The sequence below is a fragment of the Salmo salar genome, chromosome ssa10, assembly GCF_905237065.1.
Source record: "Salmo salar chromosome ssa10, Ssal_v3.1, whole genome shotgun sequence".
Classification (NCBI taxonomy): Eukaryota; Metazoa; Chordata; class Actinopteri; order Salmoniformes; family Salmonidae; genus Salmo; species Salmo salar.
The window spans coordinates 22821528-22965706 of record NC_059451.1 but is presented as its reverse complement, the minus strand read 5'-3'; the positions used below and the strand labels follow the sequence as shown (position 1 = coordinate 22965706).

The 144179-nt window shown below is 42.9% G+C and overlaps 4 protein-coding genes, 1 long non-coding RNA gene and 1 other non-coding gene across 12 annotated transcripts in view; 2 read left to right on the top strand and 4 right to left on the bottom strand.

Annotated features, from left to right (window-relative positions):
- LOC106613798 (transducin-like enhancer protein 1) overlaps window positions 1-32694 on the bottom strand; it is a 39374-nt gene extending 6680 nt beyond the window's left edge. The window contains exons 1-13 of one of the 5 annotated variants that reach the window (XM_014216418.2): window positions 32125-32694; window positions 16811-16950; window positions 8821-8884; window positions 6854-6898; window positions 5110-5172; window positions 4572-4676; window positions 3689-3935; window positions 3433-3449; window positions 3119-3214; window positions 2971-3015; window positions 2665-2829; window positions 1933-2062; window positions 134-318 (exon numbers count right to left, since the gene is read on the bottom strand). In XM_014216418.2, the coding sequence (XP_014071893.1) occupies window positions 134-318; window positions 1933-2062; window positions 2665-2829; window positions 2971-3015; window positions 3119-3214; window positions 3433-3449; window positions 3689-3935; window positions 4572-4676; window positions 5110-5172; window positions 6854-6898; window positions 8821-8884; window positions 16811-16950; window positions 32125-32148 (1326 nt within the window). In that variant the 5' untranslated portion in view covers window positions 32149-32694. Of the gene's footprint in view, window positions 1-133; window positions 319-1932; window positions 2063-2664; window positions 2830-2970; window positions 3016-3118; window positions 3215-3432; window positions 3495-3688; window positions 3936-4571; window positions 4677-5109; window positions 5173-6853; window positions 6899-8820; window positions 8885-11506; window positions 11530-16810; window positions 16951-32124 lie in introns of those variants that run through there. The other 4 variants (XM_014216416.2, XM_014216417.2, XM_014216419.2 and 1 more) reach the window with 4 other exon arrangements.
- Window positions 32695-37950: 5256 nt separating this feature from the next.
- On the top strand, window positions 37951-38022 carry trnaq-uug (transfer RNA glutamine (anticodon UUG)). Its single transcript has one exon. It is a non-coding gene; the product is annotated as a tRNA-Gln (tRNA).
- A 26804-nt stretch (window positions 38023-64826) lies between these two features.
- On the bottom strand, window positions 64827-92662 carry lpp2 (Lipid phosphate phosphohydrolase 2). Of its 2 annotated transcripts, none has more exons than XM_045687159.1 (6): window positions 77542-77572; window positions 69351-69502; window positions 68910-69172; window positions 68620-68677; window positions 67350-67526; window positions 64827-66994 (listed from the first exon to the last, which is right to left on the bottom strand). In XM_045687159.1, the coding sequence occupies exons 1-6, from the start codon at window positions 77555-77557 to the stop codon at window positions 66845-66847; spliced, it is 816 nt and encodes a 271-aa protein (XP_045543115.1). In that variant the 5' UTR covers window positions 77558-77572; the 3' UTR covers window positions 64827-66844.
- A 1875-nt stretch (window positions 92663-94537) lies between these two features.
- Window positions 94538-95927, bottom strand: LOC123724391 (uncharacterized). Its single transcript, XR_006756919.1, has 3 exons — window positions 95754-95927; window positions 95522-95599; window positions 94538-95360 (listed from the first exon to the last, which is right to left on the bottom strand). It is a non-coding gene; the product is annotated as an uncharacterized lncRNA (long non-coding RNA).
- Window positions 95928-106634: 10707 nt separating this feature from the next.
- On the bottom strand, window positions 106635-125613 carry LOC106613796 (mesoderm induction early response protein 2). 2 transcript variants are annotated; one of them, XM_014216413.2, is made up of 13 exons: window positions 125117-125598; window positions 122845-122995; window positions 119777-119902; window positions 117029-117143; window positions 116098-116201; window positions 115917-115986; window positions 115643-115794; window positions 114620-114701; window positions 113449-113543; window positions 113062-113192; window positions 110800-110909; window positions 110249-110346; window positions 108552-108809 (listed from the first exon to the last, which is right to left on the bottom strand). In XM_014216413.2, the coding sequence occupies exons 2-12, from the start codon at window positions 122869-122871 to the stop codon at window positions 110291-110293; spliced, it is 1068 nt and encodes a 355-aa protein (XP_014071888.1). In that variant the 5' UTR covers window positions 122872-122995; window positions 125117-125598; the 3' UTR covers window positions 108552-108809; window positions 110249-110290. The 2 variants fall into 2 exon arrangements, with proteins under 2 accessions (XP_014071887.1, XP_014071888.1); XM_014216412.2 differs by lacking the exon at window positions 110249-110346 and having other exon boundaries at window positions 106635-108809; window positions 125117-125613.
- Window positions 125614-132361: 6748 nt separating this feature from the next.
- LOC106613797 (insulin gene enhancer protein ISL-2) lies at window positions 132362-134916 on the top strand. The gene is made up of 6 exons (XM_014216415.2): window positions 132362-132508; window positions 132945-133164; window positions 133382-133614; window positions 133772-134058; window positions 134137-134298; window positions 134511-134916. Exons 1-6 carry the CDS (start codon window positions 132379-132381, stop codon window positions 134586-134588), a joined length of 1110 nt encoding a protein of 369 aa, XP_014071890.1. The 5' UTR covers window positions 132362-132378; the 3' UTR covers window positions 134589-134916.
- The last annotated feature ends 9263 nt before the right edge of the window (window positions 134917-144179 follow it).

The following is a 144179-nucleotide window of genomic DNA, read 5'->3' as shown; positions in this document are numbered from 1 at the left end:
AACATTCCATAAGGAGATATAATTGGTGTATGAAGTCATGCAATTGGATGAACAATAAAAATGTAATCTATATATATATATATATATACCCTTCCCTCTCGCTTTCTTTCCCTCCACTTCATCACTCTCTCACCACTGGTGATCGTCCGTATCCAGCTGCTGCTGCAGAGCCATTCATCTGGGGGGAGACCAGGTGGAGCCCAGCCCCGTAGGCTGCTGCTGCCCCCGCCAGTTCCCCATTCACCCCTGGAGGGGGCAGGCCAAATGCCCCGGGGGGGTACGCCCCCTGCACCGCCAGAGGGTTCCTCAGACCTAGAGCTAATGGGGAGAAGAGGAAGGGGGAGAGAGGAGGAGAAGACGGAAGATAAGATTGGGAGAGAATCAATAAAGCAGCAAATTATAAAACAGCGTTCATAACCTTAGAAGGCTAGAATCCAACCAGTAGCTGATGTTTATCAAAATCAAATGATTTGTCACATGCTTCGTAAACAACAGGTGTAGACCAACAACGCAGAGAGAAAAATGTAACAATAGAAAAATAATAACACAAGGAATAAATACACAACGAGTAATGAATTATAACTTAGCTATATACACAAGATACTGGTACCGAGTGGATCTGCAGGGGTACGAGGTAATTGAGGTAGATATGTACATATAGGTAGGGGTAGGCAACAGGATAGGTAATAAGCAGTAGCGTATGAGATGAGTTAAGAGTTAGTGAGAAAGGGGGTCAATGCAGATACTAACTAAATAGCTACCCGGACTATTTAGCAGTCTTATGGTTTGGGGATAGAAGCTGTTCAGGGTGCTGTTGGTTCCAGACTTGGTGCATCGGTACCGCTTGCTGTGCGGTAGCAGAGAGAACAGTATGGATTGGATGGCTGGAGTCTTTTACAATTTTTAGGGCCTTGCTCTGCAATGACCTTAAAATAATACTGAACAAAAATATAAATGCAAAAATGTTGAAGAATTTACTGCGTTACAGTTCATATAAGGGACATTGAAATAAATAAATTAGGCACTAATCTATGGATTTCACATGACTGGGCAGGGGTGCAGCCATGTGTGGACCTTTGGAGGGCATAGGCCCACCCACTGGGGAGACAGGCCCAGCCAATCAGAATGAGTTTTCACCACAAAAGGGCTTTATTACAGACATGTTGTGTTTATGTGTGTTTTTTGGGGCCTGCTGTGTTGGGCTCTGTTGTAGTCACATTGTTTCTGACACCTTTATCGGAATCCCACAGTTCTTACCTTTCTTACGGTACTAAGAATGTCTTCGTAGGGTTCATTTGAAACCAAAACGTACTTTGAGGGTAGTATACAATATTATGTGTTGTTTAGAAAAATACCACCAGAGGGCATCAGAATTGAGGTTTAACAGTTAGCACAGAGGAGTTCCTGTGGCAGCTCTGATCCTCTATGCAGGGTTCCACATCAAGTAGGATCAAACATACAGCTCAATGCCACAGAAGAGATCACCAGACCACTACTGCACTCTGCTGGCTAGTTTGCCACACTGCAGTGTGGAGCCACTAGACTACATAGAGAGATTCTGGGAGAAGAGTGATGCATTCCAATAGACTGAAGCAGTGTAATAATGAAAGAGTTCAGTCACAGTCCTTCACCTCTCTTAATCTCACCGTTTAAAGGTTCCCGCATAGCTCTCAACCCCACAGGCAGTAGGCAGACGCATCAGTTAACCCACATCAAGGGCAGTTTGGATAGCTCAGCTGTTTGGAGCGTGGTTTACCATTTTGATTTATGCCATGGACCACAGATACTGAATATAGATGGAAACTCTAGGCAGCTTCAGATAAAATGGTCTGGTAAATGATCAAGGCTGTTATTGAAGACCCTTTAAAAACCTAGTGAAAACTGCAATGTAAATGTAATCCATGATCATGATGGTCTTGTGGTTGGTCTTACCCAGAGGGTCAACACCAGGTTTTCCAGGGAGGGGGCGGAACTGTGGGGGTGCACTGGGGCCGGGGGTGGAGGAGTCCTGGGAACTGTGGGGGGTGCCTGGCTTCATACCTGGGGTACTGGACTTCTCCCTCTGTTAGAGAAAGAGAGGAAGGGAGAGGGGTGAAGAGAGAGAGATATGGGGCGAGAGAAAGATGGGGGAGAGAGAGAGAGAGAGATCGAAAGAAGCAGTGAGAGAAAACGACAGTGTGAATGAGAATGTCAATGAGAATGTGAGGGGGAGTGAGAGAAGGAGAGTGTGAGATGTGAATGTAAGATGTCCTTCCATCACAGCTATCAGAGACACTAGGTGCTAATACTGTTGAATTACACAAAGGACATCCAACATGAAGAAATCCTTTGGAATGCAAGTCATATTTAACAGATGACTGCTGCTCTTTGTATCTAGAATAATATATCTATGCTGAAGAAAGATCATGCCAAAGGAGATAAGTGGGTGTGTAGAAACACAGTAATTCAGTAAGGCTCAGCAAGGCTAGGGTCACATGGGACCGTGAGCATCCTTGACACTGCGTGTGAAGCTGAATTGAAAGATCATCACTGAAACTAAGTGTGTAGGCTGCACATGTCTCACCATACATACAATCACTCACCTGACTCTAAGCATAACTGTATGAAGCTGTGTGTGTGTGTGTGTTTGTGACAACGGCATGTAATGGACTGATCCTGACATACCGGCGGCTCCCGGTCCTTGCTGCGGGAGGGGGAGGCTTGGCTGCTGGAGGAGGCCAGGGAGGCGGGGCTGGCCTGGGGAAGGGCGTCTTTACGGGAGGGGGGCAGTTTGTCCAGGCCGTTTTCTCTGGATGAGTAGGAGTGCACACTGCGGGGGGATGAGGGGTCCTGCAGGGTCACAGAGACGGGGTGGGGGGACGTTAGTCCACCAGACGTGGTCCCGCTGAGTGTTTCTCTCATCAATCTAAATCAGTCAATTATCAGAGTCAATTTGGGTCTGAACTGAGGCGCAGAGATGGACCAACTCACCTCATCCACCACCAAATTATCATCACTCTTATCCGCATCGCTGCCCTGCAATCAAAATGTGGGCTTTTAGTTAAAAATGGAACACACACAAATTAACTAATTACTGAACACAAACACCCACAATTGGTAATCAACTCAGCATACTAACATAATCTGTCATGAACTCCTTCTCGTCAGCTTTCCTCTTCTTCCCATTGCTGAGGTAGTCTGCTGAACGGCCCTTATCCCCGTTGGACATAGAGCTCTGAGGAGGGAAAGATAACGAGGTGAGAGGGACTGTTTCACCATGTCAACTTCATAACCACCCCGGCGAAATGTGATGGGAAAAAAAAAAAAAAATCACACAGCATCGACTGGGGTTCAGTGTCCGTGAAGGGGATAGAGAATGGAGATGTAGTATGGTGTACTGTACTATGTTGTAGCGTACTTGGGTGTAGGGAACTTGAAGTGCAGTGTACTCACCGGTCCAGCCTCGCGGTCTACGTCCATGATGGACAGCATCGCCCCGCGTCCCCGCAGCCAGCCAAAACAGAGCAAACACAATACAGCATGACTATCACCATTCTCACAAACACACAGCTAAAAACATGCCCCAGCCAATCCCAACCTCACATTGACCAACCACAACTACTCTAAACCCAACCAAAACCAACTCCCCATCCAGCCTAACCCAAACCTGGCCAACCTCATTTCCCATCATCCCCATCCCAGCCCATACCTCTGTGGTGTTCTGCGGCGGCTGCAGCAGCGGCAGCCTCCATGTGGGCCCTCTCATGGCCCTCTTTGGCAGCCAGCTGGGCCCCCAGGGCCCCGGACAGGGCCAGTAGACCGGACCCAACGCCCAGCGCCAGGCCAGGGTGAGGGAGGCCCCCGGGGTGGGGCCCCATTTGCAGGCCCTGCAGGCCCTGCAGGCCCTGCAGACCCTGGGCCACGTGCTGAGAGAGGTGCTGCGCCTGGAGCTGTTGCTGGAGGGAGGAGAGAGAAGGAGAGAGAAAACAAGACATGGGTTGAGTTGTGGTCTACTGGGTTAGAGGTGGACTGGACAGGGGAGGGGCTGGAGGGAGAGGTGTCTCCATTAATGGTGGAGCCCATGCATGGTGCCATCCAAAATGGAGTGCGAGTGGAGGAAAGGAGCACCTCCCTAGGAGAGAGAGCACTGCCACAAAAATCAAACCATGGAGTGCATGGTTGGAATGATGTGAAGGCAAGAAAATCATAATTGTATTATTTTTGGTTTTTAATTTATAAAAAAACTAAGATATCAGTGAAATGCGATTGGGGGGGGCATTTTTCTCAGACTAAGAATTGATGTGTGATTTGAAACGTCATTCCTCTGGTTTGGTGAGGCCATGTGTTGTCTCTTGGCACCCAGCATTAGCGATGTGCAGACACACAGATAGTGTCATCTCTCCTTCTCTTCTCTCGCTACGTTTCCTAACAGTCTCATCTCAACCTGTTCCTGTTAGGCCCACACTAAGAGACCAATTTGTGTGTGTGTGTGTGTGTGTGTGTGTGTGTATGCTGGAAGGAGGGTGAATTGACTAGCCACAGAAAAACAAAACAAGAGGCAAAAATAAAGATGAGAGGATGAAGGTACACACTGTATGAGGTAGAGGGGGGAGTCCACGTACCCCTATAGATGCATTTAACTCCCCCATAGTCACCTGCTTGGCGCGCTCCATGGCCTGGACCACCTGTTGTTGGTGCTGTGGGACAAACCAAGGTAACAGTGAACTTGAAAGGAAAGGTCTGAATTTTAACATGCTTTACAAAGTCAATAATAATACTTCAAGACCAGTACTACAGCATGTGGTATAAAGTATGTACATGTTTAGGAGGAATAACAGTCACGCTTTGAAGCTCCATAAGGGTTCATGTCACTGTGAAAAGGTGTGTGCCTGCTGCATAGAGGTATGTCAATGTTTTACTGTGAGTTGTTGGGTACTAGCAGCATGCATGTGCACGCCTCAGGGTGTAGGTGGCTGTCAGAGAGATACTGAATGTGTTACTGATGTGTTACTGATGTGTTAATATGCATGACCGTGTGTTTTTGTGTGTCTGTGTTTGATTTGCGGTGTGTGTGTGTGTGTGTGTGTGTGTGTGTGTGTGCAACGCGCGCCTGTCTTCAGGTGATCTCACCTCCTGTGACAGGAAAGGGATGAGCTGGGCACAGATCACGTTCAGCCGCTTGGCGATCTCTGTCTGCAAAACAATGTCAATAAGATTGCGTGTGAGGACACCGTGTGTGTGCTCATCAAAGCAACACACACCCCAGAACCTGAGCAGGTCTGGCTGCGAGGGCCAGTGTTGTAAATATTTCAGCTCCTCACATTTGGTCCATGCAAATCCAAACACTACCAAGAAGCCCGGGTAAAATATTCATGGCCAGTATCGAATGTGACCACCCATCCCAGAGTGTGCGTGGCTACCTGCTGGGGGTCAGTGGGCTTAGCCATGGACGTCTGCCAGCTCTTCCTCCCTCCATCTCCTTCTCTCACTACCATTAGTGAAGTCATCAAGCCTACACACTCTGCCATGTGTTGTATCAGAACCATACTCTGTCTCCCCCCCCCCACACACACACACAGTAATGATATGCATGAAGAGATCATGATGACAACATCATTATGACCGGGGGCCATTTTCCTGTTGACAGCTAGCCTCTGCTGTACAGTCTCCCTCTTCTCTCGCCCGGCCAGGCGACACAGCCCCACACATCACACCACTCCCTACCAACTGATTTATTGACGCTGTGGTAAACTCCCACCCCCCCCCTCTTTCACACTCTTCCTCCTCTCCCTTCTTCCTCTTGCCTCTGCTCATCTCGTCCCCCCCTTCAACCCTCATCCTCTTCCCTTATTCTGCAGACCAGCAGTACAGACCCCTCCTCTGCCACCCCCACCTTTCAGCACTTGCCTCCATAAATCCATCAGCACCCTCACCAGGGAAACACAATGATTTCTTGTTAGAGAACGCCAACTACTAAATGACATCTTCAGGAGAGAGGGAGCCAGGGAGATCGGAGAGAAGGGCACGGTGGTGGGGGAGGGAGAGAGCAAATAAAACGAGAGACCGTGAGCAAGTGAGCGCAAGAGAAAGAGCATAAATAGGGGAGTACAAAATGGGAGAGGGAAATGAAAAGAAGGGGGAGGGGAGAAGGAGGCGGGGAGGCTCTTGTGCCGTTGAGGAAATGAAAGCCAATGAGGCAGGATGCACAAGGAGGAGGGGGGAGTGAGAGAGAGAAAGAAAGAGAGAGAGAAGGAAGGAGGAGGGCAGGGTGATTCGTGTGGCTTGTCAAAAGCAGAGCGATTGAGATGGCAAAACGAAGGGAGAGAGCAGACGCTCTGAAGGCAGTGACCTGATTTAAAGTGAAATTCAGCATGGACTGTATGTCTGCAGGAGAGAGGGAAGAAGAGGGAGAGACGGGATGGGGTGTCAAGGAAAGACAGAGGCGCGGGGGGGGTATGATATAAAGAAGGTGAGAAATGGAGAGAAAAGGAGAGGGGGTTATATAGAAATTCGACTACGGGATATAAGGATAGAGAGACAGAGGAGGAGGTTATAGAGAAAGAGATAGAGGGAGGGATAGAGGGAGGAGGATGAAGTCAGCAGTGGTAATAGACAGGATTTATGAGGGGAGAGAAGAGGATGTTCCGGCTGCTTTGGGAAGGAAGGGCACATCTCTCCTCTCGTCTCGCCTGTCTAGAAATAGGAATTCGATTTGCAAATCCTATTAATGCAACAGCAGCACAGTGCCATGGGTCCATCATGGGCGGGTTAGCATGTTGTGCTGGAGGCCAGTTCTCTAGATTCTCCCAGAAGCATAGCATACATACATTACTTATCTAGTCGCAGGTCGACTAGAGAGGGAGGTTCGACTCACCTGTTTGTGCATTTCAATATTAAGGCCGTAGGACATCTCGTAATACTGTAAAAGAGAGACGGAAATTGATGGTTGTACATTTGCATATATGCATATCTACGATTTTTTTTAAAAACACCTTTCAATGCTGGATGAGTGGGCAAGTCGATTTGCTTGGTTTTATTCATTTATTTAATGACCTCAGCTCTGGGCTATGCCAACCTGGCATGTGAGCACAGAGATGGAGGTGGTGTCAATCACTCGGTTAAGAGCAAGGATGGAAAATCGTTGTCGGGCAGAGCTGAAGTCCTTTTAAAAAACTGACGTTGTAGTGTGACATTCTGACATGTCATTTTCAGCAGGGTTGGTTAAGGAGTAAAAAGTGAGGGGGTTGACAGCTCGGTAGAAGACATAAAGAAATGGCAGCGCTGAGAGCTTTTTGATGGAGCAGTGGACTCCGTCCCTCCATATTCTGCAGAAGTGTGTGTGCTCAATAAAAGGGCCCTTCCTGACAGCTGGCTGTTGTGTTCTGCCAGTGTGCCAAGATTCAGAGCTGTTGCTAGGCGACTTGCAGACTCCAAAATTCTGAGCTAAAAAGAAGAGAGAAATGGGTGGAGATGTATGCCAAGCACCGGGGCTGTGCCAGACTGCCACATAGCTTCTTTTGCCACAGTGGGCACTGGGCAACACACAGTCAGCTGTGGTTAGGGCGCTCTCTGATCACAGCCTCGGTATGAACACCGCCAGGAATGTGGAGGATTACCCATATCAGAGCTGGAGACAACACACGCACACTTCAAACATACACACAACGTAATATGTGCTGTGTGTGCTTGCATACGTCTGTGGTCCATGTGGTTTCCAGTGGGTGTGATGTGTAATCCCTTGCCAGATGCTGGCATGAGTGGTACAGTGTAGTCAACAGACACACAGACAGCTGTCTGTCTGTTACCAGAGAGAGAGTTGTCTTGTCTGTCTGCTCCGTCTGGGAAAGCTACACAATGGATCTCAACTCTTCTCCTGCAGAAATGAACCATCAGCATGGTGTTCGTTAGAATGGATCTCAACTCTTCTCCTGCAGAAATGAACCATCAGCATGGTGTTCGTTAAAATGGATCTCAACTCTTCTCCTGCAGAAATGAACCATCAGCATGGTGTTCGTTAGAATGGATCTCAACTCTTCTCCTGCAGAAATGAACCATCAGCATGGTGTTCGTTAAAATGGATCTCAACTCTTCTCCTGCAGAAATGAATCATCAGCATGGTGTTCGTTAAAATGGATCTCAACTCTTCTCCTGCAGAAATGAACCATCAGCATGGTGTTCGTTAGAATGGATCTCAACTCTTCTCCTGCAGAAATGAACCATCAGCATGGTGTTCGTTAGAATGGATCTCAACTCTTCTCCTGCAGAAATGAATCATCAGCATGGTGTTCGTTAGAATGGATCTCAACTCTTCTCCTGCAGAAATGAACCATCAGCATGGTGTTCGTTAGAATGGATCTCAACTCTTCTCCTGCAGAAATGAACCATCAGCATGGTGTTCGTTAGAATGGATCTCAACTCTTCTCCTGCAGAAATGAACCATCAGCATGGTGTTCGTTAAAATGGATCTCAACTCTTCTCCTGCAGAAATGAACCATCAGCATGGTGTTCGTTAGAATGGATCTCAACTCTTCTCCTGCAGAAATGAACCATCAGCATGGTGTTCGTTAGAATGGATCTCAACTCTTCTCCTGCAGAAATGAACCATCAGCATGGTGTTCGTTAAAATGGATCTCAACTCTTCTCCTGCAGAAATGAACCATCAGCATGGTGTTCGTTAGAATGGATCTCAACTCTTCTCCTGCAGAAATGAACCATCAGCATGGTGTTCGTTAGAATGGATCTCAACTCTTCTCCTGCAGAAATGAATCATCAGCATGGTGTTCGTTAGAACACCCAAGGTTGTGGATGGGGAGTGTGTGTGTGTGTTCTTGCGGGTCTCACCATGACGTAGTGTCTCTGGATCTCAGTCTTCTCTGTGGCCAGTTTCTCACACTCCATCTTCAGGCTGTAGGAAAGATTTAGAGAAAGGCAGATACTCTATCATAATACTGTTCTATTTTTTCGGATTCATACAGTACATCTAAAAAGTTGCCCGACAGACAGAGCCTGAAATATATGAACATTAACACAAACACAGGTCCATATTTAGTAGGCAGTGCAGACACCTGCAGCTAGATTTGTCCCAGCAAAGATAGGATTGGACTGGTGACAGGACATTATCACTTCAGAACACACCAGGAATAGATGACTCACGCTTAGCGCTCGACACCAAGCCAGAACAGACCAGGCAAGCCAGGACCAAGGTGTCATAGAAGGGCAGGGTACGCGACGCACCTCTCCCTCCCAATCCCTCCACTCTCCCCCTTCCAATCTCCCTCCCTCAGTCCCCTCCTCCCTCTCTCCATTTGTCCCCCTGTCCCTTTGTCTGACCCTTCCTCTCTCCGCATGTCCCTGCCAAGTCACCCTGTGACCATGCCGCACCAAGGCAACCCAGGAATCCTGAGCCCTGCACGCACACAGCCCTCCTTTAAAAAGAAAAGATTCACCCTTTTTGAATGTTAGTTTTTGTGCATCTCTGCATGATGTTCCATCAATTCCCAGAGTGAATTCATGTTTATCAGAGCTATTGCCATTCGAGCAGGCAGAAAAATCAGCCGCTCACTACATTGGAATTTAATAGGAGATTGTGAAAGCCATTAACTATATTTTTGCAATATTCCTACCTCAAGAAATGTGTAATTTAACTGAGGGTCCATCACCTTATTTATCTCTTATATATCTCTTATTTGTCTGCCTTTTCAGTCCAGGCTGCATTGTATGGTGCCGTTGCGAATGTCAGACTCGATCTGCAGGTTGAACATGCGGAGACTGTAGACTCCTAAATTGATAGCTGTATAATTGCCTAAACACACTGCACTAACTAGCTACTTCATATGCTGATATTGACTTAGGTATTATTGTGTGTAGTTACATTTGCTAGCTAGCAAGCCAGCCCATAGAGCATTGCATTGTATTTTTTTTTTTAGACAACTTGAACTGTAATACATTTCCACAACAATTTTCACATTGCTACCAACCTTATTGTAATGAAAAAATTAAACATTTGTTGACAAAAGATATTGTTCTCACATGAGTGTTATTTAACACCAATAATTATATGAATTAGTGGTTTTGGGTGGATTTTTCCTTTAAGGAATCAGCCAGTCAGCCAACAGCTCCCTCCCCTGTGTCCTTTACTCACACAACCCCCCCCTCGATTCCGTTCTCCTCTCCACCCTCCCCCTGGGCTGTATTTCACCCCGGCAGGCACGCTGCTGACTTGTTTGCGTGCGGCAGATTTATGCGTGGGAGAGCAGCGAGGGCCTGGGAAATTAGAATATGATTAATACTGCAACATTACCAGGCTGCAACAGGTAATAACAGCACATCCGCTCCCCTTCAGAAGGCCCGCGCTGCCGCACATAATTGACTCATTTATCACCGCCAGGGAGGGAGGGGGAAGGTGGTGGAGCAGACAAGAGGGTGAGGAGATGGAGGAGGGAAGAAAGCTCGGGGGATTACATTTATTCCCCTGATAGATTTTATTACAGTGGAATTGCGGCTCTGCAGAAGTCACCTATAGCAGGATTTCTGAGAAGTGACAATTCTATCTGTATCTGTTCACCTAGACCTGGGCATCTCAGAAGGGTGACTTTCCTCACGTGTGTGGTACACGATACATACACACACTAGGCTTGGGCAGTATACCGTATACCGGGGTATTTAGAAAGTCACAGGATGGTTTTTCAATACCGTCAATACTATGTCTTTGAAGTTTTTCTATAAATGTGAATATTTTTTGCTACTTTTTAAGTAAATACCTGCAGTCAACTTGTGCAATACATTAGGATATAAAGCAGATCACGTTCTTCATTTCACCGGTCACATTATTTTACATTATGAAGCTTATGATAGTTCCCCAGAACAGGTGAGCCAGTCACGTCTGTTTGTAAATAGCACAACAGCAGAAAGCAGAGCCAGGTGAGTTCTGCTCCCTCAAAACATGAGACATCAGTGGCATTGTGTTGTGTGACAAAACTGTACATTTTAGAGTGGCCTTTTATTTCAGCTCATGAAACATGGGACCAACACTTTACATGTTGCGTTTATATTTTTTTTCAGTGTAGCTTCATTCTCATCAGATGACAACAGAAGTGCAACGCTATTTGGCTGGCAGCCACACAAAAAAGCAAGGTATTTTTTGCAGAAACGATGCATGGCCATCATATTGCTCATGTTTAACATAAAGAATGTAGCCAGCTACATGTCCTAATGTTTTGCTTAGTTAATCTTGCATTTAACCAGAGAAAACTAGGCTACACCGAGAAAAGTGGCTAAACATCAGTCAGAGGCTGTCTGCTGATAGAATTCATGAATGGGAATTCTAATCCTAGTGGAGAAGTGCAACTGCAGCATAACATTAGTCTGATGCTGAGTAGAAATTACAATAAGAAGCATTTTAGATAGATGTGTGCATTTATAAAAAAAATATTCTGCGTGAAAAACACAGAATGTTGCATTAACACGACCCCTAAGTTTAACTTGCTAGTTATTTAAAATCAGGACAATGGGCATCATATAGTGTTACCTTTCTGCCGTGTTTGAGAAGTCAAAAACCTTTGGATGAGTTATCTGTACAGCTGTCACTGAGATGGCAGGGAGAGAAAGAGAGACCGAGAGAACGAGAGATGTGAGCCTGCTATGCAGCAGCGTCCTCTGCGCTCCTCTCCGTGACAGCAGATAAGATGATCGTCGGAATGCGCTACAAATCTGCAGCCTGCCACCACTCAGACTGCTCTGTCAGCAGAGGACCATTACCCCACGCACACACGATTACACAGAGGCATGTATGTTCACTGCACACACTCCCTCACAAGCACACACACTGGTGTATTGCAGAATACATTGTATGGCTGACTCCACAGGGTGTCCGAGCTATAGTAGCAGGTGACTAATGACGATGCTACATCTGCGCTACCTCTCCTTCTCACAACCCTCTACCCACACACCTGCATGGTGTTAATTAGGCCATGCAATGGCACATGTGTCAAAACGTCTTGCAATGGAGAATGAAGATGTGCGTTCGTTATTGGACGAGTCCAGGTAGTCTTTCCCCATTGCAGTCCACTCCTGAAAGTGGAAAGTTGTTTACTCTAGTAGAATGCACATGGTGCAGTGCATCATCTGTTCCTCTCCTCATGTCAGTCATTGCATTACTTAGAGAGCTAGAAATGTCCTAATCAACTAGCCCATGTCTGCTAACGTTTTTTAGCTAGGTTTTTTTAGCTCATTGATTTTGTTGTAACGTTTGAGTCACTAAAAAAAATCACATGAACACACAAAAAAATGTGTAGAATTGCAGGATTTAAGGGGGGGGTTCCCAATGCTGGAAGGGGGCCATGAGTGAAAACGTCTGAGAACCCCTGTTCTAGAGCGTCACGTAATGATGTAGGCCTGTCTAATTATAGACACGTTGACTAACAAATAGCATACCAAATGTCGGAAATAATAAAACGATGCTTCAACTTTTTATTTTTCGCACGCCCTGTCAAAATTGTTCCGCCGTCTCTGCGCTCACACACACACACGACACACCAGCGAACCACCAGACTCATCATCCACCAACGGTGTGAGCGAGCACGCACTAAACAAGAGCTTATTCAGATTGACGAAAGTTGGAAGAGAGGCATCGGGACAAAATGTAATTGACATAATTTGTACATAAACTTTTCAATTTACAATAGAATGTCCATGCCGAGAGAGGGTTCAGGTGACTTTCTAGGCTTCACAGTTCTGATGTACCGTAAATATCACAGTTAGTTTGCCATAAGTATGCAAACTATTCAAACTAGCTAGCTATGTGAGCAATTTTTCATGCATCTACCATATTACTCTTGATTAATGCAACAAAACCAGATTACACTCTTGAATAATGCAACAATTCACAAGCATGTACAGACATTTAAATGGTTTGTTTTCTTGTCCATGCACTCATTCATTTAGCTGCAAGACAGTAACACAGCCAAAGTGGCACAGCTGCTAGCTAAGTAACGTTGGCTAACGACATTTGCTTCATCAAGTAGCTAACTTTAGCATTGTAAAAAATGAATATTTACCGCTCTCATACGAATATAAACGTACAGTAACGTTATCATACAGTGTCATTCATATTGTACAGCACTAGGTAGCAAACTAAACGAACTATCTGCATCCTCCTCACATACTAACTTAGCTAAATTCTGTTTACACTGCCCTGCTTGGAGGGGGGCAATTGTCAGGACTGTGGTGCATGACCTCTGCAGGTAGCGGTCGAGACGTGACAAGTTCTCAAGTTTACATTACAATAAAAGGTCTACGCAAGGGTGTTTTCCTCAGAATCTCTGGGCAATCTCTTGGAGTGAGAAGAGGCCCAAAGCTGCAATTTAGACACACAATAGCATGGTAACCCCAAACAGACCCCTCCCTGTTTTCTGTACTAACCAGCATGTGTGAGTTTACAGTAAAGATTGTGTGTGTGTGTGTAGGTACACACACACACACACACACACACACACACACACACACACGGCTAGTTTACTGTAAAGAGTGCTTTTATGACTACATGCCCACAGACCCACACCCGCATTAAAGCTAATTTAAGCACTAACCAGTAACCACCCCACCAAACACATGCTCAGTCACTAGGGTTGCAAAATTCCAGGAACTTTCAATAAAATCACTGGTTTCCCAGAAATCCTGGTTGTAAGAGTCCGGATTTCCTGTTTATTCCCTTCTGATTGTGGAAGTTTCAGGGAAAACCAGGGAATTTCTTAAAAGCACAGAATTTGAACTGCTAAACTGCTTGCTGATGTTTACTAACATGTTAGTTCTAGTTTGTTGACTACCGGTATAATGTTAATATGGTGACAATGATGTAGGCGGTGTAACGGTCAGCAGTAACGGTATAAAGGTTTGGCTTTTGAGAGGATTTTGCGCCTGGTCACAGACAACTGTGTCGTGAACTGAAGTCCACAAGCGAAGGGAAAAGGTGAGAGGAGGAGAGCACAGATGCGAGAAGGAATTATACAACAAGCAAAGTGATGATGCTGTATGTGGCTGCTATGAAAGCAAACTGAACGAAACAGGGGGGGACCTACCGGAATATGTCCAATAGAAACTATTTTTAATTGCAAAACAGAACTGTTTGGACAAAATCACCCCAGGGCCCAGTTTCCCAATGTTAAGTTCATCATTAGAACCATAGGATCCTAAGATGACCTTAGCCTTAAGATGCTTTGGGAAAATCAGATCAGCTAGATGCAGGCAAGAGTGTGCAAGGCGGTATTGAATGCATCACTGTCTGTCACCTTGATTACTCCAATTTGTCTCTCGACCTGTGCGCCTACATTATAAATGTTCATTTGTGGGCTAGGTTGTAGCAACTTCATGATGGGTAAATGGCAAATTCTCGTATCATTTAGTAGTCTAAACCTATCGATGTTACATTGAACTGGGTGAATGGAATATGAACGACAGTCATCCAATATGTTGTGATAGAAAAAAAAAGAAAATTGTCCTCCCTAATCTTAAACAGCACCGACCGCCACTGACATAAACCCAATGTTCCATCAGCTCAACACAGTCGGTTACACAAACACAAATACATTGTTGTTTTGAGCACAGACCTGGTATCAAACTGCAATACTTGCAGAGCGGTAGAGAGGAGCGTGTGCTCTTGAGTGTTCCCTGAGTGGCAGCATGTTAACATTCTGAGAGCCTCTCCTTCACTTCAGACCTCAATACAAAACAACAACACACTTACTAGGCTACATGTGGGCCAACGCTGCTGTTCATATGGAAACTGTTTCTGTGTCACACACTCCCCAGTCACGACGACCAGTGTGTGTGTGTGTAGAGAGAGAGACCTACTGTAATAAGAGCTTCATATTTCAGCAGCTTCTCACTGTCTCCCTCCAGTCTGCTGATTAGAGGTTGTTTAAAGAGCAGCTGCAGAACACACACAGTGCACACACACCCACCCACCCACCCACTCACACACAACTAACTTGGCAGGCACAAACAAGTATACTTCAGGCAGTAATGTGACAGCTGTACATTAGGTGACCCACCCATCTAGCTGTTTAATTAATATATTCCTCTTCTATAAAAAGGTCCACATATCTAGTATCACACACACAGAAAGGAGATACACGCACACACACACAGAATCACAAAGACAGAGAGAGACATGCAAACACACACACACAGCTCATCATTCCTAATCCCTTTACCTCTGTCTCTTTCCTGCCTCCTAATCCATTTTAGCAACAGCAATCAGGCTCCAGCCACGATCAATAGGTCCAAAATACTAACCGAAGCCCTGCTATTTCTAGCCCTGATCTGTGTGTCAGGCTGCATTTAGCTTGTCTGTCTCTGTCTGTGTGTACACGCCATGTGTTTTACCTAGAGTAAGTCTGATTAGTCTGTCAGTAATAGGACTGTAATATAGAGGTGTGTGTGTTGATGAGATCCTCTGTGGGGAGAGACCTTCAGCTTGCCTGTGTCTGCTGAGGGAGGCTAAGCAGGTCACCCCTAACCCAATAGACTGGTGTCTTACCTAAACATGCTTTGCATAACAATTTGCATGTGGCTCGCTGCCATAGAACGCTATAGTGGAATCTAAAATCTGCCACAGAATGCAATATATTAGTTGGAAGATAATGGAGTCAGTGTTAATCATGCAAGCATGGTTGTTGCCAAATAATATTGTGTTATTAATGCTTCAGATGTTTTATGACAGGCGCAGGGAGAGCGGTGCTACGAGGAACAGGGCTGCTGCCTGACCAGGCCAGTGTTCTGGCTCGGAGACGGTTGTTGGACTGTGGTGTGATACTGTGATTGGGCCGGCTGCTGAGTGCCAGCGGTGACGCTCGTAGTGCGATCCAGAGGTATGTCTGGAATCAGCCAGGCCCGTTTGAACGCTGGCCCGCTGTTTGTATGGCGAGCCTTTGAGCTGGAGGCTTGGTGGGGAGGAGTGGAGGGTGGGGGAAAGGGGGCCATACAATAGGAGTTAGCTGGGGGAGGGGGTGGAATAGCCAATTCTGGCTGGTCGAATCAAAGTGGGTGACTGTGTGAAGGTATGCCAAGAGAACAGAGGGAGGTAGAGCAGAGCTGGCTGGGAGTCAGGCTGCGACGCAACAGCCAGCTAGAGTCCCACAGTCAAAGCTATTCAGGTCTTCTCTGGCTACATTCCTCAACATCAGAACACACATCAAACACACAGATACAGAGACACATAGGAAGAGACACACATCAAACACACACATTTTTGTATTGTTGTGAAGTCTCAATCTTCTGAAACTCCTTCCCACAACAACAGAGCACCAGCCTCCCCCCTAACGCCCAGCAAACTACGCCAAGAAAACTTGCAAAGCATTGAAACCCATAAACACGTAGAAAGACTCATGTTCCATTTCATCTACAAACTAAAGGATGAAGAAGGCCTATGAGCCTCCATCCATTGTTGTGGTTCCTTCTGTTTCCTTTCCCTGGCCCCCTTTCTCCAATGTACTTTGCTGTCTCTCTCACATCTCCTTCCTCTTCCTCCCCCTTAGAAAAAGCTGAGGTTGAGGTCTGTGGGCGTTCTAGAACAGATCTGGTATATAACCAACCCACTTTCGCTTCTTGTCATGGAAGCCTAATAAGATGTTAAGCGGTTCTCCAACCACTGGTGGCCCCTGTAAGCTACATAAGCTGTAAGCTAACACACACACACACACACACACACACACACACACACACACACACACACACACACACACACACACACACACACACACACACACACACACACACACACACAGAGAGAGAGAAAAGTCTGCAGTGTTTTTGGTTACTAGGGGAGGTTGTGTACCTGTGGTACTGGGTCTGGAGGAACTGGAACTCCTCCTTGATGCGGTCCAGGGTCTCTGGGTATGTAAGCTTCAGGGCCTGGGGGGTTCCCGAAGCTGCAACTGCGGACGCCGAGGACCCAGGGGGTGGCTGGAGAGGTGCCTGTGCAGAAAAAGAATAAGCACTGTGAGCATATAATTGTAAAAAGTGTGAAAATCTTTCAGTCAACACCCACTATATACTTAATATATTTTGCAGTGATTTGGCAATGTTCTCAGATTCTCAGAAATGGTATACGCATACCCATTTTATCACTGCATGTTTACATTCCAAGTTAGGTCAACATCCTTCATGTATGAATCAAATACCAGATGAGTGCCAAACAATTGTGTGTGTGTGTGTGTGGGGGGGGGGGGGTCCTATGAGAGTGATCGTATGGGGAACAGTGGGAGTGAGTTGGAGAGCCATGATGAGTGAGCTGAAGCTGAAGGACAGAGCTGAAAGACACATAGGCGTGTGGTATGAGTGTATGGCGGGTGTGTGCACACAGAGAGGGGAGGGAAGATGTGGGGGAGACTGTACAGAAACCAGGGGAGTCAAGAACCATTGTGATATGACAAAAAACAAAGTGTCGGGGCCAGATATGTGAGGGACACCAGGAGGGAGAGGGGAACAAGGGGCTCTTGACCAAATTAAGACACTTGTTTAATGTTTAAGTCTGGGTTGGAAGAAAGGAAGGAAAATACAGTGGGAGAATAGGGGACACCCCATCAGAGCACATGGGTGGTACCCACAACAGCCCGGCCCCTCCTCTCTGGTCCCACTCTGCGGGACTTTGAGCAATTAGTTAGCAGGGCCTAAGGGGTAATGCAGCAGGACAGCCAGACAAAGGGCCCGACGGCTGTCTGTCTGTCTGTCTCTCTGGTTCTCTGTCAATGGAGGCCCACCCCACTGCCCTGATGCTAAAGCTACAGATGAGGACAGAGGAGAGGCAGTGTTTGTGTGTATAGGAAATTATTGAGTGGGTTAGCGCCACTCGTGGGCCCTATGCAGAAGCATTAGACAGTCAAATGAAGTACAAGGCTTGTTCATTCTGCTGGATTCCCTGGTGGAGAAGGATAACTGGGGAAGGGAGAGGCCGAGAGAGAGGACATGCTGAATGTATTCAGCACTGGGTCCTGCATGTGATTGCAGTGTGGACCTGCACAGCACCACTAAAAGCATACAGGGATGCGTGTTAGCATGACAGAACAGCGCAAACTGGCTCTAACCAGAATAGAAAGAATGGGAGGCCCCGGTGCACAACTGAGCAAGAGGACAAGTACATTCGAGTGTCTAGTTTGAGAAACAGACGCCTCACAAGTCCTCAACTGGCAGCTTCATTAAATAGTACCCGCAAAACACGAGTCTCAACGTCAACAGTGAAGAGGCGACTCCGGGATGCTGGCCTTCTAGGCAGAGTTCCTCTGTCCAGTGTCTGTGTTATTTTGCCCATCTTAATCTTTTCTTTTTATTGGCCAGTCTGAGATATGGATTTTTCTTTGCAACTCTGCCTAGAAGGCCAGCATCCCGGAGTCGCCTCTTCACTGTTGACGTTGAGACTGGTGTTTTGCGGGTAAATTTAATGAAGCTGCCTCCCACTCCTCTTTCTATTCTGGTTAGAGACAGTTTGCGCTGTTCTGTGAAGGGAGTAGTACACATGGTTGTACGAGATCTTCAGTTTCTTGCATGGAATAGCCTTCATTTCTCAGAACAAGAATAGACTGACAAGTTTCTGAAGAAAGTTTTGTTTCTGGCCATTTTGAGCCTGTAATCGAACCCACAAATGCTGATGCTCCAGATACTCAACTAGTCTAAAGAAGGCCAGTTTTATTGTTTCTTTAATCAGAACAACAGTTTTCAGCTGTGCTAACATAATTGCAAAAGGGTTTTCAAATGATCAATTAGCCTTTTAAAATTATAAACTTGAATTAGCTTACAACGTACCATTGGAACACAGGAGTGATGGTTACCGATAAGATAATGGGCCTCTGTACGCCTATGTAGATATTCCATAAAAAACAAAATACAACAACACCAAAAATTCCAGCTACAATAGTTATTTACAACATTAACAATGTCTACACTGTATTTCTGATCAATTTGATGTTATTTTAAATGGACAAAATGTTTTGCTTTTCTTTAAAAAACAAGGACATTTCTAAGTGACCCAAAAATGTTGAATGGTAGTGTACATGTACATCTTCCAAATATTGAGTTGCACCCCCTTTTGCCCTCAGAACAGCCTCAATTCGTCAGGGCATGGAGTCTACAAGGTGTCGAAAGCATTCCACAGGGATGCTGGCCCATGTTGACTCCGATGCTTCCCACAGTTGTGTCAAGTTGGCTGGATGTCCTTTGGGTGGTGGACCATTCTTGATAGACACTCAAATCGATGCGCCTGGCACCTACTACAATTCCCCATATAAAAGGCACACATCTTTTGTCTTGCCCATTTACCCTCGGAATGGCCCACATACACAATCGTTGTCTCAATTGTATCGAGGCTTAAAAATCCTTCTTTAACCTGTCTCCTCCCCTTCATCTACACTGATTGAAGTGGATTTAACAAATTACATCTAAAAAGGGAGCATAGCTTTCACCTGGTCAGTCTGTCATGGAAGAGAATGTGTTCCTAATGTTTTGTACACTCAGTGTACATGCACACAGTGAGGTCCGAAATTGACACCTTTGATAAAGACAAAAAAAACTAAGGAGAAATTATATTATTTTATGCTATTACAAATTGCTCAGAGAAAGATTGTTTAGTAAGTAAAATTATTGACACCTCTGTTTTCAATACATCACCTTGTGAGGAGAACAGCACTGAGCATTTTTCTAAAATGTTTTATGAGATTAAATAACATTCCTCCATACAGAATCTTTCCAGATTCTTGACATCCTTCGTCAGCGCTTATGGACTGCCCCCCCACAGATTTTCAGTGGGGTTCAAGTGTATACTTGGGGTTATTGTCTTGCTGGAAGATCTACTTGTTGCCACTTGGCTAAAACGTCCTGGTACTGGTCAAAGTTCATGCCATTGACCTTAACAAGGGCCCCAGAACCAGTGGAAGCAAAATAGCCCCATAACATCAAAGATCCCCTACAATATTTTACAGTAGGTATTGGTTTATTTCCTGCATATGCACCTTCTTTCGACACAAAACTCACCACTGATGTTCATGGCCAAAGAGCTCCATTTTAATGTCATCCAACAAATGTAAACACCTGGAGTTTGCTAAACATCATTGGCACCGGTGCTATGGTCGGATTAAATGAAAATAGGGCTCTTTGGCCACGCATTCTAGTGGTGGGTTTAATAGGCCAATATTCTACATAATTACCACATTTTCAATGCTACACCAACTACAATGACCATAATCCATACTAGCCTGGTCTTGGTCTGTGTGGAGCAGACACTGAGACCTCATTGACCAAGATAGAACGTGTGAGAGTTGCATTGCAGGGCTTTCTCTACCTGAAAGTACAGAGTGATTGATAGTTGGTCTTCGGCAGACATAAAACTCTGCCTTATATACTTTGACGAACTACTAAAATAGTGATTTTTCCAGACAGCAGTTCTATAGTGATGAGATGACGTGGAATTAAATAAGTCATTAAAAAAAAGAAATATACACAAATATTTTATTAAAGTAATGTGAATAAATGATGGTTAATAAGTGATAAGAAGTAATGGGCAGTTACTACCATGATGGGACTTCTAGTAATTGTTTTATTCTGTGTTGTTACAGCATTCAACCCACATAATGCATAGTGCATTTAATGTCCGAAAAAAGAACAAACCGAAAACTACTCCAAATAACATGCTCCAAATAAAAACAAGTGTAGACCTTACCGTGAAATGCTAACTTACAAGTACTTAACCAACAGTGCAGTTCAAGAAGAAGAAAATATTTACTAAATAAATATATAATATAAAGTAACAATAACGAGGCTATATAGAGGGGGTACCGGTACGGATTCATTGTGCAGGGGTACAGGTTAGTTGAGGTAATTTGTACATGTAGGTAGGGGTGAAGTGACTGCATAGATAATAAACAGCGAGTAGCAGCAGTGTACAAAACAAATGGAGGGGGTCAATGTAATAGTCCGGTGGCCATTTGATTATCCTCACAAGGTGAGGTTTTGCAAGGTATTGAAAACAGAGGTGTTAACATTTTTGACCTGTACCTTTGAGGAAAAAAACACATTACTTGTTAAACAAAATCTATCTCTGAGCAATTGTATTAGATAAATAATTTCCCAATTTTCTGTGCATACAATAAAGCTCAGTATTTGAATTATTTATGAGTCATTTTTGCTCATCTTTAACAATTGTCAATCATTTCTGACCCCACTGTATAAGCGTACATGTACGTGCGTGCGGGAGTGACAGAGAGAGGCCATGTCTGTGAGGGTATGTGGGAGAGGGGGTGAGGAGAGGAGCAGTGCTAAGCCTGGTGGGGAGAACAAAACAGAGCTGGTACACTGAGGTTCAGGAGAGGGGTTGCTCATTGTTCAGCCTCTAACAAGCTCCTCTCCCCTGCCTGCCTGCCTGCAATCCAACTCAATCTGCTGGCCAGATCCTCCCTTTCAGAGCACAGTCAGGGGCACACACACACACACGCAGTCTCTCGTTCACTTTCACACACACCCCCCAATTACTCTTCACAGGCCAGAGAAAGGAGCCTCAGGAACAAGAGCACCAAGGCCATTTTGTGGAAGGAGGAGAGAGAGGGAAGGGAGAATACTGCCCTTCTCTCCCTCTAACTCCCCATCTTCCTCTCTCCCTTTTTTTTTGCTTTTCACCTCAGTGTGTAGTGCTCCAAAGAACAGGTGCAGAAAGCCTCCCTCAGACAGAAATGGGGAGTGTGGGATCGAGGCTGACCCAGTAGTGGAGTGTAGTTACGTTCAGCGATGGGGGAAATGTATTAAGACAGGAAACTTCTGCCTTGGCTTCTGGTAACATCAGCCATTCTGGCTCCTAAGCACAGGGCCTGTTATGATTCAGGCCAATGTCAGAGTAGATACATGCAGGCACTCAGCAGACCCCTGTGGCCCCTCATGGAAACAACATGAAAGAGTGGAGCGCTGCGGCGCAGAGCTGACCCTTCATTAGCGGTCAGTCAGATGACTCTGACCCCTCTACCTCGCTGGTCAGCTGCTCTGGTTTAGTGTGTGATGTCAGAGGTCACACTGTAGACCTGGCCACCATGGGATTACTCAATCACCAACCCAGCCAGGGAGGCAGGCAAACAGATAGAGACAGTGATCTCTTCAACTCTACATTTATTCTCCAGTACAATACAATCCCTCTGATTACTCCAACTGGTCCTGTTTGTCCTTATAGGAAGGCAGGGAGTGTGCCGAGCTCAAAAACAGCCATGTGCTTTCCATCCTGCCAGGAAGAGCAGTACAGTTCAGATCCAGAGGCTAAAGGGCACCATCCCTGTAAAGAAGCCATAGGCAGAGTCAGGCTGCCATCTGATCAGCCACCTCCTTCCCCCGAGTCCCCTAGTAATCTGCCCTGGTCAAGCTCAGCAAGTCAATTGTATGGGCAGAATTTGCAAAATTTTATTTTGTTCAGTAGTGTCTTGTAAACCCATGTGGGCTGGGCAACGGTAGGTGTATGATACTTAAATTATATAAATCAATAATGTAGTAATTAAATCAGGCCCAGGCTGGGAAAGGTAGAGTGATGGGAAGGAGGAGTGAAGAGGTGGAATGGAAGAGAGGGGAGGTGGAGGCATCTCGGGACCGTAATGGCTCTAAATCAAGCCTAAATTGTCTACAATGGGCCTTTAAATAGGCAGGAGGAAGCCCAACAGGGCCATCCGGGTTGACATGATTCCCAGCCAGGAAGGACTGCGCTGGACTGGAGCTAGGCTGGCAGGGCAGCAAACACAGCCTGCTGAAAACTACTGATGCTTCATATAGAGAGTCTGGCTGCTATTAAAATGGCCTACTTGCTAACGCGCACACACACACACACACACACACACACACAGTGAGGGAGACATGCACATAGAAAAAAAGACACCATGCAAACACACACACACACACACACACACACACACAGTGAGGGAGACATGCACATAGAAAAAAAGACACCATGCAGGCACACACATGCGCAGAGAAACACACAACACACAAAGGACACACACACACACTCGCTATGGAACTGTGTGGCATTCCCTGCATGCAGGGTTGACTACTCAAACTCGCCCACAAGGTCTGAAAATTAGCCCCCCCAAAAACTTTTGCCGCAAGAGAGGAGTTGCCACAGTTAGCCAATAAACCCTTTTTCTGTAACATTATCGACCGAATTAAGAAGGAACCTCGATTTAACTTTAACGACCTAAGATGCGAAATTCGGTTTTACATCAAAATAATTATTGCGAGCTAAATGTGACTAAAACAAATTTGAATGTCACAAAATAAAATAATTTGCCCTTATTAAACTTTAAAAAAACAAATGTTAGACTATTTTCTGGCAACTGTGCCTTTATTATGTTCCAAAGTTACAACTATAACCTGTTATAAATGGCCTGTTTGGGAGATTGACATGTCATTTCAATAGGCATAGGCCTACTGACTAAACACTGGGTTTATGATTGTAATTCAACTTTGCCATGGTTTAGTAAGCTAGATGCAGGTAGCCTATAGCCCCTTAGGCCTACATCTCATTTCAGATAACCTACACACAGTAGCCTAGGCAAGATGTAAGATGAACGATTCAGCAGCTTGCTTACTTCTAATTGACATTCAACATGAATAGCGATGCGATTTTCATGGTAAGCAGTGCTTCTGTTGCCCAATAGCCTGCTGGAATAGGCTACCGAGAATGGGGTCGTAATTTCAATCACTGAATCAAATATGAATAATATGGATATGAACTGAATAGGCCTCTGCTTGTCAACAGCAGCCAGTGGTTCTTTTTACCTGTAGCCTAATCTGACTGACTGTCAATCTAATGCATTATAACAGCTGATCTGCAATACAATAGAACTGTGACCATGATCACAATCGATAACTTCCAGTTTCATTAACCAAACATACCCATTAATAATTGTGCAATAACAAGGCTACAACAACAAACTGAGGTTACAGGCTATTTATTAAATCCATTCGCAAGCTCCAGGTTGGCAACACAAGTGGCACAAATTAATTTGCAATGACTCCAAATTTTAGAACAGAATTTTAGCGGCCTTTTAAGCATTCTAGTAAAGTTAAATAGTTAAACTGCTGCGTCCGTGTGTGTGTTAAGACACTGCATCTCAGTGCAAGAGGTGTCACTACAGTCCCTGGTTCGAATCCAGGCTGTATCACATCCAGCCGTGATTGGGAGTCCCATTGGGCGACGCACAATTGGCCCAGCGTTGTCCAGGTTTGGCATGGGTAGGCCGTCATTGTAAATAAGAATTTGTTCTTAACCGACTTGCCTAGTTAAATAAAAGGTTACACACACACATCACACTGACCAAAACTTTATTTTGCTGGCATTTACGCATGTCCCCATTACAAGTAAAACATAATCAAAACCTATTTCTTTCACTTACTTGCTGTGCTTTTTCATTGTTCATTTTTTCAGTCGTTTCATTCTCAACCAGGATTTCTATGGAATGCCGTTTGTCTTTGCGTGTCAAAAAAATGACTATTTAACGTGTCAAATAATCTTGTTGACCAATCAGGACCTGAATACGACTGCACATCACATAATTTAACGCGGTCGTAATTTTTTTGTTGTTGCATAGTCTATCACTTGTATTTCATGTGTCACAATGATTCATTGATACGTATGCTATGATGCTGGTAAAGTTGTCTCGCGCACCTACAGTGCTGGTCATAAAAAAAAGCTAGCTACCTCATGGATGCAAACAATGTTCTTCCCCAAAAACATAGCAAAACAACAATGGTTATTATGCAGTGTTGTAAAGTACTTAAGTAAAAATACTTTAAAGTACTTCTTAGTTGTTTTTTGGGGGGTATTTATATATTTTTGAAAACTTTTACTTGAGTTGATTTGAGTTTATTTTTACAGGGCACATTAATCAACGTTTCAGTAAAAGTGCCAGTTTTAGCCAGCTGGCTAAATTTCAACCTCAGTCCCAATGAGCAGTGAGCACATGCAGAGCAACATAGGACAAGCAACACGTAGCATGCAGACAGAACAACATAGGACAAGCAACACGTAGCATGTAGGCAGAGTAATATCACAAAAAGCAACAAAACAAAATACATAAAAGCAACGAAGTGTTTCCACACCTCACAAGCTACAGACAACAGATGTGGAAAGCGGCAATACACAGCTAGGGATTATGTTCACAAGTCTGATTGGCCTTTAGCCATGTCTTTGTGTTTTTTGTAAAGGTGTGATAGGCGGTGCAGTTGTGCGTGTCTGATGGCAGTGCGTTCTAGACATGGGAAGCTCTCAGAGAAAGCAGATTGTATAGTTCCCTTAAGGAAAAGCACCTTTAGTCGGTCACCTCTCATGGCAGACCTTGTGGATCTGCTGCCATGGGTATGGGTTTTCAGTTTAACAAATGTACTAAGTGGAGGGGAGCTAGGCCCTTTAGGATCTTGAATACAAGACATGCGTCAGTGTATTCAAGATCTTTCTGAGGAAGTAACAGTGATGATGGCTATTGGGCTTCCTATCAAGCACTTTGAGAGCCTGTTTGTACACAGACTGAATGGGTTTTAAGTTGTACAGCAAACTTGGGCCCAACTAGTCAAGCAATATGTTAAGTGGGGGAGTATCATATATTTGAAGTAGATTTGCTACCTCTGTAGTCAAACAATTTCGTTAATAATTGGAAATTAGCTAGGTTGAATTTGGTTATTTGAGTTACCTTTTTCATCTGCTTTTTAAAAAGGAGGTTGGAATCAAGTATGATGCCAAGGTACTTAAAATCAGATACACTACATTCCTAAAGAAAATAATGTATTTTTTACTCCATACAGTTTCCCCATGACACCCAAAAGTACTTGTTACATTTTGAAAACTTAGCAGGATAGGAAAATGGTCCAATTTACACACTTACCAAGAGAACCAGACTGGTCATCCCTACTGCCTCTGATCTGGCGGACTCATTAAACACACATGCTTAGTTTGGAGTTTGCCCCCTGGCTATCAGTAAAAAAAATAATAACGATGGATTCTGGATTGCTTAATATGAGGAATTTGAAATTTGTACTTTTACTTTTGATACTTAAGTATATTTTAGCAATTACATTTACTTTTGATACTTACGTATATTTAAAACAAAATACTTTTAGACTTTTACTCAAGTAGTATTTTACTGAGTGACTTTCACTTGAGTCATTTTCAATTAAGGTATCTTTACTTTTACTCAAGTATGACAATTGGGTACTTTTTCCACCACTGTTATTATGTCAATATTTACACATGAAGGCATTTCCAGCGCATAATTCGTTGGACAAAAAAAGATCCCACCATTTCGAACGAACAAATTGTCTGTCCGCATTTGTAAAATTGTACCGAAACTTCCTGTTTCCATCACAGCCGGCGTGATACGGTATGACTTTACGTGCATAAAAACTGTGGATGTAAACGTGGTAGTAAACACACAATGTGGCTGAAAGAATTACAGTTTTGGGTAATTAATTAGGGGTATTACCTTGGCCTCATAGGTAGCCAGGTAGTAGCTTGACTATATTATAAGTATTCTTCCTGATGATTCCACATAAGGTGACTGAAGTAAAGAAGCAAGCCTTCCTGTCTGTCCTATATTAAGCACAGCAGTCTTCCACCCACTCTCCTACAGCAGAGGAACTGTAAACCAGTCTAGCCAATGAACCAGCCTGCTAATTACACTGTGCTTTCCCACAGAGCAGATCATTACGAGTAAACACCCACCATGCTCCCATTCTGCTGGACCACTGCCTGCCTGCCTGTCTGTCTCTGGGGACACAGTAGTGGGAAGGAAGGCATGAAAGACCTAACCTAACCCAGTCCACCAGCTGAGAACCATAGCAGGGAAGCAGCCCCCCACCCCCCACCACTCAAGCGTCCCCGAGGGACTAAACATAACAACCGTGAAACATGGCAATTTATTGTCCTCGCAGAACGCGTTTGAAGTTCAAGCCTCATATCAAATTATTCAAATATGATTGTCAACAACAAACCAGTTATTTGCATTTTAAAGCACCTCACTGGCAGAGTGACACATAAGCGCGCACACTCACAATTGATCCCAACCTCCAGCATCTCTCTGCTCTGCTGTCGACGTGAGTGAGTGAGAGAAATGCCCCAGTAATCTCTATCACTTCTTCTCTCAGGTAGGGGAGGGCTGCTAGGCACCCGTTTCATTAGCGCCACACATCTTTCTTCTTCTTCTTCTCTTTCCCCCCCCCTTCTCTCGCCTCCTGAAATCTCGTTATTCAAATTTCCCTGCTGTCATAGTTCATTAGCGCTGCAGAACAGTTTGGTTGTCAGCTGTGTAAATTGCTGTAGGTGCCTTCCTTCATTAGGTAGCCCACCCACAGCCTGTTTGTTCCTTCCATGGCCCAGACTTAAACTCCACACTTCCAGAACTGGTGTAAACCTAGCCCAGAAACCTTTCCATTGCCCTTTCTCTCTCGTGCAGGATAATTGTTGGCTGTGACTGGCAGGCAGGCGGCCGTCTAATCGATAGCTGAGCTCCTCTCAAGGACAACACTGGAAATAAAGAGCTAAAGCAAGCTGGGTTACAGGAAGTGCCGCACTCACGCTGGGTCTGTGGGGGCGAGGCATCCCTCCCTCTGTCCTTCTGCCTGCCTCTGTGCTTTCCACAGCCCTTTCCTCTCAGCCCTTCCCTCCCCAGCCCAGCCCTGCTGAAGCGGATCCTTCCAGAATCAGCCCAGTGGGAGTCCTAGATCAATCAGGGCCTGATGGGAAAGCAGGAGGATCTGCTGACTGGGCCAACAGAACTCCAAGAGCCTGCTGGCATATTTACTGGACCTCAGAGGATGAGGGGGGGGGGGGGATACATGTACATAAAGACTGATTATGAAGTGCAATGCCACGATAACAGAATGACTCCAATATTTCACTTGTAAAACCATAGATTGCAAAGTTAAACAAACCATACAACTCAACACACAATGACTACTTTTAAATATTTCCAAATAAAATTTCCAAACACAAGCCCCCTTGCAGTCAAAATGCTGTTTTCCTGTGTTTTGTTAAATATTTTACAACAGCTGATGAAACCAACAATGTAAAAGTGTGAAAGAATTTGCTAATTTTTATTTTCTGATAGTTGCTGTTTGAAAATAGAATCTACACAGCAGGTTTGTATGGGCGGGAGTTTCAGCTTGCCTGGTGACATCACCAGGTGGTACATTTAAGCAATAAGACCCAAGGAGCTGTGGTATATGGCCAATATACCATGGCTAAGGGCTTTTATTTACGCACGATGCAACGCCTGGACACAGCCCTTAGCCGTGGTATATTGGCCATATATCACATCCCCGAGGTGCCTTATTGCTATTATAAACTGGTTACCAACATAATTAGAGCAGTAAAAATAAATATTTTGTCATACTGTGGTATACGGTCTGATATGCCACAGCTGTCAGCCAATCAGCATTCAGGGCTCGAACCTCCCAGTTTATAAATGGTCAATAGACCAATAACAAAGAGTTCCAAACCTATCTGGCAATAACAGCTAGTTTTCCCCTCCCCACTCAGACCACTCCCAGACAGTCCTAGTGAAATTCTTGCTTGAGAAACATTTTCTTTTGCAAAAAAAAGCTATTGTTATAGAGTTCAGTACAATAGAGTAAAGTTCAGTACAGTACAGGGGGAGGTGTGGCGGACAAGCAACCCTAGTTGCTAGGGAGGATAAGAAGGGGTGAAAAACATGGTTTTCCTGGTTGGGGGGATTGGATGGAGACATGTTGGATGGGTGGGGTTGGTGGAATGGATGGAGACATGTTGGATGGGTGGGGTTGGGGGAATGGATAGAGACATGTTGGATGGGTGGGGTTGGGGGAATGGATAGAGACATGTTGGATGGGTGGGGTTGGGGGAATGGATAGAGACATGTTGGATGGGTGGGGTTGGGGGAATGGATGGAGACATGTTGGATGGGTGGGGTTGGGGGAATGGATAGAGACATGTTGGATGGGTGGGGTTGGGGGAATGGATGGAGACATGTTGGATGGGTGGGGTTGGGGGAATGGATGGAGACATGTTGGATGGGTGGGGTTGGGGGGAATGGATGGAGACATGTTGGATGGGTGGGGTTGGGGGAATGGATAGAGACATGTTGGATGGGTGGGGTTGGGGGAATGGATAGAGACATGTTGGATGGGTGGGGTTGGGGGAATGGATAGAGACATGTTGGATGGGTGGGGTTGGGGGAATGGATAGAGACATGTTGGATGGGTGGGGTTGGGGGAATGGATGGAGACATGTTGGATGGGTGGGGTTGGGGGAATGGGGTGGAAGGTTGGGGGTGGAGGCTCACTTATTTTCTTTCTTTACATACTACACGTTACCTTTTGGTAAAATAAATACACAAGTTTTTTTGGTAACAGAATGACTTTACACCAGGCAATATTTCTTAAAACTTACACAAGGCAAATAATTTGTGCAAAGCTAAATATAAAAATTGTTGATAGTGGTCTTCACTACAACATTTCTAACACCTTAAGTTTTTTTCTCATCGGCCCCATGTGTTTTTTCTAAGACCCCTTTTCCATCTGTTTGAGCAGAAATCAAAGCAATGCTCATGACATTTTTGGGGATGGAAAATGGTTGAAAAGGGTATATATACACTTTTCCCAACAATATACTCAGCTTTCATTTGACACCAACTGTATGTGCTCCTATGAACTTCACAAGTTGGTGCTCATGGGTCCTTTTACATGGACATGCCCTGGTGCTCATGGGTCATTTTACATGGAAATGCCCCAAAGCACTATTAGGGAGCTTCGAAGCTGGTGGAGGTGATGATGGTTTTTTAGATTTCAAATCCTCAGGAGGCCAGATTTCCTCTCCTGTGACTGAGTGACAGGTCTCTTAATCATTAGGTGTGATGGTAGATCATCTACACTCTACAGCCTGACCTATGTAGTGGAGCATTGACCTAGCTGTGTTTCATTAAGTGATCTGACCTAAAGGGAACTGGATGCTAAGCATTGAGGACAGCAGTGCTGATAACTCTACTACTAGTCCACATTATGCTGATTTCCAGGAACTGCAAGGCGGAGCTGGTCACCAGTGTCAGACTACACTAAGCAGTCTGCCCACCACAGCGAAGGTTATCAAATCAATGGCTCACTGCTATGTAACCAAATGAGGAAGAATGTTTCAGACTTCTGCATCTCAGGTGTTTACCTAAAGATCAATTGAACTTCATTCATGGCTTCCCTCAGACAAAAGATGGTTTTGAGACGTTTTTTAAAAACGACAAGACCGAATGCACATTTCAGGCTATATATTCTGTCACGTCATCAAATCACATTGTACTGGTCACATACACATATTTAGCAGATGTTATTGCGGGTGTAGCGAAATACACCCACTACCATGCGTTCCACATAACAAGAAACTCGAGAAACAATCATCCATAAAATGACTATATAGTTTCCCTGGGACTTCCAAAACAGGCCTTAATGGAAGCCAATGACTTTGGAGCGACAAGCTTTCACAGTGTTTCAAGTCTGTTGTGGTTGAACTGAAACCGAACGCATGCTTTCTCTCCCCCTCCAGGATGCATAACCATACATTTGAGCTGTGGTTGGTAGCTAGCTTCCCGGGGGATGTATTGTGGACTGCGGAGTTGGTGGATGAAAGGGATTGGAACCACAGCCCCACGTTCTGTTGAGTTCTCTCCCTCTAGTCAGTCAGCTGCACAGCTGGCTGGGCTGGGGGAAACACAAGGTCTGTGTAGATCTGTTCTGTTAGGGTACTATGGGCATGGTATGGAGAGAAAACAGAATCTGGAGAGGTACAATTTCCTTTCAGGAGGCAGCGGAAAAGAGTTCCAATCAAAATGACTTGTAGAATTCATTTGAACCCACTTCAACTACTATCAAACGTACAAGGTTTCATTGATTAGAAATGGTGTTAAGGGAAAAGGTAAGAACTTCCCCTGATAATGTCGGGTCCTAGCCACAGCCTACATGTGTTCTAAGGACAATGGTGCCCCATCAACCTCTGCCCTTCACCTTGCCTCTGACCATTGACCATGGTGTCATACTTAGCAGCTTAATCTCCATCCCTAGGAGCACATGAATGTGAAAGCACTTTCCCTCAGGGTGGAGTATATGGTTGCATGAGGGAGGGACAAGGGTTACTCGGTTTTCAAATAGGAGCTTTTTTGATAGGCTACTTTATATGAATGGCATGTACAGTGTTTTTGCCCTCCTGCCTGTTGACATTTTGTATTGATTCCACAGAACTGGTACATCTAAAACACTATTTTACACAATGTGACATGGGCTGAGTTTATAGCACAAATATTTAGTTAACAATTCAAAGTCAATTCAGATTGCAGTTCCTAATAATGGGTGTCCAGGCCTCATTTATAGACTGCCAGATACTTGTGTTCAAATCAAACAATCAAAAGCAAATACATCAGCAATGAGATGAATGCAAGAGAGAAAAACTAATTCTTGAAAACAATGCGTGACACTTTACTGGGGTAGGTCATTAGTAAGTGTCAATAGCCCAAGCCTATAGCTGACTCACCTCTCAAATAGATTGCTGAGTGTGGAAAGGACAAACAAACCTAGACAAGTACGGTATAGCTTTTGGGATAACTCGTGGTAGAATGGTCTAATTTGACACTTGAAAGTTAATACCAAGAACAGGAGACCAGAATTCGCACACAAGGAGGTTCACAAAATGCTTGTTTTGAGAATTGCCAAATTCTGACAGAATAAATCCCCTCTGCTTAGTGTAGATAATAACAGACCCATATTTGACCTATGTCGGATTCAGTTTACACCCCCCATCTTTCAAATGTTAAACGTAGATTGACTAAGGGTTTACAATACTGCAGCATGTGTTACTTTTTGACAAACATGCCCACAAAGGAATTCCGGATACAAATAGCATGGACACAATGACAAAGAGATACAATGTAACAATCCCTCATGTAGTAAGTTTATGGCACGGCACCTCTGTATGCATTCTTACTCAAGTTGATTCACTGTTTTCAAATAAACTCTCTTCAATAGACAAATAAGGGTTTAATAAGAATTTCTGGATCGCTGTGGCTTTATAGAATAGCTGGAAGAAAGCAATTACCGAATGTTACATGTTAATATTAGCCTACTTACCGGGGGTCGATTTTGAGGAAACATTTTGGGCGCCGATTGATGCTTTTTTAAATCTTCTTCCTCTTATTGGCAAAAATATTCGGACAAAAATTGAGAAAACTGTATATTGTCGATTTCAGAGACGCATTTGGCCTGGTTTCAGAGGCGGTAATGACTAATGGGTCTCGGCTTGCTCACTCACTCACTCCTTGCTCAAGACTCCCTTTGTTCTGGTCGATCTCCAACCCACAGAAAAAGAACACTCGATGTAGTAAAGATGCACCCGGTCCACGACTAGATGTTTAGAGTCCTCGTGACTACGCACTTCGAAAGAGTAGAATTTCACCTTCTCTTCAAGTAAATGGTCCCCTCCCCGGTGTATTCTCACCGTCTAGAATAAAGAGAAAATGTGGCTATATTATGTGGCTTCCGAGACGGAAACCACCACATTCAATGCAGTCTCTTTTGTCTCGTTGGTTGCTCTATACTAGCCTACTCCTTTCGCTTTGCTTCCCTCACTCCCTCCTTTTCTGATCCTCGCCTGATCTTCAATGGGACATAGCTATGAGTTGTTTTCTTGAGAGAGAAACATTTGTTGAGACAGAATGATAAGGGGGAATATTTCTATCCTGTTGATCAAGCCAGCCTACGACTGGATCCAAGGTTTAGCCTTTCTTTCCTTATTTATGAACAGCATCAAGTCTACCTAGTCTAATGACAGATGAATCCTAAACATTTTAAGGCCAAAACTGTTTTTTTTTTTAGAGCTAAACCATTTCTGACCAGTGCTCTTGTATAAATAGTCGAATGATATTAGTAAAATAAACATCCTTGTTAATTTTCTCATCATAATTTTCTCAAATCTGTTAATTCGTGTAGCCATATAATTGAACCCCCCTTTGTATTGTATTTTTGGGTAATTTGAGACTCCTATATTAACAATGCTATTATTTTATATACAGTACCTGTAAAATGTTCAATAGAAAGAGGGGGTGCAATGGAATTGTTCAATGATTGAATAAAATCTCCACGTGGGGCTCGACACATCCACAATCAACACTGATGCAAGTAACCAATGAGTATTGAGAATACCCACGTGGGTACACTGACCGTTTGTTGATTGGAGGATTCTGCCATCATAGTGCTCCAAACGTCAATCAAGTACACAGAAACGGCTGAGAGGACAATTTAACCCTTTAGAGTATTAGAAGTGATAGTGATGAATAAAGCAGAGTTGTTGGGTAGACCTACAGTATTCAAATACCTTATTTCCTCTCCCACAAATCGTCTGTCGTTGCACAAATCTTTAATGTTGCATAATATATCTATATTTGTATTCACGCTGAATAGAAAAAAAAAGGTTGGCAGCCCCTATGAGAATATTATATTCAAGATCTAGGTCATGTTCATTTATGGACATCTCAAATAAACAATGAACATAAGTAAAGAGCATTCCACCTCACAAACAAAGGTATTGAAAGGAAGCAGCTACTCATCTTGGCTTAAAGCAACATTAAGGCAGTTATATACAATTCAAAATATTACATGACATTACATTTCATAACACTTTTCACGACACATTAAGTGTGTTACCTCAGGCCACTACTCTGCTATCACATATCTACAATACAAAATCTATGTGTACTTCTGTGTAGAGTGCGTGTCTTATCATGGATATGTGTGTCTGTGCCTGTGTGTTTGTCTCTTCACAGTCCCTGTGTATTTTTATCTGTTTTTTAAAATATGATTCTACTGCTTGCATCAGTTACCTGATGTGGAATAGAATTCCACATAGCCATGGCTCTATGTAGTACTGTGTGCCTCCCATAGTATGTTCTTGTCTTGAGGATTGTGAAGAGACCTTTGGTGGCATGTCTTGTGGGGTATGCATAGGTGTCCGAGCTGTGTGCTAGTAGTTTAAACAGACACCTCGGTGCATTCAGCATGTCAACACTTCTTACAAAAACAAGTAGTGATGAAGTTAATCTGTCCTCCACTTTGAGCCATGAGAGATTTACATGCATATTATTAATGCTAGTACTCCGTGTACATTTAAGGGCCAGCCGTGCTGCCCTGTTCTGAGCCAATTGTAATTTTCCGAGGTCCCTCTTTGTGGCACCTGACCACACAACTGAACAGTAGTCCAGATGTGACAAAACTAGAGCCTGTAGGACCTGCCTTGTTGATAGTGTTGTTAAAAAGGCAGAGCAGCGCTTTATTATGGACAGACTTCTCCCCATCTTAGCTACTGTTGTATCAACGTGTTTTCACCATGACAGTTTACAATCCAGGGTTACTCCAAGCAGTTTTAGTCACCTCAACTTGCTCAATTTCCACATGATTTATTACAAGATTTAGTTGAGGTTTAGGGTTTAGTGAATGGCTACAGCAGGAGACCTATAGCCTGTATACTGATAAGCTTTCATAGGCCTAAGAAATTTAAACAGATTTTAATCTTACATTATAAGATTTCACTGTGCATTGTTTGTTCCTTCAAAACTATTCTTTAAAAGAGGAAAAATCCTAGAGACATTTATTGGTATTCTGGTGGCAGGACCCCTTTAGCAGGCCTCATAATTAGAGAGACAGATATTGAAAAAGCAATTTTCTGACAGTGGAAATCACAACCTGCCAGAGGTGGAAAATACAGAAAGAGAGAGAGAGAGAGAGAGAGAGAGAGAGAGAGAGAGAGAGAGAGAGAGAGAGAGAGAGAGAGAGAGAGAGAGAGAGAGAGAGAGAGAGAGAGAGAGAGAGAGAATTAGGGATGAAGGACAGCAGGGGGGATGCTAAGAAAGACGAGCCAGTGGGAGAGTTAGAGATTGAATGAAAGAGAGTGTGCAAGGCTGGTAGAAAAAAAGAGAGTGAAAAAGGGAGAGAAAGAGAGGGAGGGTGGGAGAGAGATATTTTATTGCAATTTTTTCCCCCATGAATTTTAATGCAGCTTGTTGGTCTCCCTCCCAGGGTCTAGGATCACATTTATTAGAAAAAAAGTCATGAGGAATGCAATGTATTGCAGGCTGCTGCTTGGAGATGCTTCATGTAGGAGGTGAGTGGGTAGGACGGGCAACAGCGTGTATAGGTAGTTGTTTCGTTCTGGGGGAGGCATAATAATAGATGATAGAATGTGATAAGTGAAGGACATACATTATTGCTATTGGCAGGTCAGCCCAGGGAGGGATGATACTGACTGGGGTCTGATTGAGGCCTGCAGGTCCCAGTGCACTGTGGTCACTAAAGCACACTCCTCCTTTCACATGTCCTCAGTCCTCAGTCACCACCCCATCGTTATGGAAGAAGCTCTTTTGTTTTTAGGAAAATGTCCTGTTGAAAAGATACGGGCTATACAATCAACTCAACTGCACTGTTTTGATATTAAACACACACACACACACACACACACACACACACACACACACACACACACACACACACACACACACACACACACACACACACACACACACACACACACACACACACACACACACACACACACACACCTGTCTTCAAGCAATAGAAACTGCCTGCAGCATCCTTGTAAAACTGCATTTGGCAGGGTTTGTACTCAACATTAAAAGCAAGGCAAACTACTACTAAACTACAAATATCAGCAGCCAAAAGAACACCAAGAGGGAGTGGTTGTGTTTGAGGAATTGTGAAGATGCAACAACCAGTTTTTTGTCTGCAAAAACACACATAAAATGACCTACAGATGCTGTGAAATATATTGGCACCCTTGCACTTCACAATGGACTGCAATGGAGCAGAATGTTCTGCTTTTTATTTTCAAATGGATGAATGACCATTTTACCCTGTAGGCACATGCAACTTGCCACAGTTTAGATAAATTACACAGTAAACGGGAATCATTGCCTCCAACCAAATTATTTCAAATGATTTATAATTTAGTCCAGGTGATTTTTTACTTTGAAGTGTTTTGATTGAATTATAGTTTGTCCTGTGCAGTTGTAAATAAAAACAAATACAGGTGTAAACACCAACAGTTTTTTAAATTTCAACTTATTTTAGAAGAAATAGTGAATTATGCAAGGGTACCAATATATTTGACTGCATCTGTAGCTCACAGTTAAATAAAGGTTAAATGTAAAAGCTCATATCATGTTTTCAACATCGAACTAGTCTGTTTTTGTACATCTCTCTCAAATTAATACAAATTATAAAATGAGATATCATATTGAACCAATGGGTGCTGGGTACCCAATGCCCACCACCCCTCCCTCTCCTATATTAGGGCAGCATGGGGATGGCTCCTGCCCAGCATGGGGGTGAGTGACAGAGAGACAAGGCCACAGTGTTGTTGTGAGTCTCCCCCCAGCAGACAAGCCTGGTGTCAGCACAGAGACAGCACAGTGATTTATCGGTCTCTCCTCCCCTGGGAACCTGCCCCCCTCCTGCCATTCCCTCCATCCCTCCCATCCCCCCTCCTCTCTCTCCTCCTGACCTCTGGGGGGAAAGAAGGGGTAATTACCCACATCAGTAGCCACACACACACACACACACACACACACACACACACACACACACACACACACACAGACACACGTTCATGCACTCATTAACACAAAACACACACAAACTCACAAAACACACACACACCTGACACAGACTCGGGCACATTAACACCCGCAGGCATGTGTATCTGGGATCTTAGGAATTCCACTGCTCTCCTTTCATGTTGCAATCCCCACTCAACAGTCCCTCACATTCCTGATGCAGTATGATGCTGTACTGTACGTACATACTACACTACCAATTGAAACAGTAAACCACATCCGCATCAATGACTTAGTTACATAAAGTCTAATGGTATGTAAGAGTGATAGAATGTTGGCTTTTTAAATATACTTGTTCATTGTTCTTTGTTGATGCGAACACAAACAGAAGGCATTGCTCAACCAAAAACAACCTACACATTTTGTCTTTGGAATAAACCATGTGTCACTACAAAAATACGATTCCCTTAGTTTAACAACACAATATTTATGTAATATGACTATGAACATGCAGGCCTATTACGATCTATGAAGTGGTCATTGTCAATATCTGGCATACTGTATTGCTCTCTTTGATGGCAATATTCTCAGTTTCTCTTGTTCTCTGTATGAACAAGATAACAGTGTATTTTTTCACATTGTACCTTAATACAGTCCAGTGCGAAACAGTACCTTGGCATGAGCAATTCATATTGCATTCTAACACACTCTGCAGGAGGAGGATACATTGACTTGCAAATGACATCAGCTTCACCCTGCTCTGTCATTCATTACACATGGTATTAGGCTTAGAGTGCGACCTGTTCTTTTCACACACCTAGAAAAACTTTTTATGGCCATTCCCACCAATTATGGTTTTAGGCTTATATTTGTCAAACAAATTGAAATGGCCATTGACATACAGTATCTCTTTATCTATGCACTTTATATAGGCTACATTTAATATGTATTTTGTCTACTAGCTACAGTAACAAGCAGATTAAAACACATTTTAAGATATAACATTTCATTGCATTACCATTTGTCAAAGCTCCCAAATCATTCTGTTTTCACCTTGGACACATGGGCTTTCTTTGAAAGGAAGTCTGTCTTTGATGATGAGCACAGGTTGCCGCCTCCCGTTCATTTGTGGTATTGCAATTGCATTCAAATGGTGATTAAATGATTTGTCTGCTACCAGACACCGGTAAATATTGGTTGGCTGGGTCTGACTATGGGATAAGCAAATATAATCATCCGAAATAGAATTTTACATCTATATCATATCCACATTTAATCAACACTGTCATCGATCATGTTTATATTTCTGAATTTCAATAGACATGCGCAGCAAGGTTCTATGGTGTAATGGTTAGCACTCTGGACTTTGAATCCAGCGATCCGAGTTCAAATCTCGGTAGAACCTTATTTTATGGAAAACGGCAACTTTGAATTTCCATCTGACGTTAAATATTATTAGTAGGCTAAACCATTGTTTATAATAATGTCCAGTTAGTAGATATCAGTTTGGTGTATGGAACACTATACAAAACACTGAATTATTTGATTGCTTGTTTTATATCTATAAAGTATTATTTGTGATGTATAGAACCAAAGTATAAAAGCAAATTAAGTACACCAGCACAAGTTTTCAAATCCATGCAAAAAGCAGAACACCCATTCATTATAATATGATTAATACTGCAGTTATAAAGGTTTCCCACAAGGAGACAGTATATTACAGCTGATAGAGGATAGTCTTCATTAGGCACAGGGCTTTGTTCACGGTCATCATACACACAGCAGTGAATGTGAGAATGAATGAGCGAGATAAATAAATAATGTACTCCCAGCAGTAACCCTATCCTTAGCCCTAACCCTAGCTTCATTCCACCGTCCTGGGTCAACCCTAACCCGCAATCCTAACCTTAGAATGGCGCTGGAATGTATAGCGGCTGTTTTACGGGATCCTGACCAATTCTGTTATTTTTTGCGCTGATCGTAACTTTTTTTGTACATATTGTTTTCGCCATCGTTTCCTATGACTGAAAATAGTTTCTGGACATCAGAACAGTGATCACTCAACTCAATTTGGATGAAGATTTGTATCTCAACAAGTCGTGGGCCTAATCCCCGACACTCGGAAGAGAAAGAGACGGCGCTATAGAGGCCGACGTGCAGGCACCCTGATGAAACTACGGTGGCGAGGAAATAAACCGCTTCCATCCTCTGTTCTATTTGCAAATATACAATCACTGGAGAACGAACTGGACTCTGTTCAAGACTATCCAATCAACAGGACCTGAAGAACTGAAATATCCTATGTTTCTCGGAAACTTGGCTGAACAAGGACATGGATAATATACAACTAGGGTGGTTTTGCTATGCATCGGCAGGACAGAATGGCAGCCTCCGGTAAGCTCAAGGAGGTTGGTGTGTGTCTCTTTGTTAACAACAGCTGGTGCTCGATCTCTAATATTAAGGAAGTCTCGAGGTTCTGCTCGCCTGAGTTAGAATACCTCATGGTAAGCTGTGTTGACCATACTATTTGTCAAGAGAGATTTCATCTATATTTTTCGTAGCTGTCTATTTACCACCACAAATCGATGCTTGTACTAAGACCACACTCAACAAGCTGTATAAGGCCATAAGTGAACCAAAAATTTTTCAACCAGAGGCAGCGCTCCTAGGGGTTTTAATGCAGGAAATCCATTTTACCTCATTTCTACCAGCATGTCACCGGTGAAAAAACTCTAGATCACCTTTACTTCACACACAGAGATGCATACAAAGCTCTCCCTCATATAGGACCATAACTCTATCCTCCTGATTCCTGCTTACAAGCAAAAACTAACACAGGAAGTAACTGGAATATGTTCCGGGACTCATCCGATGTCATTGAGGAGTTTACCACATCAGTCACCAGCTTCATCAATAACTGCATCGATGACCTCATCCAGACAGTGATCGTATGCCCATATCCCAACCAGAAGCCATGGATTTACAGGCAACATTCACATTGACCTAAAGGCTAGAGCTGCCACTTTCAAGGAGCGGGACACTAACCTGGACACTTATAAAAATCACAATACGCCCTAAGATGAACTATGAAACAGGCAAAGCATCAATACAGAACTAAGATCGAATCCTACTACACCAGCTTTGACGCTCATCGGATGTGGCAGGGCTTGCAAACGATCATAGATTAAATCAAATCAAATTTTATTGGTCACATACATGTGTTAAGCAGATGTTATTGCGGGTGTAGCGAAATGCTTGTATTTCTAGCTTCAGTAGTGCAGTAATATCTAACAAGTAATATCTACCAATTTCACAACAATACACACAAATTTAAAGTAAAGGAATGGAATTAAGAATATATAAATATTTGGACGAGCAAAGTCAAAGCGGCATAGACTAAGAAACAGCTGAATAGAATAGAATACAGTATATACATATGAAATGAGTAATGCAAAATATTTGAACATTATTAAAGTGACTAGTGTTCCATTGTTAATGTGGCCAGTGATTTGAAGTCTGTGTATATAGGGCAGCAGGCTTTATTGTGCTAGAGATGGCTATTTAACAGTCTGATGGCCTTGAGATAGAAGCTGTTTTCATTCTTTCGGTCCCAGCTTTGATGCACCTGTACTGACCTTGCCTTCTGAATGATAGCGGGTTGAACAGGCACTGGCTCGGGTGGTTGTTGTCCTTGATGATCTTTTTGGCCTTCCTGTGACATCAGGGGCTGTAGGTGTCCTGGAGGGCAGGTAGTTTGCCCCCGGTGATGTGACCGCACCACCCTCTGGAGAGCCCTGTGATTGCGGGCGGTGCAGTTGCCGTACCAAGCAGTGATACAGCCCAACAGGATGCTTGCTCTTAATTGTGCATCTGTAAAAGTTTTGGTTTTAGGTGCCAAGCAAAATTTCTTCAGCCTCCTGAGGTTGAAGAGGCACTGTTGCGCCTTCTTCACCACACTGTGTGGGTGGACCATTTCAATTTGTCAATGATGTGTATGCAGAGGAACTTGAAGCTTTCCACCTTCTCCACTGCAGTCCTGTCAATGTGGATAACTGGATAGGGGGGTGCTTCCTCTGCTGTTTCCTGAAGTCCACGATCATCTCCTTTGTTTTGTTGACATTGAGTGAGAGGTTGTTTTGCTGACACCACACTCCCAGGGCCCTCACCTCCTCCCTGTAGGCTGTCTCATCATTGTTGGTAAACAGGCCTACTACTGTTGTGTCATCTGCAAACTTGATGATTGAGTTGGAGGCGTGCTTGGCCACGCAGTCATGGGTGAACAGGGAGTACAGGAGGGAGCTGAGCACGCACCCTTGTGGGGCCCCAGTGTTGAGGATCTGCGAAGTGGAGATGTTGTTTCCTACCTTCATCACCTGGGGGCGGCCCGTCAGGAAGTCCAGGACCCAGTTGCACAAGGCGGGGTTGAGACCCAGGGCCTCGAGCTTTAATGATGAGCTTGGAGGATACTATGGCGTTGAATGCTGAGTTATAGTCAATGAACATACATAGGTATTCCTCTTGTCCAGATGGGATAGGGCAGTGTGCAGTGTGATTGTCACGCTCGTAGAAATGGTCAGACCAAGGCGCAGCGTGATTCGAGTTCCACATCTTTTATTAGTGAAACTTAAACAAAACAATAAACAAACAATGACCATGAAGTAACAGAGCGCACATCAGCACTCAACAAAACAATATCCCACAAAGCAGGTGGGAGAAAGGGCTTCCTAAATATGATCCCCAATTAGAGGCAACGATTAACAGCTGCCTCTATTTGGGAACCATACAACTCACCAACATAGAAATAACATGAGTAGAACACCCCTTAGTCACGCCCTGACCTACAACACCATAGAGAACCAAGGGCTCTTTATGGTCAGGACGTGACAGTGATGGCGATTGCATCGTCTGTGGATCAATTGGGGTAGTAAGCAAATTGAAGTGGGTCTAGGGTGTCAACACTGGGGCCCCTCATATGATCCTTGACTAGTCTGTCAAAGCGCTTCATGATGACAGAAGTGAGTGCTACGGGGCGATAGTAATTTAGTTCAGTTACCTTTGATTTCTTGGGTACAGGAACAATGGTGGACATCTTGAAGCATGTGTGGACAGCAGACTGAAATAGGGAGAGATTGAACATGTCCATAAACACTCCAGCCAGCTGGTCTGCGCATGCAGCTAGGGATGCCATCTGGGCCGTTAGCCCTGCGAGGGTTAAAACTCTTAAATGTCTTACTCACGTCGGCCATGGAGATGGAGAGCCCACAGTCCTTGGTAGCGGGCCGTGTCGGTGGCACTGTGTTATCCTCAAAGCGGGCGAAGAAGGTGTTTAGCTTGTCCGGAAGCAAGACTTTGGTGTCTGCAATGTGGCTGGTTTTCCCATTGTAGTCCGTGATTGTCTGTAGACCCTGGCACATGCGTCTTGTGTCTGAGCCGTTGAATTGCGAATCCACTTTGTCTCTATACTGACGTATTGCCTGTTTGATTGCCTTGCGGAGGGAATAACTACACTGTTTGTATTCGGTAGTCACCTTTCCATGGTTAATTGCGGTGGTTCGCACTTTCAGTTTTACGGGAGTGCTGCCCACGGTTTCCGGTTAGGGTACGTTTTAATGGTCACAGTGGGTACAACATCTCCTATACACTTTTTAACATTTTATTTTATTTGACCTTTATTTAACTAGGCAAATCAGTTAAGAACAAATTCTTATTTTCAATTATGGCCTAAGAACAGTGGGTTAACTGCCTTGTTCAGGGGCAGAACGACAGATTTGTACCTTGTCAGCTCGGGGATTCGAACTTGCAACCTTTTGGTTACTAGTCCAACGCTCTCCAAATCAGCGTATACGTCGATATTATTCTCTGAGGCTACCCGGATCATATCCCAGTCCGCGTGATCAAAACAGTCTTGAAATGTGGATTCCGATTGGTCAGACCAGCCTTGAATAGTCCTTAGCACGGGTACTTCCTGTTTGAGTTTCTGTCTATAGGAAGGGAGGAGCAAAATGGAGTCGTGATCAGATTTGCCAAAGGGAGGGCGGGGGAGGGCCTTGTAGGTATCCCGGAAGTTGGAGTAGCAGTGGTTGAGTGTTTTAGCAGCGCGAGTGCTACAGTCAATGTGTTGATAGAACTTCGGTAGCGTTTTCCTCAAATTGTCTTTGTTAAAATCCCCAGCTACAATAAATGCGGCCTCAGGATATGTGGTTTCCAGTTTGCATAAAGTCCAGTGAAGTTCTTTGAGGGCCATCGTGGTATCGGCTTGAGGGGGAATATACACGGCTGTGACTATAACCAAAGAAAATTCTCTTGGAAGGTAATACGGTCGGCATTTGATTGTGAGTTATTCTAGGTCGGGTGACAAAAGGACTTGAGTTCCTGTATTTTATCACAATCACACCATGAGTAGTTAATCGTGAAACATACACCCCCATCCTTCCTCATCCGGAGAGATATTTATTCCTGTCTGCACGATGAACTGAGAACCCAACTGGCTGTATGGACTCAGACAGTATATCCCGAGAGAGCTATGTTTCCCTGAAACAGAGTATGTTACAATCCCTGATGTCTCTCGGGAAGGAAATCCTCGCCTTGAGCTCATCAACTTTATTATCCAGAGACTGAACATTAGCGAGTAATATACTCGGAAATGGTGGGTGGTGTGCGCGCCTCCTGAGTCAGACTAGAAGTCCACTCGAATATGTTTTGGTTCAGCCTCTGGAATCAGTTCAATTGCCCGGGGGGGTACGAACAAAGGATCTGATTTGGGAAAGTTATATTCCTGGTCATAATGCTGGTGAGTTACCAGCATTATATCCAAAGGTTCTTCCCGGCTGTATGTAACAACACAAACATTTTTCTGGGCTAATAATGTAAGAAATAACACACAAAAAAAAACGAAATATTGCAAAGTTACCTAGGGGCTAGAAGCACGGCTGCCCTATCTATCGGCGCCATTTTTTCTAAAGGAAACCCAGCTGCGCGCTTCCCAGTGATGCGAGCCTACCAGATGAGCTAAATGCCTTCTATGCTCGCTTAGAGGCAAACAACACTGAACCATGCGTAAGAGCACCAGCTGTTATGGACGACTGTATGATCACGCTCTCTGTAGCAAATGTGAGTAAGACCTCAATTACCTCTTACCCATGCACATGGACTCGGTACTGGTTCCCCGTGAATATAGCCAAGTTATCTTTACTCATTGTTATTTATTATTACGTGTTTTACTTTTCTATTATTTCTCTATTTTCTTTCTCTCCGCTTTGTTGGGAAGGGCCGTAAGTAAGCATTTCACTGTTAGTCTACACCTGTTGTTTACAAAGCATTTGACAAATAACATTTTATTTGATATTTTCCATGTACAGTCATCGCCACACAGGGAGGTTTGTTGGAAGAGAACTATGATGGTTTGTTGGAAGAAAACAATGTCCTAAATATCATTTCATTATATTCATTCTTGCATATAAACATTATTAATTAGAGAGTGATCTAATGTATTCACATATATTTGTTTTTTTTGTTACATTTTCCTTGCAGTTGTGCCATCCAGAAAAATCATTAACTAAACTATGAAATCTTGATACTGGCATCCTGAGCCAAATTAGGGGGTTCTGCTTGTCACGACTTCCGCCGAAGCCGGTCCCTCCTTGTTCGGGCGGCGTTCGGCGTTCGACGTCACCGGCCTTCTAGCCATCGCCGATCCACTTTTAATTTTCCATTTGTTTTGTCTTTGTCTTACACACCTGGTTTCAATTCCCCAATTACTTGTTCTTATTTAAACCTCTGTTCCCCATGTTTGTTTGTGAGTAATTGTTTGTATGTAATATGGTCCATTATTGTGGGCTCGCATTATTGCGTTGTATTTGTTTGTATTTTGAGTAAATACGTTTTTTACTCATATCTGCTGTCCTGCGCCTGACTCCTCCACACCAGCTCACACAGACTTTATTACACTGCTGGCTGCTACCTAGTAGTTCTCACCCAGTTGTCTCTTCCACAGCGTATCCATTCAGTGTGAATCCAACCTGGCACAAGAGCTGGACAATAAAGAACAACTATGTAGAAATATGGTAATGTCCTTTCACACACTGTTTTCTGTTGTCTACAAAACCAAGAAATCCATACAGACATGCATAAATGAGCTGAGTCTTCCTGTCCCTCATCTTGATATCTAACCCTTCTCTGGACCCATGAAGATCTTGTAGGTCAGGGGTGTCTCTTCTGACTGGACAAACCCAGTTCTGTGGACCCAAAGGGGCCCAAATATTAGTCCTAGTGAATCTCGTTAGTCAGCAATATTTCACATCCTTAATACGCAGAATGAATGATAAGAAAAACAGAGGAAGGAAAATAATCAGTGGTAACCAGAGATAATCTGTTCGGCTGGGGAATGGATGAGGTCAGATCAGGTGATGAGAAAGTCAGTGTTATGATGTTGAACTAAACTCTTAAGTACAGTATCTTTCTCTGAATGATGAAAGTCATTTTTACCTAAATGCCATCGTTTTCTAATTCATCTTTATCTAAGAAGTACAGTATTTGTCTCTCTATTGAGAGAGTATCGTGTATCAAGCCTTTTGTCCACACTCAGCGGGCCTAGATGTGTACAATATTTTAGGAAACACATCTTCTCTATCCTGGGAACTGGTCATGCCCAGTCAAAACTGTTCGCTGCTCTGGCACCCCTATGGTGGAACAAGCTCCCTCACGACGCCAGGACAGCAGAGTCAATCACCACCTTCCGGAGACACCTGAAACCCCACCTCTTTAAGGAATACCTGGGATAGGATAAAGTAATCCTTCTAACCCCCCCCCCGCCTAAAAGATTTAGATGCACTATTGTAAAGTGGCTGTTCCACTGGATATCATAAGGTGAATGCACCAATTTGTAAGTCGCTCTGGATAAGAGCGTCTGCTAAATGACTTAAATGTAAATGTAATGCTTAATTTAAACTGAAAACTACTTTGCTCTCTCAGATATCTCTTCTTGGTGAGTTTGTAGTGTCTCATGTTGAATATATACTACTGTTATTGATATATACTACTGTTATTGTCTTCCTGGTCTCTCCGTAACACTAGCCACAATGTCTGCCTCAGGTTTCCATGTGGCTGTCCTATGATAACTATCATCTCTGGCTCCATTCATCATCACTTTAATGAGGAAAAACAATAACTGTATTACGTTACTCTTCCACTAATCCATCCTCTCCCTTTTTCTATTCTTCCATTTCTACCACTTTAACTTCCATTTTCCTTTGTGTTTTGTTTCCCAAATGTATTGTCTCCCTCTATGTGCCTCCCATCCTCTCTCCAAGCCGTTCTTCTTTTCCCCTGGGGTGCCAGAGCATGGGAACTGAACTGCCCTCCACTCTGCAGCCAACACACTCAGATTTTCCTTTTTCTGTTGTTGCTTGTTTTCCTCTCTCCCCTCCAGATTTCTGTCACAGGAAGGGACCTTGTATTTTCCAGGGAGCCCAGGTGGCTGTGCAGAGTGCAGTAGACCCAGGCCTCCTGGTTCCTCCTGTGGTCCCTCACTCACTCTGACTGGAACTGGAACAGGCCCACTGCACCAGCCCAATAGAAACCCAGTAGATGTGATCCAGGCCTTTGCTACATGGAATTAGCCAAATATGAATGGAAGTAGCTAGTAAAATCAACCATGCTTTTGGCTACTGAGTTGTGGGGTTTGTGATTCTGTGCAGGGGCATTTCCTATTGAATTCAGGGCAATCTGATATACTGCACCACAACCCACTGGGATTGACTATGATGTGTTAAGCAATATGATTTAGAAACAAGTCATACCGTGGACTTTTGATGTTATGCAAGTTGTTAAGGTTCAGATATTTTTAGACAGATCACTACCTAACTGAATATTGAGTAAGTGCTGAGTTTGTGTATTTGAATGATGACGTTCAATGAACGCTTACCTACATGTCATTCATCTCACCTCTCCTGCCCCAAAATACAATTCTTCATAAAGCCAATCTAAATATAGTGTGACTTAAAGATAAACACATCTACATGATAAAATCTAGTTGGGTACGTGCTCCTTTTCACCCATTTGGCAGAGACATACATCACGTCCCCACAGGATGAGATTGCTGAAATATGTATCATTCCCATAATGTATATCATCAGTATATCATTCACATGATGTTTGTGTTCATTATTCTATATATAAACACATCTGCCCATCATCATGTGGGATCAACACACAAATTAGGTGTTATCCCATGCTGTAACCTGTGTATCCTTCCCTGTGAAATTACATCATCCCATATCGAAACAGGGCTCGCTGCTGTATCCCTGCAGAGCTCCTGGATGTCTGTCACACTTGGCTCTCACGGCCGAATGGCTCAGGTGCTGAACGTCTGCTCACCTCTGTGTCTGAGATGGTTGTTCCCAGCCCCCTCCTGTACTCCCTGTTCACCCACGTCTGTGTGGCCATGCACGCCTCCAACTCAATCATCAAGTTGCAGATGACACAACAGTGGTAGCTTGATTACCAACAACGACGAGACAGCCTACAGGGAGGAGGTGAGGGCCCTCGGAGTGTGGTGTCAGGAAAATAACCTCACACTCAACATCAACAAAACAAAGGAGATGATCGTGGCCTTCAGGAAACAATAGAGGGAGCACCCCCCTATCCACATCGACGGGACAGCAATGGAGAAGGTGGAAAGTTTTAAGTTCCTCAGCGTACATATCCCTGACAAACTGAAATGGTCCACCCACACAGACAGCGTGGTGAAGAAGGCGCAGCAGCGCCTCTTCAACCTCAGGAGGCTGAAGAAATTTGGCTTGTCACCTAAAACCCTCCCAAACTTTTACAGATGCACAATTAAGAGCATCCTGTCGGGCTGTATCACCGCCTGGTATGGAAACTGCACTGCCCACAACCACAGGGCTCTCCAGAGGGTGGTGAGTTCCGTACAACGCATCACCGGGGGCAAACTACCTGCCCTACAGCACCCGATGTCACAGGAAGGCCAAAACGATCATCAAGGACAACAACCACCCGAGCCACTGCCTGTTCACCCCGCTACCATCTAGAAGGATGAGGTCAGTACAGGTGCATCAAAGCTCGGACCGAGAGACTGAAAAACAGCTTCTATCTCAAGGCCATCAGACTGTTAAACAGCCATCACTAACACAGAGAGGCTGTTGCCTATATACAGACTTGAAATCACTGGCCACTTTAATAAATGGAACACTAGTCACTTTAATAATGTTTACATTATCTTGCATTACTCATCTCATATGTATATACTGTATTCTATACTATCTATTGCATCTTAGCCTATGCTAAGATGCAATAGGCAAACGACAAGTCAAGGGCAGGCAGAGGTCAGTAATCCAGAGCAGAGTCCGAAAGGTACAGAACGGCAGGCAGAGGTCAGTAATCCAGGGTGGTGTGACAAGGTACAAAATGGCAGGCAGGCTCAGGGTCAGGGCAGGCAGAATGGTCAAAACCGGGAAAAACAGGAACTAGAGCAAGACAGGCCCACAGGAAAAATGCTAGTAGACTTGACAAAACAAAACGAACTGGCAACCTACAAACAGAGAACACAGGTATAAATACACTGGGGATAATGGGGAAGACGGTCGACAACTGGAGAGGGGTGGAGACAAGCACAAAGACAGGTGAAACAGATCAGGGTGTGACAGAAAGCCTGAATTATTATAATATTTTTTTTTATTAAGTCTGGTCCCGTGGTGCGTATTGACCTCGTGCTGGGTCCGGATCCAGACTGTGTTCCGCCTGTTGAGTATGGCTGGTTTAGTGAGTTGCAGAATGGAGTTCTATGACAAATAGTTTAAAGGTCCAATGAGTCATTTTTTTTTTAATCAAAAATTATTTCAACTAAAATGGTCAAAAATAAACAAAAATAGCTTCTTAGCAAAGAGCAATTTCTCAAGCAATAATTTTGCTAGGACTGTCTTGGAGCGGCCTGAGTGGGGAGGGGAAAACTGTAAATGATCTGTTATCGGCAGAGAGGTTTGGAACTCTCTTTCTTATTGGTCTAGTAACTAATACACTGCCTGGTAATGTCTTTTCAAACAGCTCGTACACTAAAAGGGCATTATTATACTTTTCACAATTTAGCAGTATTATTCCAACCTCATAATGTGGAAATATATATAAAACATATGAAATCACGTTTTTGACTGCTCTGGGCCTGTAATAATTGGATGATGGACCTAAACTTGGTCAAATGGTTGGAGAGAACACCCTTAAAAAAAAGATTGCGGTTTTGAAACTGCAGTAAAAGTGCAGTAACTGCAGGCGATTGTGATATTCTGAACACAGTAATTTGCAGAATAACTGCAGTATACTGCAGTTGAACTGTAGTTATATTGCACTGTAACTGGACTTACACTGCAAAATTACTGCAGTAAAGACCAGGGTTATTTTTGATGCAGTATTTGCAGCATACTGGACCTATACTACACACTAACTGAAGTTTTTACTACAGTGTACTGCAATTGTACTGCCCTCTGACTGCAATCTTTTTTCGTAAGGGTAATACAATTTTATTGGATTAGAATACAATTTCAAGAGGATTTTAAGTATTGCCATCCATTACCAATGAACACAGAACATAACATAACAGTGAAAGGCTGCTATGGGGATAAGGCCACATGAGGGTGATGTCTTATTGAGAGCCAGCAGTGAGACAGAGAGTTGCCTATAATAGTAGGTGGAAAACAACAGTGACTCAAGCAGTGGCAGCTCATTTTGTGGAGACATTTTAATTGGTAGAATGTGGAGACAAGCTAAAAATGCCTCTATTGGATCCAGCTTGAGAGAAGAAAGGATTTAACCACGTCTACAGTTGGTGGTACATTAATTATTTGTTTCTATTTATTTCCTCCCAATTCCGTGGTATCCAATCCGTAGTTATGATCTTGTCTCATCACAGCAACTCCCAATGGGCATGGGTGTCACACCCTGATCTGTTTTACCTGTCTTGTGCTTGTCTCCACCCCCCTCCAGGTGTCGCCCATTTTCCCCATTATCTCCTGTGCGTTTATACCTGTGTTTTCTGTTTGTCTGTTGCCAGTTCGTCTTATCTCGTCAAGCGTGTTTTTTCCCATACTCCTGTTCTCTCTAGTCCCTTACTAGTGCTTCCAACCTATTCTGCCTGCCCTAACCCCGAGCCTGCCTGCCCCCCTGTACCTATCAGACTCAGACCTGCTTACAAACCTCTGCCTGTCCTCGACGTGTCCTTTGCCTGCCTCCTGTGGTTTTAATAAACTACCCTGTATATTGAACCTCCCGTCTTCTGTGTCTGCATCTGGGTCATATCCTGAGTCGTGTTAACGGGAGAGTCGAAGATCGGGATACGTCCTCCAGAACATGCCCCGTCAGGCTGTGCTGCTTCTTATCACACTTCGCTTAACTCTTCTCACACCACTTCAAAACCAAAGTTACTTTTTCGTAGCAAGTTAGGAGAACTTATGCAGCAGGTTAGGAGAATTAACATAGCAGGTTAGGAGACTGAGGTTAAGGTTAGAAAAAGGTTTAGGGTAAAGGTTAGCTAAAATGCTCTCCTTACACACATGAAAAATTACTACAGTTCTTGCTATATAATTCTATAGTAAACTGTAGCATACTGTAGAATACTATACCACACACTGTAGTATCCCTCGATAATGTGTAGTACTTACTATAGAATGTTGTAGTATACTGTAGAGTGCTATCGTAAATACTACAGTATTATCCACACAAAAACCACTATAGTAAATACTACAGTAATGTCCGCACAAACACTACAGTCCGCAAAAACATTTTTTTAACCATAGTAAATACTACTGTATTTAATCTGCCCATTCCCCTCCCCATATCGCAATTTGTGCCACCCATATGTGAGAAACCCTACATGCCAAGTATAGACTATATATTGTGTTCCCTACAGGTTATAGGAAAGAGCAGAAGTGCTGAACTAAATGTTCAGACCCAGTCTTACCTATAGGTTACGGAAAATGTGCTCTTTAGTTTTTCTCCAGACGGTTTCCTGAAGGAGAAGCCTCCACTTCTATGTCAAAGATAATAAAACAAAAACACTATAGTAAATACTACAGTAATGTCTGCAAAAACGCTAAGGTAAATACTATAGTATTTTACAGGTATGTAAGTTAGGCTAACCAGCTATCTAAATCTTGTAGCTATCATGGCCGGATTATGTGCCCATGGGGGCCTTGACCCCCAGGGGCCCACATTGATTTTGTTGACTCTGTCAGGTATCATATAAACACACATAAGACATGTCAAAATGTGTAGAATTTGAGGAAATTAGCTATAAAACTGCAAAATGTTCTCATCACCGCATGGCAAAATGTGTAAAATTGTAGGAATTTTGCTTAAAAACTGCAAAATGTTCTTTCCACCAACAAGAGGAATGTAAACAGTTTGGGGTCGCATGGGTCGCGAGGTGGTGGGAGGGACCAATAAAGACAATATCAATCCGTACCTTTGCCACCTAGGAAATGTGTGTGACCGGACCTATAAAATATATATATAGATATATTTTCCTTTATTATTTTCCCTTACCCTACCACCCCTTCCCAAATTGGAGTAAACTAATGGACAACAACACTTGGAAAAATATACAATTTTACAGACACTGCTCCAAAAAATAAAGGGAACACTTAAACAACACAATGTAACTCCAAGTCAATCACACTTCTGTGAAATCAAACTGTCCACTTAGGAAGCAACACTGATTGACAATACATTTCACATGCTGTTGTGCAAATGGAATAGACAACAGGTGGAAATTATAGGCAATTAGCAAGACACCCCCAATAAAGGAGTGGTTTTGCAGGTGGGGACCACAGACCACTTCTCAGTTCCTATGCTTCCTGGCTGATGTTTTGGTCACTTTTGAATGCTGGCGGTGCTTTCACTCTAGTGGTAGCATGAGACGGAGTCTACAACCCACACAAGTGGCTCGGGTAGTGCAGCTCATCCAGGATGGCACATCAATGCGAGCTGTGGCAAGAAGGTTTGCTGTGTCTGTCAGCGTAGTGTCCAGAGCATGGAGGCGCTACCAGGAGACAGGCCAGTACATCAGGAGACGTGGAGGAGGCCGTAGGAGGGCAACAACCCAGCAGCAGGACCGCTACCTCCGCCTTTGTTCAAGGAGGAGCAGGAGGAGCACTGCCAGAGCCCTGCAAAATGACCTCCAGCAGGCCACAAATGTGCATGTGTCTGCTCAAACAGTCAGAAACAGACTCCATGAGGGTGGTATGAGGGCCCGACGTCCACAGGTGGGGGTTGTGCTTACAGCCCAACACCGTGCAGGACGTTTGGCATTTGCCAGAGAACACCAAGATTGGCAAATTCGCCACTGGCGCCCTGTGCTCTTCACAGATGGAAGCAGGTTCACACTGAGCACATGTGACAGATGTGACAGAGTCTGGAGACGCCGTGGAGGACGTTCTGCTGCCTGCAACATCCTCCAGCATGACCGGTTTGGCGGTGGGTCAGTCATGGTGTGGGGTGGCATTTCATTAGGTACCGAGATGAGATCCTCAGACCCCTTGTGAGACCATATGCTGGTGCGGTTGGCCCTGGGTTCCTCCTAATGCAAGACAATGCTAGACCTCATGTGGCTGGAGTGTGTCAGCAGTTCCTGCAAGAGTAAGGCATTGATGCTATGGACTGGCCCGCCCGTTCCCCAGACCTGAATCCAATTGAGCACATCTGGGACATCATGTCTCGCTCCATCCACCAACGCCACGTTGCACCACAGACTGTCCAGGAGTTGGCGGATGCTTTAGTCCAGGTCTGGGAGGAGATCCCTCAGGAGACCATCCGCCACCTCATCAGGAGCATGCCCAGGCATTGTAGGGAGGTCATACAGGTACGTGGAGGCCACACACACTACTGAGCCTCATTTTGACTTGTTTTAAGGACATTACATCAAAGTTGGATCAGCCTGTAGTGTGGTTTTCCACTTTAATTTTGAGTGTGACTCCAAATCCAGACCTACATGGGTTGATAAATTGGATTTCCATTGATTATTTTTGTGTGATTTTGTTGTCAGCACATTCAACTATGTAAAGAAAAAAGTATTTAATAAGATTATTTATTTCATTCAGATCTAGGATGTGTTGTTTAAGTGTTCCCTTTATTTTTTTGAGCAGTATATTTTACAATAGTTGTCTTTTGTTGTTTTTAGTCCCATCCTTCAGCTACCCTCAACCCATCCCATCTATCTCTGAAGACCATCCAGTTTGATTTCTATATGTCATATATTTGTTTTTCACAAAAGTTCTGAACCTATATACATTTGACAGACACAGTATATTTTATATTATTCATCTCATTTTACATTAGTTATCTACAATAGTATATATTGCAGTTTTCTTTAACTACATTATTTATTTTATTGTTAACTGTAAATACTACAGTACATACTACAGTATTCACTGTAGTCTTTCCGCAAAAACACTACAGTGAATACTACAGTAATGTACACAAAAACACTAAAGTGAATACTATAGTATTTATACCATAGTATAAAATAGTATTTTTTCATGTGGGAACCTGCTATGAAAATCACCTTGTGTCAAAGTGGCGATGTGAAAAGAGTGCTTCCCGTGCCGTTGCGCCGGAGGAAACGCTCGCTCGACTGTCGACCTCAGCCAGCTTGTAGGTGCCCGACCCTTCACAAGGAGTCGCTAGAGCACGATAAGATAAGGAAACCTTGCCGGCTATCTCTCCCCCAACCCGGAAGGCGCTGGGCCAATGTGCGTTGCCCTATGGGACTCCCGGTCACAGCTGGACTCGATGATCCCGCTGTGCCATTCGGAAGGGCGACATTGAAAAGCGACAGTGTTCAGGCAAACTGACAATAGCATCAAAACTACAAAGTAAATTAACCTTTAATTGACGAAAATGTAACTCTGCCACAGATAACATTTGTTCTCAGTGAAAATGTGTTTGGAGTTACCTTTCTAGCTAATAGGCCATGTTAGAGTTTACACCTCTTACAATTATGTGGGAAGGTCAAAATGATGAAAAACTATCTCCCAAATCTATTCATTTCAAAATATTGATTACGTCTCCTTGCCATTATCATTCACCTGATAAGATCATTTGTTAATGTATGATGGAGTCCCTGTCACGGCTGTCGTAGGAATGAGCGGACCAAAGTGTAGCGTGTGTGTTGTTCCACATTTTATTTATACTGTGAAACTATGCAATACATAAATAAACTGAATGACAAAAACAACAAACCGTGACGCAGAGGTGAAACATACACTACTCAAAATGAATCTCCCACAAACCCAGGTGGGACAAACACCAACTTAAATATGACCTCCAATTAGAGACAACGATGACCAGCTGCCTCTAATTGGAGATCATCTCAAACAAAGCCCAAAATAGAAATACAAAAACTAGAACAACCCAACATAGAAATAAAAAACTAGAACATAACAACATAGAAAACCCCCCTGTCACGCCCTGACCTATTCTACCATAGAAAATAACAACTTACTACGGTCAGGACGTGACAGTCCCTGGGTTGCAGGTTTGCCTGGGAGAGGGTCCCTGTGCAAAAAAAGGTTGAAGACCCCTGGTTTAGAATAATGTTTACTCATACCAATGTCATTACAAATGTATTCTGACTCATAGCCTAATAGTAAATACATTTACTCTGATCAGGGTTAAATTGACTACGATCAGGATAAACACTGAAATGTTTTATTGTTACCCTAATACAGTGGCCTGAAACGCCTGTTTTGCAGGCCACATCAGGCCTGAAAGTCACATCACGCTGGCTTGTAAAGTGATGTTTAATTCCTATCGGAATCCAGCCAGAGTGGGGATATCCAACAATTGTAATTTTTATTTACCCGCAGCCTTCATTCAGAATGACTGCCAGGGGTAGTAAGATTAATAAAAGAGACTACCTAAACCATCTAAACTGGAACTGTTAAGGTATGCGTGAAGGGCTGTAGGAAGTCAGGCGCAGGAGAGCAGATATTTGGTAGCAAAACGGAGCCTTTTATTTGGCGAACCATAAGCACACGGCACAAACGAACACGAAATACAAATACGGGTTGAACATAACCCAGTGCAACCAGCCTAACATGTGCATACATGAAAACAGATAAACAATACCACACAAAGACATGGGGGAAACAGGGGGTTAAATACACAACACATAATGAGGGAAATGAGAACCAGGTGTGTGGGAAAACAAGACAAAACAAATGGAAAATGGATCGGCGATGGCTAGAAGACCGGCGACGTCGACCGCCGAACACCGCCTGAACAAGGAGAGGCATCGCAGAGAAGGATCCAACACGTCCTCCACCGGAACCCAGCATCTCTCCTCCGGACCATACCCCTCCTAGTCCACGAGATACTGAAGGCCCCTCGCCCGACGTCTCGAATCCAGTATGGAACGAACGGAGTACGCCGGGGCCCCTCGATGTCCAGAGGGGGCGGAGTTACCTCCCGCACCTCAGACTCCTGGAGCGGGCCAGCCACCACCGGCCTGAGGAGAGACACATGGAACGAGGGGTTAATGCGGTAATCGGGGGTAGCTGTAACCTGTAACAAACCTCGTTCACTCTCCTCAGGACTTTAAATGGCCCCACAAACCGCGGACCCAGCTTCCGGCAGGGCAGGCGGAGGGGCAGGTTTCGGGTCGAGAGCGAGACCCGTTCACCCGGTGCGAACGCCGGGTCTCACTACGGTGACGTCTGCGCCAACTTTCTGGCGCAGCACGGCGCGCTGAAGGTGAACATGGGCGGCGTCCCATGTTTCCTCCGCGCGCCGGAACCAGTCGTCCACCGCAGGAGCCTCGGTCTGACTCTGATGCCAAGGAGCCAGAACCGTCTGATACCCCAATACACACTGGAAGGGGGTGAAGTTTGTGGAGGAGTGGCGGAGCGAGTTCTGGGCCATCTCTGCCCAGGGCACGAACGCTGCCCACTCCCCCGGCCGGTCCTGGCAATAGGACCTCAGAAACCTACCCACATCCTGGTTAACTCTCTCCACCTGCCCGTTATTCTCGGGATGAAACCCTGAGGTAAGGCTGATCGAGACCCCCAGACGTTCCATGAACACTCTCCAGACCCTCGAAGTGAACTGGGGACCTCGATCAGACACTATATCCTCAGGTACCCCGTAGTGCTGGAGACGTGCGTAAACAAGGCCTCCGCAGTCTGTAGGGCCGTATGGAGACCGGGCAGAGGGAGGAGATGGCAGGACTTAGAGAAACGATCCACAACGACCAGGATCGTGGTGTTTCCCTGTGTGATGGGGGAAGATCAGTCAGGAAATCGATCGACAGGTGTGACCATGGCCGTTGTGGAACGGGTTGAAATACGGGTTGAACATAACCCAGCGCAACCAGCCTAACGTGCGCATACATGAAAACAGATAAACAATACCACACAAAGACGTGGGGGAAACAGAGGGTTAAATACACAACACATAATGAGGGAAATGAGAACCAGTTGTGTGGCAAAAAGAGACAAAACAAATGGAAAATGAAAAATGGACCGGCGATGGCTAGAAGACCGGCGACGTTGACCGCCGAACACCGCCCGAACAAGGAGAGGCATCGACTTCGGTAGAAGTCGTGACAGGAACAACCAGTGATGGGCGTAGTTCTGAGAGTTTTACTCTACACAAAGTGAAAATGACACAATCACACTTAACTCTGGTAATTAACGACACCACTGAGTGTTAATTCCACTCTTTGCATAGTTAAATTATCTCTTTCAGTAAAATAATAGCAAACCTACTGTAATGACTTTCTATTATTTCATGTGTATCAGAAGTGAGGGAAGAAAGCAAAATCAGTAAGTAGTCCGAGTACTATAACTGCTATCAGTAAGTCAGACTACTATCTGTGAAATGTTTGAATGGGCACTGGCCTAATGGTCCTACCAAGATACCCTTTGACTTGGGCCATTTGATCAATACAGTCCTGTTTCAGACTGACAGCAGCTAGTAGTTACTGACTGTGTGTTGACAGTGTGAGAAGCACTCAATGACTTTCTCAAAAAGCAGTTTTCCTCGTCTTAAGCACTGGAACCATGAACTGCATGGATGGACATAAACAGAGACACAGCCCAATGAAGCCGCAAAATAACAACGTAGGCCAAGGCGAAAAGAGACAATATGAGGCTGCACTCTAACATGCTCCAGTGTTTACCTATGCATTCCAGCTTGGGACCACATGATCGTCACAGTGTGTGTGAGTCTGACCAGAATTAGGTGTTTTGCAGGGTGCAGCCACAGTCCCAAACACTGCAGCTAGAGCCGATTCTCTCTCTCAGATTTCTTCACTGCTTCCACAGCTGAGGTTTCTCTAACCCAGTGGTTCCCAAACTAGGGTTCATATGAAAATGAGGTTGCGGGAGAATTGACAAAATCCAGAAAAAAATTATATACAGTATATACAGTACCAGTCAAAAGTTTGAAAAACACACCCACTTATTCAAGGGTTTGTCTTTATTTTTTACTATTTTCTACATTGTAGAATAATAGGGAAGACATCAACACTATGAAGGAACAAATTTGGAATCATGTAGTAACCAAAAAAGTGTTAAACATATAAAAACATATTTTAGATTTTAGATTCTTCAAAGTAGCCACCCTTTAACTTGATGATTTTGCACACTGTTGGCATTCTCTCAACCAGCTTGAGGTACTCACCTGGAATGCTTTTACAACAGTCTTGAAGGAGTTCCCACATATGCTGTGCACTTGTTGGCTGCTTTTCCTTTACTCTACGGTCCAACTCAGTCCAAACCATCTCAATTGGTTTGAGGTCAGGAGATTGTGGAGGCCAGGTCATCTGATGCTCAGGCCAGGTCATCTGACCTGAGCCCTAGGACCATGCCTCAGGACTACCTGGCTTGATGACTGCTTGCTGTCCCCAGTTCACCTGGCCGTGCTGCTGCTCCAGTTCCAACTGTTCTGCCTGCAGCTATGGAACCCTGACCTGTTCACCTGTGTGCTACCTGTCCCAGACCTGCTGTCCCAGACCTGCTGGAACCCTGACCTATTCACCGGACGTTACACCTGTCCCAGACCTGCTGTTTTCAACTCTCTAGAGACAGCAGGAGCGGTAGAGATACTCTCAAAGATCGGCTATGAAAAAGCCAACTTACACTTACTCTTGTGTTACTGACTTGTTGCACCCTCGACAACTACTATGATTATTATTATTTGACCATGCTGGTCATTTATGAACATTTGAACATCTAGGCCATGTGCTGTTATAATCTCCACCCGGCACAGCCAGAAGAGGACTGGCCACCCCTCATAGCCTGGTTCCTCTCTAGGTTTCTTCCTAGGTTTTGGCCTTTCTAGGGAGTTTTTCCTAGCCACCGTGCTTCTACACCTGCATTGCTTGCTGTTTGGGGTTTTAGGCTGGGTTTCTGTACAGCACTTTGAGATCTCAGCTGATGTAAGAAGGGCTATATAAAAAAAAATGATTTGAATTTGATTTGATGCAGCACTCCATCACTCTCCTTCTTGATTATATAGCCCTTACACAGCCTGGAGGTGTGTTTTGGGTCATAGTCCTGTTGAAAAACGAATGATAGTCCCACTAAGCGCAAACCAGATGGGATGGCGTATCACTGCAGAATGCTGTGGTAGCCATGCTGGTTAAGTGTGCCTTGAATTCTAAATAAATCACAGACAGTGTCACTAGCCATGCACCCCCACACCATCACACCTCCTCCTCCATGCTTCATGGTAGGAACCACACACGCGGAGGTCATCCGTTCACCTACCCTGCGTTTCAGAAAAATACACGGCGGTTGAAACCAAAAATCTCAAATTTGGACTCATCAGACCAAAGGACAGATTTCCACGGGTCTAATGTCCACTGCTCGTGTTTCTTGGCCCAAGCAAGTCTCTTCTTATTATTGGTGTCCTTTAGTAGTGGTTTCTTTGCAGAAATTCGACCATGAAAGCCTGATTCACGCAGTCTCCTCTGAACAGTCGATGTTGAGATGTGTCTGTTACTTGAACTCTGTGAAGCATTTATTTGGGCTGCAATCTGAGGTGCAGTTAATTGCCAATTTCTGAGGCTGGTAACTCTAATGAACTTATCCTCTGCAGCAGAGGTAACTCTGGGTCTTCGTTTCCTGTGGCAATCCTCATGAGAGCCAATTTCATCATAGCGCTTGATGGTTTTTGCGACTGCACTTGAAGAAACTTTCAAAGTTCTTGAAATTTTCCAGATTGACTGACTTTCCTGTTTTAAAGTAATGATGGACTGTTGTTTCTCTTTGCTTATTTGAGCTGTGCTTGCCATAATATTGACTTGGTCTTTTATCAAATAGGGATATTTTCTGTATGCCAACCCTACCATGTCACAACACAATTGATTGGCTCAAACGCATTAAGAAGGAAATCAATTCCACAAATGAACTTTTAACAAGGCACACCTGTTAATTGAAATGCATTCCAGGTGATTACCTCATGAAGCTGGTTGAGAGAATGCCAAGAGTGTATATAGCCGTCATCAAGGCAAAGGGTGGCTACTTTGAAGAATCTCAAATATAAAATATATTTTGATTTGTTTAACACTTTTTTGGTTACTACATGATTTCATATGTGTTATTTCATAGTTTTGATTTCTTCACTATTATTCTACAATGTAGAAAATAGTACAAATAAAGAAAAACCCTGGAATGAGTAGGTGTGGTACTGTATATACAAAAAATGATATCTATTTTAATATCGTCTTTGTATCTCAAAATCATTGTAATGTGGTTAACCTTAAAAATCTAAATCAAAATTATTCAAATCTAAAAGATAAAATTCAACCAGAGAGCACCCTTAGATCATGGGAAAAGGCCACACTTGACCGTTGCACTTGTGTCATTCCCACGGTGAATGGCTAGGCCCGCTACGCTATGAAACCACACACTATTGCAGAGACTTTGATATTACCGGCCGCAATTGATATGGTGAAAACAAAGTGTGGGGAGGCAGAGGCACAGAAACTCACATTAATACCTTTGTCAAATAACACTGTTAAATAAAGATTTTATGCTATTGCTAGCAATCAAGAGGAAACTGACTAAATGACTCAAATACACCCCAGCTTAAGGCATCTGCATGCTTCAGTTTGGCTGGCTGCTAGCTGAAGTCGGCTAGGCGAACCGAAATAGTGTGCTCGCATGCTCCCTAAAAAGACATTTGCTTGAAAAAAGTGGGAAAGCGGAAATATACCTCCGGATAGTCGAGGGCGATGAGCTGCCAATAGCCATCAATGGTCAAACACAGAAGTAGGAAGACTCGCGAGGAAGAATAAAAGTGTACACAGAGAGACACTTGGCTGGCGAGAAAATTGAAGTTGTGAGAATTGCCCGGGATCTACTAGATTTGATGTACCTAGCAACACATATAATAGGCGAAATACAGAGAGAGAAGATGCCCGCTACAGGTTCACAATGGTGGATGTAGGGGCATACGGCCGAGAAAGCTATGGTGGAGTGTTTCATGAGAGTCTTTTAGGTCCAAACTGCTGCAGAAGACCCTCGATTTACCCCCACCAGCTGTCCTGCCAGGTACCACAAAGCCAAGTCCTTATGTTTTCCATGCATCACGTGCCAAACAAACCAGTAGCAATATTTCTGGAGTAGCCTTTCCACCGGTATCTCCACTGCAGCCCTTGTTTCTTTTCTTTGCCTTGACAAACTTGTTGTGAACCCTACCCCACTTTTTCGAAGAAGTGGTTGGGTCGGACCCCAGTGTCTCCGATATCTCCCTCCAAGAATTGGCATTTACATGCTGGTTTTTATATAATGCATGGCTAGAATTGTAGTGGTGAAGGTACTTATGTACCTCATCGGTCCATCGATGCTCGAAGTTGTCGTTCACCATGTCGGGCTAAAACGACAAGAAGAAAAAACTTGAGTCACCCCTACAGTTGACCAATCACGGACAAAGGCCAGCTGAAGTTCAGCTGGCCTAAAGAAAAAAAATGTGTGTGCCCGAACAGCCAACAAAGCCCTAGCCGAACACCCAAACTAACAAAAACGTCACAAAATGTTGTCATAATGTATGCACAAACTGTTCTGAAACTGTTTCGGTTAGGAAGCATGCGGCCGCCTTTATGCTCTCCCAATTGACGTAAGCTGTGAGGGCCGAGATGCCCATGTATTGACTTTGTTTGCTATACATGTTGTGGGATGCTATTTACGAGCTGTCATGTGACAAAATGCATTCATGGGTCACTACGGAGGAGTTTCGGTTCCTGACTCAAAGGGAATACCCTGCCGTCTCCCTCTGAGCATTAATGCCACTTTCAAAACGACTGGGAACTCGGAACTGGGAACTCGTAAATCTCCGAATTGCGACTTCAAGACAACTGGGAACTTGGAAAGAATCGTTTTTGAACGGTCATCCAACTCGGAATTCCAACTCGGAACTCTGGCCTCTTTTTAGAGCTCCGACTTTCCAACCTGAAGATCACTGAAGTCATGATTTGACTTTGTATTTCCCAGTTGTCTTGAAAGCACCATAAAACTCATGGTACCCTTCCCCAGCTCATATCTGTGTACAGCCGGATTCAGTGCTCTCATCTGCATTAAAACCAAGTATCAATCCAGGTTGGATATGTCAGCAGAGATGAGATGTGCACTGTCAACCACGCCCCCTGACTTTGAGAACCTCCAACGTGACATGCATCAAGCACACCCATCTCATTAGTGGTGGTGAGATAAGATACATTATGTCAGACTCATTTACAATTGACTGTCAAATCCCCATATTAAAAGTATGTGATGGTGAGTTGAGAAGACAATCAGAAATACTGTTAGAATGTTTTTCAATTCACTGCCATAGCCCCAAATAAAAAAGTTAACATTGGCTGTTAATTACATAATTCCTTTCACATTGTTGGGGTCACGAGTATTATAAGATATCAAAATGGGGTCGTGGGCCAAAAAAGTTTGAGAACCCCTGTTCTAATCGCTCATTTGAGGAGCGACTTTTCACCATGCCCTTAGCCATTCACAGAATCTCAACTCCTGGACCATTTATGCCTTTGGAGCTCAGATGGGTTTTAAGGAATTGTGTGAATTGCTGTGTTATTAGTCATGTATGACGATTATGATGCCTGTATTTTGGATTCATATTGATATTTTTTATAATACATGCACACCTGCAAGGTTAGCACAGTCATATTTGTCAAGCGGTTACCTCCAGTCAGATCTGTGAATGTTCTTATTACAATACTGTGGCACTTCAGCTACAGGTCGGTAGCCTCTCACTCAGAAACACAAAACAAGTTACTGTATATACACTGCTCAAAAAAATTATGGGAACACTAAAATAACATATCCTAGATCTGAATGAATGAAATAATCTTATTAAATACTTTTATCTTTACATAGTTGAATGTGCTGACAACAAAATCACACAAAAATAATCAATGGAAATCCAATTTATCAACCCATGGAGGTCTGGATTTGGAGTCACACTCAAAATTAAAGTGGAAAACCACACTACAGGCTGATCCAACTTTGATGTAATGTCCTTAAAACAAGTCAAAATGAGGCTCAGTAGTGTGTGTGGCCTCCACGTGCCTGTATGACCTCCCTACAACGCCTGGGCATGCTCCTGATGAGGTGGCGGATGGTCTCCTGAGGGATCTCCTCCCAGACCTGGACTAAAGCATCCGCCAACTCCTGGACAGTCTGTGGTGCAACGTGGCGTTGGTGGATGGAGCGAGACACGATGTCCCAGATGTGCTCAATTGGATTCAGGTCTGGGGAACGGGTGGGCCAGTCCATAGCATCAATGCCTTCCTCTTGCAGGAACTACTGACACACTCCAGCCACATGAGGTCTAGCATTGTCTTGCATTAGGAGGAACCCAGGGCCAACCGCACCAGCATATGGTCTCACAAGGGGTCTGAGGATCTCATCTCGGTACCTAATGGCAGTCAGGCTACCTCTGGCAAACACATGGAGGGCTGTGCGGCCCCCCAAAGAAATGCCACCCCACACCATGACTGACCCACCGCCAAACCGGTCATGCTGGAGGATGTTGCAGGCAGCAGAACATTCTCCACGGCGTCTCCAGACTGTCACATGTGCTCAGTGTGAACCTGCTTTCATCTGTGAAGAGCACAGGGCGCCAGTGGCGAATTTGCCAATCTTGGTGTTCTCTGGCAAATGCCAAACGTTCTGCACGGTGTTGGGCTGTAAGCACAACCCCCACCTGTGGATGTCGGGCCCTCATACCACCCTCATGGAGTCTGTTTCTGACCGTTTGAGCAGACCCATGCACATTTGTGGCCTGCTGGAGGTCATTTTGCAGGGCTCTGGCAGTGCTCCTCCTTGCACAAAGGCGGAGGTAGCGGTCCTGCTGCTGGGTTGTTGCCCTCCTACGGCCTCCTCCACGTCTCCTGATGTACTGGCATGTCTCCTGGTAGCGCCTCCATGCTCTGAACACTACGCTGACAGACACAGCAAACCTTCTTGCCACAGCTTGCATTGATGTTCCATCCTGGATGAGCTGCACTACCTGAGCCACTTGTGTGGGTTGTAGACTCCGTCTCATGCTACCACTAGAGTGAAAGCACCGCCAGCATTCAAAAGTGACCAAAACATCAGCCAGGAAGCATAGGAACTGAGAAGTGGTCTGTGGTTACCACCTGCAGAACCACTCCTTTATTGGGGGTGTCTTGCTAATTGCCTATAATTTCCACCTGTTGTCTATTCCATTTGCACAACAGCATGTGAAATGTATTGTCAATCAGTGTTGCTTCCTAAGTGGACAGTTTGATTTCACAGAAGTGTGATTGACTTGGAGTTACATTGTGTTGTTTAAGTGTTCCCTTTATTTTTTTGAGCAGTATACATAAGTAGGACTTTCAAAATAAGTGACTAATATTGTTTTAAATGAGGGGTGACAGTGGTGTTCATTTGAGCTGCCAATAAGACTTGCAAAAATGTCCCTGGGGTCTGATGTTCATGTCAATATAAATGTGTGTGTTCATTTTGGTTGAGACGTCCCATTCTAAAGACCTTCTCTATGAGGGGTTAGGGGAGTCTTGCTCAACCTCTCCCAATCCCTGGCACTTGTTTTTAGTTAGTCTTGCTGAAAAGCCAGGGATAAGTCAAGGGGGTTTTGTACTGAATTTGTAAAGCAGGACAGAGCTGGGGCTAAGCATCAGCCACGTGACAGGATGTCTCCAAGTTAGAACCACGTAAATCATGGATATGCCCAGTTGAGCTATATTCACGCCATGCATAGATAGCATCCCATGCAAAGCTTTGGGCTCTCAGGCACAAATCAAATGGATAACCTCATATTGCTACTGCTATGTCATAATGCTCCGAAAATGTCAGTGGAAGCGTCCTAAGGTGTCCTGTGAATAGTTAGCATCTCCAAAGCTGTACTCCATCACAAACAAAGCTAACAACAGAAACCCAACAGTCATTCATGATTGTTACGTCCCTATTCATCTCATTAATGTACACAGGATACAATGGCTAGTGAAAATACTCATGGCCTAAACAGACCCTCCTCACTCAAGAATAGGAAATCAGACAGGAGAACCATGGTAGTAGCAGAACTACTGGAAATCCCTTACTCATGGGAATCCCACTGTCAACAAGAAGGAGGATGTCAGGCTCACAGGGATTTTATTTCGATGGTCAGGATTTTCTCTCTCCAAAAAACTCATTAAAGCAGATACCAATCCTTTATCAATGGATGAAAACGAGTTACTATGTGCATTTGTGAATTAAACCAAAACTTAATTTCTGAGTGAGACCTGCCACCTCGTATGTCAGAGGTATTGAAATAATCAAGAGAACGGCTGGGAATCATGATTACTAAACAAGCTAGCTGGAGCATGCCCAGACAAGATGGCACGCTGATATTATACCATCCTCATCACGATCTAAATCACTCAGAAACAATGTGACAACTCACAAGCCCCACCACCTATCCCATACTTGTGAAATATGTTGTAAGAGTGAAACCAGCGTGGCATCTAATTATTTGATTACATAATGACCGAATGAGTTCATTGGAATGCAAACTTATTTCATGTGGAATGGAATGCATGACAAATAATGTGTCAAGCTTATGCATAAATCTAAGATTAAACCTTGATGAAAGCTACCCAGAGAGCTTCCTGACAGGTCACAGTTGGACACAGCTGTTTAGTTAATATGAAAATATGACATTGAAACATTATGTATATTTGGTATTTATTTAGAATCCTTTTGTGTATACATAAACAGCTACGGCTAGATGAATGTACAGAACAGCATAATGTTTGACATACTGAGAATGGCCAACCAGGACCTATTCGAAGGCACCAATCCTAATGGAAATAGTTTGATTACATATGAAACACACACCACCCAGAACAAGGCTAACCGAGGGCCTTTTATGATGGAAACCTGGAGGTGACTCAAACACCATAACATTTTCATACCATTGTTTCATGGGTAAATTTGGTCTGGGGATTCTGTAATACACAGCTGAGACACTACACAACAACACTTCACTGAAGCTGCTCCAGGTGGTTCTCATTTCTGGAATTCAAAGCAGTCTTTAAAAGTCTGGAAGTCTGTAGGGACCAGGTCTCCGCAGGAAGCCCTTGCCATTCCACAGTCACAGGTCACTTCTCAGAGTCAGCTCTCTGAGCCTCACAATCACTACCAGCTGACTGATATGTCGTCAGTCCTCCTGTGCCAAGCAGGGCCAGGCCGGACAGTCAGTGTACAGGAGCAGTTCTTCACAAATTAGCTCAATCAGTCCAGTCCAATCTTTGAACTTTGCACAGAACAGTATTACCAGCTTGCAACAAACGACTCGAATGGTAAGATGTATCATTATAACCCTTAAAGGCTCATGTTAAGGCATCTGGTTTGTGTTGTGAACTTGGAATCTGATCCATTTGTGGCAATCTTAAAGGGCACTAGTCCAAGAAGGCACTGGTTTGATATGGGCCACAGAACATGTACATGTGAGAAAGAAAAAAAACATACTTACATGCATATTTACACACAATCTCCATGCAGTATGAAAAATGTCACAATATTAGAAGATACAGTATTTGTGGCTCATAGTGGCTAACAGGGGTGATCGTGATTGCAAAATAGCTGAACAGCGCTGGTATAATAGACATTTCCAACCTTGAGAATAAAGTAATCTATAATTAATCAATAAGGCACGAGGGGATGTGGTATATGGCAAATATTCCACGGCTAAGGGCTATTCTGGTGCACTATGCAACGCAGTGTACCTGGATACAGCCTTAGCCGTGATATATTGGCCATAAACCACAAACCCCCCTTATTGCTATTATAATCTGGTTACCAACATAATTAGAGCAGTACAAATAAATGTTTTGTCATACCCGTGGTATATGGTCTGATATGACATCTTTCTGCCAAACAGCATTCATGGCTCGAACCACCCAGTTTATAATAGAAAATAAATGAGAAGGCCCTTCCAGATACCTTCAATTCATACCAAAGGAGCAATGTTACTGTTAAAACATTTATATATAAAAAATAGAGAAGCCAGAATGGCTTAGCTAAAAGCTGAATTTCTAAATTCCAAATTCTAAAATCTTTATGCCAATTTTTTGCAGTGATTGTTTGTGATCTAGTGGTATATCACTCTGGAACATCCAAGGAAAGATTACACAATCATCATCAACATTTCTTTCTCTCTGTACTCCATTAAACATAGGTGAAACATTCAACATATCAATCCCAAACTTCCACTGAAGTTCAGATTACTCCTCCGACTAAGGTGCACTAAAACTAATCTCATCAGAGAACGGTCTCTTTCTTTCTTTCTTTCTTTCTTTCTTTCTTTCTTTCTTTCTTTCTTTCTTTCTTTCTTTCTTTCTTTCTTTCTTTCTTTCTTTCTTTCTTTCTTTCTTTCTTTCTTTCTTTCTTTCTTTCTTTCTTTCTTATGTGAATGTTTGGTACTCTCTCCTAATCTATTGTGTAAAATAAAGTTTAAAAAAAAGTTAAAAACATACAAAAAAATGTTTGTGAACATCAACCATGATACAAAAAAAAGTCCTCTCCCATTCGTGGGGAGAGGGAGTCATGTCTTCAGAATGTGGCTGGTGCACTCAGGCCATAGAGGGTTCTGGTATTGTGTGCAGCCCCTTCACTCAGCCCAGTGGTTTGTGGGAGTTTGTGGTGAGAGTGGTTGACATAGTCTGGGGGCCCCTGGGTTGGCCCCTCTCACACAGGCCCTGGGTAGCTGTAATGGTTGTTGTGCTCTGCATCTGCCATCTGCAGGCTGGGTTTGCGCTCCAGTTCCTCGCTCTCAGCCGTCTCTTGGCTGGAGCAGCGGGGAGGACGCTGTTTGAAGAAGTCTGATACGTGGCGCACCTGTAAGGAGAAGGGGGACATAGTGTGGGTCAGACAAAGTGAGAGGACCAAGGGGAGGGCTAGAAAGTATGATTGTATATGTCTGGTTGTGGAGGGCACCATGCAGCTGCTCCACATCTGACAGGAACACACAGTGCGCTGCATAACCCCTCCTGCTCTCTAACCAGGCCAGAGACATCATAAAACATTGGGTCTGGGAGTCCCTAATTGCATACAGTAGTCTGAAATACGAATCGAGGCTTCGCTTTTCAATATGTATCCCCCACGTCTCTGAGACTTCCAAAAGGCGTTGCTGAAAGAGGTTCAATCAAAACAGGGAAGTAGGAACAATAAAAAGCCAGCAGGCAACACTCACGTTGAGGATGGCAATGAGAGCGCCTTGGAGGAGGCCCACCAGAACGTCGCTCCAGTGGTGCTTGTAATCGGACACGCGGGTGTAGCCCACGTAAACCGCAAAGGCCACAAGGAAGAACTGGATTGTGGGTCGGAGGAGTCTTGCCCACTTAGCCCTCAGCCTCGCCTGGACATACAACTAGAGAGAAAGAGAGGGAGGAGATGTTTTAGTTCTCTCATAAGTAGAGCTGTTTTTGTAGACAATTTGCCTTTACTGCCGATTAAGGTCATTTGTGGTTTTTGTGTAGTAGTGAACCATCTTACCAAATAAGGCAATGTTATTTGACTGTAAACTGGCCCCAGTTACACTAAGCCTACGATCATGCCTCAATGAATGTCTGAAACACAGCATTTGTTAGTAAATGTTTCTTTCATGTAAACAGTGTGCAAGTCCATTCTTCAATTGGCTATGTAATATGAAAGCATGTTGTTTAGCTATTTCACAATGCTAACCATCACATCATCAGTACATGTAGACAAACATTTAAAAAGGCAAGAATGTATCTTTAAAGAGTTTGCCTTTTCATACTAAATCAACTCCCGAGCAAAAACAGATATAGTATGCTTAGAATCGCATAAAGCATGAAAAGGTGTTGAATGTTGATCTAATTTATGCCTACGGACTGAAAACCCTTTTCACAGAAGAGGAGAGTTGCTGCCAGAATGTCTATCTGGCGCGCTCATTTCTCTGGGCTGCTACCAGGCTCCTGCCGCAGTAGGTGTGTTAGTTGGCATCCATGCATGCCCCCCTACCACACATACACTCTATCTCAGCATTCAACACTGTAGGACACTTGTAGGGACATGGAGATATGAATCACGTATACTAGGGAACATCAAAGGGCCTGTGACATGACCAAACAAAGCAGAGGGAATGAGTGACTAATTGCTTTGATTGGCATTGAGGACCGGCCGTCTGCTCGAGGCGCCTGCCTGCTCCGTCTGTCCATAGACAAGGCCCAGCACACTTGAACTGGATTACCAGAAACAGAACACGGGCCTTCATCTCCAGTCAATAACAGTCCAGTCTAGCAGGGCATTAGCCTTTGTGTCCAAATTCCTCAGCTGAACTTCTGACTTGCCCTTATATGTGCACAATCCCTCTCTGTCTATCCTGTCCTATTCTGCATTTCATATTTTCCCCATTAATCCTGTTTCAAATGGAGAGGCATTGCATCAATTGACTCCCTTTGAGACTGCTGAATATGAGGGTGTGTGTGTAGTTTACTCACTGCTAGAAACAGCATACAGTACATCCCAAAGGAGGAGTGGCCGGAGTAGAAGGACAGCCTGGAAAATAGAGCGAAAACAAATATGTTGTTAAAACCTTTTTCTGTCATGGCTGTGGAGGCTACAGTTGATATATTCTGTGTGTTTCTACCAGCGTAAAGCAGTGGTCACTAACCCTGGTTCTAGTCCTGCAGCGTATGCAGGCATTGGTTCCAGTACAGCACTAACCACTTGCATTGAGCAATGTACACATCAACAATATTTCCCTGACACCCTCTACTTCAGTAACTACCTGGACTCAGTGACGTCCCGAGGATTGCCGGTGCAGTTGATCTCCAGCACGTAGCCTTTGCAGACCTTGGGGTTGCAGACGGCCATGAAGTTGGGCCGAGGGCGTCCGATGGAGAACTTGGCCAGGTCCGTCAGTGATTGGCTGACAGCTGCCCCGAACAGGAAGGTACCCAGCACCTTGTAGAGTGCCGCCACGTACCCGTTGAACTCAGAGTTAGAGTGGATCCTCTTACTGTAGACGAGGTAGGCCTCTCCTGATGATATCTATTGGAAGAGAGAAAGAGGCTTAAATGACATCCAACACTCCAATATGACAGCTAATATCTGGTCCACTGGCTGCTTATAGAAACGGCTGTTTATGAGACTGGTCTGGGAATCAGTGAGGTCAGATGTTATTTAGCTCACCTAGGTGTCAGTGAGGAAAGTATAGGGAGGGACTCACAATGATGACAGTGCAGGAGATGGTGACTGCAGCCAGCAAGCCGTGGGTGATGGTGTCAGGTTTGCGGGGGTACTTGATGTCCTCATCATCACAGTACACACCCCTCAGGTAGGGCCGGAACACAACAGTCATGATGAGGAAGGGCAGAGCGGCTATGAGAAGAGAAAAACGACAGGCAACTCGTTAATTCACTTCAACAGAGAATTTTATAATTGCTCGCAACACTGATATGCTCCCATTGATGACATCATTTCATACACTTTTTTCCTTCCAGCACCTGAACCAGCAGGATGTGAATTTTATTTTCTTCTTTCATTAATTCACTTCAACTACCAACATTGATTATTCCTATAATAAAGGGTGATAAAGTACACCGCGAATGACTGATGATAATGCTGTTGATCCAAGCTAACATACAAAGATTTTATGGGAGCATTCCATCTCTGAAATAACAGATATTTTCAATTTCCAGAAACCCAGACATTACATCACTATTCAATCTGGGAGGTTAAATGTTTCTTCAAGGTTTTCTGAGTAGATTTTTTCCTCCTTTCCTTAAGACCTTTTTCAGTGGAACAATGCTGTCCTGAAAATATACCACATTCATAGCTCAGAAAGGCACCGCATACCAAATCAGAGCTCAGCACACATTGATGTAGGTTGTGAAATGTCATAGTACATCCGCACAGTAAGGGATTAAAAAACAAACAGTAGACTCAGATGTGTACACACACACACACACACACACACACACACACACACACACACACCTCCCCAGTGCACCTCCTTAGAAAACTGACTGATGTGGTGGTGTGCACAAACAAGCTCAAATATATCCGCTCAAAGTTACTGAGTGGATGGAAAATGGCCTTGAGACGTTCGGAAACGTCTCAAACCACACACACTCTGGACATATCTGATGTGTGATGCAAAGCCACAAACACACCATGAGGAAGGCATTACGCGTTCGTTACTGCAGTTCCTGTTGATAAACTTAATGAATAATGCTCTTCCTAGTCTGCAAATTAAAACAGATATGTGAAAAAGACCTCATTGGCACAACTGTTAGGAATGTATTTTTTTCTCTTCTCCTACAAGCCTGGAGGTCTTTTGTGTAAAACCAGGAGTGGAACAAAGACCTAGGGCATGTGTGAACTCTCCCCACCCTGAAACCCTCCAGCCAGCTGCCCTACCCAGCATGGCAGACAGCCTTGAGCGTATAGAAATGCCATGAGTCTGCATACTAAATGAAAGAAAAATACTACATAGACTAAAAAATGTAGTTTCAAAAGTTTACATTTGTCATTCACTCCCACCCCTCCTCCCTTCTGAAGCACATCTGTTAATGACATAGTTCCAGGCCAGTTTCCAGGCAGAGTAACAGATAGAACCAGGAGAACGATGCCACACTGAGACGCTAACTGATGAAAATAATCATGTTGGATCTTAGACAGTGCGAGTAAAGCTGAGGCTCTAAATCGGCAGGGTTTCTCTGCTCTCTAAAGACATCTGTCTAGCTTATGGGTGTACAACTCCGGTCTAAGCATGGCAGTCCTTTTCATTTGTCCCTGGCAGGCTGGCAATCATAGATTGGTTTGCCGCCAAGAAGTCAACACATTTGCACAGCAGGGAATGTTCTGGACAAACTACATTTCAGGTGGTGAGGACACATTCACTTGGACAAGGAATACGCTTAGAGAAGAACAGGCTATATCTATCTACCTCTATCTATGTAATGTGTGGTCTGGTTGACATGATTCCTACCTCACATGAGATGAGGAACAGCATTGTTTGGTTACATTTGTATGGCTATGCGGAAAATGTGCCTACTAACTAACTGACACCCTTCTCCTCTAAACAAAGAGAGCCATTGGCTGTGTGGAGGATGCCAAGGACAACAGTAAATACTAGAGCCTTTGTGTTCCTCAGAGAATGAACAAATGGCTACAAGATAAAGACGTATCATTGTACACTGTGTCATTCCGTCTAACCTTGCTAATAGGTTTCAGACACGACAAAACGCACAATGAGACAAACATTGGAGAGAGAAACCTCAACTAGAGATAGAAGATGAGATTCATAAAAGCTACAGTCACTTCAGAGATTTTTTCCACATTTTGTTGTTACAGGCGGAAAATTGATTAAATTGAGATTGTGTCACTGATCTACACACAATAATGTCAAGGTAGAATTATTTTTAGAAATGTTTACAAATGAATTAAAATGAAAAGCTGAAATGTCTTTAGTCAATAAGCATTAAAATTAAACTTTATTTGCCACATGCGACAAATACAACAAGTGTAGACTTTACCGTGAAATGCTTACTTACAAGCCCTTAACCAACAGTGACGGTTCAAGAAGAAGAAAATATTTAACAAGTAGGCTAAAATAAAAAGTAATAATAAAAAAGAACACAATAAGAATAATAAGGCTATATACAGGGGCAGCAGTACCGAGTCAGTGTGCAGGTATTCAAGCCTTTTGTTATGGCAAGCCTAAAGTTCAGGAGTACTAATATACTTATCAAGTCACATAATAAGTTGCATGGACTCCCTCTGTGTGCAATAATAGTATTTAACATGATTTTTAAATGACTAACCCATCTCTCTACCCCACGCAAAAAATTATCTGTAAGGTCCCTCAGTCGAGCAGTACATTTCAAGCACGGATTCGACCACAAAGACCAGGGAGGTTTTCCAATGCCTCACAAAGAAGGGCACCAATTGATAGATGGGTAAAAAAAGCAGATAGTGAATATCCCTTTGAGCATGGTACAGTTAATAATTACACTTTGGATGGTATATCAATACAACCAGTCACTACAAAGATACAGGTGTCCTTCCTTACTCAGTTGCAGCAGAGGAAGGAAACCACTTAGGGACTTCACCATGAAGTCAATGGGGACTTTAAAACAGTTACAGAGTTAAATGGCTGTGGTAGGAGAAAACTGAGGATGGATCAACAACAACATTGTAGTTACTCCACAATACTAACATAATTAATTCCACTTTGTAACAACAAAATGTGGAAAAAGTCAAGGGGTGAGAATAGTTTATGAAGGCACTGTACATCTACAAAAATGGTCCGTTGCGTTGCTAGCCTTCTGATATTAGTTCAAGAGAAATGTATGTTTATTACATGTAAATGCTAGCACCCACCATTATGAGCACCACAGACGGTGTCACCACCAAACAGGTGCCACTTAACTGGCTGATATTCCATATATAACCAAGTGGCAAGCCTTTGTTCCCAACCAGCACCAACCATTAGCGTGTGTGTCAACACCAGCAGCTGTAGCCCACCTGCCAGCCACTCCATGTTTCCCACCAGTACAGAGCTGTTGTGGCGGTGTTTACACAGTGGAAGAAGGCCTTGTGAGGGAATAGAACCCCAGAATAAGTCTCAATGCCCCCAGGCCCTCAGCACCTCCATCCTGTCAAGTGGTGCCATAAGACAATGTGGCCATCCATAACATCCCGAGGGGATGCAGGGACATTGTGGGACAAGTGTGATGAGGCTTTTGAATGGTAATTCATTGGCCCAAAATCCTGCCTCTAGCGGGCATGGGCAAAGTCAGACAGAATCACACCGGAATGTCAAGGAACAAATGTCTCCAGCTTCCTTTTCCTCCTCCAAGTCCACACAGTGCTGGAAGCGAATCAGAGAAAGAGTGGAGGACAAGAGGTTACTGTTTCTTAGCTATTGTGACTATTCCTCCATCTCCCCCAGATCCAGTGTCCACGATAACATGCGTTTGGTTTCTGGAGAAATATTTTGCCATTGCTTTGTTCCAAACATCTGAGCTGAGTGTAACTTAATCAGGATAGGCTTATGAGCTCTCTGGAGGACACTAACTATCATCACCATTTCACTTCTGAGTTCATCAGAAAAGTCACTTTGAACGTTTCTACAACATATTCTTGATCTTTCATAATGTATCTTGCTTTGGATTGGCACCAGCTGTCAAATTCTCTAATATATTCAGAAAAACAATATTTACCAGGAATATACATGGCCATAAATGTCTAATAAAAACAAACTTGAGGGCTACTGTGTGCAAGGCTGTCATTACTGTACAGTGGGAAATGTTTTAGACAGAATGACATGAAATCTGTCTCCACACACAGCCATTAAATACAAAATCCTATTTGGTAGGAATGTTCACATTTTGCAGGCAATTGAAAACAGAATCGAAATGCTGGAAAACTCAAGGCTTATTGATGCCTGTGTCTGGTTTGCATAGCCCATATGAGTAAACCTAGAATACATACAGCAAGTACTGTGAGCCTGAACACTGGTCTGGACCTCCAGCATGGTGGAAGTTATGTTAAAATGGTTTGTTTGTGCTTGATGCTGTGTAACAAAATCCGTGCTGCAATTGCAATCCTTTTAAGACAATCTTACAGAGTAGTCGGTCAGGACCATTAGTAGTGGCGAAGTAAGAGAAAAATGTGATGCAAATTATGAAAGAAAATGGAAGTTGAAATACTGGTTCCAATAAGCTGATAGATGGAGGGAATGTCAAAGATGGAGGAAATGTAATTTTAAAATAGATAAAAGTAACAAGTTTCAGGGCAGAGCACAATAACACATAGGAGGGGAGAGAGTCAGGGTTGAATCTGAGACAAGCAAACATAACTCAAATATTTGTGCAAAACTCTTCCATTAATATCAATGCATGAAAGTTGCATATAGTCTATCTCAATTTTGGATCTAGCGCTTCATTCGATATAGAGGCAACCATAATTTCCTTCACACTGCCATTAGAGTTTATTGGGTATAAATCCCTGAATGCTTTGCCATGGTGTACGGGGTAGGCAGTGCAGCTGGCTTAAAACGACCCCGTCTAGGCTTCTTAGGCTATGTAAGTCTTTATATTCTGTACTCATTATGCTGCATTTATACTGCAGACATGACTTTTAACAGATGAGACAAATCTAAAATTCAATATAAATATCTAGTCTGGTGTTGTGAAGTAGGGATGTCTAATAAATCTCTACATAGGATATGAGACTTCCAAGCCTCTGAGCCCCAAAACATGCACACAGATAGACACAAACAAACACAGCCACACTGACAGGCAAAAACAGACAAAAATAGGTCTCCAGGATACCACAAGAACATTTCACCGCCCAAATTGACAGTGCTCAAGAACTGCATCTTTACAGGAGGAAAGAAGGAAACTGTCTTTTAAGAGACCAAATGAAAGTCCTCACAGGAAAAGGTAGAATAATAGAGGAAAGCAGGTTTGAAGGTGAGTGTGTTCGCTCCATGAAAACACCTGACTCTACAGTTGGAAGGAAATTAGGCCCTGCTGGGAATGCTGCCTGTGAAAGATCTCCTATTTGAGCCCATACTTAGGCCTTTTGAAGTCACAGGAAGCAGGAGTTCACATTTCCTGCCTCAGATTAAGGAATCCCATTTGAATAGCTTTTAGTCACACTTTGAGAAGCTAATGCTCCCTTTTCTCCTCTACCTTCACAATCATCTTCAATGCTTCTTAAAATGGGGTCTTGGGGAACAGAAATACAAGAGAGAGGGAAGGGAAATTACTCTTGAAGACAAGTGAGGGTTTAGACTCAAACATGGAACAAAAGCTTAAGTTAAAGCTATCCAGCACCTGCTCAATGCCATTGGATATGCATAAGCGATAGAGAGGGCTTAAGCTACCTGGCCTCTCTGAGCTGAGCAACAGAAATGAATTCTATTCCATCACACCACTAATTTCTCTCCTCCTTTGTGCCCCTCATTCTCTTATTTAGTCTCTCCATCTCATTCACTCTCGGTCATTCCTTCAATCCAAGTGTCCTCCCACACTCTCACACTCTGTAAATATAGAGGTCTGAATGGAGCCAGGCTTTTTTTAGACAGCTGATTACATGGGATGATTTTGGCCACAATCTTACTGGAAGCTAAGAGCCACTGAAATTCTTCACATCCTCTCTCTCTCTCTCTGCACAGTGGAGGGCAGGATTGGGGTCAATGCCCTTTCAATTCAGGAAGGGAATACAATTTCCAGCAAAATAACCAAAGAGTCTTCATTGAAAAGACATTGCTCTTTTTCAAATCTTGCACTGGAATTTAAATGTAAATTCATGCCCCCGAGTGAACTAATGGAGGGGTCAGAGCCTGGACTCAAACACCTGGATCATTGTACTGCCCATCTCATCTGGACCACTGATTTAATTAGAAAAGCATTCTCCACCTGATACTTCACTGACACTGCACTATAGACCAGGCCTGTCCCTGCCTTTACTCTGTGGAACCTGCACTGCTTTATGGACAGCCGGCCAAAAATATTAAAACATCCAGCCTGGGATTTCACTGTCCTTTGTGCCGATTATTTTTGACCTGACTGGTTCAGATGGGAGAGAATGCCTTCCTACAGGTACAGGGTCACAGCTGGGCCATGTGCTAGAACGCTCTCTGCTTTATTGGGATTGGATGGTCTGTCTTTCCACATTGCGAGGGTCATCTTGTGACTCTTTCTCCAGCCACTCTTCTCTGTCTCTCATTCAGTGCCTCTACTCTCTTTCTCCTTCCTCCAGTGCATCTCTATTCCCTTTCCTCTTCATGCCAATACTCTCTCTATTTCTCTCTTTCACCCACTGTGTAGTGTGTGGACCAGGGTCCTTCTCCCAGCACCTGAGTCGACCCTGGCTAGACTGACTAATGTGGAAGGTATGTGCTGGGCGTAAAACCTAATTCACAGGAGGAATGCCGAACTTCCCCTGTCAGTCACACTAAATCCTGCTACCCTTTACATTCTAATCCCACTGTTTCTGTCTCGCTCTCCTCATCATTTACGCATTCTGAGCACCAAGTAGTGCAGATGGAGGGTAGTTAAATCTGGTCTGGGGAATAGTCTGACTTTTGTTAGATCAAACAAATAGGCCAGGCCACACATATTTTGATTATACATCTGGAAGCTAGATATATTAGTACAGTAGGCTCATGGTATAAAAAAACTTTAAATCCCTAAAATGTAGATGCTGTTTATATGGTCCTATGTTGTGAAATCTATGTTCCAATACTTCACCACACAAACCCATCTGAGGGTGTTTGTCCACCTCTTCTACTGTTTATTGAAATATCTTCAGCTTCCATAACATAACTGCCTTGGGATAACCATTTCCTGTGCTGTCATCAGTGCATTTCTCATTGAGTGGAAACAGTTTGAGAACTCATGACAATGCCTTTTCACAACCCAACTGGATGAGAATCCTGAATCCCCAGAGACAAGCTACATAGTTTCCTTCACAAGCCTCTTTCAACCACTTGAAACTCCAGAGCAGTCAGGTCAAAGAACATGGGAACATTTTATTGAGTCAAATCTTATTTAACATGAATAGAAAAGCTTCCTTACAGATGGCACTAAGATGAAATGCCATAAAGTTCCCCTTGTGGTATTCATCAAAGGAGAAGGCACACAGTCATTCACTGATAGCACAGCATTTCCTTTGCTGTCCTGCACTCACTTCCTTGGTACTGCCAAGGATACTCTGCCTAACAATGCTGTGCCTTTGAGTATGAGAGAAAAAAAACATGGCAAATCTCCCCAAGTCCCATGGTAAACCAGATGATTCCTCCTCGTTTCTCCTCAGTGACCGTGCCAAGCCCCTGGGGGTCCAGTAGTATGGATGTGGAGACCTAACACAACTCTGAGTCATACACTCCCTCATATCCTCTGTCCTCTCAGCTGTCTCTGTGTTTGATTAGTGTACAACAGGGGAATACAAATCCCAGCAGGAAAAAACCATAACCCCCTGGAGAGTGTGTGTGGTGAGTGTAACCTCTGCCTTGCTGGGGAGGCAATTTAGTCATCTTACGTTGCTCAGAATACACCTTATTCATTAGAAACAGCACACAGCGATGCATATGGCCTGAAACGGAGTGCATAGAGTACAGCTATAGTAGACCATGCTATTCTGCTCCGCTGACCTCTTTGTAGTGCTACCTATGACAACTTCAGACAGGGAGAAGTTAAAGCCAGCCCTTCCTCTGTGCAATAAGCCAACACCCACTGTCTATTTGTGCTGAGTGTAGGTTTACACAGACAGAAGAGAGGGAGAGAAAGGGGGAGAGGGTGAGAGTGGTGGGAGTGAGGAGCCTATATTAAATGTCAAACTCAAGCTTAAACTAGGGCAGATATTTGAGTATCGCACAAAACAGGTAACTATAGATGACTTACTAGCCGCTGAGACCATCTAAGACATAGACAGAAAAATAAATCTCTCTGAAGCATAGCGTCTTGTTTTAGGAACATCTAATCCCACAGTGAAATCCTGGCATGGGTGTTCCCTGGTTGTAAAGCAGGGAGCTTGTGAGGCCTCCAACTAGTGACTCTGAACCTGCCTCTTTGTCATTACTAATCACACACCTCACCTACCTTAAAGGTCTAATGCAGCTGTTTTTATCTCAATATCAAATCATTTTTTGGTAACAATGAATTACCTTTCTGTGATTGTTTTCAACAAAAAAAGAAAAATGCTTCTTAGCAAAGAGCAATTTCTCAAACACAAATTTTGACAGGACTGTCTGGGAGTGGTCTGAGTGTGGAGGGGAAAACTGAAAACTAGCTGTTATTGGCAGACAGGTTTGGAACTCTTTCTTTCTGGTCTAAACAGGCTGAAATTTCAAGCAGCCTTTTCAAACAGCGCTTACACTAACAGGGCATTATCATTTTTTAACAGTATTATTCCAACCTCAGTGTGGATACATATAAAACACAGGAAATCACATTTTTGACTGCACTGGGCCTTTAAGAACACATCAGCTGTTGATAGTTTGACCTGGGCTAGGCACTGGGCAGGATAAGCAATTACCCGCTTTATTGCTCTGTGATCACATAGTGTAATGTAATTTAAACGTAATAATAGCCTACGTTTATTAACAAATGATTAATTGCAAACCTTCAGGTTCTTTTGTGAATTTTTGTTTCATAATCTTAAAAACACTCGTCATTGTCCGAAATTGAACACTGAAGGTTCCAGGGTATTCCAAAAATGTAAGTACCCCTACCCCACTACATTGACCAATTAACAAGTGCTGACATGGAGAACTGGAAAGATAATAATTTGTGACTTGAATTGAGTTCCAATGATTCCACTCTACTTTTAATTGAACTGTGTTGTCGTGGTAACTCAACCTAACCCCTAGGCATTAGCAGCAGGGTCCTTTTAACCCCAGGGCCAGCTGAAGAGAACACAGCCTGAGTCCTGGTCTGAGAGCACACCTGCAGAGAGACCATGCAGCGAGCTAACCCTGGGGAATGGTTAGCAGCTCTTTGCGGTTCTGGCTTGTTACCATTCATTCACACTTCACAGTAACCTTCTAATAATTAAACTACAGACCACACCACTGCACACTCCCTTTATATCAACTTCCCCACACCATTGTAGTGATTCAGTTTTATTCTTAACTCTAACAATTTATGTCCCATGGGAAAGCCAGCAAAAACATTGCCATCATAGTATTGCTATGGAATTGGGTAGTGGAATGCATTAAGACATTTTTGTGGTTTAACTAAGGCCACACCATAACTGGTGTGTTCCGTGCCTAAAAACTATTTTGTTAGGATCAGGAGCATGGATTTGACTTACTTCTCCTTTCTTTGGGGGGTGCATGGGGTGAGGTGGGTCATCGAAATTTGACCTAGAGATTTTAAGCCAAGGCTTGTGACATGGTGGGCTTTAGGAGGATTGGTGAGCCAGCGAGACTCTCTCTACGTAGCAGTCGGTCTGATGTTCTCACTCCTGGAAGAATCCCATGGTGGGATGGATAATATCCTGAAAGACTGGGGATGCTGCTCTGGAGCAGGTCCCAACAGCATTACCTATTCTGCGCTCTCCTCTCTGGGGCCCTATAAAATCTGCGATGCGGAGAACATGGACGTAATCAACAATCCAGACATTAAAATGGAATTCAACAATATAAAAAACATGTATTCAACTTAGTAGGGAATCAACTAAATATAATGAAAATGAATACATTTTGGCCAAGTTTATCGTAAGAATGCATCAGCGGTTCGTATTTCCTGCAACTTTCTGAAGAGCCAATGAGAATTCCCCGTCTGTGTGGTGAGCCCGTCTACTACTTTGCGTAGCGGTTAGCGATGATGCTAATGAAAAGTATTCTGGTAGATGGAAAGGCTTTCCCAAAAACCTTCTCAATTAAATGTTAACTACAAAGTAGCCTATGCTTACTGGCAGAATGATATCATGATTATTTGCATCAATCCAGTGGGTATTTGTTTAGCAAACTCTACTATCACATGCACTACAAAAAAACACTACTAAACAACATCCTCTTGCTAGGTGCACACTGGAATTAAAGGGAAACTACACCCAAAAATAGAAATTTATAAAAATGTTTCCAGACCTTAAAAGTAGTCTCCTGATGTGGTTTAAGCAAATATTGAACTGATTTTATAGGCATCTACCTTTGACCACACTGCACAAAAAACAAGGCAGGAATATGCCGCCAAAGGCCAGACCATCACGAAATCATAGTCTGTCAATGGTAAGTGCAGTTATCAGTTTACAGTTATCATAGCCCCCCCAACCACACTCATGCAAAGGGACTGAGCAGGCCTGGATGACATGGGCAATGTGCTAAATAATAATGGGGAAGTCAGAGTGGATGATTGTTGGATTTTGACAATGACAACAATCTATGTATTTATTTAGCTTCACCTCAGATAACTGGAACATTTTCACTATTATTGATTCATTGTCACAACCTGCACTTTAAATGCCCAGCCAGAGTTCATATTGAAGTAATTCAGTATTGAAGCAGCTGGCCTGTCAAGCTTCTTCAATATCCTTGAAAAGGCATTGAATGTGGAAAAGAGGCACATTCTTTGAGAGATTTTGGGCAAACTAACTATTGAGGAAACTAGGGATGCATATCAAATTTCCATAAACAAACATTGCATGATTTTACAGAGTTTCAGGAAGCTCAAACCCAGTCAGTGCAGCAGGAAAAGGCCCATCATGGGAATGAGAATTATCAACGAACGATGCACAACCAATAACAACGATAACAACGATAACAGCCATGGTGTGTGGGTGTAATCAGAGTTTGACTGCTGTCAAACATCAAGCGCGTCACATGTTAAGGGATCACGACAATATAAACCCAGCTCCCTGGGGTGTGAAATCTTTAACATTCTAGCAATGGAGTTTATTTGCATTGGGTTTGAATATGCAAATTATACAGACCTAAATGCTGCGGTCACAAAATTCCAAGATTAGAATTTTGTAGTTTTACCGCTGTGATTCAATAACAGTGGAAAAAGTAAAATTATTACATCCTACAAGGACGTTCAAGCCTGATGTGAAGAATTCAACAACAGAGCTGCCTTGTATACACGGGGCAAATAATTATCTTCGAAATCCAAGAGTGTGCGTCCGAATACAAGGTAATTCAATATCTGATGACTTGCTTGTTTTTTGCTAGCTGCGTTATCACTAGCAGGGATGTAAATGGGATAGGCCTATTCTCAGAACATGTTCTTTATAATCTGCTCCAAAAACCTATTATTTCCTGGAATGGTTTACGATTTATTTGGTGTGCTTTTGAATATTTCTTGCATGTATTTTAGATGTGTGTCCTGTATAGACTTATGCGTGTTTTATTGCCTGATAATGGTTCAATATTCATTAGTGTTTATTTTTTTTTTTTTATGATATATTTTCTACATGTATTTTAGATGTGTGGCCTGTATGGCTTTATGCTGTTTACTCTCCCCTACTGAAGCTAGATCTGCCTGAAAAGTAGCCAGATGGCTCTATTATTCCTTAAGTTGTTTGAAACTATTGCTTTAGACTGCCTACTATTTGTGATAATCTTCATAGTTATGCTGCCATATCGGAGCGAGAGTTGCTGAAACAAGAACTCGCCAATGTTTGCAGTGGCAGAGCACTCACTGCACAGCAGCCTATCAAGGAGAGGGAGCGACAGCATAGGAAAATATTGTCCGTACTCCACAAATAAAAAATACTAGGCTCCTGTAAATTGTATGGTATGTGTGAGGCACGTTCATAATAAGCAAGCAATAGCCTAGGGGCAACTCCAGGATAACGGAATTACGCTTTGACTCCGTTTTTTTCACTTTAAAATATATGCCAAACAAAAAAACTATTGATTTGAAAAATTTTACAAACCTAAGTGGTTTGGATTACTTGGAACAATTTCCACTGAAAATATTCAAAACATTTATTTTGTGGAAGAACTGTGCAGATGCAAACTTTGGTAATGGAATTACAGTCAAATCTCCCTGAGGTTTTTATGCGACCACGTTTTCCAAAAACTTTCATATCAGCTACGAATTAAGATCCAAAGATGTCTGCAGAAAGAATGTGGTGTCAGCTACGAAATGGCACCTTGACTTTGAAACAATCTCTTTTGGTTATTGGACTACAGTAAGTGAAGTGGATTCACAAGTTTGGACAGCACAGCAGAGCACAGAGTACAGTGCAGTAACAATACAGCTGTACTGTAATGTGCTATCCAAACTTGTATGTTTCACATCTATGATAGGTTCAGATTTGGTCCAGTCCGGTCCTTCGGTACACATTAACATCAAATTGATTTTATTTAATATTTTATAAACAATATAAAACATATACATGCAAACATCAACTGCATTACACCTGCCCAGACCCACACCCCGATCTCCAGCGCCCACATCACTTTACACCACATTGCCTCAAACTGCACCATTTTGTTTCTCTCCATCGCCCACACACTTTACATTTTTTGGATAATATCACCCACTATAATAAAGAATTTGAACTTCCCATTGCGTTAACAATGGAGGATTGGTTAAGTATACGCTTTTTTAAGATGATTGACGAGAAAAATATCGTCCAACCCATCAGGTAAACTCACTCATATGCAATGTCTTGAAATATGCAGACAGACGGATTAACAGCACATTTACATTGTAATACTTCTGACAGCCAACGTTCGGACTTTATAACATTCCCAGAAGGCATGGATTATTTAGTCATTGTTAGTTTTACACTTTAGACATGACTCTGCTGTATAATTTGTGAATTTTGTCTTGTATAATAAATTCTATACATTCATTTATAATGGTTTTGCCTTCCCTGTAGCTCAGTTGGTAGAGCATGGTGTTTGCAACGCCAGGGTTGTGGGTTCGATTCCCACGGGGGGCCATCACAGAAAAAAAAAAATGTATGAAATGTATGCATTCACTACTGTAAGTCGCTCTGGATAAGAGCGTCTGCTAAAATGACTAAAATGTCAAAAATGGATTAAGCGTACATTTTCATTAACTAATTTCGTTAGTTATGTTCCAACATTCCCTCCCTCTTGTGCCAATATCAGTTAGTTTAGATTTTTTTCTAAGAGTTTGATAAGCTATAAAGTAAAAATTTGCAGAGAGCCTACCTTATCATATATCATTTTCTGACTCAAATAAGATTCCCTCAAGATTGCTCTGATGTCAAAAAGATTTCAATTCGATTTTGTGATAAAACTTTCAAGTTGAATGTATTTGAAAATATATACATTGGTTAATCCAAAATTGTAAATGTTTTTCCCTATTATCAAATCGTTTGTCACATGCGACCGAATACAACAGCCCTCAACCAACAATGCAGTTCAAGAAATAGAGTTAAGAAAATATTTCCGAAAAAGTTACAAGAACATTCCATAACAATAACGAGGTTATATACAGGGGGTACCAGTACCGAGTCAATGTGCAGGGGTACAGGTTAGTCGAGGTCATTTGGTAAAGTGACTATGTATATATAATAAACAGCAAAACGTAGAGGAAATTAAGGCAGAGAATAGTACATCTTCCATCTAGACCCCCAAAACCTTTAGGTTGCTGGTTCTTAGTCATTTCAACTCTGGGACATTCACCTCTCCATATAAAATTCAAGACTGAACTGTGAATCTTTTCCCAGTACCCTAATGGCGTGGACAAAGGAACCATGCTAACAAAGAAATTTAGTCTAGGCGAGACATTCATTTTGACTATCGAGTTAGTAAGGATAAAGTGGACTCCAGTTCTTTTAATTTTTTTACTTGTTCAAACCAGAAGCAAATGCTATTTTAACTGAAAGCACGAACCACTGCATTTAACCAATGAACCCATTTTGGCAACCCACAGGAATCTATCATCATTCACAGACTCTTTTAAGGATAAAGTAATGTAAATCATACCTGAATTTATTACAGAAATCCACATTTTTTAAGAGTGTGAGATTAAATCTCCACCTTGTGGCACGATTTGGAGCATTGGTTGTAGACAATTTGCACAAGTTTGCATGTATGTACAATTTCCACCTTCTGAACTATACTGAACAAAAATATAAACAAAATGTAGGTCCCATGTAGGGCTGTGATGGTCTCAGAATTTGGCCAGCAGATGATTGTCAAGCAAATAACTGGTCTGTCTAACGGTATTTGACCGTTAATGAACATAAACACATTTAGCATCTCCTGGCTTCCTACAAGCCATTGATGCAGACCTTTGGAACATCTGAATTTTTTAAACGTCTAATAAATCCATGTAATATAGCCAACACCTTCACAATAAATATTCTGGTCAGACTTCGGAGGCATGCACACCACCCACCGCCTCTGAGTATATTACTCGCTAATGTCCAGTCTCTAGATAACAAGGTAGACAAAATTAGGGCAAGGGTTGCTTTCCAGAGAGACATCAGGGATTGTAACATACTGTTTCACAGAAAAATGTCTCTCTCGGCATATGCTGTCGGAGTCGGTACAGCCACCTGAATTCTTGGTACGTTGTGTGGACAGGAATAAACATCTCTCTGGGAAGAAGGGCGTGTGTGTATGTTTCATGATTAACTTTTTAGTGACAGGGGCAGTATTCGGAAATTCGGCTGAATAACGTGCCCAAAGTAAACTGCCTGTTACTCAGGCCAAGAAGCTAGGATATGCATATACTTGGTAGAATTGGATGGAAAACACTCTGAAGTTTCTAAAACTGTTAAAATAATGTCTGTGAGTATAACAGAACTGATATGGCAGGCGAAGACCTGAGGATAATCCATCCAGGAAGCGGGATTTTCTTTATGTGAGTGGTTTTCCATTGAATGCCTATTGACTATGTAATTGGTTAGGGCCCAGATTGCAGTTCCTATGGCTTCCACTAGATGTCAACAGTCTTTAGACATGGTTTCAGGCTTGATTTCTGAACAATGAAGAAGAATGAGACCTTTCTGTCAGGGGACTGTAGAATCATGCAGTACTGGTTTGCGCGCGTGACCGTGTGCACCCTTCGTTGTTTTTCCATTCTATTGAATACGCTATTGTCCGGTTGAAATATTATCGATTATTTAGATAACTTTAGCGGTACTATTAGGATGTATTTGTCTGCATGTTTTGACTGCCTTTGAGTCAGTGGATTACTGAACAAAACGCGCCAACAAAACAGAGTTCTTGGGATATAAAGAGGGACTTTACCGAACAAAACAACCATTTATTGTGTTCCTGGGACCCTTCTGATTGCAACCAGATGAAGATCTTCAAAGGTAAGTGATTAATATTATTGCTATTTCTGACTCTCGTGACTCCTCTCCTTGGTTGGAAAATGTTTGTATGCTTTTGTGTGCGGGGTGCTGTCCTCAGATAATCGCATGTTATGCTTTCGCCGTAAAGCCTTTTTGAAATCTGACAAAGTGGCTGGATTAACAAGAAGTTAATCTTTTAACCGATGTATAACACTTGTTTTTCATGAATGTTTATGACTATTTCTGTAATTTCAATTTGGCGCTCTGCAATTTCACCGGATGTTGTCGAGGTGGGTCGCTAGCGGCATGCCTGCGCCAAACAGGTTAATGACTCATGGTGTAATTGAAACAACATACAGGATCTCAAGTCCTTTTGTTCACCTGACCTAGAATTCCTCACAATCTCCCAACAGAATTCTCCTCGGTCAGTCATAGCCGTGTATATCCCCCCTCAAGCCGATACCACGACGGCCCTCAAAGAACTTCACTGGACCTTTTGCAAACTGGAAACCATATCCTGAGGCTGCATTTATTGTAGCTGGGGATTTTAACAAAGCAAATTTGAGAACAAGGCGACCTAAATTCTATCAGCATATTGATTGTAGCACTTGTGCTGGCAAAACTATGGATCACTGCTACTCTAACTTCCGCGATGCATACAAGGCCCTCCCCGCCCTCCTTTCAGAAAAATCTGACCACAACTCCATTTTGCTCCTCCCTTCCTATAGGCAAAAACTCAAACAGAATGTACCCGTGCTAAGGACCATTCAATGCTGGTCTGACCAATCGGAATCCACGCTTCAGGATTGTTTTTATCACGCAGACTGGGACATGTTCCGGGTAGCCTCAGAGAATAATATTGACGTATACGCTGATTCGGTGAGTGAGTTTATAAGGAAGTGCATAGGAGAGGTTGTACCCACTGACTATAAAACCTACCTTAACCAGAAACCGTGGACAGATGGCAGCATTCACGCAAAACTGAAAACTGAAAGCGCGAACCACTGCATTTAACCATGGAAAGGTGACTGGGAATATGGCCAAATACAAACAGTGTAGTTATTCCCTACACAAGGCAATCAAACAACCAAAATGTCAGTATAGATACAAAGTGGAGTCGCAATTCAATGGCTCAGACACAAGAAGTATGTGGCAGGGACTACAGAAAATCGCGGACTAGAAAAAGAAAAACCAGCCACGTCACGGACACCGACGTCTTGCTTCCAGACAAACTTAGCACCTTCTTTGCCCGCTTCGAGGATAATACAGTGCCAGCAATGCGGCCTGCTACCAAGGACTGTGGGCTCTCCTCCGTGGCCGACGTGAGTATGACATTTAAACGTGTTAACCCTCGCAAGGCTGCCGGCCCAGACGGCATCCCTAGCCGCATCCTCAGAGCATGCGCAGACCGGCTGGTTGGTGTGTTTACAGACATATGCAATCTCTCCCTATCCCAGTCTGCTGTCCCCACATGCTTCAAGATGGCCACCATTGTTCCTGTACCCAAGAAAGCAAAGGTAACTGTTAAGAGAATGATGTTCTCAATGTTAACTTCAATAAAAATACTCAGTCTGCAACCCGGAATTGGTAAGATTCTGGTTGAATGGGAAACCTGAGGGGTCCTCCCTCTCATATCATAAACCCTCAGAGTTCAAGCTAGGGCAGGTCAACCACAGTTTAACAGTTCTTGGTGTTTACTTAAACACACAGACACACATTCTTCTCTTTCACAGTCCAACCTCAGATTTATGCTTAACCCTTTAGTTACTCATTCTACATGCTATATAGACCATATCCCTAATAGTTCAGTTTCAGGGAAGAATTATTTAATCATTATATTCAAACATAAAAATCCCTTAACAGTAACTGAACTAAATTACTATCGCCCCGTAGCACTCACTTCTGTCATCATGAAGTGCTTTGAGAGGCTAGTCAAGGATCATATCACCTCAACCTTACCCGTCACCCTAGACCCACTTGCTTACCGTCCCAATAAATCCACAGACGATGCAATCACCATCACACTGCCCTATCCCATCTGGACAAGAGGAATACCTATGTAAGAACGCTGTTCGTTGACTATAGCTCAGCATTCAACACCATAGTACCCCCCCAGTCGCCGCTTGTTGGTGACGACGAGACAACCTACAGGGAGGAGGTGAGGGCCCTGGGAGTGTGGTGTCAGCAAAACAACCTCTCACTCAACGTCTACAAAACAAAGGAGATAATCGTGGACTTCAGGAAACAGCAGAGGGAAAACCCCCTTATCTACATCGATGGGACAGCAGTGGAGAAGGTGGAAAGTTAAGTTCCTCTGCGTAAACATCACGGACAAACTGAAATGGTTCACCCACACAGTGTGATGAAGAAGGCGCAACAGCGCAACAGGCGCAACAGGCTGAAGAAATGTGGCTTGTCACTTAAAATCCTCACCAACTTTTACAGATGCACAATTGAGAGCATCCTGTCGGGCTGTATCATCGCCTTGTACGGCAACTGCACCACCCACAACCACTAGGCTCTCCAGAGGGTGGTGCGGTCCGCAAAGCGCATCACCAGGGCAAATTACCTGTCCTCCAGGACACCTACAGCACCCGATGTTACAGGAAGGCCAAAAAATCAAAGACAACAACCACCTGAGCCACTGCCTGTTCACCCCGCTACCATCCAGAAGACGAGGTCAGTACAGGTGCATCAAAGCTGGGACAGAGAGACTGAAAAACATCTATCTCAAGGCCATCAGACTGTTAAACAGCCATCACTAACACAGAGGCTGGTGCCAACATACATACTTGAAATCATTGGCCACTTTAATAAATGGATCACTAGTCACTTTAATAATGCCACTTTAATAGTGTTTACATATCTTGCATTACTCATCTCATATGTATATACTATATTTTATACCATCTTTTTCATCTTGCCTATGCCCCTCATCCATATATTTATGTATATATTCTGGGCTACACTAGTTCATTTAGCAGACTTGCTTAGAATTCCGTGGCATTATTTTATAGTATGAAGAACACAATGGAAGAAAGCTGAATTAAAATAAAAGGATATTTTCTCAACGATTTGAGGGAGTGTGCACATGCGGCTATTGTGTTGAGCAGTTAAAGAAATAGGTATTCCTATATGCTTAATTTAGTGTTATTAAATGTAACTTTAGTTGTGATACAAACATTGGGCTATATGTTTTGATCCTTAATACATTGTTAGGCTGCACGATGTCGAGTGAACTATCCCTTCACCTTGTTTTTGTTATAACATCTTGTCTGACAGACGCTTACATGACAACCAGAATGCATTGTATGACGTCAACAAACATGGCACCACACATAGCTGGCAAATAGCTAAGCATTAGCTCATCATAATCAGTATAACCTTGAAAAAAGTATTTTAGACATCATGTGTCCATTACAATCTATGCAAGAATTGGAATGCATGATTTGTCACCAGAACTTGAAAAAATTTGAATAAAACAGTAAATGCATTATGCTCCATACATGCATATGGTATGTAACAAGTATAAACAACACAATATACAGAAAAAAATGCACTTATTTTGACAGGAACGCACACATGTCAAGTTATTCTTTGTAAAGAAAACAAAAAGGTAATGTGGGCGCCAGCTAGAAAATGTGCCAGGAGGAAAAAGTTAGTGCAAGGCCTGTTCTGACTAGAGATGCGCAAATGTCTTCATATTTGATCTGGGGAAACACTTGGGAAGTGCTGGGGCTCTTGTTGAAGTGAGAAGTTTGTTCGGCTCAGTAAAGCCTCAAACATAAATTGTCCACAACAGTGAAATGTCAATTAATGAAGAGGAACACACCTCAATTCAAACTTTTGTTAGAAAATAAAAAAACTTGTTAGAAAAATAATTTGAAACTGACAAGTTGAAACACAGCCTATAGATACTTAGCAGGCAGCAGGCCTTGGTTTGAGGGCAATGCAGGTTAACTGTCCTGTTTCGTAACAATCACATTTTTGGAACAGTGAGTGCATTCTGATATCACGTGCATAAAAAAAAAAAAATAAAAAAAAATAAAATCACTCTGGGGTGAACGTTAGAGATATGCAAAACTCACTCGTGGGGGAAAAAAACTACTTTGTGGTGAAAAACTCATTCAGATTGGTTGGGCCTTGCTCTCCAGTGGGTGGGAATGGCTCCCAACTGGGTGGGCCTATGCTTTGCCCCTGCCCAGTCATGTGAAAGTAATAGATTAGGGCCTAATTTATTTATTTCAACTGACTGATTTTCTTATATGAACTGTAACGCAGTAAAATCGTTGAAATTGTTGCATGTTGCGTTTATATTTTTGTTCAGCACAGATGCACTAACTGTGATAAAGTAATATGTAATCGATCCTTAAATGATCGGTGCCTAGCAGAATAAAAAATATATTCTCATACTGTATATTAAATATTCTTTCAGCTGTGGATTATGCACTCTACATATATCTGCTAGTGCAAAATCAAAGACCATACTTCAGAACGCTATGGTGGCTGGTGGTGCAGTACCCGATTTGTTAGCTTTATCCATTGTCAGATTGAGTGTAGTATTCAAGTTACCACCCAAGACCACATGGAAATCAGATATTCCTGTAAGTATTTTGGAAAAAGAACAAAACAAATAATCATGAGTATTGGGGGCATATGCAGAAATAAAAACTTTTCTTTGCCAGAAAAAAATGCATTTCACATAGGCAATCCTTCCTTCTTGATCATTGCCTTGGTCTAATATATGAAACTTGAGATTACGGCGAAACACAATAATTACCCCTTTTGTTTTATTATTAGCAGAAGAAAAGGCAGTCACCTTGGAAGTTGTTTTTTATTTTGCTTATATCATCCTTCCATATGAGTTTCCTGGAGCATGGCAATATCTACTCCTTTCCTATTTATAATAATATCAAAACAACTATTATGCTTTTTATTTATTTAATTTATGCCCTGTAAATTCCAAGAAAGCATAGATAGCTTAACCATTAAATTTGGAAAATACATTGTTGCAAAATTAGTGAGTACAATCCCCTTTAAAAGTAAATAAACTCAGCAACAACAAAAAAGTCACTGTCAACTGCATTTATTTTCAGCAAACTTAACATGTGGAAATATTTGTATGAACATAAGATTCAACAACTGAGACATAAACTGAACAAGTTCCACAGACGTGTGAATAACAGAAATGGAATAATGTGTCCCTGAACAAAGGGGGGGGTCAAAATCAAAAGTAACAGTCAGCATCTGTGGCCACCAGCTGCATTAAGTACTGCAGTGCATCTCCTCATAGACTGCACCAGATTTGCCAGTTCTTGCTGTGAGATGTTACCCCACTCTTCCACCAAGGCACCTGCAAGTTCCCGGACATTTCTGGGGGGAATGGCCCTAGCCTTCACCCTCCGATCCAACAGGTCCCAGACGTGCTCAATGGGATTGAGATCCGGGCTCTTTGCTGGTCATGGCAGAACACTGACATTCCTGTCTTGCAGGATGTCACACACAGAACGAGCAGTATGGCTGGTGGCATTGTCATGCTGGAGGGTCATGTCAGGATGAGCCCGCAGGAAGGGTACCACATGAGGGAGGAGGATGTCTTCCCTGTAATGCACAGCGTTGACATTGTTTGCAATGACAACAAGCTCAGTCCGATGCAGTGCCTTGGGCCGTTGTGCCACTCGGGAGGCCCCGTGTATTGAGTTTTAATAATTTAATAACTCAACAAAATTGACACTAACTGATCAGTGTACCTTTACCTGTTACTTCTGTGAACTTTAATTATCCTCCCTCCTCATGAGGGAGAGAAATTAGAAAATATCTTAAAGATATGTGGGTTTTTGGTAACGGAATTACAACGCACAAGTCAATATTTCTTACATGCTGACCAGACCGCACACGCGTGTGCATCTGCCATCACGCACGTGTTGATTTTGTCCACCCACACCAGACGCAATCAGGACACGCAAGTTTAAATATCAAAACAAACTCAAAAAAGCATGAAACATTTATGGCAAATGAGCTAGCTAGCTTGCTGTTGCTAGCTAATTTGTCCTGGGATCTAAACATTGGGTTGTTATTTTAGCTGAAATGCACAAGGTCCTCTACTCCAACAATTAATCCAGATAAAACAGTCAACAGAGTTCATTTCTAGGAATCTTTCCCTCCTTCAGGCTGTATTTGGGACAAAGCATTCACTAAACCTCAACAAAATCTTGTAAGAAATCATGTGGAAATTGAGCAAGTTGAGGTGACTAAAACTACTTGGAGTAACCCTGGATTGTAAACTGTCATGGTGAAAACACGTTGATACAACAGTAGCTAAAATGGGGAGAAGTCTGTCCATAATATAGCGCCACTCTGCCTTTTTAACAACACTATCAACAAGGCAGGTCCTACAGGCTCTAGTTTTGTCGCACCTGAACTACTATTCAGTTGTGTGGTCAGGTGCCACAAACAGAGACCTCGGGAAATTACAATTGGCTCAGAACAGGGCAGCACGGCTGGCCCTTAAATGTACACGGAGTATTAGCATTAATAATCCTTCTAACCCCCCCCCTTAAAAGATTTAGATGCACTATTGTAAAGTGGTTGTTCCAATGGATATTATAAGGTGAATGCACCAATTTGTAAGTCGCTCTGGATAAGAGCGTCTGCTAAATGACTAAAATGTAAAAATGTAAATGTATAATATGCATGTAAATCTCTCATGGCTCAAAGTGGAGGACAGATTAACTTCATCACTACTTATTTTTGTAAGAAGTGTTGACATGCTGAATGCACCGAGGTGTCTGTTTAAACTACTAGCGCCGCACTCTACACACATACACATGGATTTTGTATTGTAGATATGTGATAGAGTGACCTAAGGGAACACACTTAATGTGTTGTGAAAAGTGTTATGAAATGTAATGTAATATTTTAAATTGTATATACCTGCCTTAATGTTGCTAGACCCAAGGAAGAATAGCTACAGCCTTGGCTAATGTGGATCCTTAATAAATACAAATATGCACTGCAGATAGGCCTATGTCACGCAAAAGCCTCACAAGTAGATATATTTATAAACCTTTTATGGATAGGCTACTTGGCTAAAGAATGGCCAGGATAAGAAGGACACCGGACACAATGCTGTTGAACCAGCTTTCGTTATAGTAGGGTAAGAGTAGCCTATAAGGATTAGACCCACCCGTTGTATAATTGACAATAATGGAATTGTCTTTTTGAAACATTTCTTGCACATAACTGGTAGGTTCCTACGAAAATGTTAGGTAATAACTTCAGAACGCGCTCTAAAGTTGTCTTTACGTTTGTTGTTAGCTGGGTGGATAACCTTTCTATTTTACGTCAATTGGTACTTCATCAGCCCAAAACTCAAATCAATATGCTATCGAGACACATACATAGGTCTGGCTTGTGTAGACTATAGAATCGTTTCTATGTTCAAGCGCAGTGTGAAATTGATGCACTGTAGCTACTGTAGGCTACTTACCTACTGCCACGCACATCACGTCCACCAAGACATACATCTTCTTTTTTCTCAAATCCATCATTTTCTTCTATTGATAGAGGCTGCCAGTTGATCAGACACGTGTTTGGAAACTTAGTTTACGAGTGTTGCCATTGAGTCCGCAGAGTAAAACGTATGCAGCCAACCTGTATTGCGAGTTCTTCCGGATTGTAAGATATTTTCTTACCTGTCCACAGATGTTGACACCTATGTGTGCAATTTTTAATTGCGAAAAATGTCTTCCAGACTCAGACTCTAGTCATCTTAATCGGCGACAGTGTTAAATTCTTACCCTCATATTTTGGTTGTAATGACAGGCTTGAAAAATAAACCTTCGTTTTTACAGTAGTTGAGGCGTCCTACAAACCAACAACCCTCCACGCCACAGATCCCTCCTTCCCACTTCCTTGCAGTTTTTTACTCCCACAATCTGACGTCGAATAGTAGGCCTACATTATCTGCTCCAAATTTGAATGTAATAATTGACACTGACAGCAATAATAAAAGAAAGCTGAGCAGAAGTCTGTATTGTAGTTAATTTGAGTAGCCTACAGTGGACAGCAGCTGATTTGTGTATGGCGGATGTACTTCACTGTACTGTGTATTGATTGATAAATTAGCCATACAACTTTGGGGAAATGTAATAGTATTTCCATAGATCAGTGTAAACTTACTGGGAATTTGGGGGAAACCCATGGTACTACATTCATGTTGACACGTGTGATAAATAATGTTTTATATCTTAATTAGAGTTGTTATATGATATTGTCTTGAGGGCATTCAAGGCAAGTAATAATTTATCACTCCAAACATGGCAATAACAATATCTTATATTCAATCATGACATAACCAAAATCTATCGACTCTAGCCAGTAGGCTACAGACCTCAGCGGCCACCCCGTTAGAGCTCGGCGATATGGATATTACGATAAATTGCCTGAATTGATGCAATAACAATAAATAGGACGATAAGTTTATAACAATGTGCCCCCCGGATTTATTTATTTATTATCCTTTAAACTACTCCTACTAGGTTGATGGTTTTAGCCATCAATTGTGCCATCATCCATATTAGCAAACTTGTTTCATTTCAAACATTTCTCTAGTATAGGCTACTTAACGTAAAGAACGATATCAGCAAAATGCCTGCGATAAGTGATCGGTATGGTCGGGTGGATCGTTTAATCGTCCCAGCTCTACACCCCATGCCTAGATTCCCTGTCCTGGGTCAATATTGCTTACTTGAATAACATGTGCATAGATTTCTATACAGTGCCTGACCCTTAATTCAGTAGGCTGTACAGTATTTAAAAACATGCTATCCTCAACAACAACAAAAAAAGCCCCAGGGATGCTGACTCACACGACTGGAGTTGGCCGGTTGACGTTGGGTAGTAAAAACGAAATTGGGTGTAAATGTGACATTTAGTTGTGGGCATTAATCAAAGCGGGGTGGACCCACGGTGAGTAATGGGCTCAGTATGTGGAAACATTAATACTCTGCGAAACAGGACAAAACTTACAATCTTACAAAAGCAAAATTACTTTTACAAATCCTGCTGGGACTGTATAATTAACATTACCAAGCAAAAGCAGGACTCCAAGGAGCTGGGATAATTGAAGGATTTCTGTTTCTTCATTAGGACTAGACTGGGGCTAGGCTTATGTTCTAGCCTGGCATGACACCCTTCTCGCCTCTCTTATAACACAGGAGTAGCTAAATACCAGGAGTTAGACATGCATCAGTAGATAAGACGATATTTCAGCATATATTTGTAAAAGTTTATATATATGATTCATATATTTTGAAGTACTTTTCATGTGGCCTTGCACTTTGACTTTGCCAGAAAGCACAGTAAGACGCAATGAAAACCTGAGTGTGTTATAACAGAAACAAACTCAGGAAATCTGATAGAAAAACAAGGACACTAAATACAGTTTCAAAATATAGCAGCCAGGGATCAGACATCCTAAGAAATGGTACTATCACTTATACTGGCATGCAACAATTTCAAAGATTTTACTGAGTTACAGTTCATATAAGGAAATATCAATTGAAATAAATTCATTAGGACCTAATCTATGGATTTCACATGACTGGGCAGGGGGTGCAGCCATGGGTGGGCCTTGGAGGGCATAGGCCCACCCACTGGTGAGCCAGACCCACCCAATGGGGAGCCAGGCCCAGCCAATGAGAATTCGTTTTCCCCACAATAGGGCCTTATTTTACTGCTGCTCTTTAATTATTTGTTACTTTTATGCCTTTTTTTGGGGGGGGGGTATTTTTCTTAAAATTGCATTGTTGATTAAGGGCTTGTAAGTAAGCATTTCACTGTAAGGTCTACCTACACCTGTTGTATTCGGCGCATGTGACAAATAAAATCCGATTTATTACACAGACAGAAATACTCCTCAGCCCCCCCCCCTCTTGATATGCAACACCTGTCAGGTGAATGAATTATCTTGTCAAAGGAGACACTCACTAACACCGATGTGCAAAATAATTGAAAGAAATAATAAAAAAAATTCTGATCATGAAACACGGGACCAACCCTTTTTTTACATGTTGCATTTATATTTTTGTTCATTGTGCATTCAAAATCAATAGGTTTCTGCCCCCTACTGGGTGAGTGGGGACAATGGGGCTGTATTTGAAATTATAATAATAACTTTAAACATGTAATATTGGTTAGACTAACAATAGCATTAAAGTGCAACACAGAGTAATCAATGAAAATAATACTTTCACAAAATGAGTCCTACTCTGTGTAGTTTCTTTTGACTTCCAGAGATCTTCAACGAGAGCATTTGTCTACAGATATGTGTAGTGGATCTGTGTTTTTCCATTTTGTAGTGCACAGTCCCATTTTGCTATCTGGCATTCAAAAGTACCTACCCCCTCAGTGAAAAAGACTGTGGTGTATTTAGTCTCGGAGTTCCAGGTTGACAGGCTACTATGTGCGGGGTCAGAGTTTCTGCTTTATCCTGCAGAGAACAGACACTGTTATCAGACTCTCAGACTAAGTGGAGGCCAGTCTGCAGTCTGCTGCTAATCAGCCAAGGAAACATGTGGGTCTGGTAGAATGCAGCAGGCTGATAAGACATGGGGAGAGTTGCACTGCAGGCCATCTAGGCTTCTCTCTCACCTCTGTCTCCAATGTAGGCAGGTCAGCAGTATCAGGACAGTGAGCACAGCAGGATGGTGTCCACTGAATCGATGCCCTCTGGATTGGAACATACAGACACACATATGGATTAACATCCACAAACACATGCACAAGTGCACATAAACACACACATATGGATGAACAACTGTCTACTCCAATGGAGGTAAGTCAATAGAATAGTTCCAACATCTCTGCCTGTCTTAGTCCTCACCTACAGCCGTTGGACCAGCAGGACTCCTTCCATGTGGATCCTGTACAGTCCAGACAAACCACTCAACTGGTACCACAGCCGTAACTACAACCTCAGGATTTCCTCTTCAATCTGGACTAGAGGCTGTAGTTGCAGCTGAAGCCATGCCTCTGCTCCAGAGGAACAGACTCCCACTGCAGGACAACTTCTGCTCAGGTTCTGCACCACTGCCTTTGGGCCAGCAGAGTGGGCTGAAGAGTCAGTGTAAGAGGGTGAGTATAAAGGAATACAATACATCCACATAAAAATGTATTCATTATGGTGACAGCTACTGACAAATCAATGAATGAGCTGAGCTAAAGCCTAGGACATACATTAGGTCTGTGCTGTGTGTGTGTATATTTTACCTCCTTGCCTGGTGTAGGCTTGTCCTACCCAGTCTCTGCACCATACTCAGGCCTCACAGTCTAGCTGTAGCACAGCTCCGGCCACACGCCCTCTGACAACAACAATACTCCCACCCATGTTTAGAATGTCATTCCATGCAACAGCTCATTCTTGTATGTCAAGTCTTTGGGCATACAACACATACTGTAAAAGGTAGGGCCCAGAGTTTTTCCTGATCACATCACCAAATAACGCCTTGGGTGCTGGGAGATCATACCATCAGTAAGACATATGTATCATTTTACATTGCATACACATTGGACACAATACAACTAAAACTATGCAAGTTTCTGGGCATTTGTTCAACTTCATATCAAGATATAGACTCCTGCACAATGCTATCATCTTACTATTTTGCAAAGGTATTGACATCAATGGTCAAATATAGTCAGAGTCTGTACCTGTGGGGGTAGGGTCAGGTGACAGGAAGTGTCGGACACACTCAGGGCATTGCAGTCACCTGTGTGCAGTGCATTCTGGAAACCCTCAGTACAGCAGGACATGTTAAACCACAGGACTGAGCATTTCACCTGACTCTTGGGTGGGGACTGCAAGACACACAAAGACAACAACTCAAATTGAATGTTTATAGAATACGCATGTAGACACTTTAAAATGAAATGGACCTGAGAGAGCAGAGTGACTAGCTCTAGCATAGTGCCACCTCACCTTCCACAGCAAAGTCACTCATCTCATGTCTGCCCCACCTACAGGCTGAACGATACTCCCGGCCAAACTGAACAATCTGGGGAGAAGGGCCTTGGTCAGGGAGGTGACCAAGAACCCGATGGTCACTCTGACAGAGCTCCAGAGTTCCTCTGTGGAGATGGGAGAAGCTTCCAGAAGGACAACCATCTCTGCAGCACTCCACCAATCAGGCCTTTTGGGTAGAGTGACAGCCTGCTTGGAGTTTGCCAAAAGGCACCTAAAGGACTCTCAGACCATGAGAAACAAGATTCTCTGGTCTGATGAAACCAAGATTGAACACTTTAGCCTGAATGCCAAGCGTCAAATCTGGAGGAAACCTATCACCATCCCTGTGGTGAAGCATGGTGGTGGCAGCATCATGCTGTGGGGATGTTTTTCAGCATTAGAGACTGGGAGACTAGTCAGGATCGAGGGAAAGATGAACGGAGCAAAGTACAGAGAGATCCTTGATGAAAACCTGCTCCAGAGTGCTCAGGACCTCAGACTGGGGCAAAGGTTCACCTTCCAACAGGACAACGACCCTAAGCATACAGCCAAGACAACGTAGGAGTGGCTTTGGGACAAGTCTCAATGTCCTTGTGTGGCTCAGCCACACAAGGACATTTCTGGGGAGACCTGAAAATAGCTGTGCAGCGAGGCTCCCCATCCAACCTGGCAGAGCTTGAGAGGATATGCAGAGAAGAATGGGAGAAACTCCCCAAATACAGTTGTGCCAAGCTTGTAGCTCCATACCCAAGAAGACTCGAGGCTGTAATCGCTGCATAAGGTGCTTTAACAAAGTACTGAGTAAAGGGTCTGAGAACTTATGTAAAAAAAATATATTAATTTTTTTTTTTAAAAACACTTTTTGCTTTTTCATTATGGGGTATGGTGTGTAGATTGATGAGGGGGAAAAAACTATTGAATTTGTTTTAGAATAAGGCTTTAACGTAACAAAATGTGGAAAAAGTCAAGGAAGGGGTGTGAATACTTTCTGAAGGCACCGTATATCTACAGCAGGTGTTGGCGTTAAGTTTGTCCGTTTTTTCCTCCATACAGTGCATTCGGAAAGTATTCACACCCCTTCCTTGACTTTTTCCACATTTTGTTGTTTTACAGCATGAATTTTAAATGGATTACATTTAGATGTTGTGCCACTGGCCTACACACAATACCCCATCATGTCAAAGTGGAATTATGAATTTAGAAATGTTTACAAATTAATATAAAATTCAAAACTAAAACTTCTTCAGTCAATAAGTATTCAACCCCTTTGTTATGGCAAGCCTAAATAAGTACAGGAGTAAAGATTGCTTAACAAGTTACATGGATTCACTCTGTGTGCAATAAAAGTGCTTAACATGATTTTTGAACGACTACCTCATCTCTGTATCCCATACATACATTTCTCTGTCAGGTCCCGCAGTCGAGCAGTGAATTTAGAACAGATTCAGCCACAAAAACCAGGGAGGTTTTCCAATGCCACACCTACACTGCCTGCACAATTATTAGGCAAGTGAGTATTCTGATCTTATCATTGTTTCTATTCACATTTTCGAACTCCAAACCATATAAACTTGAATGCTTATTGGATTTAATCATTTTCAGGTGATATGTATTTGTGTAATGAGGGAGGGTGTGGCGAAAGTGAATAACACCTTATATCAATGTGTGCATAATTATTAGGCAGCCTCATTACCTCAGGTAAAATGGGCCAAAAAAGAAATTTAATTGACACTAAAAAAACAAAAATGTAAAATGCCTTTCAGACGGATGCGACACTCTTTAAATAGCTAAACTATTGAGGTGTGACCACCGGACATTCAAACGTTTTGTTGCGAATAGTCAACTGGGATCCAAAAAAATGCATGTGGAAGAAAAGGCGCAAATGAACTGCAAAAGACTTGACAAGAATTAAACGTCAAACTACCAGGAACCCATTATCCTCCAGTGCCACCGTATTCCAGAACTGCAACCTACCTGGATTCTTCAGAAGTACAAGGTGTCAAGTGCTCAGAGACATGGCCAAGGTCAAGAAGGCTGAAACAAGATGAATAAGATTCACAAGTTGAAGCGTCAAGATTGGGCAAAGAAATACCTGAAGACAGATTTTTCAAAGGTTTTATGGACAGATGAAATGAAAGTGACTCTTGATGGACCAAATGGATGGGCCCGTGGCTGGATCAGTAATGGACACAGGGCACCACTTTGAGTCGGGTGCCAGCAAGGTGAAGGAGGGGTACTGGTATGGGCTGCTATCATTGAGGATGAGGTAGTTGGACCTTTTCGGGTTGAAGATGGACTGAAACTCAACTCCAAACCTACTGCCAGTTTCTGGAAGATTTTTTCGTCAAACAGTGGTACAGGAAGAAGTCCTCAGCATTCTAGAAGGCCATGATCTTTATGCAGGACAATGCTCCATCACACGTATCCAAGTACTCCACTGCTTGGCTAGCCAGCAAGGGCCTCAAAGATGTCTGAATAACAACCTGGCCCCCTTCCTCACCTGACTTAAATCCTATTGAGAACTTGTGGGCCCTTCTCAAACATGAGATTTACAGTGATGGAAGACAATACACCTTTTTGAACAGCATTTGGGAGGCTGTGGTTGCTGCTTCAGTGAAAATTGATCGTGAACAGATCAAGAAACTGACAGACTCCATGGATGGAAGGCTCATGGCAGTTATTGAAAATAAGGGTGGCTATATTGGTCACTGAATATTTTTTGAGAGGCCAAAAATGTTATATAATTGTCATTTTGCGTTACTTATCTGTTATACTTACTCTAAAAATTGAGAATAAGCAAGTGAGTTGAGAGAAATTATTTTTGTAATTTAGTTTCCTAATAATTGTGCACACATATATTTCCCTGAGAAAGACAAAACTCACTTTTCCTTTGTTAAACATTCAGGTTTGAGGTTCAAAAACATTTTGGATTGACTGAGAGCATTGTGTTTGTTCAACAATAGAATTAATCCAGAGGAATACAATTTGCCTAATTGTGCACGCAGTATATTGGTAGATGGGTAAAAATGAAATCTCAGACATTGAATATCCCTTTGAGCATGGTGAAGGTATTAATTACACTTTGGATGGTGTATCAATACACCCAGTCACTACAAAGATACAGGCGTCCTTTGTAACTAAGTTGCTGGAGAGGAAGGAAACCACTAAGGTATTTCACCAGGAGTCCAATGGTGACTTTATAACAGTTACGAGTTTAATGGCTGTGATAGGAGAAAACTGAGGATGGATCAACAACATTGTAGTTATCCACAATACTAACCTAAATGACAGAGTGAAAAGAAGAAAACCTGTACAGAATAAAAATATTCCAAAACATGCATCTTGTTTGCAATAAGGCACTAAAGTAAAACAGCAAAAAATGTGGCAAAGAAATGAACTTTATGTCCTGAATACAAAGCGTTATGTTTGGGGCAAATTCAACACATCAGAGTACCACTCTTAATATTTTCAAGCATGGTGGTGGCTTCATCACGTTACTGCTATGCTTGTCATTGACAAGGACTATGAAGTATTTTAGGATAAAAAGAAACAGAATAGAGCTAAGCACAGACAAAATCCTAGAGTTAAATCTGGTTCAGTCTGCTTTCCAACAGACACTGGTAGATGCTTACCAAGACAACAATTAATGTTCCTGAGTGGCCTAGTTACAGTTTTGACCTAAATTGCCTTGAAAATCAATGGCAAGACTAGAAAATGGCTGTCTAGCAATGATCAACAACCAACTTGACAGAGCTACAAGAATTTTAAAAATAATAATGTGCAAATATTGTACCATCCAGGTGTGCAAAGCTCTAAGAGACTTACCTAGAAAGACTCACAGATGTAATCGAGGCCAAAGGTGATTCTAACATGTATTGAATCAGGGGTGTGAATACTTACGTAAATTAGATATTTCTGTATTTAATTTTCAATACATTTGCAAACATTACTAAAAACAGGTCTTCACTTTTAATCCCTTTTGAAATGAGTCGAACACAACAAAATGTGGAATAAGTCAAGGGGTATTAATATTTTCTTAAGGCACTGTACATATTATACACATCACACTGTATACATCATATAGTCCTACAGTAACTGACAGATTGGAGATGACAGTGGGCCACACACCTGCTCCTTTGTGCTGTACTGCAGCTAGTAGACCAGAGCACCAGAGGAGATACGGTTCTTGGACACGGAAGCTGGAATTTGTAGTCCACTGCAGCTTCAGGCATCTGGGTCTGCCTTTCACCGCTGACAGACTGGAGCTTGGGAGGACTGGGGTGGGAAGCTTCAATGAGGGGAGAGAGAGAGACCTAAAGATGTAAAGTAAGATTTGTGTTAAACGTGTGTATAGTCTATTGTATTTGACACTGTGTATTACCTGCGTCTATTGTAACGGCTGGAATGGAATAAATGGAGTGGTATCAAACACATCAAAAATATGGAAACCACATTTGACTCTGTTCCATTTATTCCATTCCAGCCATTAATGAGCCTGTCGTCCTATAGCTCCTTCCATCCTGTCAGGATGAGCCTGCAGGAAGGGTACCACGAGGGAGGAGGATGTCTTCCTTGTAACGCACAGCGTTGAGATTGTTTGCAATGACAACAAGCTCAGTCCGATGATGCTGTGACACACCGCCCCAGACCATGACGGACCCTCCACCTCCAAATCGATCAGGCATCCAGAGTACAGGCCTCAGTGTAACGCTCATTCCTTCGACAATAAACGCGAATCCGACCATCACCCCTGGTGAGACAAAACCTCGACTCGTCAGCGAAGAGCACTTTTTGCCAGTCGTGTCTGGTCCAGCGACGGTGGGTTTGTGCCCATAGGCGACGTTGTTGCCGGTGATTTCTGGTGAGGATCTGCCTTACAACAGACCTACAAGCCCTCAGTCCAGCCTCTCTCGGCCTATTGTGGACAGTCTGAGCACTGATGGAGGGATTATGCGTTCCCGGTGTAACTTGGGCAGTTGTTGTTGCCATCCTGTACCGCAGGTGTGATGTTCGGATGTACCGATCCTGTGCAGATGTTGTTACACGTGGTCTGCCACTGTGAGGACAATCAGCTGTCCGTCCTGTCTCCCTGTAGCGCTGTCTGAGGCGTCTCACAATACGGACATTGCAATTTATTGACCTGGCCACATCTGCAGTCCTCATGCCTCCTTGCAGCATGCCTAAGGCACGTTCAAACAGATGAGCAGGGACCCTGGGCATCTTTCTTTTGGTGTTTTTCAGAGTCAGTAGAAAGGCCTCTTTAGTGTCCTAAGTTTTCATAACTATGACCTTAATTACATACCGTCTGTAAGCTATTAGTGTCTTAACGACCGTTCCACAGGTGCATATTCATTAATTGTCTATGGTTCATTGAACAAGCATGGGAAACAGTGTTTAAACCCTTTACAATGAAGATCTGTGAAGTCATTTGGATTTTTACGAATTATTGTTGAAAGACAGGGTCCTGAAAAGGGAAGTTTCTTTGAATCATTCTGTGGTGGCACCAGTGCTGGAACATGTCAGTCTGCCTTTGTTTCCCTCATGGTTGGGGAAATACATGTTGAAGTATTTACTGGCCTTTATTTCTAACTAATGCTGTCTATTTTTTATTTAACCTTTATTTATCTAGGCAAGTCAGTTAAGAACCAATTATTATATACAATGACGGCCTACCCCAGCCAAACCCTAAACCCGGACAATGTTGGGACAATTATGCGCCGCCTTATGGGACTCCCAATCACAGCCGGTTGTGATACAGTCTGGAATCAAACCAAGGTCTGTAGTGACACCTCCCCCACTGAGATGCAGCGCTTTAGACCACTGTGCCACTCGGGAGGGGCCTAATATAATCACAAGCAGTTACTTGTGCAGTAGATGTTGTAGTATGTGATGGCATCTTACATGTTGACCTGCAGTGTGTTGCCTGTGTCTGGGGGAGAGCCCTGTCCAGGTGTCCAGTAGCAGGTCACATTGGCCCAAGCCATGAAGACACACTGAGGCTTGCTAGGGCTGAGGGAGAACTCTGCATGGACCAGACGGAAAAGAGAAGATATAGATGATTAAAGGTGTGTAGAAATAATGTGTTATTGCTTGTCATTGGCTGAACAAACCACAGCTCTCCTTTTAGAGAGCTCTCAAGAAATACCAACAAATGATAGCCCTTTCTGATATACTCCCAGATGTTACTGTGCATTCCTTATTAATGTAATTATCTATTTAGTCTATTTCATTTATATATCCAGGAAGTCATGATGAGATTAACTAATCTCTTTTCCAAATCAAATTTTATTGGTCGGCATACACATATTTAACAATGTTATTGTGGGTGTAGCGAAATGCTTGTAACAAAGTTGCTTAGGAGCCAGAAACAGAGTGGCCATGTCTATCAGCGCCATCAAATGAGACCTATATCCTGAAAGGCAACACAAAATCAAGAAACAACATGTGAAAAATAAAACATAAAAAAGCAATACATTACAAAATGATTTTTTTAAAACACAATGAAAATAAACAATCCAAAACAATTGCATTCCTCCACAACCAAGCTCTGAATTAAGGTCCTGAATTCATTTAAAGGGGAAATCTGCAGTTGCTACAGTACATTCATAATATACTGCTCAAAAAATAAAGGGAACACTTAAACAACACATCCTAGATCTGAATTAAAGAAATAATCTTATTAAATACATTTTTCTTTACATAGTTGAATGTGCTGACAACAAAATCACACAAAAATAATCAATGGAAATCCAATTTATCAACCCATGGAGGTCTGGATTTGGAGTCACACTCAAAATTAAAGTGGAAAACCAAACTACAGGCTGATCCAACTTTGATGTAATGTCCTTAAAACAAGTCAAAATGAGGCTCAGTAGTGTGTGTGGCCTCCACGTGCCTGTATGACCTCCCTACAACGCCTGGGCATGCTCCTGATGAGGTGGCGGATGGTCTCCTGAGAGATCTCCCAGACCTGGACTAAAGCATCCGCCAACTCCTGGACAGTCTGTGGTGCAACGTGGCGTTGGTGGATGGAGCGAGACACGATGTCCCAGATGTGCTCAATTGGATTCAGGTCTGGGGAACGGGTGGGCCAGTCCATAGCATCAATGCCTTCCTCTTGCAGGAACTGCTGACACACTCCAGCCACATGAGGTCTAGCATTGTCTTGCATTAGGAGGAACCCAGGGCCAACCGCACCAGCATATGGTCTCACAAGGGGTCTGAGGATCTCATCTCGGTACCTAATGGCAGTCAGCCTACCTCTGGCGAACATATGGAGGGCTGTGCGGTCCCCCAAAGAAATGCCACCCCACACCATGACTGACCCACCGCCAAACCGGTCATGCTGGAGGATGTTGCAGGCAGCAGAACGTTCTCCACGGCGTCTCCAGACTATGTCACGTCTGTCACATGTGCTCAGTGTGAACCTGCTTTCATCTGTGAAGAGCACAGGGCGCCAGTGGCGAATTTGCCAATCTTGGTGTTCTCTGGCAAATGCCAAACGTCCTACACGGTGTTGGGCTGTAAGCACAACCCCCACCTGTGGACGTCGGGCCCTCATACCACCCTCATGGAGTCTGTTTCTGACCGTTTGAGCAGACCCATGCACATTTGTGGCCTGCTGGAGGTCATTTTGCAGGGCTCTGGCAGTGCTCCTCTCCCCTTGCACAAAGGCGGAGGTAGCGGTCCTGCTGCTGGGTTGTTGCCCTCCTACGGCCTCCTCCACGTCTCCTGATGTACTGGCATGTCTCCTGGTAGCGCCTCCATGCTCTGAACACTACGCTGACAGACACAGCAAACCTTCTTGCCACAGCTTGCATTGATGTTCCATCCTGGATGAGCAGCACTACCTGAGCCACTTGTGTGGGTTGTAGACTCCGTCTCATGCTACCACTAGAGTGAAAGCACCGCCAGCATTCAAAGTGACCAAAACATCAGCCAGGAAGCATAGGAACTGAGAAGTGGTCTGTGGTCACCACCTGCAGAACCACTCCTTTATTGGGGGTGTCTTGCTAATTGCCTATAATCTCCACCTGTTGTCTATTCCATTTGCACAACAGCATGTGAAATGTATTGTCAATCAGTGTTGCTACCTAAGTGGACAGTTTGATTTCACAGAAGTGTGATTGACTTGGAGTTACATTGTGTTGTTTAAGTGTTCCCTTTATTTTTTGGAGCAGTATATATATATATATATATATATATATATATATACCAGATGCTTCATCAGAGCCCAAAATATAAACTTGTTTGTTTGTATCGCCTCAAAACATGGTTAAAACTATAATTTGTATTTAATGTATGGTCAATCCTTGTATCCATAGCTCTGTCTGTGAGTCCATGAAACAGACTGCTGTAACCTAGCCTACTTTAGGTTACTGAGGGTCCAGCCTACACTCTGATAAGAAAGAAACCCTGTCAAGTGGACATGTCGAGGTAGCAGCATGCCAAATTCACAACACCTAGTCCATCAAGTATTTTATTTTTACTTTCATAAGAGAAGCAAGACTTGTTCCAACTTCCAATGCCTGTAGACCCACCACTCTAAAAAGTTAGACAAATTCTCACCTGAAGCAGTGCAAATATGAATCCCTACGAAAAGAGCCACTATTACCAGACTCCTGTCGTCCAGCCTGAGTTAAGGTGAATCCCTGTACCTCCAGCACCCTGAGTTAAGGTGAATCCCTGTACCTCCAGCACCCTGAGTTAAGGTGAATCCATGTACCTCCAGCACCCTGAGTTAAGGTGAATCCCTGTACCTCCAGCACCCTGAGTTAAGGTGAATCCCTGTACCTCCAGCACCCTGAGTTAAGGTGAATCCCTGTAACTCCAGCACCCTGAGTCTGCCCATCTGAACCCTCTCATTGGCCTGAGATATGGGTTATAAGAAGCTTGTCTTGCCTGTGTAAACAAATCTCAACACGCCTCATTAGAAAGGGGTCCGCTACCACGGATGGTGTCCTCGGAGTCACACGACACATAAGAGCGTCTGCTAAATGACGTAAATATAAATGTGTAGACAGTATGTAGAGATGTGTGACAGTCCCAAGAACCTTACTAACTTATCCCCCCCCCCCCCACACACAGTTATGACAGTATCCTGTAGTAGCCTCTCAGATCACATTAGAAAAACAATGTATGGCAATTAGTGGATGCCATATCCCTCCCGCATTTCCTAATGAATGGTTATCACTCCTTGCTAGTGTTCACCCGTCAGTCACTTAGTCACTTTCCAAGGAATTAAGAATAATTCCTGAGTTTACCTTTGAGGAAGTAAGCCTGTAATTTCTTGCTCTCTGTTGCATCAGTTCAAATAAACCAGACCCTGATTCAAAATAATGTAATGCAGAAATGTACAGAATATCCAGTTGAATTTGAAGCCTGGTTATACTGTAGGCATAGTGTAAGGCCATTACATGAGTACTGTGGAGATTTGTTTGGGTATGTGTTATTCTGCTACTGGGTTATTCAGTGTGAATTCTGGGTTAACCAAGTTTCTGAATAACTACAGATCTCCACAATGCCGTGGGTTATTCAGCTACTATACTGGCACCACCCAATCACAGGATATGTAAAAACATTTTGGTACAATCTTGGTTAGCCCAGAATTAAAATCTTGCATAATTCGGTCAGATACATAGTCTGTCCACAAGAGATTCAGGTGGGTACAATGTTGTTGGAAATTGAATTAAAGTACAAAACAGATTTGCACACAAGACTAAGATTCAAGTACTGGTGTGTGTATGTGTGCAATGACTTTCATTAATTGTCAACATTTTTAATATATTTTGTTTGTACTTTTTTTTACAAAATATTATAATTACAAACCAATATAAACAGAAGCAGTAGGATATAAATGCTAAAAAAAAGAATAAACAAAAGGCAGTGTTTCTACTCCCCTTCCTGTCCTGATAGTCAACGTCCAGAATCTCCTGTAAACGGTTGAACAAAAACAAACAGATCTAGAACAGCTCAGGTCAGAGCAGGGAGTAGAGGGAAAACCCCACCTATAAAAATAGAAAATGGGGAATAAATAAAGAAATTGAGTTTTCCTGCCGTCGGGACAGAGAGCATAGGGGACAGATTCTCTCCCCCTGAGCAGGGGGAACAAAGCAGGCAGGCAGGCTCTCTTCAGACTAGGCGACAGCCAAGGTCCTCTAGTGGCAGAATACAGTACAGCATCAGTGAAACCTGGGGTCTGTTCAGGAGGGTGCAACGGTACAGAATAAGCAAGCGTGTTAGCTCTGTATATCACATTCTCCATCTGCAACGTTCATAACCTTTCACCCTTCTGAACACACCCCCTTTGGGTCGATGTCCTTCAATGCCTTTGGGCTTTTTCCATGACTGTTATCCACAAGGTCGGATGGGTGGTTAAGGGCAATATTCAAACCTTAAATCACACAAAAACTGGAGTTGAGAGACAGGGAAGAAGCCAGAGGCTACAGTACCTGTGTATTCAGTGACTTACCTACAGTAGCATGTACAATAATGCGCAAAACACAGGCTAACGTGCCTACCGTGGTTGTCAGGCAATTGTGGGAGTTTGGTACTGTACAAGACCTTTAAACGTCAACATAAACTGGAAAGAGAGAACACAAGGACTCCCATCACAAACTCAGGTTCCTTATTGCAAACCTGCCAATGAATACCTGAACAACTGGGAACAAAGAACAATAAAATAAAAACATTGTGACAATCTCAAAAGCATAGTTTCATGGTATTCCTATACAGATCTTTCCTCTTAAACGTACTGCATACAAAACCTTCAGTTTCAGTTGTAGATGTTCAAGAGAGGTGGAAGCTCTCACAGTGAACCAGGGAGGCAGATCCTACCTAAGAGGTCCACAGTCAGAGTTGTGATAAGTCATACAAGTGCAGACTGAACCCTGCTTGTAAAAACAACCTTATCAGAACTGATATAGAGGGAGAACATCTCTTGTGGACATCTGCTATAATACAGCATCAAGGACTCCAGGTCATGTTGTCTGTCTGCTGCTCACTGTTCCCAGTAAATGTTGGGAAATCAGTGAGGGAGGTTAAATCACAGTCTCTAGTTCTGCTCTGGACGAGGCCACTGCAACAAACATCAGGCTAAATGTTTTGGCCTTGGAGCCATCAACGAGCCCACCAGCTTTTCCAGTCCCAACATTATATCTAAGAATTCTCTAAGAACTGGGAACGTCTCGGTAGAACTACTGCCCTTCCAGAATAGACAGGTAGGTAAGCCATTGTGCTTGTGAGCAGTGGGTGTCCCCTAGTAAACACTCTGATACAGGTAGGCCTATCTCCCACGCAAAAAGACAGTTTCTCTCCTGGGGAGCTTCACACCATCACATGGATGACCTCTGGTCCAAGTTAGCTTCAACTGGCAGTACTTAGAAGTACAAACAACCCAGGCATTATTGGAATGTTCTCCAGGGTAAAGACACCCTTCTTCCTCCCCTCACTGGGTGAGAGAGCGGGAGTGCTGGACGGGAGGGGGGCACAGGGCCGAGGGACACAGGTAACTGCTGATGGCCCCAAAGTCAGAAGTGACAGAGGAGGATGGGGCAATGGCAGGCAAGGGTGGGGGCTGGGGGACGGAGGGCAGGGAGAAGTCCACCTGCAGCCTCTGAGAGGCCCCACCCTCTGGCCCCATGGACAGGCCGTCTGGAAGGAAGGGCCCCAGCTGCAGCTGGTAGAAGCCAGAACCCAGGAGATGAGGCTCTGCTGAGGAGGATGTGGGGCTGCCGCAGGGCCGGGGGGAGGGGTGGAGCTGGGCAGGGGGAGAGGTGGGACAGCGGCCTTGGCTATGACAGTTCAGAGAGGGATCCTCCTGCAGGTCCCTCAGAGAGGGGAGTGGAGATAAGTGGCTGAACAGCTGCTCCCTCTGTGGGCTTGGGCTGGGACAAGGAGCACCACACAGCTCCAACACCTCCGTCTGCAATTCAGCATCTAGACAAGGAGAGAAGAATTACAAAGAGGGACTTGAACAAGCACTACCTCAATGGTAACTGACAGAGTCATCATTGACATTGACATTGGGCAGTGGTTCCCTTTTTTCTCTCCTTAACGTTACAATCAGCTCTATACAAAATCTTACTTACAGACAAAGTACAATTTAACAAAGCTGGTAAACATGGTAAGATAATTAGAATATAATTATAAAAATAATGTAAATAAACTCATCAATCATTTTACTCATCAATCATTTTAGGTTACAATTCAGAAAGTATTGAGAGGAAGCCAATACAACATTTCTAAAATGCTAAGCCTCCAATAAAATAATTTTCATGAGCCCTGAGATTTGATTATGGTTTAGTATTTTATATTTCATACTTTCAACTTCCTGGCCTGAGAATCATAATGCCCTCAAAAGTATTTTGGAAAAGACCCTCTAGTTCTGACCACATGAAACTTGACCTCATATCAAAAAAAGACACTAACCTGTCTGGTTAGAGTCTTTACCTGGTGGCCCTGCCTGGCTAGAGTCTTTACCTGGTGGTCCTGTCTGGTTAGAGTCTTTACCTGGTGGCCCTGCCTGGTTAGAGTCTTTACCTGGTGGTCCTGTCTGGTTAGAGTCTTTACCTGGTGGCCCTGCCTGGTTAGAGTCTTTACCTGGTGGCCCTGCCTGGTTAGAGTCTTTACCTGGTGGCCCTGCCTGGTTAGAGTCTTTACCTGGTGGCCCTGCCTGATTAGAGTCTTTACCTGGTGGCCCTGCCTGGTTAGTGTCTTTACCTGGTGGCCCTGTCTGGTTAGAGTCTTTACCTGGTGGCCCTGCCTGGTTAGAGTCTTTACCTGGTGGCCCTGCCTGGTTAGAGTCTTTACCTGGTGGCCCTGCCTGGTTAGTGTCTTTACCTGGTGGCCCTGCCTGGTTAGAGTCTTTACCTGGTGGCCCTGCCTGGTTAGAGTCTTTACCTGGTGGCCCTGCCTGGTTAGAGTCTTTACCTGGTGGCCCTGTCTGGTTAGAGTCTTTACCTGGTGGACCTGCCTGGTTAGTGTCTTTAACTGGTGGCCCTGCCTGGTTAGTCTTTACCTGGTGGCCCTGCCTGGTTAGAGTCTACCTGGTGGCCCTGCCTGGTTAGAGTCTTTACCTGGTGGCCCTGCCTGATTAGAGTCTTTACCTGGTGGCCCTGCCTGGTTAGTGTCTTTACCTGGTGGCCCTGCCTGGTTAGAGTCTTTACCTGGTGGCCCTGTCTGATTAGAGTCTTTACCTGGTGGCCCTGTCTGATTAGAGTCTTTACCTGGTGGCCCTGTCTGATTAGAGTCTTTACCTGGTGGCCCTGCCTGATTAGAGTCTTTACCTGGTGGTCCTGTCTGATTAGAGTCTTTACCTGGTGGCCCTGCCTGATTAGAGTCTTTACCTGGTGGCCCTGCCTGATTAGAGTCTTTACCTGGTGGCCCTGCCTGATTAGAGTGGCCTGTGTGTAGTGAGCTCAGGGCTTTAAGAGAAAGCGGGGCGTTCGTCTGCGACGGGGTCGGCCCTCCTCCTCTGCAACGCCATGTCAACGCACATGTAGAAACACCACAGACAAACACACACAAAGCAATGGGAAAACAGACACATAAAACAATACATAAAATGCTTTAAATCATATGTTAATAAACACAACCCATCAAACAGACAAATAATATAATCAAGAAAATAAATGATAAGACTCAAGTAATAAAGACAGAGACAGGTGGATATGGGGTGATTTGGCATGACATATCTTTGAAATGGTACAGCAAGTGGGTGGATGCCTGCGACTTCAGAGGAGAGGGCATACAACTATCACTTATGGTTCTAGCTAACTCTTATGACCTCAGTCCTTCAAACAAGCTGTAGTGTTTGTGGTCTGTCGGTCTCAGTAAAATGATCTGGGGCAGGAATCAGGGCCAGGGCTGAGGTGTAGGACTGGGGCTGGGACTAAGGCTGGGGCTAAGGCTAGGAACCAGGGGTTACCTTGCTTGTCCAGGTCCATGACTGGTGGGGGTGAGTGGGGCTCAATCTGGGAGCACCCCTCCATCTCCCCAACCTCTCCATCCTGCTCTCCATCCTGCTCTCCATCCTCCCTGGAAGACAACACAGTAGGAAACTTGTGTGAACAGGTCCAACTGCACATGAGCTTGTCCAAGAAGAACATTCATTTCTGTTTTGAGTTTCAAACTCCCAGCATGATATCAACTAAACATTAAACAAATCTCTGGTCTGAAAACAATGACAATTGGGAGGTTATATTGTTTACTTGTCTCTACACCTGTTATTTACATGCAGCTTTCCTGTTCTGATAAAGATGATGCTGTCACATTCCCATCATGGTAAAGATATGTCTGCTGTGTCCACACTGTGTCCACATTTCCTTTTCCTACACCATATTTAAATAATATATTCTGAGAACAATGTCATGCCAAGGAGAAGATCATTACAACAACAACATGATGGGGGCATGTGCTAATTTAGCTGGCATTTAAATGCAGCTTGAGTGTCAAGTCTAGAAAGCAGGGATACAAACTGGTGAGGGCCCAAAAAGGTGACACTTTTTCTTTTTTGCACTGAATCATGCAAAAAAATCCTTGCCAGGGGGAAATGCAGGTTTTAACTAATTAAACAAAGAATATGATCTACATGATCAGTCTCTGTGTGTGAAATAAAAAGTGGTTAATGTGAACCTAACTCAGCTAAAAATGCAAAGGAAGCATTTCAATGATATGTGTTGCCTAGATTTTACTGCAAATGACACTCAAGTCTTGAGAAAAAAAACAATACACTAATATTGCAGTTAGCCATGACAGCCTCTATATTGGAACGCTTGTGACCACACACATAAATATTGCACTTGGGAAAAAAACATCTTAAGTAGAAATAGAATGAAACAAACAGGCATTCTATTTTTTGCTCTATTATAGTGGCCAGTATAGTAGACATCGATCAAGTGCACAAGCCAACATGTGTGCAAAAATAACATTCACCATGTAAAACATTTTAATAATCGCGCCTCACTCACACACAAGTGTTACTGTCAAGTTCAACACAACAAAAGCAATATCTTTGGGCTACACTGCATATTACTACATTGTACACTTACTGCCTGTGGACATCTGTTCTACAATGTGCCAGCAGAGCATGATACCATGTGTTGGTATAATTGATCTCTTTCAGGCAGAGTATACCTGGCATACCCCTTTTTATCCACTGTATTGAAAAAGTGAGAAAGAGGGAAAGTGTGTGGTGTTCCTTTCACCTCTATAGTAGCATCCAGTTTAAGCCAGGGCCAGCTCCAGCAACACTTAACTGTTTAACAAGCGCCTCATTTTCACCTAATTCTCTCATTCTGAAAAATTAACCACATAACTTACTGTAGAGGGAAAACATTAGTTCACACAGATAGTAGTTAGTTCGTTAGCTAGTTAACGTTAACATTTCATACAGATTGCCAGGGTCCAGTAAGTAACTAACGCGTTATAACTTGAGGAACGGCAAAGAGTCGTATAACGTTAACGTTACCAGTTAATACTATAGAGAATTGGTTAGGTTACTAACATTAGCTCATCTGATGTTGTAACGTTAGCTGTCTGACTTTTTTAGCCAGCTAATTTTCACACCATAAACTAAATTATTTGATCAGTTCAGTTGGCTAATGTTGCTCAACATTTATCTGGCTAGCTAACGGATAATTCGACCCAGCTAGCAAGATCCTTAACAATGCTAACAATACTTGTTCCACCACACTTTCTCCCTCATCTCAAACTTTCCAAATGACAGTTTTCGGTTACAGCTCATGAAGTACGCTTCATCACCTTCTCACCCCCGTCTCCGTCGTCAGGCTTCTCACCTACCTCTTCGTTATAGTTCAGGGGACCCGCTGCTGTAAATGAACAGTCAAACTGCCTTCCATGGCTCTTTCCAGAGCACACGCTGACGCTGTAACTAGCACATTGGTCGTATCTTCTCTCTTCAGTCTTGTCCTGCATTCTGTTGTTATGTGAATGATTGGCTGAGCCTTGGATACAGCCAGTACTGCTCCAAACGCGCATCACTCGTTCACATACAGCCAGTAGTCATCCAAACCACCCCTCACCCAAACTTTTCTCATCGGATCTACACAAATCACGTAGGTCAACTATTTTGGATTCAAAACGGTGAATTCTGCTGAAAGGTGACTAGTTTGCATCCCTGAGAAAGGGTCATTGAGATAGACCGTCTCATATCTGCAGTGCTACTTACATGTTCCCTGACTGCAGACTGTACTTCTTGCGACCCAGCTTGGTGGTCTGCTGGGTAAAGTACTCATGGCGGTCCGACTTCTTCCACATGTAGTAATACTCCACACACTCCCCCACCGACCGTGTGCGTACCTGACATGTAAACACAGTGTGGTTTACTGTTTGCTGCAGTATGGAGATGAGTTGTGTGAGTTTCCTGTCTGATCAATGCAGACAAGCAGGTTTGTTCAGCTATGCCTCAGGTTATGATGAAGCAGCGGTCAACATTTGCATTTAAGGGGTAATGTATGATACCAGTCAATGTCATGACTGAAAAACAGAGAATTTCAGATTTGTAGCAAATCAGGTTCTCCCCAAACCTGACGATGGAAGTTTCTGTTCTGCTCACCTTATTGGCCTGAATGAGGTGGAAGTTCTTCCCATGAACTCGATAGCCATGTTCAAAGTTTCGACACTCCTCCTCGCTCCAGGCACACAGCTCCTCTACACAGAAGACAACAGCAGTTAGGTGGGAATATACCCTAAAAGCAGACTTGAATTATTTGTAACTCATATTGCAGCCATATTACAGTAACTCACCATGTCAAGATGATAACTGTAAATCCATTCACCCCATAAGCGCCACAAAGTTTGAATGCAATGATTTCCATTATCTATATAATAATACCCAAGACAATGAATCATTTGTCAGCCTACACTGGAGCTGGCACAATTGGCTACATTTTCACCTACACTCCCAGCTTGGATGTGCACAACGGAAATGCAAGATCAAAAACATTTTATAGCCTTAGTCAAGATGACAGACCATGGCCCATATTCAAAAAGGGTTTCAGGGTAGGACTGCTGATACGAATAAGATATAAGACTCTTTGTGAATATAGCCCCGAGATTTAGCCTAAATATTTGACCTAGGCCATTATATAGAATGAGTGTATTTTCAAGTTGTTGGTAACATGGGTTCATGTTAGGTCTATCAAATAATTGCATTTCCAAGGGAAAGCAGAGGAAGTTCCAAAGATACCAAAGAAGTCCCGTGTGGCTCAGTTGGTAGAGCATGGTGTTTGCAACGCCAGGGTTGTGGGTTCGATTCCCACGGGGAACAGTAGAGGAAAAAAAAATAATAATGTATGAAATGTATGCATTCACTACTGTAAGTCGCTCTGGATAAGAGCGTCTGCTAAATGACTAAAATGTCATGTAAATGTAAGTTCCATGATCCCACAAAAAATTTGGGACATCTTTTTAAATGCTCTGAAATTGAAAATACTAGTAGCATCCAGGGACTAAACAGCTGGAGAGCATTAACAACACATTTTTGATTTACAGGGGTGGTTATTGAGTTGAAGGATCTTCATTCAACTCAATACAATTTTGTTTATGAGGACCAACCACCACCACCCCAACCAAAATTGTATTGAGTTGAATTAATTAATCAATTGCTTCCACTAGTGAGTTATTATTGATATTAGTTTATAGAGTTGTTGTTACTAGTAAAGTATTGCAGTAAGATGCCAATACACACTAGACAGCAGTAGTAAATGTGTAGTGAAAGGTCTTACCGCTGAATACTTTCACATTAAAGCGCAGTCGCCTCAGTGCCTCCTCTGCATTGAAGCTGCATTTCACCAGCTCATACAGAGCCTGAGGGAAAGACAAAAAAGGGGAAACAGTTGTGACTGAAATCTGTGACCTCGACCACAATGTGAATTGTGTAGAAGTCACTCAACATTCAAACAAAGGTAATTGGCCAACAAACGTATACTGGACAAAAATATAAACACAACATGTAAAGTGTTGGTCCCATGTTTCATGAGCTAAAATAAAAGATCACAGAAATGTTTCATACAGACAAAAAGCTTATTTCTCAAAAATGTTGTGCACAAATTTTTAACATCCCCGTTAAGTGTGCATTTCTCCTTTGCCAAGATATGCCACACCTGTCAGGTGGATGGATTATCAAGAAGCTGATTAAACAGCATGATCATTACACAGGTGCACCTTGTCCTGGGGACAATAAAAAGCCACTCTAAAATGAGCAGTTTTCTCACACAATACAATTCCACAAATGTTTAAAGTTTTGAGGGAGCGTACAATTGGCGTCCACCAGAGCTGTTGCCAGACAATTTAATGTTAATTTCTCTACCATAAGCCGCCTTCAATGTTGTTTTAGAGAATTTGTCAGTGCGTCCAACCTGCCTCACAACCGCAAACCACATGTAACCACACCAGCCCAGGACCTCCACATCCAGCTTTTTCACCTGCGGGATCATCCGAGACCAGCCACTCGGACAGCTGATGAAACTTAGGAGTATTCTGTCTGTAATAAAGCCCTTTTGCGGGGAAAATATTATTCTGATTGGCTGGGCCTGGGAGGGCATAGCAGCAGCGCCCCTGCCCAGTCATGTGAAATCCATAGATTAGGGCCTAATGAATTTATTTCAATTGACTGACTTCTTTATGAACTGTAACTCAGTAAAATAATTGAAATTCTTGCATGTTGCGTTCATATTTTTGTTCAGTATAGCTCTAGCCCCACTAAGTCCCACTCTGTTCCTGCTTTAGCCCCCAACCCGCTACAGTACCTGATCATTGTCTTTGATTATGTCCCCAGTGATAAGGGTGTCTTTAGCGCCCTGCTGGCCTCCCCATCTCTGGGCACTCAGTAAGAACTCCTCTACAGCCTGGCCTGACAGCATGTCTGGGGTCCACAGGAGCTGGTCCTCATTCTCATAGACTGGGAGCAGGAGATGGAGAGACACAGGTAAAAGGATGTTTGTGAGATGGAGGCGAATCAAAAAGTGTCAACACACTAATCCAAAATATGCACTGATTCTGAAAGGGGAAATTTGGGGTTACCTCTCTCCTGGTCTGAGTATAGGCTGAGAGTAGGGATTTTGGCTTGGTACATTGAGCCCACCATGATGTCCTGGTAAAAGAACAACCACAGTTTCAGTCACACAGACAACAGGTTTTTATATTTACCTAAAGAGTAATCGTAGGGGATTTGAGCGCTGTTCAGTGGGCCCCAGTATCTCACCTTGCGTCCATCATTGGAGGGAATGGAGGTGTCGTCATCATTGTCTGAATCTTCTTCTGAGGTGCTGACTAAAGTGCCTTTGTCTCCACTTGCCAGGGAATGGGCTGGAGAACAAAAATGGGAACATTTGTTACGGAAAAAGTATCCAAATGTCATACTTGAGTAAAAGTAAATACACCTTAATAGAAAATGATTCAAGTAAAAGTGAGTCACTCAGTGAAATACTACTTGAGTAAAAGTCTAAAAGTATTTGGTTTTAAACATACGTAAGTACCAAAAGTAAAAGTATAAATCACATCAAATTCCTTATATTAAGCAAACCAGGCAGCATCATTTTCTTGTGTTTTTAATTTGCTGATAGCCAGGGGCACACTCCAACATAATTTACAAACAAAGCATGTGTGTTTAGTGAGTCAGCCAGATCAGAGGCAGTAGGGAAGATCAGGGATGTTCTTTTGATAAATGTGTGAATTGAACCATTTTCCTCGCCAGCTAATCAGTCAAAATGTAACAAGTACTTTTGGGTGTCAGGGGGAAAAGTACATTATTTTCTTTAGGAATGTAGTGAAGTAAAAGTAAAAATTTGTCCAAAATATAAATAGTAAAGTAATGTACAGATACCCCCAAAAAACTTAAGTAGTACTTTAAAGTATTTTTACTTGAATACTTTACACCACTGCCAATATGTAGCATTCTCATAATACTACCCAATAACACCTTCCCGGTACAACAAATCAGTCTTGCCATAAAAGAGCACTCGGACCATTTAAAAAAATATATTGATGTCATATGACAGGAAGGGGATTCTCCTGAGTGGTGGGCTGGGTGGGTGGAGGTCTGTTAATGGAAAGTGGTAGCTGTGCTGGGAAGGGAGGAAGTGTGTCATACCCATTATATAGTATGATACTGTATATGACATCATTGGTTGTACCTCTTAGGTGGCGGCGGAGGAGGTCGGAGGCATGGGAGGTGACAGAGGGAGTGAGGTCGTCAGCTGATGACTCCTCTTCATCCTCTCCTGAGAACAGATCCTTAGCTATCTGGTCCTGGAAGAATGGAACAGTCCATTACTGTCTCAATGGAACAGTCCACTACCTTCTCTCAGCATCACACACAGTAAAGTAAATGGCATTTATGATATATGAAAGTGATTCTGTAATTGTCATGTTTTCTGAGTGTTTATAGACAAGACAGGCCATCAAGAGGCAATCTTAATTAATTTATTTACGGACCAAGTCATAATTATCCATGAAAGAATCAATAGACATCATGTCAATGCCAAAACATGTATCATGCAATGCTTTTGAATGCAGGAGTACACAGCTCCACGACAATTACAGCTGGCTGGTGTGCTTACAGACATATTCAATCAATCCTTATCCCAGTCTGCTGTCCCCACATGCTTCAAGAGGGCCACCATTGTTCCTGTTCCCAAGAAAGCTAAGGTAACTGAGGTAAATGACTATCGCCCCATAGCACTCACTTCCGTCATCATGAAGTGCTTTGAGAGACTAGTCAAGGATCATATCACCTCCACCCTACCTGACACCCTAGACCCACTCCAATTTGCTTACCGACCCAATAGGTCCACAGACGACGCAATCGCCATCACACTGCACACTGCCCTAACCCATCTGGACAAGAGGAATACCTATGTAAGAATGCTGTTCATCGATTACAGCTCAGCATTTAACACCATAGTACCCTCCAAACTCGTCATTAAGCTCGAGACCCTGGGTCTCGACCCCGCCCTGTGCAACTGGGTCCTGGACTTCATGACGGGCTGCCCCCAGGTGGTGAGGGTAGGTAACAACATCTCCACCCCGCAGATCCTCAACACTGGGTCCCCACAAGGGTGCGTTCTCAGCCCTCTTCTGTACTCCCTGTTCACCCATGACTGCGTGGCCATGCACGCCTCCAACTCAATCATCAAGTTTGCAGACGACACTACAGTGGTAGGCTTGATTACCAACAACGACGAGACAGCCTACAGGGAGGAGGTGAGAGCCCTCGGAGTGTGGTGTCAGGAAAATAACCTCGCACTCAATGTCAACAAAACAAAGGAGATGATCGTGGACTTCAGGAAACAGCAGAGGGAGCACCCCCCTATCCACATCGATGGGACAGTAGTGGAGAGGGTGGAGAGTTTTAAGTTCCTCGGCGTACACATCACGGACAAACTGAAATGGTCCACCCACACAGACAGCGTGGTGAAGAAGGCGCAGCAGCGCCTCTTCAACCTCAGGAGGCTGAAGAAATTTGGCTTGTCACCAAAAACACTCACAAACTTTTACAGATGCACAATCGAGAGCATCCTGTCGGGCTGTATCACCGCCTGGTACGGCAGCTGCTCCGCCCATAACCGGAAGGCTCTCCAGAGGGTAGTGAGGTCTGCACAACGCATCACCGGGTGCAAACTACCTGCCCTCCAGGAAACCTACACCACCCGATGTCACAGGAAGGCCAAAAAGATCATCAAGGACAACAACCACCCGAGCCACTGCCTGTTCACCCCGCTATCATCCAGAAGGCGAGGTCAGTACAGATGCATCAAAGCTGGGACCGAGAGACTGAAAAACAGCTTCTATCTCAAGGCCATCAGACTGTTAAACAGCCATCACTAACATTGAGTGGCTGCTGCCAACATACTGATTCATTTAAAAAAAAAAAAAAAGAGCAGACGCTCTTATCCAGAGCGACTTACAGTAGTGAATGCATACATTTCATACATATTATTATTATTTATTTTTTTCGTACTGGCCCCCCGTGGGAATCGAACCCACTACCCTGGCGTTGCAAACACCATGCTGGCGTTGCAAACACCATGCTCTACCAACTGAGCCACAGGGAAGCCACTTTAAAAATGGGAAAATTTATGTAATCAATTTATCACTTGCCACTTTATATTATTTATATTAGATAATGTTTACATACCTACATTATTCATCTCATATGTATATACTGTACGCCATACCATCTACTGCATCTTGATGTAATTAGATGTATCACTAGCCACTTTAAACAATGCCACTTGATATAATGTTTTCATAACCTACATTACTCATCTCATATGTATATACTGTACTCTATACCATCTACTGCATCTTGCCATCCTGATGTAATGTATCACCTTAAACAATGCTGCTTTATATGTTTTCATACCCTACAATACTCATCTCATATGTATATACTCTACTCCATACCATCTATTACATCTTACCTATGCCATTGGGCTATCACTCATTTATATATTTTTATGTACATATTCGTATTCATTCCTTTACACTTGTGTGTACAAGGTAGTTGTTGTGGAATTGGTAGATTACTTGTTAGATATTACTGCATGGTCGGAACTAGAAGCACAAGCATTTTGCTACACTTGCATTAACACCTGCTAACCATGTGTATGTGACAAATACATTTGATTTGATTTGATTTACAGCATACTCTATGCTGGTTTTCCACCTTGCCTTTTAACTATTGATTGATTTCTGCCTGGAAAACTAGGTAGGTGCACCAATAACCAATTACTAACAAATTAATCAATGAAGTACTAAGAAGAAACAAAAACTGTCTGGACTGTGGAATTTGAGGGACTCGGCACCCTTGTTCTGATGCTTTTTCTGGCTGTGTTTTCAGTTATCTGTCTCAGCTATGTCTAGGTATACCCAGGTCTCACCTTGTCCAGTGTCATGTCAGGCAGACTGGCTGACAGCTCATTGGGCTCCCTGTCCTGCTGTAGGAGGGGGTCAGACACCTCATAGCCATACAGCGCCAGCAGCTCCTCCAGGGGCATCTCACTGCCCTATACAGAGAAAAAGGGGGACAGAGAGAGAGAGTGATCGCTCTGGGTCAATGTGGGATTGGGCGATATAATTTAGAATTATGGAATAATTGATAATCTATTACATAGAATAATGTTATTCCCTACTGGTCTGGAGGGGTGCAGTGTGGTCAGGCTTTTGAACCTAGTTGGTTTAGCCACGGAAAAAATACAGGAACCTTCCCGCTAGCCATGATTGACTGAGGTAATGGCTGGGCTGGACATGTCGAGAGATGAGCTCGGATTGGTCTGTCATGTAGCACGCTTCTGTCTATAACATGAGCTGCTCAGCATGTGTAGGTAATCCTTTATAATTCTGCTTTTAAAAAAAAGAAATCACGAAGAACTGCAAAAGTGTTGCTAATTTTCAGGGGGACCGAGTTTTGAAATCAGTGGAATGTCCGGTGGAAGCAGAGTATGATAGCTAAGGAGATGGAGAAAATTCTGCCGTTTCATTGCAAATATGCAGAGGGAGTCGAAAAGAGAACACACTGTTGTATAAAACACCTGTCTCAGGATTACATCTTCAAACTAAGGGCAACCATGGCATCTGTGACAGAAAGGGAAAATCGTTGAACCATGTATACAGGTAAGAGAGTCTAGCTAGCTACATTTTAAGATATTCTGTATTTCTAATTTGTCAGAAAGTTGTTTTCATTGTTAGGTAAACTGCACTGTTAGCTAGCTAGCTAACGTTACATGTATGATCTGTGTAGTAATATTATTTATTTGTCAGAGCCATATTATTATTTGTCAGAGCCATTTGCATTGCTAGTTATAGCCTAATGTTAGCTAGCTAGCTAACATTGAACCTAGTTGGTTAGTTTTAGCTACCTGCAGATTCATGCTGGGTAGTAACGTTATGAATTGGGATTATGGTTAATTGTTAAGCTAGCTAGCTACATGTCTTAACAAAAGACTCCACTATGCAAGTAACCATTTCACTGTACCGTTTACACCTTCTGTATCCTGTGCATGTGACAAATAAACTTTGATTTTATTTGACAGTGTGTGTTTACCAGAGACAGTAATGTGAAGAACAACATGACCTGCACCAAAGTCAAATTAGGATATAACGTTAGGCCAACGAGACAGAGTCCAAGTTCTAAAATTCTCCGGTAGAATGCCGTGCTTTTATTTTGTCACACTAACAACCATAACCTATTTTCTGTAATTAGCTCGCCATTAACTTGTAAATATTGATATTGTTGTGAGTTTATTTTTCTGTAATAATTCATACAAATTGTCTAAATTTAAGACGTTGTCACCTATATGGTATGGTCATTTGAACTGGCTCTAGCCAGCTAACTTTACAGTAACTAGCTAGCTAACAAACTAGAAACAAACCAAAACATTGTTTAAAAAGTTGCTTTCAGTTGCCTGGTTTGCTAGATTGACATATACTAAATTCATTTTTAAACGGATGGGTTATTCGGTGTAAACATACACCAATTATGCTATATGGACAACCAGGCTGCTGATGTTATGCAGCCTGTCGTTTTTGTGTTTATACTTTTTCATAACGACAAGTTTGATGTCGGACGACAATAGAATGTTCATGATGTCCCTGCGACAACCGTCTACAGACATGTTGATAGACGTAGTATAAACCAGCCTTTAGTCTTGAAATCTTTGGTTGTTTAGTACACTACCGTCATACTCACTCTGTTTAGCATATGGCCTCACATATCAATCCTTAAAGAGATGGTTTGGGCTAAGGCTTAAGAGGGTGTGAACAATGCTGAATGGGTGTAGACAAAGCAGGGCTCTCCAGTAGGTGTACCAAAACATTCAAGGGCCATTTTCTCAAAAGTGGGGTTACAAGTTTATCAACTTTCAAAGCAGAATTACTTTCCCACTGTTCCTCAACTGTAGTCTATGATATACAATTTTCTAGCTCTGAGTCTTTACTTTTATCCAATGTAAAAAAATAACAATTCAAATGTTGCTACATAAGACCGAATCAAGCCGGTCAGTCACATAGGTTATTTTTACATTTTTATATAGGCCTAAATCATAATCATATTGCAGGACATGTCTCTCCTTTTCTGACATGACTGGTTTATTCCCGCTAAACAACAAATATTAGGCTACCATTTATCAATCGTTCATTCAATACTATAGCCAAGCATGCTCGAAAGTAAATAGACTGGTAGCCTATTTAAAATACTTGAAAGTATGTGTAGGCTACAGCATTGTTGTGCGATAGAAGCTGGCCACGCATTCTGCAAGATTGATTGTCCTTTCAAACAATTAAAAAGTAAATGCTACAGCCCACACTTCTATGCAAAATACGAATTGTTCAATATTTTGTTTGTCAATAGATGATTTTGTTTCCTTGGTGTAGGCTCAGAGATTAAATGGGCAACATAGCCCATTTAATCTCTGAGCCTACACCAAGGAAACAAAATCATCTATTGACAAACAAAATATTGAACAATTCGTATTTTGCATAGAAGTGTGGGCTGTAGCATTTACTTTTTAATTGTTTGAAAGGACAATCAATCTTGCAGAATGCGTGGCCAGTGTTTGGCACTCACTATAGGCGGCATGCGTTTTTAGTTTGAAAAAAATCACTGCAAAAGATTAAAACATTTTGCCCACATCTCTACAGAAATGTAATAACATTTGCCATTGCGCTTTCTTTTATCATGGCCCAATTCCAACATCTCCAAATCATACAGCAAATGAGGGTGCTTTTGTTACCATAAAAGGTGAATGGAGGTTGTTTTCCAGGCGGGTTTGTAAATATAGTATGGCTCTGATTTATCAATGAAAACATGCATATATGTTGCGTGCGACAGTTTGATCAGTTTGTTGTGCATGCAAATCCTAGAATCTCCACGTACACCAGAATTTACAGTAGTAAGAATTTAATACACGGTTGACAAATTAAGCCCTTATGCCAGAGGAACTGTACTCACAGTGTGGGGGCGTGCTGCCATCTTCATTGGGTGGCCCCTAGGCTCTTCTCCAGTTCCACTAGGGCCCTGGACTCCTCCTCCGGCCCCTCATAGCCCTGCCTCAGGATCTCCACTAGGCTGCGTCTGTGATCTCCAGAGCCCATCGAACCAGCTAACACACACACACACACAGTTACCATCGTGGAGGATCAAGAGGTGCCTGTTCATCCCATTATAGATCAGCTGACCCTTGGCTTCTTCTGAACAGCCCTTTTTCAACTGAAATTGAGTGCTGATGACTGGTTCTACAGTGGACAGCTGGACACACACACAGACTGAGGAGCAACAGTACAGGTAAAATGTGAGGAGCAACAGTACAGGTATAGTGTGAGGAGCAACAGTACAGGTATAGTGTGAGGAGCAACAGTACAGGTATAGTGTGAGGAGCAACAGTACAGGTATAGTGTGAGGAGCAACAGTACAGGTATAGTGTGAGGAGCAACAGTACAGGTATAGTGTGAGGAGCAACAGTACAGGTATAGTGTGAGGAGCAACAGTACAGGTATAGTGTGAGGAGCAACAGTACAGGTATAATGCCCACAGATATTATGCTTTCTTACTTGTTGAAGCATGTATAAGTCTTTTTCATGTCTGATTATAATGGTATGTCTTAATGTAGCAAATTGTCAATTGTCAACTCAAAATTACTTTTATTTAGTCAGGATCATTATGAGATGATAATAAGACATAAGACCTGTCATACTTGCTTACGACAAGTCCTCAAATGCATTATAGAGCTATAATAAAGCAATAAGGCCCAACGGGGTGTGGTATATTGTCTATATACCACAGCTAAGAGCTGTTCTTATGCACAACGCAACGCAGAGTTTGGCCATATACCACAAACCCCTGACGTGACTTATTGCTATTATAAACTGGTTACCAATGTAATTAGAGCAGTAAAAATAAATGTTGTCATACCCATGGTATACCACGGCTGTCAGCCAAATCAGCATTTAGGGCTCTAACAACCCAGTTTATAATTAAGCAATAAGGCATGGGGGGGGGGTATATGGCCAATATACCACGGCTAAGGGCTGTTCTTATGCACAAAGCATCGCGGAGTGCCTAGACACAGCCCTTAGCTGTAGTATATTGGCCATATACCAAATACCCCAGAGGTGCCTTAATGCTATTATAAACTGGCTACCAATGTAATTAGAGCAGTAAAATTACATGCTTGGTCACACCTGTGGTATATGGTCTGATATACCATGGTTGTCAGCCAATCAGCATTCAGGGCTCGAACCAATAATGCATAGGCCCAACTGTCATATTAAGTAAAGTGTTACCAGTCTTTCTACTTGCCTTACAGCCACTCATGAATTAAAGAACGGTCAAAGTGTATCCAACAGTGGAAACTAATGGTATTACAAAAATGTGACTGTTTGGCCAAAAAGATCATCCATGAAGATAGGACGAGTTGACCTATGACAGTGGTTCCCAAACATCTCCTGTGGGACCCCCAGCCGTTCCACCATGGATTTGATCTATTCCAAAGCTAGCACACCTGATTCAACTTGTCAACTAATCATCAAGGCTTTGACTTGGTCAATCAGGTGAGCTAGTTCAGGGCTACAACAACTTTCAAGAGTTACCTTTGACCTTAAGCAAATAGAGCAGTGGTCTACTTAAAACTCTTGGTCGGATACTCTCACAAACAATACATTAGTGACAGCCTGGTAGCTCTACGTTTATGGCCACTTTGTAAAGCTTGGTCCACTCCACTTTAGGACGCGTTGACCAGGGCCAGGGCGCTTTCCTGTAACTTGGTGCTGAACGTTCCTTCCTCTGACACACGAATGACCCGAGAGAGGAAATAGTTCTAGAGGTTGCGTTTTCACCCGAAAAGACACCAAGAGAGTATCTGAAATAAGTCGGACTTCTCTCAAAGTTTGCAGTCAAAATGCCTTGCTATAACGGAGCACACCTGGACCACTTCTTCTGCACCACCGTCCAGCCGGTCTCCCATTGTTTTCTATAGCGCACGATCTGGCAAATTGGGAATGGCTTTTTAACGCGAAGAACGCGGAGAGGCGAGACGGACAAAATACCCCCATTTTACTTCGTTAGTTATCAACCCATGGCTAGCTAACTCATATCCCTGCGTAACCCGTTGATACGATTGCCAACATCGATATCTGCCGTCTAGGATGACAGAGGCTCTCAAATGCGGAGCTGTTTCAAAATCATTAGTCCTCATGTTCCTCCCCAAGCCTTTTTGCTCACTTACCTCCGCCATTCCGTTTCTGCGCAGGCTGAGGAATGCCCGGATGTTGTAGAGCTATGGCTCTAGTCTAGCCTATGTACAGCCAGTCGCCGAGCCTCAGCAACAGCAGACCTATTTTATTGCTGCAACGTTTCAGCAACCGCGATGACAGTAAACTACATGAAAAAATAAAGAAATGAGACAGTACCCCGTGTACTATTCAGACAGACGTCTGGTATTGTTACAAGCGTTCATAAACTTGACATCCCTCTTGCTGAAAATAACGAACAAAGCACAATGATTGCAGTTCAGATGTTTGTAAAGTAGTCCTTTGAAATTGATATCACATGTTTGTTCACCTATGACCCTGAATAGCCAATGTAGCCAATCTGATTATCATGGGCTATATTTTCCCAATAATTGAATTGACAGTCATCTAGTTTAGTAAAGAATTATGGTCTACCCATGTGAGTAGGCTCCAGTAGGCTTGTACCCTACTTTGGCAGACAAGCTATAAGGAACATCATGGTCACTCTAGATAGCAGAAAAAGACAACAGACAAAATACAACTTTGTTTGACTCCCACATAAATGTTTCCTAGAGTGTGTGTGACCCAATGTTACATAGTCACTGCCTTGATCTCATTGGATGGGAGATGTATACTGTATGAAGGGAGGGGGCAGAAATGGTCAGAACTGATAAAGGTATAAGAGGGAATATGAAGGCTTCCCCAGTCCCCAGTGCTTCCATGAGATAGAGAAAGACAAATACATGTATGTGAATGTATGACATAGCAATATGACCCTTTTATAAGTCCTAAATGGTGACCCTACACAAACTGAGAAAGTGAGAACTGCATTGTGGTGTATATAGAATGACATAGTCAACTAAATAAGATGAGCCAACAGTAACTGAATGACAAGGCTGAAAGTAGACTACTTCAAACAATAATAAATGGAAGGAGGAAGAGCCTATCACAAAGTGTCAACTTACTATGGCCAGTCGGGATCAGACAGGAATCAGCAAGTCAAAAATGACCAGGCAAAACCTTTGCTACATGCCAGAAATAGAGAGGCAACCTGAAGAGAAATATGCTGAGGTAGACACTGTGTTGTACATGCTCTGTAAAGGGGCAAAACTAAACAAAGAGCAATGGGGAGAAAGGAAGGGATTTCAAAGAGAAATAAAGGTGTCCATGAGAATGTATTCTCAATTTGTCTCCTCTTTGTTTTCCTTCAATTTCCTTGTGTGGTCAAAATTCCAGCAGGTATGATAAGAATTCAGTAGCTAAGGAGGAGACAAGGTATTTTCTTCATGTACTGTAATAACTCTATCATTTCAATCATAACTTAGTAAATTGTCTTGCACTCTGTGACAGCCACAGATTGTCATTCTTTGAATGCCTCTGGTATAAGGTACCCTGATGTCCTCTATGTAAGTGTGCTGTGTGGGGCTATGATGAATCTGTATTTGTGTGTGCGTGTGCGTATATGGTGGAGGGCCACGTGCTGTCCTTTGTCACTGTGACAAGTGCTGACATGATAGGTTAAAATGGTTAACAAAGGCAAAACGCAGTGACTACTGTTTTTTTTATTATTGCAAAATCGGACTTCAAAGTATTTTTCTGTCTAGACAGACATACATTTTTCATCAAATCAGAACAAATCAAGCTTCATTTATACAGCACATTTCAGATATGGAATGCAACACAATGTGCTTCACAGGACAAAAACTATAAAATGAAAGATTTACTACTCATCAAACATAAGAGGATAAAAAAACAAAAGAATAACAATAAAAACTGAATAACTAAAAAGCACCCTAAGGAAAAGCAAAGCTAAAAATGAGTGCTTTAAGATCTCCTTTAAAAATGTCCACAGTTTCGGCCCCCTTCAGGTTCTCTGGCAGGCTATTACAGAGGCTGGTGGCATAGTAACTAAAGGCTGCTTCTCCATGCCTCTTGGCTTTGGGATAGTTAAAAGGCCAGTGCCAGAGGACCTGAGGGACCTACTAGGTACATAACTTAAAACCTGTATGGGATAGGGGGCAGTATTTTCACATCTGGATGAAAAGCATGCCAAAAGTAAACTGCCTGCTACTCAGGTCCAGAAGCTAAGATATGCATATAATTGGTAGATTTAGATAGAAAACACTCTACAGTTTCTAAAACTGTTAAAATAATGTCTGTGAGTATAACAGAACTTATTTGGCAGGCAAAACCCGAGGACAAACCATCCAGGATTTTTTGTTGTTGAGTTCACTGTGTTTTCAATTGGTTTTCTATGGGAACCTAGATTTCTGTAGCACTTGATTGCAGTTCCTATTGCTTCCACTAGATGTCAACAGTCTTTAGAAATTGATTGATGTTTTTCTTTAGAGAAATGAAGAAGTACGACTATTCAGAACGAGGGTCCAGCCTAGTGCACTCTAATGTTTTGGTGCTCGTGACCTGGAACGTGCTTCACTTTGTTTTCGTCCGGTATTGAACGCAGTTTATCCCGTCTTAAATTTTATCGATTATTTACGTTTTAAAATATCTAAAGTTGGATTAGGAAAGTTGTTTGAAATGTTTTGACAAAGTTTACAGGTAACTTATTCGATATTTTGTAGTGATGTTGGGTGAGCTGGAACCGGTGTTTTTCTGAATCAAACGCGCCAAATAAATTGACATTTTGGAGATATAACGACAGAATTAATCGAACAAAAGGACCATTTGTGATGTTTATGGGACATATTGGAGTGCCAACAGAAGAAGCTCTTCAAAGGTATCGTTATTTTGTTTATATTGTTATTTCTGACTTTTGTGTCGTGCCTGGCGGGTTGAAATACGATTGTCATGTGTTTGTTTGATGGGGTGCTGTCCTCAGATAATCACATGGTTTGCTTTCGCCGTAAAGCCATTTTGAAATCTGACACGGTGGCTCGATTAACAAGAAGTTAAGCTTTAATTTGGTGTATTGCACTTGTGAATGTATGAAAGTTAAATATTTCTAATAATCTTTTTTGAATTTCGCGCTCTTTAATTTCACCGGATGTTGTCGAAACGTTCTGCTAGCGGAACCCTTAGCCATAACAGGTTTTAAAAGCATGTCTGACATGTATTGGGGTGCACAACCATGGATTGATTTAAAAACCAATCTTAAAATATATTCTATAACTCACAGGCAGCCAGTACAGGACCTTAAAACCGGTGTAATGTTTGGTCTCGTCAGTACCCGTGCTGCAGCATTCTGTATGCTTTGCAGTTGACCAATGCCTTTCTTGGGTAGACCAGACAGGAGAGTATTACAGTAGTCAAGCCTGCTTGTAATAAAAGCATGGATGAGTTTCTCTGTATCAGCCTGAGAGAGAAACGCCTACACCTTCGCAATGTTCCTCAGGTGGTAAAAATATATTTTGGTTACATTCCTAATGTGTGATTTGAAATTGAGTTCAGAATCTAAAATAACACCTATGTTTTTTACCTGGTGTTTTATCTTTATTGCCCATGAATCAAAATGTCGGCTAGATTCTTTCTCTGTGCTTTGACTCCAACAATAAGTACCTCTGTCTTGTCTTGATTTAGCTGGAGGAAGTTGTGAGCCATCCAAGTATTTAAATCACTAATACAATCTTATAATTTATCCGTGGAGCTAAAATCCTCTGGTGACACAGAAATGTAAATGTATGTATGGTCTACGTAAACAGTTAAAATAATGCTGTGCTTTCTGATGATGGTGCCAAGGGGTAACATATATAAACCGAACAGTACCGGACCCATGATACTCCATGATATATTCTGATCAACTGGCTTGTTCTTGTGTCAGGAAACGAAATACCACATTCATCAGATAATATACCTGGCCATTACAACAGATCAAAGATTTTTGACCACATTCGTAGTTACTGTGTTTTGTCTTTTTAGGGCAATATAGGGCTGCTGATACTATACTGCCCATAGGAAGGAAGGAAGGAAGGATGCACGCACGCACGCACGCACGCACACACGCACGCACGCACGCACACACGGTCCAATTAATCCAGCCAACAACAGAAAGGGTTAATTAATCAGAAAGAGTGAGAGATTTGCATGTTTCTCATTCATTTCTTTGTTCTGTACAGGACACCTAAAGATTACACAGTTCTGCCAGATTGCCATGTATACAAACATGAGTAAATCACAACAAGTATATGTGGTCCCTCTTCCCTCCCTTCCACTCAGTCTCATTGCCCCTGTAGATGACTTTCATTAGTAATGAGCAGGACACAGGAAGAGATGAAGGAGGAGGAACAGAGACACGGCCAAATGTCTTCTGACTTGATTAATATACATACCTAATTCTGTTATTTTATATGGCCGGCAAATTAAAAGAGCTGGCCACTTCATTCCGCTGCTCCGTGTTTCCATTAGCCAGAGTGTGGGGAAGGGGAGGACCAGGTTAGGGATGACGCTGGTGGCAGCCTGGCTGTGTAAATTAGTGGGCGTGTCCCAGGGCTTGATCAGTACAGTCTGTAGAGTATTCATCAAGAGGCAGCTCCTCCCTTACACACGCCCTGGATGCTTTTAATTGCTCCTGGTAAAATAACTTTAAGAGGCGTTACAGAGTGGGACATGGAGAGGCTTCCTTTGCTTTGTTTGTGTGTGTGTGTGTGTGTGTGTGTGTGTGTGTGTGTGTGTGTGTGTGTGTGTGTGTGTGTGTGTGTGTGTGTGTGTGTGTGTGTGTGTGTGTGTGTGTGTGTGTGTGTAGAGAGACAAGCTGTCGGGATCAATTTCGTTTTTTGGTGCAGATGTACAACTGTTGGGGGTGTGTTACGTGTGTATGTGTTGACTCAAATTGGGAGGGAAATTGCCCACAGACACCAGCAACAAGTTTTAGTGGTGCTGACCTATGGGGACAGATTCATTACGAGAGGGAGGATCCAAGGACAAAGCACTGCCCTAACAATAGAGACCATGCCTGCAGTAGCACAGCAGAGGTGCAACAGCAAAGGAGGCCTATTGTATTAAATCTGAGAGCGGAGTCCCATCTGAAGGACTGTGACAGTGTAACTACTGCAGCACTGAATGGTGCTTGCTTGGTATATACAGTGGGGGGGGGAAGTATTTGATCCCCTGCTGATTTTGTACGTTTGCCCACTTACAAAGAAATGATCAGTCTATAATTTTAATGGTAGGTTTATTTGAACAGTGAGAGACAGAATAACAACAAAAATATCCAGAAAAACGCATGTCAAAAATTTTATAAAATGATTTGCATTTTAATGAGGGAAATAAGTATTTGACCCCTCTGCAAAACATGACTTAGTACTTGGTGGCAAAACCCTTGTTGGCAATCACAGAGGTCAGACGTTTCTTGTAGTTGGCCACCAGGTTTGCACACATCTCAGGAGGGATTTTGTCCCAGTCCTCTTTGCAGATCTTCTCCAAGTCATTAAGGTTTCGAGGCTGACGTTTGGCAACTCGAACCTTCAGCTCCCTCCACAGATTTTCTATGGGATTAAGGCCTGGAGACTGGCTAGGCCACTCCAGGACCTTAATGTGCTTCTTCTTGAGCCACTCCTTTGTTGCCTTGGCCGTGTGTTTTGGGTCATTGTCATGCTGGAATTCCCATCCACGACCCATTTTCAATGCCCTGGCTGAGGGAAGGAGGTTCTCACCCAAGATTTGACGGTACATGGCCTCGTCCATCGTCCCTTTGATGCGGTGAAGTTGTCCTGTCCCCTTAGCAGAAAAACACCTCCAAAGCATAATGTTTCCACCTCCATGTTTGACGGTGGAGATGGTGTTCTTGGAGTCATAGGCAGCATTCCTCCTCCTCCAAACACGGCGAGTTGAGTTGATGCCAAAGAGCTCCATTTTGGTCTCATCTGACCACAACACTTTCACCAGTTCCGACGGGCGTGTATATGTATTCTTGAGCAGGGGGACCTTGCGGGCGCTGCAGGATTTCAGTCCTTCACGGCGTAGTGTGTTACCAATTGTTTTCTTGGTGACTATGGTCCCAGCTGCCTTGAGATCTTTGACAAGATCCTCCCGTGTAGTTCTGGGCTGATTCCTCACCGTTCTCATGATCATTGCAACCCCACGAGGTGAGATCTTGCATGGAGCCCCAAGCCGAGGGATATTGACAGTTCTTTTGTGTTTCTTCCATTTGCGAATAATCACACCAAATGTTATCACCTTCTCACCAAGCTGCTTGGCGATGGTCTTGTAGTCCATTCCAGCCTTGTGTAGGTCTACAATCTTGTCCCTGACATCCTTGGAGAGCTCTTTGGTCTTGGCCATGGTGGAGATTTTGGAATCTGATTGATTGATTGCTTCTGTGGACAGGTGTCTTTTTTACAGGTAACAAGCTGCGGTTAGGAGCACTCTCTTTAAGAGTGTGCTCCTAATCTCAGCTCGTTACCTGTATAAAAGACACCTGGGAGCCAGAAATCTTTCTGATTGAGAGGGGGTCAAATACTTATTTCCCTCATTAAAATGCAAATCAATTTATAACATTTTTGACATGTGTTTTTCTGGATATTTTTGTTGTTATTCTGTCTCTCACTGTTCAAATAAACCTACCATTAAAATTATAGACTGATCCTTTCTTTGTCAGTGGGCAAACGTGCAAAATCAGCAGGGGATCAAATACTTTTCCCCCCACTGTATGTTCCTGTAGGGATTTACCCAGACAGGTCAAATGGCCAGAAAACACCCCTGGAAAACTCCTGCCCCTGATGAGAGTAAAAAAATGAGAGTAAAAAAAATCAACACTTATATTGAAAAAGAAACTTATACATTTTAGTTAAGGTGCAAATCCAGGTGGCAAAATCATAACGATCAAATGAAAGTTAATTAATAGGGGAAAAAATAAAGACCTTGAATTTTCATCAGTGCACAGACTGGTGTCAATGTTATCTGTGGTATGGATGCCCCCATCCTTCCCTCCCCCATCTCAGCCCATCTGTGCCCACCAGCCTCCTCTACTCAGAGCCCAGCGCAAATTAGGTCTGATTTTAATAACCCAAGGGAAGGGAACTGTTGCATTGTTTTACTAATAGGGAGGAGGAGTGTTTGTTGAGTTAATTTAATAGATTGCTTTGAAGAGTAAGTGTGTGTGTGTATGTGTGTATGTGTGTGTGTGTGTGTGTGTGTGTGTGTGTGTGTGTGTGTGTGTGTGTGTGTGTGTGTGTGTGTGTGTGTGTGTGTGTGTGTGTGCCAACATGTGGTGGTTGTGGGGGCGTTGCACATCTCTATAAAATCGAGAGGGTTGAGTGTTGCTCCAAGACACTTGTGCAGAGCTATGCTTTGTGACGGACAAATGTCAGGAGAGAGCCTACTGAGTCCAGCTCAGACAGAATTCCACTCACTGGGGACAGTTGATATCCTGTCAGAATACACCCTGATGTTAACGGGGGAAACCTTGGAGGACCACAGCAATACCAGCAAATGTGAGTTTGATAAACGTGTTGTAATTTACATAATAATAAAACGTGCTCAGGTTTATATTGTATCATGTACACATAATTATATTTTATTATAATCATTGTCTTATGGTTGAGGTTAAAGTTTGATTGCTATAATTGGTTTTGAATACGTCAGATTCAGTATTTTCCTCATTCGTTATGATACAAATAATGTTACTAGATTAAACCTGTAACCTAAACACACCAGTGAGATGAAAACGTTTTTGCAATGTTTTGCAATGAAATGTAAAGATTAAACATATAATGTTTCGTCATTGACTTCTTCTTGATTACTGTTGATTATGAAAAAATATATAAGTCTCTTATCATGAACATGCTGTAAGAAAGACTAAAACTTCACAATGTTTATGTTGATGTCATGGAAAGGTAATTTTCAGTACAGTATTCCCTGTAATTCCAGTGGGGCCAGGGTGCAATGAGGAGTCATGTCCACAGGGGGCGGTATGGCCCTGCGCTGGCTGTGGAGAGTCCATCAGAGACCCTGTGGTGCTACGGGTTGGGTCAAACCAGCAGTGGCACACAGGGTGCCTGTACTGTGACGAGTGCCACTGTCCCCTGGGAGAGAGTGTCAGCTGCTTCCTGAGGGACGGGAGGACCTTGTGTAGGACAGATTATGCACGGTGAGTCAGCAGCTTTGGTGGGACAGTAGAGAAGTTATAACGATAAAGATGAACATTGTAAGGTCAACTATGTGTGTATATTATGTTTGTATTTTTTTACTCTTTGAATGTGTTTGTTGATGGTGTGTGTGTGTTTGTGAACAGCTTCCAACCTTTAGTTTTGTCATTTTTAACCATGTGAATGTGTTTGTTATTGATTTGTGTGTGTGTGTGTTAGACTATTTGCAGAGAAGTGTGGAGGCTGCAGGGAGGCAGTACTGTCCTCTGACCTGGTTGTGAGGGCAGGAAGACAGAACTATCACCCTGACTGTCTGCACTGCTCGCTCTGTGGTGCATTACTCATGCCTGGGGATAGCTTCACCCTGGGACCAGGAGGACCATGCTGCCAGGCAGAGCACACGATGCCAGAGCAACAGATCCAAAAAGCAGACACACTAAAGAAAAGAAAAGGTCTGTGAAGTTTATATGCGTAATAAAATATTGAGAATTGTTTTCCTTTCGAGTTAATGGTAATTATGAAACTGTCTCAAAGGTCTGACTCATCTTCCCTGTAATTGGTAAGTTTAATGTTCCTTAAGTTAAGTTGAATCATTCTCACCTATGTCAGGGTCAGGGAGAAGAGGAGGAGTTTGGGAGAGAAGGTGGTTGGACAGGGGTAGGAGTAGAGGGGTGCGGGTGCGGGTGCGTACCGTCCTCAGTGACACCCAGCTGAAAGCCTTGTGCACCTGCTACTCCCAGACCCCCCGGCCCGACGCAGCGGTCAAGCTCCAGCTAAGTCAGCTGACTGGCCTAAACAAGCGGGTCATCAGGGTGTGGTTCCAGAACAAACGCTGCAAGGACAAGAAGAGCGACGCCAAAAAAGGAGGCAGACCAGTGTCAGACTTGGACTTCACAGTGAGTAGTGTGTGTGTGTGTCTGTCTGTGTGTCTGTCTGTCTGTGAACAAAGTTGATCATCACTAACTATGTTCCAGGCCCTGCTGTGTACTGCAGCCAGACCGATGGTGGTCCTCTCTCCTGAGCCCCCTGACTTTGCCCTCCAGATTTACGTCTATGAGTCATCATGGCAACCACTTGATGGCCAAATCAAGCTCTCAGCTGACCATGATGAGCTGACCCTCACTCATATTTCCCAGGTAAATCAGAGTGTGTATCAGGTAGTGTAATGTCCCTTTGTGTGACATATCAGACCCTGATTATGACTGCAACAAGCTAACCTTAGACCTACACCTTATACTGTAGATTGAGACTATAACTGATTGGTATTAGCTACTCCTTTATCCAGTTTCATTAGTCAGCCCTGACTGTGGTGGCCAACACTCATCATTTCTCTTTCACTTCCCCTCAGAGAACGTGTTTTTCAGAAGACCTAGGTTCTCCACTGCAGCAGGGTGGTGAGCACGCCGTCACCATTCTGACTATCTAGACAGCCACCATCCCAACTGAACTGTTACTGTAACTATGCAGAGTTATCAAGACCCTGTGTCTAATCTGAAGGGGCTTCAAGCAGCTGTAAATCATGTAATTAGTTATTTAATGTATGCTATTATTATTAAACTAGTTCCCAAACAGGAGAATGTTGTGTTGGAAAAAATAGATGACATCATTTGGGTCCCAGTTCTGCATGTTTTGTTTTCTGTATGGGTAAATGGATTAAAGGTTATGGATCAATGAGATAAAACAAAATGTGCACCACTATACTATGGCCCATGCAGCACACAGTGGTTTTACACCATGAGAATTCATCCAGACCTCCAGTCATCACATGAAGCTTTATCTTCTGGCAGACTATGGTGTGATCTGTCAACATGTGATTTAAACACAGTCTGTTTGTATAGTCACAGTCTGGGAGTTTGCGTTTGGGAATTAATTAAATCTCCACAAAACCAAGCCGTCAGATGTCATCTCTATTGGAACATATTTCACTCCTAAATGTGAAACTCGGATTCTGAACTGATTGATATTTTCTGATTGATTGTCATGGAAATGATTATTCACTCTGTCTACTTCCTCATCCACTTTACAACAACTCTAGTGTGAAACCTATTATTGTAGAAAGCAAATCTGAACAACTTGTTCCTTCTTCCTGTTTGACTAAAAGAAAAATGCATTTGGGTTTTAGCAATCCTGCTGTAGGCAGATAATGTTAATGGCCATATCACCCCACAAGGGGGCAACTTTTTCCAGTTCTTCAATGGCAAAGGTTCAAGATCGAACAACAAGTTGACACAATAACCCTAAAATCCATCTAGGCTGTGTGAAAATTGCAGACCGACATCTTCGAGGGACTCTGTTAGTACAATCTGTCTGTCTGCTTTGCATGCCCATTTGCATGCCCTCTCAACGTCACTACCACTGCATGCATTCTCCCATAATATCTTTCAGACATTTTATCACTTCCCACTCAAAACAAACAAATACATGTTCACTCATTTTCATCTATAACTTTTTAACTCTTTCATACACTCCTTGTATGAAGAATAGAGTGCTACCTCATCTCTCTTTGTCTCTTTACCCCAAAAGTCATTCCACAGCTGCACCATTGAGAGCATCTTGACTAGCTGCATCACCGCTTGGCAGTGCTTGACTTGGGATGGAAGAAGTACTTGAGCTGTCTTTTTCCAAGTCGGTCCATTAGACTATGTTCACCAAAATTCACATAAAACTATAGACCTCTGATTATTCACTGTTACTCTCCATGACATTTAACCACATTTTCGTGACGATTACTATTGCCTACATGAAAAAGTAAGCAATATTGACACTGGAAAGCTGCTGTGTCTGATCCCATGTAGACATAACACCTCCTGCCGTTGTGCCCTTGATCAAGGCACTTAGCCCTCCACATAGAACTGCACTGTTAGTCACATGTCAACATGTGAGCTCCTGGGTGTGCAGGCTTTTTCAACATTACAACCAAATAGCTTTTCTTTTTAAAATGATTCCCTCATTCAATAAATCAGGGATGAAATGGATAAGGTAGCTTACTTCAAAGCAAAGAATCTAACTAGACATGTATACAGTTGATGTCGGAAGTTTACATACACAATAGCCAAATATATTTAAACTCAGTTTTTCATAATTCCTGACATTAAATCCTAGTAAAAATTCCCTGTCTTAGGTCAGTTACGATCACCACTTTATTTTAAGAATGTGAAATGTCAGAATAATAGGAGAGAGAATAATTTATTTCATCACATTCCCAGTGGGTCAGAAGTTTACATACACTCAATTAGTATTTGGTAGCATTGCCTTTAAAATTGTTTAACTTGGGTCAAACGTTTTGGGTCGCCTTCCACAAGCTTCCCACAATAAGTTGGGTGAATTTTGGCCCATTCCTCCTGACAGAGCTCGTGTAACTGAATCAGGTTTGTAGGCCTCCTTGCTCGCACACACTTTTCAGTTCTACCCACACATTTTCTTTAGGATTTAGGTCAGGGCTTTGTGATGGCCACTCCAATACCTTCACTTTGTTGTCCTTAAGCCATTTTGCCACAACTTTGGAAGTATGCTTGGGGTCATTGTCCATTTGGAAGACCCATTTGCGACCAAGCTTTAACTTCCTGACTGATGTCTTGAGATGTTGCTTCAATATATCCACGTAATTGTCCTGCCTCATGATGCCATCTATTTTGCGAAGTGCACCAGTCCCTCCTGCAGCAAAGCACCCCCACAACATGATGCTGCCACCCCCGTGCTTCACAGTTGGGATGGTGTTCTTCGGATTGCAAGCCTCCCCCTTTTTCCTCCAAACATAACGATGGTCATTATGGCCAAACAGTTCTATTTTTGTTTCATCAGACCAGAGGACATTTCTCCAAAAAGTACAATCTTTGTCCCCATGTGCAGTTGCAAACCGTAGTCTGGCTTTTTTAATGGCGGTTTTGGAGCAGTGGCTTCTTCCACGCTGAGCGGCCTTTCAGGTTATGTCGATATAGGACTCGTTCTACTGTGGATATAGATACTTTTGTTTCCTCCAGCATCTTCACAAGGTCCTTTGCTGTTGTTCTGGGATTGATTTGCACTTTTTGCACCAAAGTACGTTCATCTCTAGGAGACAGAACGCGTCTCCTTCCTGAGCGGTATGACGGCTGCGTGGTCCCATGACGTTTATACATGCGTACTATTGTTTGTACAGATGAACGTGGTACCTTTAAGCATTTGGAAATTGCTCTCTGAGGTCTTGGCTGATTTCTTTAGATTTTCCCATGATGTCAAGCAAAGAGGCACTGAGTTTGAAGGTAGGCCTTGAAATACATCCACAGGTACACTTCCAATTGACTCAAATAATGTCAATTAGCCTATCAGAAGCTTCTAAAGCCATGACATCATTTTCTGGAATTTTCCAAGCTGTTTAAAGGCACAGTCAAGTGTATGTAAACTTCTGACCCACTGGAATTATGATACAGTGAATTATAAGTGAAATAGTCTGTAAACAATTGTTGGAAAAATTACTTGTGTCATGCACAAAGTAGATGTCCTAACCGATTTGCCAAAACTATAGTTTGTTAACAAGAAATTTGTGGAGTGGTTGAAAAACAAGTTTTAATGACTCCAACCTAAGTGTATGTAAACTTCTGACTTCAACTGTATATATGGCTAAAATATTCATGTTTCAGTGGAGATCTATTGACAGCAAGTTATTTGTCAATTAGGCTATTCTTAAATTTTTTACATTGTCACAATTACATGGCTACTGTTTAATAGAGGGGAATCCCAGGTTTCCAATGGTGCAGATTTATTTAGGCTCTACAGTGCTGGTGGAAAGGCAACAACGAAATGAATGCTTTGCTAGCTATAATTAACTTGTGAGATAACTGCTACAAGTTATGTTTTGAATTGGTAATATATTTAGTCTGTCTGTCATTATTTTATACCTGCTGCTGAAATGTTGCACTCTCTCTCCTCGGGCAACAGCCCACTCGTACTGTCACACACGCAGCACCACAGACATTCACTGAAGGGTCATTCTGATAATGGCTGATATGTTGTTTTTTAGTTGATTGATCATATTTAAAAGTGTGCTTTCATGAATTACATTAACAACAATTCTGAAACTAATTTCCATGACTTTAATGTCCTTACAAACCCTCATTTGACAACTTGGAACAGAATATCATGCCATTCAGGCGGGCACATTTTCAATCTGTGCAATCTCGAACAGCCCACTGTCACTCACAGATTCACAGACTAGCGGCAAATAAACATGAACTAAGCAATATCAGGAAATTAATGCCCATTCTACATTGCTATTTTATGAAGATCCCGCCTTCATTCCGCTTTGATCAATCTTTTTTTGCCTCGGTGTGTGAACCTGGGTCAGCAATAGGCTACTTTGTTTTTTATAGAGGAGCCGGGCGCAATTGCCCCAAAATTAGAAGTGCCGGTACAGTGTTCCGGACAGCTCCGGCCCAAGTCAAGCACTGCCGCTTGATATGGCAATTGCAAGGTGCTACAGAGGATAGTGTTTACCGCCTAGTACATCACTGGGGCCGAGGTCCCTGCCATCCAGGAGCTCTATACCAGGCGGTGTCAAAGGAAGGCCCAAAGAATTGTCAAAGACTCCAGCCACCCAAGTCATAGACTGTTCCCTCTGTTACTGCACGGCAAGCGGTACCGATGCAGGAAGTCTGGAACCAGTAGGACCTTGAACAGCTTCTACCCCCAAGCCATAAGACTGCTAAACAAGACAGCAATTACTCTCTTGCACTGACTCTATGCACATACTCACACTGTCAACCCAACACACACACTATATACAGTGCCTTCGGAAAGTTGTCAGACCCCTGGACCCCGTCATTCTGCAACTACGGGAACTTCTATGTACTCAGGGTCAATTTTGGGGATTTTAGTTTAAAAATAGGATTTTATTCTTTATAAGTTCACACTACAATCACCCCAGATTTTTTAACACCTCTCTATCAAGTATTTTAGCTACTTTTCAGATGCATTTTATACCTAGATTTCACTGTTTTGCCCTCGTCCCTGACCCAGACTTTTTAGCTTCTACTATGTTTTTCTATAAGAAAAAATGTAATGTTATATTCTAGAGAAAGAGTCAATTAAATTAAATCTATATCAATATTTATTGTGAGTATGCCCTTTATATTGTCATTTACACAAAAAATACCTGTCATTTGGTAGTGGTGTCATTTCTACCACTGAGGGCAAATTCCTCATTAATAAAGTTTTGTCAAGAGAATGTTAATTTAGCTACCATGGAAACTTATTGCGACACTGAAGCACATGGCTGCAGCAGACAGTTGTTCAAGATGTGATGTCCAGAAGATGAAGAAAAATCTAGGTAAATATTGCTTGTGTAGAGAATATTTTTATGGTCAGTCATTTCCAAACAGGCTATAAATTCTTTAATTTGTGGTAGAACTATAAAAAATAATATATATAATATGTATTTAGTGTAAACTATATGCTAGCTGTAATACTAGCCAAAGCATGCTAAGCAGTCTGTCATTTTTCTCCAAAAACAGTCATTTCCATCACAAACTTAATTGTGGAGGAAATGACAGAACTTGTTGGAAATCACAAAAATCCATTATATTATTACTTTTAATTACTTTAGTCTTATTTAATCATGTTTTAAATTCCTTTAATCTAGAAAATGCACAATTTGAAAACTTAGGTAGTATTTTTCTTTGTTCTTAGAAGATGCCACATAAAACAGCACAGAGTTCACAGACATAGATTTAAAAAAAATGTTTTATCCTATATGATACCAGGAACATCTGCAAAAATACAGCTTTTACCTCAAAAGGCTAAAAGAGAACATTCCATATGGCCAATTCCAAAGAGTCCGCAGAATTTGCGATCAGGAAACAGACTACAGTGTCAAATCTGCTGAATTGGAGAATCGCTTCTTGAATCGGGGCTACAGCGCTCAGGTCCTGAAAGATGCATGTATAAGGGCAGGAAAACTTGACAGAGAGAACTTGTTGTGAAGGGGAGTGCCTCGTGATACATCAGAGAGAGTGTAGTTTGTTACAAAATACAGCACTGAAGCAGAGAACATTAAAAGAATCATTACAAATAATTGGGGAATCATCCAAAGCGATACGCTACCACGCCAAGTCTTCCTAGAGCCACCAGTCATAATCTTTAAGAGATGTCCTACCCGAAATGAAAAATTTGTCCACAGCTATCTTCCTGGTGACTCTCAAAAAACGTGGCTAGACCACAAACCCAAGAGCTCTTTTAAATGCAACCAGTGCAACCATTTCAGAAATAATGCACAGTATTTTATTTTTGCTGACACAGCTTCTAAAATGGAGTATCACGTCAAGCATTTCATTAACTGCAAAACCACTCATGTCATCTACAGATTGGAATGTCCACAGTGCAAGGTGTTCTACATTGGACGGACAAAGAGACGCCTCAAGACCGCTTAGCGGAACACAAGTTCGCCATACAGGTAGGCAATGAAGACTACCCCATGGCAAGGCACTACACATTTTTACACCATGGCAACCCTGCCTCCCTACAAGCTATGGGTATTGATCATGTTCCGGCCTCTATTAGAAAAGGGGACCGTCTTAAACAGCTAAACCAAAGGGAACGTTTTTGGATTTACAAACTACAGGCCACTAAGTACCCTGGTTTAAATGAAAATATGGATTTCTCACCTTTCCTGTAGAGTCGTGATAGGTCCATTTGCTGTCATCTAGTGGACATTTTGCTCTATTGCTGCCCTCAGCTATGTTAAGACTGCTGTTGTCCATGTTTGCTGTGTTCTAGTGTACTGTGGAATAGATTGCTTTCCTATTCTTGACACTTCTCCCAGTCATATTTAAGGTTAGAACTACCTTTCTAGGCATTCTGATACTTCTAGCTTGGAGTTGAATTTTTTGATAACATATCTACAGTATTTCACTTTTTAATGTGGATAGTATTGCTTACTAGGTGTTGTCCAATCAAATTAGAGCTGATTGGAAAAAGCTGTTCAAAAGAGGACATTGTATTATAATTTCTTTGTACTCCCTGACAAAGGCCATGCAGCCGAAACATGTCAGATTTTTTAAAACTTTGTTTCCATTGAACATGCCATACAAACAAAGGCATTTTAATTAATTATATGAAGAGTGCCTTGGTCCTCCTTTCTTTTTGATAGACAGGGAGAGATACGAAGAAAAAAGAGAAGGGAGAAGTGAAATCTATCTCTGAGCTCACAAAGAGAGAACAAAGAAACAAGAGAAGGCAACGGAAATGCAACCAACGGAATAGAAGACAGACTTTAAAGAGAACAGTTGCAATGGAGACCTACCTATCAGGCAACACACCACCTCAGTCACCAGATGACCTGCAGCCAGAACATGAGGCCATCATACCTGCCCCTAACTTACCTGCCCTGATGTACGCCCTGATACCCCTTCCTGAATGTCTGCAACAGGAATGAGAAGTCTAATACTTGCTGGAAGGAAAAAGGTTGGAAGAGGTCACTCAAAAACATAGAGATCTTTGCATGACAGATAGCAAACTTGATAAAGCTTAACGGAAAATTGAGAAATACAAAAAAAGGTATGATCAACTGATGAAGAAAATGCAGGGATAAGATTCCCCAAAGACAAAGGCAAAACAGCAAATGAAGGGAACTCCGAAGAACCTGAGAAGGATTTTATTGTTTCAAAATGCCATCATTGTATAAAAAAAAATGTGCAGTGCAAAGGACAAACAAGTGGCTTCAAAAATGCTCAGATGCAACATTCTGAGAAAGTATGGCCTGGTCAAAGCCGCAAACAGAGATTTTGGATTTTCAGCAAAAGCAATGAGGGCAAATGAAAACAGGCCAACAAGTCTTAAATACTCCAGGAAAAAGCAGTGTAACATAATTAGCACAGCCACAGAAGAGAAAATCACTAGATTCTATGAACGTGATGACAACAGCAGAGCAACAACAGGGAAAAAGGACACACTAACGAGGAACAAAAAAGAAAAGCAGAAGCTCCTCTCGAATGGCACAGAATTTTAAGAGGGAATATTCAGGGATTAAAATGTCCTACTATGAATTCTGCAAAATACGTCCTTTTTGGGTTGTCAAGCCAGCAGTCCAGGATAGGGAGACATGCCTCTGCAAAACCCACGCCAACCTCCAGTTCATGGTGGACAAACTACAGCATCACAAAGTGATCAGCTGCAGCAACAATGAGAACCTTATTGAGTCTTTGTGCTGTGAGAACCTGAAGAAAGAGTGCATGTACACAGAGTGCTCCCTTTGCCAAGCAAAAGAGCTTAAAAGATCTACCGTTGATGCTGGTGAGCAGACATGGTGGTTTGAGTGGAAAAACAAAGCTGAAGAGAGAGAGAAGAGAGAGAGGGAAACATGGAGAAGTTCACTGTACATTTGACAGTAAAAGAAAAGGTATGTGGCACACTGCAGATTCTATTGGAGGACTTCTCCAAAGGATTGAAAGATAAGTTGGGGAAACACGTGTACAACATTCGACACCAATACTCCAAACAGAGAATTAAAAGAGAATCTGCTGAAAGAGGAGATCACCACTTCTAAAACCAAAGTTGCGTCCCTGAGAGAACTACCTGTGTAAATACACCAGTGAAATCCAGGCAGTTCACTTTGGTGATTCTCACAAGCAGGTGACCCACCACACCTGTGTTGGGTATACCACAAATGGTACAGTTAAACTTTGCTTCTATGCGGATTACCCCATCTGGGCTCATCTGTCAAAAACCCTGGCCTACTTTATTGAGCTCTGCCCATCGGCTACTTTTGGAATCTTACTTTGTCTTAAATCGCTAAATGTTTAACAGGGGTTGTTGTTCAAAATGTTTTCAATAAAATATACTTTTTTCTTTTTTTACATAGATTTTGTTTCCACCACACCCATATTTTTTGGGGGTAAATTAGTATATTATGTATAATTTACATTGATTGATTAGGGAAATCATATGGTTGTTATCATAATCTTGTCACGACTTCCGCAGAAGTCGGCTCCTCTCCTTGTTCGGGCGGCGTTCGGCGGTCGACGTCGCCGGTCTTCTAGCCATCGCCGCTCCACTGTTCATTGTTCCATTTGTTTTGTCTTGTTTCCCCCCACACCTGGTTTACATTCACTAATCACACTACATATATATTCCCTCTGTTTCCCCCATGGCTTTATGTGGAAGTGTTTTGTTACATGTTTCGTGTTACGCGCCAGGCTGGTTTTTCCCACGGTACCGTGTTGTACCCGAGTGTGTTTAATTGTTTAACTTATGCATTATTGTGACTGTTGTCACGCTTTGCACTTTTGCCATTTGGCTGGAGGTTTTTGATGCAGTTGCTTCAGTCTGTTGTTACTTCAGCCAATTAAAGTGTGCGCCTGATCACAACTCTCCGCTCTCCTGCACCTGACTTCTTACCAATAGCGCACAACCTGACAAATCTCACAAAAAGGTTGGGTGGAAATATCTTATTTTTCATGATAAATACATGTTTTCAGCTGTCACTAAGGCAAGTTTATATAAACAGGCGTTGTGTTAAATTATTAATATTAGGAAAACCTTAAAAAGCATGAAAATAATATTCAATGCAAGTTAATGTACAAAAGTGTATAAGAAATGTGTTATAAATTAATTGTATGATATTGAATTTTCAACAAAGATTGATGTTTTATGACGTGATGAAAATGACATTTGTCTATGGCTGTCTGAGAAAAATGACAAAAATATATACATTCCTGAATAGTACGATCGCAGCCATGATCAGATATTATGTCTAGACAAATCAAAGACAATTATAATACTGGTAAAATGGTGTTTCAATAAAAAAAAAAATCTGAAATATTGCAGATCCAAAGTGCCCAAAGTTGCAGAATCACCCAAATACATAACTATTCAGACCCTTTGCTATGAGACTCGAAGTTGAGCTCAGGTTCATCCTGTTTCCATTGATCATCCTTGAGATGTTTCTACAACTTGATTGGAGTCCACCTGTGGTAAATGCAACTGATTGGACATGGTTTGATAAGGCACACACCTGTCTATATAAGGTTACACAGTTGGGAGTGTA

Excerpts from the sequence above, each read along its gene's own strand:
- LOC106613796 (XM_014216412.2), bottom strand. The coding sequence starts at position 122,871 with ATGAAGATGGCAGCACGCCCCCACACT. Across the intron at positions 117,144-119,776 it reads CTGACATGACACTGGACAAG|GACCAGATAGCTAAGGATCT; the intron begins GTGAGACCTGGG and ends CCATTCTTCCAG. Across the intron at positions 116,202-117,028 it reads CCTCCGCCGCCACCTAAGAG|CCCATTCCCTGGCAAGTGGA; the intron begins GTACAACCAATG and ends TTTGTTCTCCAG.
- LOC106613797 (XM_014216415.2), top strand. The coding sequence starts at position 132,379 with ATGTCAGGAGAGAGCCTACTGAGTCCAGCTCAGACAGAATTCCACTCA. Across the intron at positions 134,059-134,136 it reads TGTCAGACTTGGACTTCACA|GCCCTGCTGTGTACTGCAGC; the intron begins GTGAGTAGTGTG and ends ACTATGTTCCAG. Across the intron at positions 134,299-134,510 it reads CCCTCACTCATATTTCCCAG|AGAACGTGTTTTTCAGAAGA; the intron begins GTAAATCAGAGT and ends ACTTCCCCTCAG.
- lpp2 (XM_045687159.1), bottom strand. Across the intron at positions 67,527-68,619 it reads ACTGTATGCTGTTTCTAGCA|TTGTATGTCCAGGCGAGGCT; the intron begins GTGAGTAAACTA and ends CTTTCTCTCTAG. Across the intron at positions 66,995-67,349 it reads CTCTCATTGCCATCCTCAAC|GTGCGCCACGTATCAGACTT; the intron begins GTGAGTGTTGCC and ends TTCTCCTTACAG.